Source organism: Kogia breviceps, chromosome 14 (assembly GCF_026419965.1).
Source record: "Kogia breviceps isolate mKogBre1 chromosome 14, mKogBre1 haplotype 1, whole genome shotgun sequence".
NCBI lineage: Eukaryota > Metazoa > Chordata > Mammalia > Artiodactyla > Physeteridae > Kogia > Kogia breviceps.
In genome coordinates, this window is record NC_081323.1 from 71,660,369 (window position 1) to 71,789,201 (window position 128,833).

Consider the following 128,833-nt stretch of genomic DNA (forward strand, 5'->3'; position numbering starts at 1 on the left):
CAAGGCAGTTATTGTCCTTGCTCTCTTGGAGCTTACAAAGAATCTGGAGAATCAAAATTAAACAAATAATGATGAAAGTACTACATTACAAATGTGATCATGCCAGAAAGCAGAAGTAGAGGATGCCTTTAGAATATGTAATTGGGAGACCTAATAAAGTCAAGGCAGGTAGTGGTCAAAAAGTCTATCCTGAGGAAGTGACATGTGGTTGAGAGCTGAAGGATGGTAAGGCTGGGTGAAGAACTGGACACGTTTTAGAAAATGAAAGAAAAGCCCTTTGGAGAGTTCTCTCGTGGTCCAGGGGTTAGGACTTGGCAGTTTCATGGCTGTGGACCCGCTTCAACCCCTGGCTGGGGAACTAACATCCTGCAAGCCATGTGACATGGCCAAAAAAGAAAAACAAAAGCCCTTGGAATGAATTGTCTGGAGCAAGGAGAGAGGGGTGGTGGCTGGAGATAACACCGGGAGACCTTGCAGAACGTGTTAAAGTTACTAGGCTTTGAATCAAGAGCCCTGGAAAGCCTTTGAATTATTTTAAGTTCAGGAGTAAGATGATCAAGTTTTCAATTTAAGAAAAATCACTGAGGCTTCTGAATGGTGAATGATTTCATGTGAACATGTAGAAAGCTGGTGAGGATGTGGCACAGCAGAGCCCCTCCTGGGATTGGAAATGTAACCTGGTGTAACCACTTCAGAAACACTGTATAGCTTCTCATGTAGTTAAGGATGAACTTATTCTGTGATTCAGCATTTCTATTCCTAGCTATTTATCCAAGAGAGATAGAAACATATGTCTACCGTCCACAAAGAAAGAAAGAAAGAAAAAAAAAGACTTGTACAAGAATACAGCTTTATTCATAGCAGCTTTATTCATAATAACCTCAAACTGGAAACAAGTGTCAATCAACAGGACGATGGTAAACAAACCGTGGTACATTCATTTAACGGGATAATTCTCAGTAACAAAAAGGAATGAACTGCTGACACATGCAACAATATGAATGACTGGGATATGTTCAGCAAGAGAAGTTAGAAACAAAAGTATATATATGCATACTATATGATTCCGTCTATATGAAGTTCCAGAACAGACAGTACTAACCCATAGTGATATAAATCAGAAAAGTGGTTCTTGGTGTCAGGTGTGGGGGGGGGTGGAGGGGGGGCAGGGGCGGAGGGGATCAGGTGAGTGATGAAAAGGGGCACAAGGGAATTTTCAGGGCTGACCAAGTGTTCTATATAGTGATTTTGGTTACACTAATTTTGGTATTTATTTTGACAAATAACTACACGGGTGTATTTATGTGTCAAAACTTGTCAATTTTTTTTTTACTTCAAATGTGTGCATTTTATTTTATGTAAACTATACCACAACAAAAAAAGAAAGGGGAAGAAAAGTGAATCGGTGGCGTTTTCAGGGTATACCACGGGGGCTGGCAGCGGAGAAACAGAGGAAGGGAAAAATAAGAGAAGTTTGGAAACAAAGTAACAGTGATACATACATTGGATGAGGGGGAGGGAAGAGTCAAAATTGACTCAGGTTTCTGGCTGGGGCAGCTTAGTGCCGGGTATTACTGCTACCTGCGGGAAACTGTCTCTTTGGGGACAGGTTTGTGTGTGGTGGGGGGAATGGGACAGAGAAGGAATAAGACTAAATTCTTTTATTTATTTTATTTTTGGCTGCATTGGGTTTTCATTGCTGCGCGCGGGCTTTGCCGCGAGCGGGGCTACTCTTCGTTGCGGTGCGCGGGCTTCTCATTGCGGTAGCTTCTTGTGTTGCGGAGCACGGGCTCTAGGCACGCGGGCTTCAGTAGTTGCAGCACGAAGGCTTGGTAGTTGTGGCTCGCAGGCTCTAGAGCGCAGGCTCAGTAGTTCTGCATGGGCTTAGTTGCTCTGCGGCATGTGGGATCTTCCCGGACCAGGGCTTAAACCCGTGTCCCCTGCATTGGCAGGTGGATTCTTAACCACTGCGCCAGCAGGGAAGTCTGGAACAAGGCTAAATTCTGACACATCAATCTGAGAAGCATCAATTGTCCCCATTATACTACCCTTAATCCTGTTAATCGTGCCTTGCTAGGTTGTCACTGGAGTAGCGTTTCTCTGCTGTTTCCTCAGTCCACAGCAATGGTTCTCCATAGGGTAATATTTCACCTCCACTCCTCAGAGGGATGGGGGAAACTGCTGAAGGGGTTTGGGCTGTCACAAACAGGTGGGATTCATTGCGAGGGGCTGGACAGGGACAGTCCCACAAAATGTAGGACGCGCCCCCCCCCCCCCCCCGGAACATTCTCATGAGTGAAAGCATGTTTGTAATTATCCAGGGACCTAACTCTTTACTTTATTCAGCGTTACTATACACTTAAATTTTCAGTAATTCAATGTTCCCCTAAATTGAAAGAGAATTGTTCTCTAGCTGTTCAGAACTTGACTGAGAGTTGTTCCCTCTTCCAGATAAATTACATCTCCAGCATCACTACAGTTCTTGGTGTATGAGTAGTTATTTCAACACTGCTGCATTTGTAGGAGTGATTCAACATATAGGTGCCAGCATCTGCCTACTACTGAGTCTTCCAGTGTAGACCATTACCAAGTATTTACATAGTGAAAGACATTTTATTTTATTTTATTTACTTTTCTTTGACTTCTTTATTTCAGATATGTCATTTTATGTGATTTTAAAATTATAATTAAAATTATATATGATTTTAAAATTTATGTGATTTTAAAATTATATATCATCTATGATGATCATTTAGGGATAGAAAGGGTGGTGTTACAAAATATTTCTTATCAAAGGGAGCTGCGGGGTCTAATACAGTTGAGAAAAAAAGATCTACAATGTAGTGGTTAGTGATCTAGGCTCAGAAGCCAAATTGCTTGATTTTTACCACTTATTTAGGTGACTCTGGGCAAGTTAATTATCTTCATCTGTAAAATTGGGATAACATCACTGGGCTGTGTGAGGACAATGATAATGATCAGTTAATATTTTTTTTTTTTTTTTGCTGTATGTGGGCCTCTCACTGTTGTGGCCTCTCCCGTTGCGGAGCACAGGCTCCGGACGCGCAGGCTCAGCGGCCATGGCTCACGGGCCCAGCCGCTCGGCGGCATGTGGGATCTTCCCGGACCGGGGCACGAACCCATGTCCCCTGCATCGGCAGGCGGACTCTTAACCACTGAGCCACCAGGGAAGCCCAGATCAGTTAATATTTTTAAAGCACTTAGAACAATGCATAATTGGCATGTATTAAGTACCAAATAGATTTCAGTTAACTAAAATAACTATACTCTTTCCAGGAAATCTCATTTGTGTTCATGTTTTCAATATCCATTTATACATTATTGTGAAAATTTTTCTAAATTTAAAAATATTTTGAGTGAGCTTTGTCTCTTTCTCTCTCTATATATATATATATATATAATTTCACGATGGTATTTGGTAGAGACTTGGGAGAAAAAATAATCCTTTCAAGTACATAATTTTTCAAGTATTAGGCATTTACACTTCTTAGATAAGGAAGAGAGGGTTGAAGAATACTTAAGCTCTGGTAACCTCAGAAACCAAAGGAACAAAATACCCAAGAAAGAAAGACAAATGGAGAAAAGATCTTATTTACGTTTAATTTTGTACAGCCTCTGTTTCTTACTATGCTCACTAAGAAGAAGCAAGAAGCTTCCTGAGATAGTTACAGATTCTTCCAGAGCTATTCCATAAAAAGCTATGGTAGGAAAGTCATTTAATGTTATATACAAATTCTCAAACTGGAAACTTCAACCATAAGGCATGCAACATATTGTATATTCACTTAATCTAGAGAATATGGCATTTGCTTACTTAAACCAGCTATGTTAGTGAAACCCATTACTCTGTACAGAACCTTGTTTCTGGTTTTGTTCCTAATTGTTTATACAAGTAAGTAAAAATGGTGGCACCAGTGGATTTAAAGCTAAATACAATCCGAAGCCTGTTTTCATCCACAATAAGGACCCACAGTTTAAGCCTCCAGCCTGAGACTCTTCCTCTGCTGTTCCCTAGGTGCTGGGTTGGCAGCCCCTTATCTTTCAGCTCTCAGATGAAGCTTTACATTTTCTTTTTTTTTTCTTTTTTTTTTTTTTTTGCGGTACGCGGGCCTCTCACTGCTGTGGCCTCTTCCGTTGCGGTGCACAGGCTCCGGACGCGCAGGCCCAGTGGCCATGGCTCATGGGCCCAGCCGCTCCGCGGCATGTGGGATCCTCCCGGACCGGGGCACGAACCCGTGTCCCCTGCATCGGCAGGCGGGCTCTCAACCACTGCGCCACCAGGGAAGCCCAGCTTTACATTTTCAAAGAAACCTTCTTTGACCACAGAATATATGTAATGTTCCTTTGTTTCATGCTTAGCACAACATTTCTTTCCTTCTGTGCACTTGTCATAGTTTATAATTATACACTTTATAGTTTGCTTTAAAAAGAAAAAAATCTGTCTGCCTCTTAAGGCTTAATGCACAGGAGTAGTTGCTCCTGTATTGCTGAGAACTGGGCCCTAGCACAGTACCTAGCACATATATTTGTTGCCCAGACAGATTGGCATTTTAGCATTCTGGGGTACACAGGTGAGATATGGGCTAAAAATATGAATTTGAGAGTCATCTACATTTAAATAGTATTTAAATACAAGAGAAAGGATGGAATTACCCCTCCCAAGGAGAAAGTTGAGAGACAGAGATGGGGAAGAGTCTGGAACAAAGCCTTGGGGGTTCTCCAACATTTATTTGGTACAAAGCAAGAGATGATGGCAAAGGATACAAAAACAAGAAATGGCTAGAGAGGTAAAAAGAAACCCAGGAGAATGGGCTGCCAAGGCATTCCGGAAAAGAAGCTCTCTTAAGAAGGCGGGACTGGTCAGCTGTGGCAAATACAGCTAAAAAGTAAATCAGGGGCTTCCCTGGTGGTGCAGTGGTTAAGAATCCGCCTGCCAATGCAGGGGACACGGGTTTGAGCACTGGTCCGGGAAGATCCCACATGCCGCGGAACAACTAAGCCCATGTGCCACAACTACTAAAGCTCATGTGACTAGAGCCCATGCTCTGCAACAAGAGAAGCCACCACAATGAGAAGCCTGCGCACAGTAATGAAGAGTAGCCCCCACTCTCAGCAACTAGAGAAAGCCCATGCAGCTACGAAGATCCAATGCAGCCAAAAATAAAGAAAAGAAAAAAAAGAGAAAGCATTTTGAGGGGATGGAAAGAATACACACATATGCACACGTATATATGTATCTTATTGTATATACAGGTATGTATATTGCTGTATCTACCCGTAGGTATGTATCTTGTATCTACATGTAGGTACATATTTTTACTTTATGTACACATATGTATCTTACTGTATCTACATGCTTTCACAGTGTGAGCTACTTAGGAACTTGCTTTTTTACTTATTTTATTGTAACCATTTTCTGCTGTGCCATTACTCTTCCTCTCCAGCATTTTTATAGTATCCTAACGCATGCAGTAGTTGTTTTTTTTTAAATAGATCTTTATTGTAGTATAATTGCTTCACAATACCGTGTTAGTTTCTGTTGCACAACAAAGCAAATCAGTCATATGCATACACATGTCCCCATATCCCCTTCCCTCTTGAGCCTCTCTCCCATCCTCTTTATCCCACCCCTCTAGGTCATGGCAAAGCAAAGAGCCGATCTCCCTGTGCTATGCTGCTGCTTCCCAGCAGCCAACTATTTTACATTCGGTAGTGTATATATGTCGATGCTACTCTCACTTCACCCCAGCTTCGCCCTGCCACCCCATGTCAAGTCCATTTTCTATGTCTACCTCTTTAATCCTGAACTAGGTTCATCAGTACCATTTTTTTTTAAGATTCCATATATATGCGTTAGCATACGGTATTTTTTTTTTCTCTTTCTGACTTACTCTAGGTCCATCCACCTCATTGCAAATAACTCAATTTTGTTTCTTTTTATGGCTGAGTAATATTCCATTGTATATATGTGCCACATCTTCTTTATCCATTCATCTGTTGATGGACATTTAGGTTGGTTCCATGTCCTGGCTATTGTAAACAGCGCTGCAATGAACAACCACTATGGAGAAGAGTACGGAGGTTCCTTAAAAAACTAAAAATAGAACTATCATATGACCCAGCAATCCCACTACTGGGCATATACCCTGAGAAAACCATAATTCAAAAAGAGACATTTACCACAAAGTTCATTGCAGCACTATTTACAGGAGTTCAGTTTTTAAAGCCAGGTCGTAATGTTGGCCATTCACAATTTTTCACCACCATCCACGCAGGACTTAGTATCACGATGGTGACATTATCTGTAGCTATCTAGGATTATTTTTTGAACAGAAGTTCATGCAAGTGGAATTGCTGAGTCAAATGGTCTGCAAAATTCGAAGGATAAAAATCGCTTTTAAACCTGTCATCCTCAGGTATGCATTCTTATCTGAGGAGGAAACAGAGAAGCAGAGAGGCTAAATAATTGGCCCAAGGTCAAAAATAATTAGAAGTGGCGGATTTCAAAAGCAGCGCGGGATCATCATGCTGCGGCTGGGGTAGAATTTGCGGTTTAGGCGATTTTTTTTTTCTGCTGTGTTTTGGTGGGGGAGGGGCAGGGCAGCAGGGAAGGGAACTTGTGTCGCAGCAAAGAAGGAGGAGAGGGACTCAAGTCAGAATCCGAGAAGGCCGTGCCAAGAAAGGCTGGGCTCGGAGTTCAGCGGGCCCCCTGCCGCTGTGCAGGGCGCCTCGGAGGCTGTGACCCCCCCACCCACCCCAGGGAGGTCCAGCCGGGGGCCGTGCCGCGCCGGGGCGGTTGCCAAGGGCCTACCCCGTCTGCGGATCTAGTTGCTACGGCCTCCATCTTGAGGCCGGTGGCCGCGGCACCCCCGGAAGGGGTTGCCGAGTGGGGCATTCACTTCCGGTTTGGGGCCTGCAGCGGCGGCGGTGGCGGCGGCGGCGGCGGCAGCAGCGGGTCGGTGTAGAAAATGGCGCTGGTGCAGCGGCTCGGGCTTCTCCCCGCGGCGCTACGGAGGGCTTGAGGCTCGCGAGCCTCACTCGCCGCGCCCCACTTGCTCGTGCACTTTACACACATGAGGTGAGTGGGGCGGGGGCCTCCCTCCGGGCGGGAGGAGCCTCGGGCGCTGCCGCAGGGCCCGCGACTGCGGGCTGCAGCGGCGGCGCCGGGCGTCCCCGAGACCTCGGGCCTCGGCGCGAGGGAAACCGGCTGCGCTGCTGCGGAGGCCGGACGGGAGGCCCGAAGGGGCCGCGCTGCACGGCAGGGGCCAGGCCTGGGGCTGCGGCTCGCCCGCGCCGCCTGACCGCCGTCGGGGTTGCAGCCCCGCAGCTTTGTGAGCCCCCCCGGGCTCCCCTCCCCCTCCCCCTCCCCATCCGGCCCCGGCGCGAGCCTCTGCCGCAGCAGCTCCGTTTTCATGCGCATCTGTCTCTCTCTCTCTCCCTCTCCCTCTCTCCCTCCCTTTTTCTTTTCTGTTCCAGAGAATTGGAAGCTAAAGCTACCAAAGACGTAGAAAGAAATCTTAGCAGGTAAGAAGGGCGAGCTTACCGCCTCTCGACCTATTAATCTTGTATTTCCCCTCTGGCTCGCCCTTGCTGGGTTTAGAAGTTACCCGGTGTCATTTTCTTTCGCACGCAGGGAGCAGACACGGAGAAGAGGCCGGAGGGAATACTGGATGGAGGGATTGCGGGGAGATGCGTAATTACGCGTGTGTTCCTTTCTTTGCGGAGGGGGGGGGGACACAGAAAAGCAATTCTTGTAAACTTAGTTAAAGCATTCTCACCGTTTTAGAATTTAATTAGGGGACTTGTGCATTAATTACTTTTGTAAATGGTTGCAGGCATTGTGTGACTCATGATTGAGGCGGCCCTTATGGCGGGCTGTCAAACTGTTTTGGCTTCCCCGTTATTACTTTGTAACTCAAATTGTTGCCTTTATAAAAAGATACTATGTGTTCGCATTTATTTTCAACACATTGTAGTCAGGCGGATTCTGTTGCACTGGAAACAGTTATGCCCTTGAACTTTACCAAACATAAATTGCGTTTTGTTTTTTTTTTTTTGAAAATACATTTATATCTACGTTCGGTGTGTGCTCTTTTTATCAGCTGGTAAAATAATTAAAAATCTGTTCCCAGTAAGTGGTTTTCATTTCTTTTGGACCTGAGTGCTTTTGCATTGGTAGTTTAAATCATCACCACAAAGGGGTTTTTTGTTATTTTTTAAACGATGCCTTTATGGAAATGTTGAGCTTTATTGAGCTGTAATTGCTTAAGCATCAGGGCATTGCACCGTATTCAACTCTTTTTCACATTCATTTTCTGTCTTACTGTCTTTTCCTTTCTTATTCGCCGTTTTCTTTTGCATCGTATTGGGACACTCAGAAACTTCTAGATTAACCTAATCTTTTGCATCATATTGGGACACTCAGAAAAACTTCTAGATTAACCTAATCAGTGAGCAGCTTTCTTTCACTTGAACAGAATAAAATAAAATTTCTGTATCTCGGGTCTTAATATAGTTTGTGCTTGGTGATTGTAAGTTTTTGTGTTGAGTTTTTTAACATTCACAGTTCAAATCATTTGAATATTTTTCAGCATACAGAATCATTTCAAACTGCTAGTCTTTTGAGTTTTATAGATATTAATTTGTTAAAGTGATCATTAAAGAATCTGTTCAGTCGGTGAAGGATGGACGTCATCGTCTTACCAAATAAGAGATTTTCTGTTATTCAGAATAATTACAGGATCATTTAAAGGAAATTAAACTCGATGTCACTGACTAAATAACTGTTGGGTATTTAAATACGTTTTGTCAAAAGCTATTAAAGAAATGATAAGATACGAAACCGTTAAATAAAACAGGTTGAATTTTTAAGGTGTAATTTCAGAAAGGAGCTTGGAAGTATCAGTCTGTTGCTCTTTCTGTTTTTGCTTTGTCAGGTAACTATATCAGTGTAATTCCTATGGAGGTTTTCTGGGACTATAAATTAAAAATTGTCTCTACCACAGGTATAATTTTTATATGCTATTACAGTTGGATAGAACTTGGAGTCTCTGTATCAGCTATGTATCAGAGTCTGAATCCCAGCTTTGGCACTTACAGTATGACCTTGACTCTTGGCAAATCACTTAGCCTCTCTGTTCCTAATCTATAAAACAGGAGGTTTGGGCCAGCTAGTTGCTAAGGTCTGTTAGGTCCCTAGGATTTTATAAAAAGGAGTCAAGTGTTGTCCCTGGCCACAGAGAGCATGTGCAATCTAGGAGGAGGACTGTCATGGGTACATAAATAACTAGTGAAAGGTAGATGATGTAAGAGTCAAAAGAAGATACCATTCCATTCATATACTTAAGGCTCTTCGGTTGGTCAGAAGGAATGAAAAGGAAAAACAACAGGACACTGTGCGCTAAGCACCCTGTGTAAGGGGAACATTTCCTAAAGGTTAAAAGTTTTCTGAGGAGGGAGAGAGATGATTAGGTGGGTAAATGCTTCCTTTCAACTCCGTCCTTAGCTCTGTGCTTCCTTTTTCACAAATAAGGAGAGTATGTCTTTACCCATTTGTGCTCTCCCCAGGAAGGCATTATCCTATATTCATTCAGTAAACATTTCTTGAGCATCTTATATGTTCCAAATGGAAGACTAGGCACTAGGGAAGGGAAGAATGGAAGTAGCTGAATTTATTGAATGTTTTTTCTGTCTGCCTGGCACACTTTTATGAAGGTCTTACATTGACTCATCTGATCCTGGAACACTGAGGTAGGTACTTTTACTGTTCCTGTTTTATAGGTGAAGACTTTGATGCACAAAGAGGTTAAGTAGCTTTCAGGAGGCCACACCACTGGTATGCTTTGGACTGTATTGTGTTGCTTCACAAGAGGCATGGTTCTTCACCTTGAAAATTTGAAAAAATCTTTGGGGCGGCACAACCCACACATACAAGCAACACTTCTAGATCAGAATTTCTCAACCTGGGCACCGTTGACATTTTGAGCAGATCATTTATTATTGTGAATTCTGTCCTGTGCATTGTGGGACGTTCAGCAGCATCTACCAGAAATACTCAGATGTGACAATCAAAAGTGTCTTCAGATAATGCCAGAGGTCCCCTGGAGGGCAAAATCACCCACACTGTTGTAGATCTTCATGTTTCATGAAGATAACCAAACATTTGGATTTTTAACATTAAATCTTTAAATGTTAAATATCTTTTAATACCCTGGAACTCCTGATTCCCATTGTATAGACCCCCTGTTTGGAAACTCTAGTCTCTGAATGAATGATAAAGTTATATTGCCATTCTCCTTTCCCTCTGCTAACCTGCAAACCCTCAAGACAGCATGCCAGGTAGCCCGTGCCAGTTAAACAAAATTGGCACAATAGATAAGTTTAGTTGCCCACACGAGGTAAACTACCTTAATTTACTGTTGGCCATTAAAATTGTCCCTTTTTGTCGGTATCCTGGGCATTCAAAAGAGAACTATAATGTCTAGATCTGCGAGATCACCATTGGGACTAAATTTTAAAGAATGGAATCAGTTTTGAAAGGCAGAGAAAAAGGCAGTGTAGGAACAACAGCAGGAATGAAGGCACAAAATCCAGAAAGTATAGGGAATTTTGAAATAGTAAGTAGTTCAGTTGGATTGGCATATAAGGGTGGGGGCAGGTGTAGAGTTTCTTGAATATCAGGTCGAGGACTTTTTGCATAAATCTTACATTGTGGGAAGCTACTAGGTGCTTTTAGGTAGGGTGGTGATAGGATAGAAAAATGATAACTAGTGGGCTTCCCTGGTGGCGCAGTGGTTGAGAATCTGCCTGCCGATGCAGGGGACACGGGTTCATGCCCCGGTCCGGGAAGATCCCACGTGCCGCGGAGCAACTAAGCCCGTGAGCCATGGCCGCTAGGCCTGCGCGTCCGGAGCCTGTGCTCCGCAACGGGAGAGGCCACAACAGTGAGAGGCCCGCGTACCGAAAAAAAAAAAAAAAAAAAAGATAACTAGTGATCCGGGCAAGAGGGGTGATGAAGACCTGAATTAAAATGGTAATAGAAAAGAGGGGAGAGTGTGAGATACTAAAGATGTGGAATATGGGGTTTGGCAGCTACTTAGTCTGTGATTAGTTGTGAGAGGAGTCTAAATACACCGGGTCTCTATCTTGGCTGAATGCGAGATTGACCCAGCCTCTGAACAGAATAGATGTGAGAACAGAAATAGGAGTTTGGAGAGAGAAGATGGTAAGTTACAGTTTATAGTTGTAAAAGATTCTCTCGTAACTCAAGTTATCTAACTTAGAAAAAAATAAAAATATATATATATCTTCAAATGATAGTAGAATCATTGAATATTTAGATCTGCACCATGATCCCAGCCAATATTCTGATCCCTTCATTTTACAGATGAGAAAGCTATGGTCAAGATTATAGTCTCTAACAAGTGACAGAGCTGGGATTCAGATAGGCCTTTTGACTCTCACTATAGGGTTCTTACAGCTTGGCAGTATTTTATATTGCACAATAGAAAAAAGATAACTTTGGTTTCTCCTTTCTTTCTGAAAATGTGAGAACCATTGCCTCGATATATTTCGTGACCATTTTACTAATTTACTGTAATGTAGGGTGTGTTGTCTAAAGTAGAACTACATGCTTCATGTTACGCTGATTTTTCTTTTTCTCCCTAAACCAACCATTAAATGCCATCATTTAAGAGAAGTCGTTAAAGATGCTATGTACCATGTAATGTAGCATTCCAGTTTAGCATCTAAACTGGAATGTATTTATCTGAGACACCTTTACTTGGGGCATGCTAAATAAGAAAAGACTAGGGACAGCAGGAGTAAGCCAGGGCATTAGGTTTTCCTAGATAAGGTGGACCCTGCTCTTGGAATTCACCAACTTTATCTAGGGAAAAAAAAAATCATCTTCTGATTCTGTTAAGCTTTTCTGTTGCTTTCCTGTGATGTAGTTTGTAGGCCAGCAATTTCATATTGGTAGGTTTCTTTCTAACTTTATTTGGCAGCTATGTGGTATATCAATTGGTAGAATAAATGAATCACAAACTGTAAGCTTAATTTAAAAATGTGTAACAACATCATTAAAAAATCTGAGTACCATTCTGTAACTCTTGTGAGTTTTGGCATCTCGAGTAAGTGTGCAAGTATAAAATACAGTCCTTTACAGTTCTGTTTTATGACAGCCTCAGAAATATTGCCCATAATTGGAAAGACTAAAATAGATATGGCTGTATATATTCTTGTCAGACTGACTTATGACGTCTCTCACTCAAAATCGAGAAAATGTCTTCATTTAAAAATTTTTAAAAATCATTCTAATCTTCAGCAAAGTAGCAAGAACAGTGCAACAAACACCTATATCTCCACCTAAGTTTACCAGTTACTAATATTTTGCCAAATTTGTTTTTTCATGCCCTCTCACCCCTAAATAAGACAACATGTATCTCCCAAGAACAAGGGCATTCTACATAACAGCAATCAAATTATCACAGTCGGGGAAGTTTAACTCTGTTACAGTACTATTTGGTCCATATTCAAATTTTCCCAGTTGTCCTAATAATGTCTTTTATTATTTATTTATTTTTGGACATTTTGGGGGGGGTCGGGTAGCTATTTAATTTTTTTTTTTTAATTTATTTTATTTTTGGTTGCATTGGGTCTTGGTTGTTGCGCGCAGGCTTTCTTTAGTTGCGGTGAGCCGGGTCTGCTCTTCATTGTGGTGCACGGGCTTCTCATCACAGTGGCTTCTCTTGTTGCAGAGCACAGGCTCTAGGCGCGGGGGCTTCAGTAGTTGTGACACACGGGCTCAGTAGTTGTGGCACACGGGCTTAGTTGCTCCGCAGCATGTGGAATCTTCCCACACCAGGGCTCGAGCCCTTGTCCCCTGCATTGGCAGGTGGATTCTTAACCACTGTGCCACCAGGAAAACCCCTAATAGTATCTTTTAAAATGTAGTTTGTTCTTTTCTCAGTTCCTTAATCCAGGGTTGCGTTAAGTCATCTGTAATTTCCTTCCATCAGGAGCAGTTCCTTATGCATTTCTTCCCCTTTCATGACATGGACATTTTGGAATAGTCCAGAGTAGTAGTTCTTGCAGGCTTCAATTTGGATTTGTCTGGTTGTTTCTGTATGATTAGATTCAGGTTAAATCTTTTTGGCAGGAATATCACATAGGTGATGTGTTTGTTCTTAGTGCATCACATCAGGCTCTCTCCCTGACCCCTTTGAAGGAAATTAGCTAAAAGTTTACCCAGTACTTTTACCTTTACTTTAGCTCAGTGTTTCTTTGATTTTAGGATATGCCAAGCAATTAGTTGAAACTGAGGTATAATTTTAAATAGTTGAGGTTACAGTAATTACAAGTCTTTTTAAAATTGGCCAACTATAATGATTGCAGCTTTTTTGAAGTTATTCTGAAGGTAGCTCTTCTATTGTTAGATATAAAAGTTGCATGGTTTTGGCTTTCACCAGTAGTAAACTGAACCCTGGTAAGAAAATGAAACATAGGACTGGGCTTCTGATATACATTCTTCAAAAGAATACCCCAATGAAATTAGAGTGGCATTGTGCCACCAGAACAGGGTTTCTTATTCTGGATTCCACAGAGGGACCACAGGTGGTATGAGGTAGTTTGAAAAACTGAATGTGTGCTTTAAAAAAAAAGAAAAAGATGATCCTCAGCATTTATCAGATTTCAACAGCTCATGGCTCCGCAAATATTAAGAAACATTGTGTTATAGGGAGGATGTTAGAGGAGCTGAATAATGTCAGTAAAAGGGAGATTTTAAGATTTAAAAGAGAGAAAGTAACATTTGACTAAGGCATAGTTTCTCTCAAAAAAACAACCCCAAAGACCAACAACATGAAAATACAATTGTCCCTCAGTATCTGAGGGGGATTGGTTCCAGAACCCGCACCCCAGCCCATAGCAAAATCCAAGGATGCTCGAATCCCTTATATAAAGTGGTATAGTATTTACATATAACCTGTACACATTCTCCTGTGTACTTTAAATCATGTTTAGTTTACTTATAATACCTGATACAATGTAAATACTATGTAAATCGTTGTAAATACAATGTAAATGTTATGTAAACAGTTGCCCATGTATGGCAAATTCAGGTTATGCTTTTTGGAACTTTCTGGAATTTTTTTTTTATCCTTGGTTGATTGAATCTGGATTTGGAACCTGAGATATGGAGGGCCAACTGTATAGTTTAAATGTCATATTAAGGTGGTCTGTCTTTTAAAATTAATTGCATACTGTGTGAGCTGGTTATGAAGCAGAAATCCTAGCATTTCTACTCTTGTAACTAGGGAAAAGCATTTTGAATTTTAGGCAGTAGTATGTTGTGTGACCATGACTCAGCTGACTTCCCTTTTCAGATGGAATGTTCAAAACAGATTGAAACTTGGTTAAGGAATTTTATACTTTGAACCTTACAAGATATTTTCTGCAAACAGCAATTGATTGGATTTTGTATAATAACAAACAAGATTAAACCAAGTCACTTGTTTTGCTATTCTTACTAGTGGTTTTGAGTCAGCCAGCATTTATTGAACAGTTTGCTGCAGTGATATTGAATATTTTTATAATTTTGACATCTGTGTTTTGTTGACTTGGGTCCCTTCTTTCTCTTATTCTTTTGGAGTATCCCCCTAAAACACAAAGAAATAGTGCTGTGTGGTGTGAAATATGCACTAATTTAAAATGTATTTTTAAGCATTACTTTGATAATTGACCATACAAAGGCTGTCAGAGAAATATGTTTTACTTAATATTCTTCTTGTGAATCCCTAGGTGATGTGAGGCATACAAGTGAGAATCTTGCCATGTAAAAATGGAAAGGGACATAAAATGTGCATTCTCTACACTGCTGCAAGTTAATCATGCTCAAGCCACAGTTCTGAGCCTGTCACTCACTATTTCTTAGAAACCTCTGCTGCCTCCCTAGTGACTCTGGAATTGAAGCCCAAACTCTTGTCTGTGCTAAGCTTATCTGTTTAGCTCTATCCCTTCTACCTTTTGCCCTGTCCTCAGTTCCTCCTCCTCTGAATGTCTCCTTCAATTTCTTCCTCAATTGTTTTCTCTAACAGCTTTATTGAGATTAAATTCACATACCATAAAGTTCACTCTTTTAAAGTACATGATTCAGTGGTTTAGTAGATTTACAGAATTGTGCAATCATCACAACTACCTAATTCCAGAACATTTTTTAATCCCCCCCCCCCCCCCCCCCCGCCCCACCAAAAAAAAAAAAACCCCATACCTGTTAGCAGTCACTTCCCATTCACTCCATCCCCTGGCAACCGGTTACTAATCTATCCTCTGTATGGATTTGCCTATTCTGGACATTTCATGTAAATAGAATCGTATAACATGTGGCCTTTTGTCTTGCTTGTTTCACTTAGCATGTTTTCACAGTTCATACATGTTGTAGCATGTACTTAATTCTTTTTATGGGCAAAAAATATTCCATTGTATAGCTGCACCACATTTTGTTTATCCATTCATCAGTTGATGGGCATTAAGGTTGCTTTCACTTTGGGCTATTATGAATAGTGATACTGTGCACATTCGTGTGCAAGTGTTTGGGTGGACGTACGTTTTCAGTTCCATTGGGTATGTACTTTGGGGTGGAATTGCTGGACATATGGTAATTCTATGTTTAACTTTTTGAGGAACTGCCAAACTATTTCCAAAGCAGCTGCACCCATTTTACATTTCCACCAGCGGTGTATGAGTATTCCATTTTCTCCACATCCTCACCCACCCTTGTTATTGTTCTTTTTGATTGTAGTCATTTTAGTGGATGTGAAGTGATATCTTATTGTGGTTTTGATTTGCATTTCCCTAATGACTGAGAATGCTGAGCGTCCTTTCACGTGCTTACTGGCCATTTGTGTATTTGATTTGGAGAAATGTCTTTTCACATCCTCTGCTTATTTTACATTTGGTTATATTTTTATTGTTGAGTTGTAAGAGTTCTTTATATGTTCTAGATACAAGTCCTTTATTAGATACATGATTTACAAATATTTTCTCCCATTCTGTGAGTTGCCTTTTCACTTTCTTGATGTCCTTTGAAGCACAAAAAATTAAAATTTTGGTATGGCCAATTTGTCTTAACCATTTTTGAGTGTACATTTCAGTGAAATTAAGTACATTCACAGTGTTGTGCAACTGTCACTACCAGTGACTCTTTTCATCTTGCAAAACTGAGACTCTGTACCTATTAAACGGTAACTCCCTATTCTCTCCTCCCCTATACCCTTGGGAACCACAATTCTACTTTCTGTCTCTATGAATTTGACTGTTACAGGACCTCTTGAGTGGTTCCTAGAACCACTTGTAATATTTGTCCTTTTGTGACTAGCTTATTTCACTTAGCATAATATTCTCAAGGTTCATACATGCTTTAGCACATTAGCCAATTGATTTTTTTACGTTGATCCTGTGTCCTGAAGCTGTGCTGAACTCGTGTGTGTGTGTGTGTGTGTGTGTGTGTGTGTGTGTGTGTGTGTGTGTATTCCTTAGGGCTTCTATATATAGGACCATATTAACTGTGAATAAAGATAAGTTTTATAATTTCCTTTCCAATCTTGGTGCCTTTTGTTTCTTTTTCTTGCCTAATTTTCCTGACGAGAACCTATAGTAAAATGTTGAATAGGAATGGCAAGAGTGAACATCCTTGTCTTGTTTCTAATCTTAGAGGAAGAGCATTCAGTCTTAACCATTAAGTATAATGTGAACTGTGGGCTTTCTGTAGATGGCCTTTATCAAATTAAGGAAGTTTCCTTCTATTCCTAGTTTGAATGTTTTTGTCTTGTCATGAAAGGCTGTTGGATTTTGTCAAATGCTTTTTTGTGTCTATTGAGGTCATGTTGGTTTATCCTTTGTTCTATTAATGTTGTATTACATTGATTTTCATATGTTAAACCAACTTTGCATTCCTGGGATAAATCCCTCTTGGGCAAGGCATATAGTCCTTATACGTTGCTAGATTCGATTTATTAGTCTTCTGTTAAGGATTTTTGAGTCTGTGGTCACAAGGGTTATTGATTTGTAGTTTTCCTTTCTTGTGATATCTTTGTCTTTTGGTACCGGGTATGGTCTGGTTTGGAATCTAGAATCTGGGGTCTTGAGCTGTTTGGTTTGGCATCTACCTCATTCTGCATTGTGCATTAATAATTGTTTTTATATATCCAGTTCCATTATTTCTTTTTAATTTTTTCCCACTTTATTAAGGTATGATTAACAAAATCAATTCCATTTTCTTTTTCCCCCCAGCAATTAGTGCATTGCCCGTGGATGTGTGTGTGTTTTATTGAGATATAATTGACATCTAACTTTGTGCAAGTTTAAGGTGTACAACTTGCTGATTTGAAATATTTATATGCATATTTACCCTTGATCAACATGGGTTTGAACTGTGTGGATTTATATACGTAGATTTTTTTTTCCCCCACTAAATACGTATTACAGTACTACACGATCTGTGGTTGGTTGAATCGGTAGATGTGGAACTGTGGGTTTGGAGGGCCAACTGTAAAGTTATGTGCAGATTTTTGACTGCATGTGGTCAGTGCCTCTAACCCCTGCATTGTTCAAGGGTCTGCAGTATTCCAATATGATTACCACTGAAGCATTAGCTAGCACCTCTATCATGTCACATAATTATCATTTTTTGTGTGTGATGAGAACATTTAAAATCCAGTCTGAGCAACTTTGAAGCATATAACATAGTATTGTTGACTATAATCTCTATTCTGTACATTAGATTTCCAGAACTTATTCCCCTTAGTTTCAGGAGTTGCAGGTTTGTACTGTTTTAACAACATCTTCTCAATTCTCCTATCCCCCAGCCCCTGGTAACTGCAAGTTCAGGTTTTTTAGAGTCCACATATAAGTGATAATCATATAGTATTTGTCCTTCTCTGTCTGACTTATTTTACTCAGCATAATGCCCTTAAGGTTCGTCCATGTTGTTGCAAATGGCAGAATTTTCTTCTTGCTCAAGGCTGACTATTACTCCTTTGTGTGTGTATACAACACCTTCTTCATTCATTGATGGACACTTAGGTTGTTTCTACATCTTGTGAATAATGCTGCAGTAAACATGGGAGTGCAGATATCTTTTTGATATCCTGTTTTCATTTCTCTTGGATGTATACCCAGAAGTGGGATTGCTGGGCCATTAGTAGTTATATTTTTAGTTTTTTAAGGGACCTCCATACTGTTTTCCATAGTGGCTGCACCAATTTACATTCCCACCAACAGTGCACAAAGGTTCCCTTTTCTCCATGTCCTCGCCAACACTTGTTACACTTGTTACCTCTTGTCTTCTTGATGACAGCCATTCTAAGAGGTGTGTCAGTTCCATTTTGTACTGTATGCTCTCCTTTCTTTGGTCGCAATCTTCTTTGTGTCCTAACGTTAGTTTCGTGCCATATTTTGTACCTAGTTTCTCGTAGCTGATGTTCAGTGTACACTGATGTGCATCTCTTAAGCACTTCCTCTGCATTACCTAATTTAATCTTCACAACAACCCTCTGAGGGAGGTACAGTTTAAGACCTCTTATAAACGAGGAGATGGGAGGCTTTAGAGAAATTTAAACAAGTTGCTTACACAAGTCGGTAGTGGAGTTGAGATTTAAGCCCACATCTCTTTGGGATCAGAGCCAGAGCTCTTAACCTCATGCTGTGCTGCCCAGGAAATACTTGTTTGAATAGATTGGATTTAAACTGGTCCTTAAAGAAGTAGAATGTGGGTAGAAGAAAGAGTGAAAAGAGTGCATGTCTGGTGGTGGATGGGGTTAGTGTTAGTAAACAGCAGGGAAGAAGGAACTGGTATTAAATTGGAGTACTGATATAAGTAGAACTGGGTTTTGTCCCCAGAACAGTAATTAGCTCTATTTGGAAGAGTGACGTTAACATCTGAAATAATTAGAAAATGAGCATTGTTTAATTAGAGGTCAGGGTGAGTTTTGTATGAGTTGGAAAGAATTATGAAGGAACTAGTAATTGTTAAGCCTCAAAAGAGGAGTAGATTTAGGAGAGTAGTTTAGCAAACCAGATTTGGGGTCAGCCTTTACCATTGTCTTATACTGCACAGGTCACCTAGAGCTTCCAATCCTTCGTTTCTTTTAGTGTCAAATGGGAATAACATAAATTCTGTGTTTTGGCGTTGTAGGTTCAAAATGGATGATCTCTTCAGAGCACCTTGTAGACTGTACCGTGCTCCTGTTACTACGGTGGGGGGTTTCAGTTCTTTTAAAATGCTAATATCACCATCCTCGACCTGCGCTTTTTATTTGAAAATAATTTCAGTCCGAGAGAAATTTTACAATAGACAAAAAGTTCCTGAATAGCCTCCATCTGTATTCCTCAAATGGTGATATTTAACCACCTTTGCTTTCTCATTCTCTTTTTACATGCATACTGGTTTTTTTCCTGAACCATTTGAGAGTAACTTTAGAGACATGATGTCGCTTTACCCCTGAAAACTTAAATATTTCTTTCCTAACATACTCAGCTGTAAAAAAAAAAATGAAATAATGCCATTTGCAGCAACATGGGTGGACCTATGTTGCTGCAAACATAGATTATCATACTAAGTGAAGTAAGTCAGAGAAAGACAAACATTATATGATACCGCTTATATATGTAATCTAAAAAAATAATACACATCAAGTCATTTACAAAACAGACTCAGACATAGAAAACAAACCTATGGTTACTGAAGGGAAGGGGAGGGAGGGATAAATTAGGGATTTGGGATTAGCAGATATACACTACTATATATAAAATAAACAACAAGGACGTGCTGTATAGCACAGGGAACTATATTCAATATCTTGTAGTAACCTATAATGGAAAAGAATCTGAAAAAGAATGTGTGTGTGTGTTTGTGTATAAACTGAATCACTGCTGGACACCTGAAACATTGTAAATCAACTATATTTCAATTTAAAAATAAAATAAATATTTCCTAAATTCAAAGACATTTTCTTAGTAACTACAGTGCCATTATCAAAATTGGAAAAGTATTATTCAGTACAGTCTTAATAGCAAATCTGCAGATCTTACTCAAATTTTGCCAACTGTCTCAGTAATACCTTTTTAGAGCAAATTAAAAAAAAAAAAACACTTCTTTCTGGTCAGAGATTCAATCTAGGATACAGGCTGCATTTAGTTTTCAAGTTTGTTTAGTCACCTGTATTCTGGAACAGTTTCTCAGTCTGTCTTTGTTTTTGAAGACCTTGATATTTTTTAAAGAGTACAGGTTATTTGGTAGAATGTCCCTCAATCTATATTTGTCTGATGTTTCCTCTTGATTAGATTTACATTATGTGTTTTGGCAGGAATAGCACAGGACTGATGTTGTTTTGCTTATTGCCTCATATAAGGAGGTGCATCATGTCCATTTATCTCATTATTGGCGATGGTAACTTTAACTGCTTGGGTAAGTTGAATACCAACTACTTGGTATATGTCAGGTTTCACTGCTGTAAAGTCAGTACTTTCTCTTTGTAATTAATAATTATATTGTTGGGAGTACTTTGAGACTATGTAAATATATTATTTCTCATCAAGATTCTTGCCTGAGGCAATGGATTGCTAAATAGTGATTTTCTAAGTCCATTATTTTTGCTACATTAGTTGACATTCTACTGTATGATCTGTCCCTTTACCCTGTTAATCCATCCATTCATTCATTTATTCATATCAGTAGGGACTCATGGATTCTTCATTTATTCAGTGGGTTGTAATCCTTTACTAGCATTATTTTATTGCTTAGTTTATGAGGCCAGTAGAAGCCCCCTTCAAGCTCAACCTTCTACTTTTTGAGGAGATCCAGACTATGTATCATCAGTATCTTCACTGCTACCTCATCATATCCTATTTTCTTATTTTCTCTTCATTCTTAAGAGGAAGATATGCTGGCTTCACTACCTGCCTGTGCTTTGTGGTTCAAAAACAAACGCTATCTAGAAATACACACTGTTGCTGCCACCCTGTCTTTTGTCTTCTTTTCTCCGTATATTTCTGTCACAAATAGGTATTTTTATTAGTTTCTGTATGTGTGTGCTTCTAGAATTCCTTTACGCAAATACAAGCACATGGAGGATATATATTCCTATCTCTTCGCCACTTTTAACACAAAAGATAGTATACTGAACCTCAGTTTTTTCCCCCAATTAACTATATACCTTTCAGATCCTTTCATATCAGAATATGGAGGCCTTCCTTATCTGTTGTACACCAGCGTAGTTATTCCATTTTATGGATGTATCAATTTTATTTAACTACTTTAGCATAAATTTAATTTAACTACTTTAGCATAAACTACCTGTGGCTGTAAACAAGCTTCTCTTGTGTTACCCCATCTATTATCACCCTCTCTGATACCTTTATTCCTTAACCCCCTTTCTACTTCCAAATAAGTACTAGTCTTCCTTATTTAAAAAAAAAAAAAAAAAAAAAAACTTCAGTTTTATCCTGTTTTGTTGGTTTTTTTTCATATTATGGCTAAATTTTTGAAAATCTGATCATGCTTAACCTCTTTTGCAGCAGTTCGGTTTCCATCTTTACTATCTGGTGAAATTATAGCTTTGAAGGTTACCAGTGACTTCCTGTTGTGTGGTGCTAGACTGGCTTTGGTGATTAATTTAGGCATAGGAGGACAAGAAGGAGGAAAAAAGAAAAGGCTGACAAGCAAATAGGAAAAGGAGAAGCAGGAAGGCTGGAAGAAAACAAAGTGTATGGGAAAAAGTAGGTGAACAACATGTTTTAGCAGAAGATGTGAAATTATTTTCAAAACTAGCTTGTAACATAACAGTTGGCTTCTTTGTGAAGGTGAGCTGGCTTATGGTAAGTTGTGACTGATAGGCTAGTTGGGCCCTATGGAAAGTAGCCCCCTATTTTCTAATATCATTTCTAACAGTAGAACCTCCATTTAAAAATTTTTACTTTCTACAGTCTGGAGTTGTCATTAACCTGTCTGTCTTTTGTCATTCTTATTAATATTGTCAACTATTCCAATTTCTTATGATTATCTTGCATTTATTCTTTGCTATTCATTTCCACTTGCCACCATCATGGTTCAGGACATAGCACTTTTACTTGGATTACTGCAACAGTCTTCTCACCCTATTAAACAAATTTATTTCCTACTTTTACCCAGTGCTTTTCCTCCCTTTTCTGTCCCAGTCAACACTGGATCCTGAAATTGCCGTGCTAACAGTTCTCCATGCTTTGCTGTGTCCATGACCTTTTGTGCTCCCTTGCTTGAAAAAGCCCACCTCTCTTAGAAATCCTTCCTCTTCTTTAAGACCCAGATCAACTTCTTACTGCTCTATGAAGCTTTGCTTAGCTGTAACAGCTCTCATGCATGTCTTATTTTCCTGAACTTGCTTATGACCTCTACCGAATGATTTCTTGTTTGCATATTGTGGGTGTGTTCAGTTGTTCCTACAAAATTGTAGTTTAAAACCATGTATTCTACTTGGGTTCTCCCAGGGCATAGCAAACTGCTTGACTTTAGGAATCCCAGGCACATTCTTATTGATTCATTGATTAAACATTGTGTAGGTTATTATTAAATGATTTTGGAGGCAGAAAGTCAGATCATCCAGGTACCTTGAGGGTCTGCTTCCTTGCTATTGTATGGATGTGTACTTTTTTTTTTTTTTTTTGCGGTACACGGGCCTCTCACTGTTGTGGCCTCTCCCGTTGCAGAGCGCGGGCTCAGCGGCCATGGCTCACGGGCCCAGCCGCTCTGCGGCATGTGGGATCTTCCCGGACCGGGGCAAGAACCTATGTCCCCTGCATCGGCAGGCGGACTCTCAACCACTGCGCCACCAGGGAAGCCCGATGTGTACTTTTTTAAAAGGGATTTTGTTTCTGTTTTTCTAATAAATGATATACTGATCTGGACCTTGACCTTTTTTCAACTCAGCAGTGTGTCTTAGAGATCTTTTCTGTAAGGCCACATTTGTTGGGGGGGGGTTCCCCAAGACCACCCTCAGGTTTGATGATTCACTAGGAAGGCTCACAGGATTCAGCATATAGTCATACTCATGGCTGTGAATCATTACAGTGAAAGTGTACAAAGCAAAATCTGTAAAGGGAAAAGGCACATTGGACAAAATCCAGAGGAAACTAGGTAGGTGTGAGCTCCCAAGATTTCTGTCCCTGTGATGTCACACAGGATGTGCTTAATATCTCTAGTATCAAATTATGATAACATATGTAAACTGTCTACCAGGAAAGCTCTTTAGAAATTCAGTGCCTAGGGGTTTTTTTAGGGGCTGGTTATGTAGGTACTCTCTGCCCAACGTGTACCAAAATTCCCAGCTGCCATAAAAAAAGTAGGCTTTCAGCAAAACTGTACTGTTTGTACTAAGCTTACCCATATCAGTTAGGGATTGGTGGGAACCTCCCTGAAATCCAAGTTCCTTGACACTAGCCAGTGGCCAACCTTGCAGTCCTTTCTTAGGATCACAGTCTCAAACCTGCTGTGTTAATAACTCCTTTCTGCACACCATGGAAATCTGTAACTCCCCTCCCTTTTTTTTTTTTTTTTAAACTTAATGCGTAGTATTTCATGGTATGAGTACATCATGATTTGTTTAATTTTCCCCTATTGATTGGCTTTTAGGCTATTATTTCACAGTATCTATTTTTGTACATTTCCTTTTGTAGAGGCTTAGATTGAAATTGATGGGTCATAAACATAGTGACATTTAAAAGTTTAATATTAATCGATATTTCTAAGTTGCTCACCAGAGGTCCTTGCTAGTCCATATCCAACAGCAGTTTACAGGAGTATCCTTTGGAAGTGATTGCTTTTAATGCTACTCGTGTTGGGACTGTAGGGAAAACTGACCAAGCATCAGGAAGAGCAGTTCCAGGATGGGCTTTCTAGATCCCGGGTCTGTCTTGCTGCCATTATGGACACTTGTCTTACCCATTCTCTTCCTGTTCCCAAGACACTTGGTTCACACAGTTATCTGCTTCATCTGTCTCTCATCTCCCGCCTTGTTGCCTTTAATCATTTGGGTGGAGGCTTGTGATCATTTTTGTCTTTTTTTATGGAAAATTTCAAACATACACAAAAATAGAATAGAATAAAGAACTTTCACCTACCTATTACCCAGTTTCAGCAATTGTCAACATTTTGTCAATCTTGTTTCATTTTTCTCTTTTCCTTTTTTGGGAAGATGGGGTGGGGCCTGGAGTAGTAAAAGCAAATCCTAGACATGATGTTTTTAAAAAACATTTTTTTTGGTACTAATTTACAAAAATAATGCATGTTTACCATAACATTTTCCATGGGGATATGCTTTTTTAAAAATGTAACAATTTCCCAAAACAGTTGGTTCAGTTGTGAGGTTACTCTAATGTCCTAGTTTAGGAGGGCATTTCCTCATATTTGTCTAAAGTTATACAAATATACAAACAGACAACTTTAAAAAAATATGGGCTAACACTGTTCACAGTTCTGCAAATTGCTTTTTTTTTCATTTAACAGTGTTAGGGACATTCCTTCAAATCAATAAACAGATCAACCTTTTTTCAATACAATATGCTATGCTATTATAAAGCCATTTCTTTATTGATGGACATTCAACTTTTGCTTTTCAGCCCTTGTGAACCTTGCAGTGAACCTTCATACGCATATGGCCTTGAGTACTAGTGCTTTATTTCTGTAAGACACATTCTGAAGCATGGGGTGGCTGGTTAGATTATGTCTTCCTTCCTTCCTTCCTTCCTTCCTTCCTCCCTTCCCCCCCACCCCCCACCCCACCCCATGCACAGTATCTTGGTTCCCCAGCCAGGGATTGAACCAGTGCCCCCTGCAGTGGAAGTGCAGATTCTTACCCACTGGACTGCCAGGGAAGTCTCAGATTATGTGTAACTTTAATTTTTAAAACTGTTACCACAATACTTTCCAAAAGGTTATACTAGTTTTCTACCAGTAATATAAGCAAGAACCTCTTAACTTTCGTTTTTGTCAGCACTGGATACTATTATTCTTGAACAGTTTTGCCAGTGAAATTAGTATAAAAAAATAGTGTAGCATTATAGTTTTTTGCCTTTATTAGAAAGAAAACTCAGCAATTTATTTTAAAAACTTATATATTGAATTGGCTTTATACTAGGAAATGCAAAGCTTGGTTCAGTGCTACAAAATCCATCGATAGAGTTAATCATATCAGTGATCAAAAGACAAAAATTCTGTAACCATTTCAATAGATACAGAAAAGAAATCTAAGAGAATATAGCATGCATTCATGACTGAATCTCTGAGCAAACCAGAAATAGAGCAGCCTTTTACTTTTTAAATATTAAAATTTAATATTAATACTGGAAAAATTTTAATATTTAAGTTTTTGAATGCTTACATAGCTCAGAAACTAAAATACTGTATGAAAAGGTTTATACAGTGAGATCTCCCTTCCTCTCGGGCCCCAAATACTTCGTTCCTTCTGCATCCTCCCCCACAATTACTATTAGTTTCTTAGGTGTTCTTTTAGAGTCATTTTAGACACATACAGATGAATATGACTACATAGGCTCTCTCGCTTTATACACAAATGATGGAATACTGTGTACTCTGTCATGCACCTTGCATTTTTCATGAGTGTTTTTTTTTTAAAAGACAGGCATTTTTGCTCACTTCTGATAGCTTTTTAGCTACTCTGCTACTTCTCTCTCTCCTTAAAACAAACAAACAAAAAACCCCCACAAAACTACTGAACTCCTCAAATATGGACCTTACAGCTATTCACTAGTTGTGGTCTAGTTGTTTCTCCCACATTTTCCTCCCACAAACATTCACAAAATAAAAAATACTGAAATTGCTATCTGAAATATCACCAATGCCTGGTCCCCTCTTGTTATAACCAGTGGTTGGGTTGTTTAGTCTTTTTCTTTGAGTCTTTTGCAGTTCTTGCTCTTGATTATATACCCCATGGTTTTTGGAACTCCAATACTTTGTTATTTCCTGTAGTATATTGTTCTTAAGTGTTCTTATAAAAGGTGGAAGGAAATAAGGATTGTGGAGGCACACAGTCTGGAGAAAAGATAAAAGTGAGAAGATCTATCACTTAACCTATCTCAAGGAAAAGGATTATTCTCTGTGGCTTCTGAAGAGAGAGCTAGTACTTTGGGAGGTATTATGGTGTAGGGGAGAGGAAGGACCATGACTTTGAGAACCAAGATTTGAATCCTTACTGCGCTGTATACTAGCCGTATGACCTTGGACAAGTCACTTAACCTTTCTGAGCTTCAGTTTCTTCATCTATAGAAGGGAAACCTGTCCCTATCGTTTTAAGAAAGTGACAAATGGGAAAATACATTTAAACTGCCAGCATAGTCACTGTAACATTTTAATCACTCAGAGGTTTGTTCTCATACCTAGATCCAGAACTTGCATATCTGAGATATTTTGCTACTAATTTTCAAGGGATGAATGATTGCTGACTGGAACGTTGTCTTTGTGGAGCACGTGCAACTTAGCATGGACAACACGGACAACTCAGACCTGTCAAATCCAGCAGCCCTTATTCCTTTTGATAGACACGGTGAAAGATAGAATCAAATATCTTAAATGACTCTCCACTAGCATTTAAATTCTGAAAGTCGAAGTGTTTGGGTATATTTACATATTTTTTTCCAGCTGGCTTTCTGAAGGAGATGTGGGAAAAGTGTGGTTAGTTGGTGGTGATGACAGTGTTGAAGAAAAGAACTGTTTTCTCTTATGCTTCTGTTATCAACTGATACTATAATATTTCCTTGAGGAAATACGGTTCATCTTTTAAGTACTAAAGAGACCATTTTGGGTCAGGAAAACATTTGCTAATGTCATCAAAAAGTCTTCAAAATGAAGTTTGAGAAGGGAGAAAAAAATTCCGGGTAAATAGTAAAGGAACATCCCATAGAGTAAACTTATAGTGATGTAGAGCAAGGTTAGAAAAGGACTTGTCTGTAATTCACAGGCAAACACAAAAGAACAAATGCTAAAGATTCCTGAGTTTCTGCATAAGTGACCCTAAATATCTTGACAAACGTAGAGTGAATACAGTCTTAGAGATGCCACTGAGAATTGGTGAGAGGGGTTCCTGACTAGGCATTTGAGTTGCTTACTCTAATGTGCTAAGTATTCTTCATTTAAACCTTACAGAAATGCTAGGAAGTAGATGCATATGGTAGTTTATCCCCAGTTTTAATGAAGAAACTGAGGCTGAAGGAGTTTAAGTATTTGGAGCTAGTAAACAGCTTTGGTTGAGTAACATGACAAGGATGTAACTTATTTGCTGTTGTTTACGAATTTACTCTCTCTCACATGCTATGGCTATCTCAGCCTTGGCTTCCAGGATTACAGTGAGTGAGCTTGCCCCCTCTCATTTCCTCCCTCACACAGAATGCCAGAGAGTGAGTCATGGTTACAGTTGGCTTGAATCTATTTTGCTACTCTATTAGCCACATGACAGTGCTGCTTTGAACAAAATGGAATGAAATACAGCAACAGTTATCATCATCCTCTTCTTCCAACTTCTGATTTTAGCAGTTGTATACTTAACTTTACTAAATTATCATCAGTTTACATAATGTCACTCATTTTGTTTTCTCATGGTCTCCCTGCGTCTCCTCTCAGTTTCTTCCATCAGCAAAGCCAACTTAAGTTTTGTGTAATCTCAGTGGAGTGCACCTATAGCACCCCTTCTAGTTTTGTATGTATTTGTCTGTGTTTCTCATTTTATCTTCTACTGCATCCCCACTGCCATATGCATTCCAGCCATAATGAATTATTTACAACTTCCCAAGTGTCTAGTTCATGTCCCTTGAACCTTCTCTGCCTGGTATTCATAATGTCCCCTCTGGAAAACTTCCTCAGGGCAGAGTTAGGTACTTTTTCTTTGTGTGCTGATTTTCTTTAAGTATCTGGTGATTTTTGTTGTCTGTTGATACTATGAATGAAGGTTTAGGTTGTTCTAGACTCTAGGGTAATTCATGTAGGTAACTTGAGGGTGTTTCCTCCAACTGTGTGTAGATTTCATTACCCAGTAGCCCCCTACCTTGAAAGGGTTGGGGGGTTGCTGATGGGGAGCCCTGTGTATGTGAGGGGTGTTGATTGTTAGGCTTCACTTCAGAGCTGTTTTTTTGGTTTTAGGCTGGATTTCAGTGCATTTGCTACCTGTGGCCATGTAGCCATATAGGAATGGAAAGTGGATGGAAAGAGCTGAGTAGTTGTGGCCTTTCTATTCCTTATGCAGTTTTTGCTCTGTGCCTGTTTCTGCTCAACCAGCTCTAATCTTGGAGCCTCTGGAGCTCTACCAGAGGATGGCACATACAGCCATTTAAGACTTGTCTTGTGTTTATTCTTAGGCTGCAGCTTCCTTTTAGTACCCTTTTCCCTATCATTTCAGTGAGGGAGAGTAGAAAGGAGGAGACAAATACATTTGCCCATTCATTTTGAAATCCCGAGCCAGAGGTTCTGTTGACAAATTTGAACATTTCTGATTTTAAAATTGAAACAAACTTACTTATGTTAGTGCATTATGGATTGTTTCCCAAGTATTGATAGAATAGTTTAGAATGTTTAGAGGATATGAAATTAGTATAACGCTAAAATACAAGTCATCTATTTATGAATAAGTTGTGTTCTGAAAATAGGTATAAAGCTTTTTAGAGCAAGGAGAGCTGAAGATACCCCAGATACCTGGTCAGGAGAGGATTGTGGGGAAGGTTCCAGGCATTGCCATTAGCTACTAATTGATAATTGGGGCCAGAGCAAGGTAACTCTGCTCATGAGATATTGTTTACATTCTAGAATTGGAGGAAGTTGCTTGTTTCCCAGTGTAAAATTTGCTAACTTTAGGTTGTCTTCCTTGATATAACATTAAGATAAAAGCTCTACTACTTGTGGCTTACTAAAGAAAAGTACTGTGCAGTGGCTGTATAGTTAGACTGAGGTTGCAAGTTGTGTTTTATTTCAATGAATGATAAAAGAATAATTTGCCATGTCTTCTAATAAGAGTGAAAATGAATCTATATGCAACATTACTGTTATTAATTCATTTTGGGAAAGTTAATTGCAACTGTGTGGTTCAGGGATTTAGTGCAAGAAGAAGAACAGTTGATGGAAGAAAAGAAAAAGAAAAAAGACGACAAGAAAAAGAAGGAAGCTGCTCAAAAGAAGGTAGTATATGTATAAACTAATTATTTATATTAAGCAGTTAAAACATAGATTAAAAAAGAAAATTATTCTTATCGGATTATTTAAAGCATTTGATTTAATGTTTTAACTTCAGTGGAGATTCATTTTAATATTTAATGTCTTTGAATATGCATTAATAGTAACTTGTTAAGTGTGTACAATTTAATGCATAGCTATTTGATTTTGCCAGTTATTTTTTTCGAAGGTAAGTGCTTTGCATAGGTTTTTATTTTTCGATTAGGTGTTCCTAGGTTTTCATAATACATCATTTTATAGTGAGAAGAGCATGGAATTTGTAGCTGCATAGAGAGGCTTTGAAATCGGGCTCTCCCACATAGCATACAGAACAGTGTGGCCTTCAACTTTATTTAGCCTCTCTGGGCCTTAGTTTCCTTATGTTTTATAAAATGAGAGTTGAATAAAATAAGATAATGTAATATATACACATAATAGAAAAGAAAGTAATAAAGAAAATAGTAATAAACATAATAGGAAACATAGTGTCAATTACCTTTTCTCTTTTTATTTAGTACCTGGGCTGATTTTTTAAATTTGCAAATTATGTTAGGATATTTAAAAATAAGCCTAAGACATAATTGCTGCAAAAGATCTTCAACCAATACATTAATCAAAAACTGTAATCAAAGCAACACAAATTGCAGAAAAATAAAAGATGCCTGTAAAGATTTTTCCAAATTAATACTAGAGGCTGATGACAGTTAACTGAGCTAGGCACTCATCTCCTGCTACATCAGTGTTTCAGGGACCTTAAAAATGTTCTAAAAGCCCCAGTGACGTTACTGTTCCATTTCTGTATTCTAATGAAAAGTGATGATTTTAATTTTTAATATATACCTTTTTTGTGCTAGGAACTGGATATAGACTAGAGCAGCATAGTTATCTCCGCACTATTTAGTGGGGAAACACAGGATACAAAACTATGGCAGGTAGGGATCTGTTGAAGCACAGAGAAGTGCTTAACTCAGCCTGAAATGGGGTAGAGGGACAGGGAAGTTTTCTTAGAATAGAAATTAGCCAAGTGAATAAGGAGCAGAATGGAAAATGATTCCAGCAGTATAAACTGAGAATTAAGTGTCTATAGCCTGTATGTGTTAAAGTATGGGTTTTGATTGCAGGGGTGGTGGTGGGAAGGAGCCAAGTGTAGAAATGTCGGGATGAGACTGGAGGGGTTGGTCATAGATGTTGGCAGTTCCCCCATTTTGGCCATCGGGTGTTGGGGAGAACACCAAAGACATTTTAGTAGAGTGACATAAAAGTTTGTATTTTAGAATTGTATTTAGAACCCTGGCCAGTTGTGGAATTGGATTGGAAGGGGTAGAAACTAGAGACTGAGATATTGGTGAAGGGACTATTGAAAGAATCCATAGAATTTGTTGAAAGGATATGAAGGGAGTGTAACCTAGATTGACTTTTAGGTTCCAGAGTGAGTGGCTGAGAACAATTTGGGAGCAGTTAACCACGTTAGGGGATACACAGAAAGGGGAAAAGAAATATAATTCAGTTCTGAACTTGCAGGGTTTAGGGTGTGATGAAGCAAGTAAACTGGGGAAGAGCAGAGTCCAGAGCACTGTGTGTGGAGGATTAAGAGTGATGAGGAGGAGTTGATTTAATAGGGGACCCTTGTTGTCAGCCTTTTGTTTACTCAGGAGTGATGGGAAGAGATGCATTGGTAATTGTCATAGGATTTGGAATAGGTTCCTAGTATAGAGTTTTGGCATTGATGATGCCTTAGGCCTCTGTCAGAGGCCTGTTGGTATAGGATGGTCTTTGCAATTTGATCAATCTTTGCTTAGGATTTGTTATGGAAAAGTTGTGTCCTCTGTAAGTCTAAGGTTGGGGGGAAGGCTTATCAGACTCTTGTTCCTTGTGTGAAGGCCAGTTACTTAATGAAAAGAGCCTCTGAGAAACTTGAGATACATTGAGGAAGATGCTTGTGTATACTTTGTGTAGAATCGTTAGTTTGGCAAGCATCTGAGTGATGCATTAGGCCGTGCTGATCCCTGCTTCTGAGGAGTTCAAGATTTAGCTGGTAAATCAGGGTGTATGTGAAATGACTAGAGAAGAGGCCTTAAGTTATTATATAATGAAGCATGTTTATTTGGAATTTACTCTATTTACTGAGGAAATTCTAAGTAAAAGAGGAGTCCCTTGAATGATTTCTTTAAATAGTGGGTTTTTTTAAATTGAGGTATAATTGGCATATACAACATTTTAGTAGTTTCATTTGTACAACATAATGATTCAGTATTTGTGTATGTATTGTGAAATGATCACCCCAGTAAATCTGGTTAATCGTATCCATACCTAATTGGAGAATTTTTTTTCTTGTAATGAGAACTTTAAAAATTTTAAATATTGTATTTTTAAATATGTAATGTGAGTATAATGTTTAAGTTGTAACGTATATAAATAGATGACTCTAATTGTTAAAGTTTACCTTTATATTCTTTATAACCAAATCTAAATCACCAAGGCAGTGTCTTTAACACACGAATGATTATTTTCGTGGCATTTGGCCCCTCACAAAATCTGAAGTGAGTTCTTCCTACTGTTCACCACTCCATCCCTGCCTCACTGCAGGGTTCTAGGCTCTCATCCCGACTATGCCCCACTGGAACCATCATCAGAGATATGGTTCCAGAACCATTAGAGAGATGGGGAGGGGGTTTTTTTTCCCCCTTTCTTTTGTCAGATCTTCAGCATTGATAGGGATTCCTGTGTATCCTATAGAAAAAGTAATATCTAGTGATTGAACACAATATAAAGGAATATTTAATATCTCTAATAAATGTTCAGCTTAGTAGACTAATGCCACTGTAAATAAGACTGTTCTCTGAATTCTAGATAACCAGCTTACAACTGAATTTGAATACAACCCATTGGTGAAATGAGGACAGCTGGTATTTCTGTAGGCTGTTACCAAATAGCTCTTTAAAAACAAAATAAAAGGAAAAATATCCCAAGTTGGCACACTTACAGCCCATATGAAAGATGGTGAGTTACAGGAGTTTTAAGATAAGTTTCCTGGAGCTTGTCTTTTGTCTGTAGTAGGAGCCAGCAGGTGTATCCAGGTAGGTGACAGAGATCTCCATAAGCTAGGGAGACAGGCCCATTTATATAAATGTTGAAACATGAATTCACTATGGTAAAAACAACCTGTTTTATGTAATCTATGCACACTTTGAAAAAAACTATGTATTTTTGTTTCTGAAAAAGACTTTAAATACTATCTGTTTTAATCCATTCATTTTATATATGAGGAACACAAGCATTAATATGAGTTAAGTGTCACCATCAGGGTGACAGAACAGGAATAGAACTGAAATCTTCTAATTCCCCCAGGTTTTCCAAAACTTGGTGCTATGGCTTTATCCTTTTGGTATAGAACATTATCTTATACTTTTACTTTATTTTTCACCAACTAAAAGTGAACTTTAAAGCTGGAAATAATATGGTGGTTTTTATAAGGCATTTAATAAGTCTTTATGCCATGCATACAGAAAACAGATTTAACAGTCCCTAACTGGTGGTCTTTTAAAGAAATTTAAATTCAGACCAGAGTTAATTTCTATTTTAAATAAAAAACTAGATACACAACTCCTTATATAAAAATTAGACACCAAACAAAGCTCACTGCACTATTTGTACTATGATAGTTTTTCTAATTTTGTCTATTAGTTAAATATTTAATTCCTTTAAAATTTTTTGACACAAAATTACATGGTTTTTATTTTATTTCAGTTCCATACATCTCTAGTTAATAATAGAAATCAATGGGTGATTTTTTATTTTTTATTTTTTGAAAAGCTTTCTGTTTCACATCTAAGAATTATGGCTGTTTGCTTATCTTCTGACTCTAGGCTCAGAAAATAATTTGATATAGCACAGGAATATTGTTTCTGTACTTAAGAAAAGGGTAACCATAGTAGTAATAGGTTGTTACCATGGATTTATCTCTAGGTTCTGTTTTTAGAAGAAATTTCTAGATGGAATGTTGATGGAAATGTAGTGAGGAGGAAGAAGGAGGTTGAGAAATAGGTTAATTATAGAGAGATCATTTAGTATGAACTGTACTTTAAACATGTAATTGTAGTTCCTAGAAAGCATGTAATGGTTGAGGGTTGGAAGGAGGCACCAGCACAAATTGGGATCTTTCGGTTGAGAATGTTTAAGAGTCAGTGTTCATGGATATTTTTGTTATTGTGTTAAAAGCTTGAAGGGATTTTTATAAAAGGCTTTGTGGATTTAAATGTACTCATTTCGAGCTTAAATTAGACTTACGTTGTAGAAAACTTCCAGTTTCATTCCTCCTTTTTGGAAATTTTAGTACTTACTGGTTATGTCTCCCAAAGGCTGTTTTGTTCTGAGACTAGAGACTATATTCATCAGTCTAAGTAGCAAGTTTCCTCCGTAACCCAGGTGGTCATATAACCAGGCCTGGAGCATTGTACTCATCGAGGGCAGTTAGGTATTGGCTTCGCGGTCCTGGCCCTTATTTAAGCTTACTCTTCTCTTTTTTTTTTCTTAAAAAGAATCATTCAGCAGACCTGGGTTCTAGACAGTGTGCTGCGTGCTAAGAAATCACAGAAAAGATCTCTAACCAGTAATTATCTCGTTTAAAATAAGTGAATCAAACTATTAATTCTTTATTCCTTGTTTTAGTTTCTAATACCTGGCACTGTTAAGACATTTTAGATGATTAGAAAAAGGGGAAAAAAGTAAGACCTGGGAGCTCGGAGTGAGTTTGAGTCAAGTTTGTGAGAGAAAGGACCCAAAGCATGGGCGAGTAGGGCACTAGGGAATATCTGTTGAATGCTTTCTGTATGCTAGGCACTGTCCTAAGGGTGCTCTCTTTTTTTTTTTCCCCTGAGCTCTTTATGTGAGTTAAATCCTTTTAGCTTCACAACAACTCTGAGGTAGGTGGTTTTGTTCCTGTCTTATAGATGAGGAAACCGAGCTTTAGAGAAGTTAACTAATTTTGACCAAGGTCACACTGTAAATGGTGGAGCCAGGAGTCAAAGCCAGGCAGTCTGGCTTCAGACTCTGAGCTCTTAACCACTGAGGTGTTACTTAGGAGTAGAGGAGCTGGGGCAAGTGGTGCAGAGCCTGACAGAAACAGAGCACCTGGCATGGACCTGGCATGGGTATGTCTGCCACTTGTCTGATGCCTTCACTAATAAACTGAGGCAATTGTGATAATTGCTTGTGGAATCACAGCTCAGGTTTTTTGTTTGTTTTTAAGAAAAAAATATTCAAAATAGAAATACTTTTGCTACTCAGTTTGCCAGAATCCTTTAATTCTGTTGTACGAGATCCACAATGATACCTCACGTTTGAATAGTATTATATATCCAGAAAAGATCTTTTTATATTTTACTTGAGCCCTATAGCCCTGAAAAGGTAAGCAGAACAGTTTTTTTTTTCTCCTCCTCCATTTGAGGGATTAGGAAACTGAGACCCAGAGGGTTTAAATGCCAAGGTCATTTAAAAGCAAGACAAAACAAACCAAAAAAACAGTTGAAGTCAATTTTAATATATTTTATAACCCAATATATCCAAAATATTACTATTTCAACATGTAGTCAGTATAAAATATTATCGATGAAATTATTCACCTTTTTAAAAAATACTAAATAATAGAAATCTGGTATGTATTTTGTGCATACGCTTCACACTAGCTCTATTGCAGTGGTCAGTAAACACATGGGGATAGTGGCCACCATTAGGAACAGTGCAGACAAATATTCTTAAAATCACTGACCTCACCTGGAAAATTCTCTTTTTAATAGTCTGAGTAATATACAGGTTCCCTGGACCAACCAACAAAAACCTATTTGAACGAAATGGAGCTCTTTCAGTTCCATTTCCTCCTAATCAGGAGCTTCTGGGTTCTATTACTTATATTCTTTCCCTGTACTAGTTGGCGTTCTGATGGGCAGACTCCTTTGAGTGTCCCTTGGTGCTGTTCTCTGTAGATGGCACCATACTGAATGAGGTTGATCATTGTTCTCAGGCAACATGGAGGTTTTGTTCCCAAAGGAGTTGGCATAGTAGATAATCCTTCATGTTGTAAGGCCTAGAAGAGCAACACTGTATACCTTAGGGTTTAGTAATGTGGTCATGGTTTCTATGTACTGTAGCCTAGTTTCCTTTGGAGGTAAACCGTGCAAGAGACCAGGTGAGTTAAGCAAAAAAAAAAAAAAACAACGCACAAAACAACACACAAAATCTGTTTTCAACATGCAGAATAATTTCCGTGTTTGTTTTTTGGGTTTCAGAAAATTATGTTATAGTTTGATGTGATGCTTGTAATACTTGGAAGTATTCAGATACTGAGTTCTCTCTAATAAGACTATTTTCTATTACCAGATTTTAAAAACAGTTTCTTCCAGAAATGAATTAAGTGTTCAAGCTAGTTGACTGGTCTTTTGCCATTGTCTTTCCATCAATTTTCTTTTTTTTTTTCTTTTTTTTTAAAATTTTTGATCCATATAAAGTAAAAGATGGGCCTCCATTATTTCATGTGTCACTAGTGCTCTAAAACTTGGTCAAGTATTTCAGTGCCTAGATTGACTCTCTGGCTCTCCAGGGAAAGATTAACGTTTGGTGTGGCTTCAGTATTATGGTAATTACCATATGGTTCTTTACCATATAGTTCTATAATGATACAATTTTTTAATGGTGTTTTTGGTAACAATTTAATATGACTAAGCAAAATGAATTATCCTCTCCTGTGACAGTTAAGAAAAGCTTTATCTTCATTTAGAAACAGTTCCTGGTTATTCAGTTACTAATTATTCAATCTTCCCTCACCTCCCTGCCTATCCTTGTATCTTTTTTTTTTTTTTTTTTTTTTAGGATTCCCACACAGTTGGGCATAATCAAAAAGTTGATTTTCACTTGTGGCCTTTGTCTGTAATCAGTTCTTTTTGAGGCCCTTGAAGTTTGAGCCAGGCACCTTGAGGCAGTCCTACTGTCCTCAAGCCCCTCTCCCTGTTGTGTCAGAGACAGTGGAAGTAGGGACAGGCATGGGAAGCAGGGCCCGTGTCAGTTTAACTTCAGAACACAGTAATTTTAATTGAATTCTCAGATGTGTCAGGAGTGACAAATGTTTCAAAATTTTTCCCACCCAGAATTACTTAAAAATTCACCATGCTTAACTGCAGCAGCCTAACTTCCAGGAGTTAAATGTCTTACTAATTTGGCCAAAGAAGCTTTATGCAGCTTTTCTTCCAGAAAACTTAATTCATGTTTTATCATGTGATACAAGAAAATTTGAAGCCCTTTAAACATTTGCAAAACTCATTAGATCAGATCCATTAAAGGTAAAGGTGACAGTTATATAATTTTAAAACTGAAGAGAGAAGTGAAGTTCCATTTATCATTATTATGATTATATACTGTCATACAGTGGTGTCTTTTCTACTTTGTGCCAAAAGCATTTCAAGAATTTTTTTTTACTAATCAACATTGTGTCAGGGACAATGGGGCACATCTGTGGGAAAAGCATGCTTTCTTTGCATATCTTTTCCTATGCAGTTCATCTAAATGACAAATTCCTTATTTAATAAAAATGTATATGTCTTATGTAATAGTAATATATGAGCATTTTATCATAACAATCCATTTCTTTCAGTTTCATATTTACATTGTTTTTTGTTTGTTTGTTTTTATTTTAGGCCACTGAACAAAAAATCAAAGGTACGTTGTTTAAAGCTATTTTTTATTCTTTTTTTCATTAAAGGAAGGTTGTTGATATGCATTTTTATTCACCTCTAGGATGGGAGAGAGAAGAGCATGAAAGGAACAGGGGGTGGGGACAGACTTCTTCAGTGACATCACCGTGGAGTCATCTTTTGGGGTTTATGATTTTTTGTAGTATGTATTACCACCTTAAAAATATACTGTTTCGAGACCTACCTTACATTTATCTCGTAGAATAAACACCACTTCCTAACATACTTCCTTGATTGGAGTCTTTGAGCACATGTGCCTTTCCTTCAGTCTTCCATCTAAAAGACTTCTTGTCTGGAGCTACCTCTAGGACTTTATTCCTTGTTCTCTGTATAATATTGTCCCCCACTCCTTCCTGTAGGCAGACAGTGACGTCCATTCTATATTATCACTGAGAATAGTAGATTGCTAACATTATGGTCAGGTTGAACAGCCCCCAGTACATGCCAAGCAAAAGACTTCAGGGTGGTAAGGAAACAAGAACCTAATTCCTCTCAGATCCTGAATCAGGAGTTCTTTACCTTCCCAAGAGTTGATTACCTGTAATGAAAGGAGTAGGGCTCTCTGATGCTGAACTTGTTAGGCCTAAAGATTCTGAATTTTTACATGAGCTATACCAAAAGTATAATCTCTGCATTTGGCTGATACCTGCATTCAAAACTGCTTGTTTTTATTAGAGGTTAAGGTAAGGCATTGCTTTTTTTTTTTTTTTTTTTTAATTATTTATATTTTTATTTTTGGCTACGTTGGGTCTTTGTTACTGCGTGCGAGCTTTCTGTAGTTGAGGCGAGCAGGGGCTACTCTTCATTGTGGTGCGTGGGCTACTCTTTGTTGCGGTAGGTTCTCTTTGTTGTGGAGCACGGGCTCTAGGTGCGTGGGCTTCAGTAGTTGTGATGTGCAGGCTCAGTAGTTGTGGCCCGCGGGCTCTAGAGCGCAGGCTCAGCAGTTGTGGTGCACAGGTTTAGTTGCTCAGCAGCATGTGGGATCTTCCCAGACAGTGGCTTGAACCCGTGTCCCCTGCGTCGCAGGCGGATTCTTAACCACTGCGCCACCAGGGAAGTCCAAGGCATTGCTTAAGGTAACATTTTTAGGTGCAGTTGTATGAGAGTGAACAAGAACAGATAAGGAAGACCTTTTTGAGGTTGTGAGTCTTAAAGATGAGACAGCTGGTCAAAGAAAGAATGAAATGGCAGAGGGATCAGCCTGATTGAAGCACAGAGACGAGACATTAGCGTGATGTATGTGCATTGGCGGTATTGCAAGAGCTTTACATACCTAGTGATAAGTGGTCAGGGTTGAGGGGGTTTCTGAAGGGGTAGGCAGGGACCAGGTCAGAGAGGGACTTAATATGCTCTAGATGTACTCAAGGAGCCACTGAAGAGCTTAAGAAGAGGGTGACATCATTTGTTTTTTCCATTCTTTTAAATCTAGCCATCACTTACATGGAAAGTTTTGGTTGAAAGATGGGCAGGGATTTGAAAGATGTGGAGCTAACAGAAAAAAGGCACTGGGAAGAAGAGGGAATATTCAGAGAATGAGTCGAGGGGTGTTAAAGGGAGGGGGCCGAATATAGGCATAGAGGTAGGGGGAACCAGAGGACGGACTTCATGCTGCTTAAAGAGTGGACAGCTAGCAAAGGTTCTTGCATTTAGAGGTCATGGTCATAAGCTATGCTTTAAGAACATTTCTTTGTCAGTTGTGTCTAGTGTCACCAAAAAGGAGCAGTACCAGAGAGAGAAGAGAAGGAATAGAGAGGGTAATGAGGATTTGAACTGAGGTCTTGACAGTAGAGGTAGTAGATGGATGACAGATGTTTGAGATATAATTGACAGGATTGGCAACTGGTGAGATCAGAAGAGGACCTGAAGGTGATATTGTGGCTTTGAATTTGGATGTCTAAGAAAGTTACAGGGATGTGGAATGATGTAGGGAGTAGCACTGCCAAATTAATTTAGTAGGAACATGGGGCATTCCCTGGCAGTCCAGTGGTTAGGACCCCTAGCTTCCAGTGCAGGGGCCACAGGTTCCATTCCTGGTTGGGGAACTAAGGTCCTGCAAGCCTTGTGGCGTGGCCTCCGCAAAAAAAAATTTTAGTAGGAACATGACCAAATTAATTTTCTTAAAACTCCACTTTTCTCACACCACTCGCCTGGATTAGGAATGTTAAGTTGTTCCTTGTTGCTTTGCTTCAAAACCAAACTCCTGGTTGACTTTCAAGTCCCTCTTTAATCTGACCTCCCATGATCTAACCAGCTTGTTTCCCATCAGTCCTTTATACTTTTCAGATCATTCTTATCTTTTTCATGTTCATTCCTGTTTGTTTCTTTTTGATCCCATTTCTTAGCCAAGGATGCCTTTCAGCTTTTCTAACCCGCTCAGAACTCATCTGCCCTTGATCCTTCCCTTTCCAGTTTCTTAGGATGTTGTGATGTGTATTAAGCTTGGGGCACTCAACTTATATTCTATCTTAGATTTTTGACTGGTCCATGGATATTTGTTTCTTCAGACATGATCTTTGAGTACCTACTGTTTATATCCTTTCCAAATGTAAGTCATTCTTTTACATCCATACGTAAAACATGAACATATTTGAATCTTTTTTTTAGATTTTCCACAATTCTGAGAATGTTAGGCTGAGTATATGAAAGTCACTTCAAAATGCTTTATGTTGTTTTGCCAACTGTTTTACTCACTTCATCCTTCTTTTGATGGCAGCTCCCTTCATACTTGGTCACGCTTATTCTGATTCATGAAAATGTATTTATTTTCGTGGTGTGTACAATATATGGTGTTTATGGCAGTGATTAGATTATAAATTGGAGGCTTGTGGGTATGGGTTTGGCTCACACAGTTGTTTTTTTACTAAAATTTATTTTGGAATAATTTATGATTTACTGAGAAGTTGAAAAGGTAGTACAGAGAGTTTCCATGTAGACCTCACCCAGTTAGTTCCCCGTTATTAACATCTTACATTTCTGTGGTACATTTGTCAAAACTAAGAAACTGACATACGTTGGTATTACTGAACTCCAGACTGTATTTAGATTTCACCAGTTCTTCCATTAACTTTTCTGTTCTGGGATCCAGTGCAGATAATTTGTTTAGTTGTCATTTCTCCCTGATCTCCTTTGGTCTCCACACAGTGTTTTTATTGTTATCCTTTAAATTTTTAATTGATTGCCAACATTTAAAAATCAGGAGAGGGGGCTTCCCTGGTGGCGCAGTGGTTGAGAATCCGCCTGCCGATGCAGGGGTCACGGGTTCGTGCCCCGGTCCGGGAAGATCCCACATGCCGCGGAGCGACTGAGCCCGTGAGCCATGGCCGCTGGGCCTGTGCGTCCGGAGCCTGTGCTCCGCAACGGGAGAGGCCACAACAGTGAGAGGCCCGCATACCGCAAAAAAAAAAAAAAAAAAAAAAATCAGGAGAGGGCTTCCCTGGTGGCGCAGTGGTTGAGAGTCCGCCTGCCGATGCAGGGGACACGGGTTCGTGCCCCGGTCCGGGAAGATCCCACATGCCGCGGAGCGGCTGGGTCCGTGAGCCGTGGCCGCTGAGCCTGCGCGTCCGGAGCCTGTGCTCCGCAACGGGAGAGGCCACAACAGTGAGAGGCCTGTGTACCGCAAAGAAAAAATAAATAAATAAAATCAGGAGAATTCACCTAATTCAGGATTATAGTTTATACTGTCAGCATCATTTTTGTCTTTCTGTATATAGAGTTTATATAAAGCCCAGGTTTAGTCACATGTGGCTATTAAGTACTTGAAATGTGGCTAATGTGACTGAGGAACTGAATTTAAAATTTTATTGGACCACATAGTTCTAGAGCCTTCTTGGTTGTTAAGAGTCAAGATTTTAGTGCTTAGACGGAGCATAACTGGTTAGGCCTGGCACTGCCTGTAGAATTCTGCCTTAGTGAGCTGTTTCTTTTTCTAAGGCGACTGCCATTCCCGATGAAATAATACCTACTGATGTTGCTCTCATTCAGTGGTGAAACTGTATAAAAGCTGGATTTTTGTAAGGTGTCATAAATTAAATTCTTGACCAGCTTTCGTATATGAAAACAATATGATGTTTATTTCTTGGTGCAGTGGACTCATGCGTCATCACATAAAAATGTGGACCATTATAATGAGTGACATAATGACATTTCTGAAAATTTTATTCACCTTGTGACTTGAACTTTGAAAACGTATAAGGAGCATAGCTATTTGAATGTTTGAAATTCCTTTCTAAAATATGTATATGATGAGTATCTCTTTGAAACAGCAAGGGAATGAAGTGCTAAAAAAATTATGGTGAGGTATAGGAACGGATGGGTATCCTGTGGACCTATACATTGTAGAGACAGGGAAGGACTGGGAACTCTATCAAGAATAAACGTCATTTTTTTAAAACAGCTTTCCAGCTGTGACACTGGCTTGTTTTGGAAGCATACTGATTGTACATTCCTTGCAAAAGAATAAGCACTGTTAATTTTTGACAGCTAATATTTATTTTTCTGTCTGTCTGTATCATGCCAGTGCTTTCTTCAAGTGGTTTCATAAGCAAGCTAATTACAGAGAATAACAAACCCTAGAGCTCCTAAAGGAGATGAGGGGAGCCTGGGATGGAAGCAGGAATAGAGAAAATTTGATACAGATTTTTTTGTTTTCTGGTGATCACATAGGGAAGCATAGTTTATTGTGGCTGTTCTCTTTCCGGATTAATTAAAAACTCATGAGAATTGAATCAACATTTAAAACACATTTTTGTTCCTGCCATAGTTGGAAACCATTATTTGTATTCAACTCTAGCCTTTCTGTTTTTCTATCAAACACAATTTCATTACTTAAATCCATTGATCTAGGGAGTGATCAAAATATTCAAGAACTGTTAAATCAGCTGCATGTCGCATCATATTGGAGGCGTCATGATAGCTAACTCTGAGCACTTACTCTGTAGCATGCACCGTGCTTTATATTTATATTGTGCTTGATTATATTTCATTTAGTCAAGGTGAGATTCTAAATATTTAATTACTAATAGTGATTTGGTACCAGTGATTCATACATAACAGTGTACTGGAGCAGACCTAAGATTTTAATGTGCTAAGAATAACCCTTAGCTATTGAATTTGGGGAGATGTGTGGGACCCAGTGAAAGAACCAGGGCAGCAGCCTGGGAACTGTGAGACTTAATGCAGTGGATATTTAAAAACTGATACAGGAATAGGGCTTCATCAGTGTGTACTAGCACAATATAAGCCTGCATTTAATCATTTCAACAGCCCTGTGAGAGTGGATAGTATTATCACCATTTACAGGTAAAATCAAGATTAAGAAAGGTTAAGTAACTTTCCTATTGGTTATGCAGCTGATTGGTGTCTGAGTGAGGGTTGGACTACTAACCCTACTGAGCTCTACTGCTTCTTTTTCTTTGAAAATATCCCTGCAGTTAGTTACATGGAAGACAGAACAGGAGAGCTACACCGTTGCCCATACTTTAATAGTATGCAACGAATGAACTAAAACAATGCATCTTTTAAAAATAGTACAGAGGGGCTTCCCTGGTGGCGCAGTGGTTGAGAGTCCGCCTGCCGATGCAGGGGACACGGGTTCGTGCCCCGGTCAGGGAAGATCCCACGTGCCGCGGAGCAGCTGGGCCCGTGAGCCATGGCTGCTGCGCCTGCACGTCCGGAGCCTGTGCTCCGCAATGGGAGAGGCCACAACGGTGAGAGGCCCGCGTACCGCAAAAAAAAAAAAAGTACAGAAAGATCTTCTAACAGATCTTAGAGTACTTCCCTGTTGGCTGAGCACAAAGAAATAAATAAAAAATTGTATTACCAGCAAAATTCTTTGAATCAGAGAGATTTTGACAATTTTGTGATGTGTGAAGTGGTTGACTTTTCAGGACTCACTTCACATCCATGAAATACCTCCTGTTTCATGTGCTGTTGCGGTCACTGTCGCGCACGGACAAGAACTCCAAGTCCTTGTCCCCGCTGTGCTTCCATTCCCATCTTCGCTGTACATGTTTTTACCTGTGATCTCAGCTTAGCACTCTGTTTTCTCCATGAGATCATAAGTTTCTCAATCACAAAGCCTCCTACAGTAATGAAATGCAGGAACTTTCGTGGCCTGACAAAGGATCACTGTACTGCATACAGGAGAAGATTGAGACCCAAATAGATTGTGACTTGAAGCCCGTTGCCTGACCTTGTTCGCATAATGACACATGTAGAAAATGACATTTGTGGGGCTACTGTAAACAAGAAGAGGCTGCTCTCAGCTGAGGAGGACGATCCTAGAGAGTCTGATCACCTGGACTCTGAAGTGCTGCTCCCCTCAGCATCCCTATAACCGAGTCCTGTCACACAGGTCAGAAAGGTCTGCTGTTAGAATCGGGGTTCAGTTCGGTGTTTCTCTCCATAGTATGCATGGTAGAAACATGACTTTTGTACTACAGGCAGGTATTAGGTAATATTTGGAAGACCAGGTTCTGATTCCGAATGTGCCATGATGGTACTTTGGCTTTATGAGAGATTTTGAAGGCAGATGGGTACTAACCTCTTTGAAGACGAGGAGGTTGTTACTGATGAAGAATTTATTAATGGTGAATGTGTTTCTATGAAGATGTCTTTGAGCTGTGTAACAAAAAGATATCTAACTATGCACTAACAGGAAGGGGGGGAAAGGCTTCTACTTCCATGGGAGTCAATAAAAAGCACTGTTTTTAGGTATATCAGAGTCACCATTTTTCCTTTTCTCCCATTGAGAAAGAAAAATGATTTATATAGATTTATACATGTAAATCTAGATTTATGTACTCAGGAGGTTATGAAGAATGCTAAGGACCCCTTTTTGTTTTAGGCAAGAACCATTTTATTTCTACCAAATGTAGATATGTTTGCTTATAAATTCTAATAAATTATCAAAATAAGTAGAAATTAAAGATTTTGGTGAATTCAGATGTCTGATGAGACTGGAGCAGGACAAAGGAGACAGGAAATCGGGGCTTCCCTGGTGGCGCAGTGGTTGAGAATCCGCCTGCGGATGCAGGGGACACGGGTTCGTGCCCCGGTCCGGGAAGATCCCACATGCCACGGAGCAGCTGGGCCCGTGAGCCATGGCCGCTGGGCCTGCGCGTCCGGAGCCTGTGCCTGTGCTCCGCAAAGGGAGAGGCCACAACAGTGAGAGGTCCGCATACCACCAAAAAAAAAAAAAAAAGGAGACAGGAAATAGATATGAGAAAAGCAGAGATTACTGCAGTCAACAAAGTAAACTGTTGTCAAAAACTAGATTCATAGGCTAATGAGCCTATAATTGTTGGAGGCATCGTAGGGTTGTGTCCTGAGCCCTGAGATATTCTGCCTGGGCAACAATTAGGTCTTCAATTTCAATTAGGTCTTTCAGTTTCAAATCAGGAGTCTTCTGGTTTAAATTTTGGAGTAGAATTTGGGATGGATTAGCAAGAATAGTTTTATCAGTTATAACCAGGTAAAAGAAGGCTCCAGACTAGGAAAAAACACGTTATATATCATCATTTTCACTTTTATGTACTTGTAGTTCTAATTAGAATAGTAGCTGTGCTTCAGAATGCTTACTAAGAGCACTCTCTCTTAGTGCCAGTAGCCCTTAGTGAAAGTACGCCTGATAAAATGTTACTTAAAGGCAGCATTTTGCCAGAAGCGAAAAGCATTGGTTCATCGAATAAGATAATCCTGGAATTTTTGCGTAAACCAGGCATAGTGGTTAAAAGTCCAGTCTTCTGAGTCAGATTAACTTGGATTTGAATACTGCCTTTGTAGTTCTTATCTCTGTGACCTTGAGCAAGTACTGTAACCTCTAAACTTCGGTTTGACTCTGTTAAAAGCAGATAATCTAGGTTACTTAATGTGGGAATGAAATGATATATAATATAGAACATAAGTCACTGGAGGGTAGTTAATGCTGAGTATGTGATAGATAACTTCTTATTATAAACACTGGTTAGAAAATTTTGATTTTGTAGCTTTCAAAGTCATTAAGCCAGAATTAGTCATTCCCTTATTTTTGGAGAGTTTGATTTTGCTCGTATAAGTAAGATGAAAATGTATACTAGGAGGAACATTAGTTTGGGGGTCAGATTTGGTTTTAAATTTTAGCTTCACCGTTTACTAGATGTTTAGTTATGGGCAGCCTTCTTCTGCCCTTAGCTGCCTTATTGGTAACATGGAAGTAATAACTCAAATGCATAGAATCATGGTGAGGATAAAGAGATATTAGATAAATTGTGTGGCCTCCAACTGATACTTGGTAAATTGTAACTCCCACAACTATGGTTTTGCAGTATCCTAGCAACCTTTTAGTCCCTTGAAACATCATAGTAGCAGTTTCCCCAGTCATTTCAGAGTTCCTCCTCACCCAGACGATGACTTGCTTTTTCCTCTCATCAGAGTAGAACCCAGCCCAGCATGAGTGAATCACAGTGCAGTGTCTCTGCCATAGTGCAAGGAATATGTCTTGCAACATAAGAATGGGATATATTATCTTTATATTTGTCAGGCCAAAGTTGGTATTTTACTGCTTTGATTTAAATACAAATCAATTTGTTTATTGATAAAATGGAGTATCGTATGTTTAATTGTTTGCACTTTTTTGCTCTTATGAATTGCCCACTCTTCTCTACCCATTTACCTCTTGGGCCTAGAGTTTTTGTTATCTGTTTACATGAGCTCTCTGTATAAGAAGCTCATTAACATTCCATTTAATGTGTTTGATGCAAACATTTCTAAGATTATGGACTGTATTATATGTTTGAGGTTGTTCTGAGGATGAGATACCAGGTAGAAATATCTAAATATCAGACCCCATAGGGGGTCCATATGCAGAAGATGCAAATATATGTTTAGAAGAAGGAAAGCAAAATTAAATAACATTTATATTGTTAGTTCAAGACTCCAGTCCTAAACTCTAGTGCCTCTGTTGAATGCTTTCCTGTGTTAGGTTTAGCAGCCTTAAACCAAACCAGTGCATTTTCCCTTTGGTGAGGGAAAATTGGGGTGGGCAGTAGGTGTGGGGGAACGGATCCCTTAACCTGTTCCAAAGGGTAGATATTTTCCAGTTCGCCTTTTAATTTGGGACAGATACATACACACAGACACCTTTGAAAAAATAAAATATACTGCATGATTTTATTTGCTCAGACTTAACAATTTTTACTCTTTGATTTCTTGACTCATTTTTATGCTGAGGAAACCTACTGTTTATCCAGATCTTAGAAAAAGTTTTGCCTGTGTTTTCTGAAAGCTTTTTAAAAATTTAGCATTGTATAGTATAACTGTTTAATTTATCTGAACTTCATTTTTATATATATTTGGGACCATTTTTCTAATTAAAAAATCAAATTAATCAAAAATTAAATTTAAAAATTCCTTTATTACATAACTTTTACAAACTTTTTTTTCCCCCATTGTGTTTGGGACTTTTTTTGTTGTTCCTGTCCCTAACTTCTAGTTGAATTGTTAGGTATTATCTTTTGTTTTGTTTTGTTTTGGACTCACAAATGGAAGTCAAGAGCTCTGTAGAGTTGCTACAGTATGCAGTAGAACACTTTTCAAAATTTACTCAGAAATGAGAACCACGTGATACGTACTTTTAAAAATACAGATTCTGATTTAGTAAATCTGTGAGGCTTGAAGAACCTGTTTTTGTTTTAAACACATGCCCCATAGCACTTTTAATTAAATAAATTTGGGGATCACTTCTAGAATTGTTAGTTATGAAAGAGAGACTTGAGGGCAATCTGACTTTTTTTTTCTGTTTTAAATTTAATTTTTATTTTTATTGGAGTATAGTTGATTTACAGTGTTGTGTTAGTTTCAGGTATACAGCAAAGTGATTCAGTTATACATATACATATATCCATTCTTTTTCAGATTCTTTTCCCATATAGGTCATTACAGAATATTGAGTAGAATTCCCTGTGCTATACAGCAGATGCCTTTTTTTTTTTTAAGCACGTGCCTCTGCCTGAAAAATAAATCTTTCATCATCCCACTTTTCTGCATCTCACATATTTGGACAAAATTTGATGGACAGATTAACCAAGATCTTGGGAATACCGTATTGTGAATATTGTATGGGTATCCTCTAGCTCTTAAAGAAGATCTGTACATTAGAACAGATGTGCCTTGCCTAAGGTGTTTTTGCTGAAGAGCAGAATTGGTTAATAGGGTGGTTTCATCCAGAAATTCATTAATGAAGCTCGGTGGAAGAATTTATTCAGTCAGCTAAATGGTAGAAGGACAAATCAGCTATGTTCCTCTTTGTGTTGGTAATCTAAGATGGGAAATTTGGGGTAGGAAGGTAAGAGTTCCTTGAAGAAGCAGAGTTAAGACCAAGGAAAAGGTATATTTCTGATTTCTCTAGGATTTTTGAACATGCCATTTGCTGTTCTTGGTGCTGGGAACACCACGTGGAAAAAAGAAGAAGTAAGAAACCTGCACTTACAGAGCACATGTAGTATAAGGCAGGGGTCCCCAACCCCCGGGCCTGTTAGGAACCGGGCCCCACCGCACGGCAGGAGGTGAGTGGCAGAGGCCAAGCTTCATGTGCTGCTTGAGTTACTGCCTGAACCACACCCCTCCAGCCCCCGGCTGTGGAAAATTGTCTTCCAGGAAACCGGTCCCTGGTGCCAAAAAGGTTGGGGATTTCTGGTGTAAGGACTGCCTAAGAGTTGTATGGGAGTGGGGAAGGGGACGTTGTCATAAAATACTTCTAAGATTAGCTGAATAGCGGGGTAGTGGGGGGTGATTAGTTGTTTCCTAGGAAAGGTGGTAGACAGATTTTCAAGAAAGGAATGTCATGAAAGAGCATGATGCCTTTCAGAGAATTGGAGGTATTTGATGCAGAAGAGATGTGTGTGGATGTAGCAGGATATGAATCTGGAAAAGTGGTGGATAGGGGCTGTGCTAAGGACTTTGCATTAATTCTGAGAGCACTTTAATAATATAGATAATGTGGGGCAGAGAGATGATAGGTTTGGGGAGAGTGAAAAGGGGGTGGGATGGGATCAACACTTAAGCCAAGGAGACCAGTTAGGTTTTTGCAAGATGAAATTGATAAGGGCCTGAATCACGGCAGTGACATTGGAGATGCAAGGATGCATTTGGATTGTATCAAGGAGATAAGCTATTGGACCTTTAGACTGACTGGACCTAAAGGGATAGGGAGAATTTGAGGAAGATGTCCCTGCTTTAGTAATTAGATAGATAGTGAGGCCGGTTCCTAAAATAAACAACAGCGCTCCTACTTCTCTGGCAGTTGTAACTTATTCTTGCCATGACTTCTCTTCTTCTGTCTGCTATTTAAACCTATTCTTTAGGTCTTGCCATTTCTTATTTTACAACTTCATAACTTTTTCTGCCTGTATGCTGAATCCTAAATCCATATTTTTAGTTCAAACTTTTACTAAATTCTAGAACCATATATTCAGTAGCATTCTTCTAGCAGTGGTTTTCATCGTTTACCCAAGGACACCTGAGAGGCTTCCTGAAGCTTTCATGAGATCCACAAGGTTAAAACTATTTTCATAAGAATAGTAGAAAGGCTTTGTCTAGCCACTTATTCTCTCATGAGTATATTGTGGAGTTTTCTAGAGGGTACATAATGTGCAAGTCACAACAAATTGGATGCAGAAGTAGATGTGAGAATCCACCTGCCTTCTGTTAAGCCAGATGTTAAAGGGATTTGCAAAAATGTAAAACAATGCATACTTTTTGTTTTGGAAAATTTTTTTCAAAAAACATTTAATATATAAAGGACTTTCTTAATGAGTCAATAAATATTTTTAAATTTTCTTTGTTTAAATTCCTAGTATGGTAAGAATCTATAGATGTAACCCACATAAACAAAAGATTTTTGGTGTTCTCAGTAATTTTTTAAAGTGTAAAGGGGTCTTGAGACCAAACAGTTTGAGAATGGCTGTCTTAAAATAATAACAGACCTAACAATTTAAAAAACAAACAAAAACTAAACTCATTCTCACATACTTCCCAAATTTAATTTTTGTCTTCTATTTCATATCTTAGTAAATGGTACTACTGTCTCCTCGGATTCCAGGCCAGAAACCTGGGGTTCATCCTAATTCCTCCTCCCTTTTTTTACCCAGATGGTAATAGTGATCACTAACATTTATTGAGTACTAACCATGTGCCAGGTACTGTTTTTAGTTCTTTACATCTATTATCTTTTTAAAACCTCACAAAAACCTGATGGGTGTAGGTATTAATACTTAACTCTGTTTTACAGATGAGGAAACAGGTACAGAGGGGATAAGAACTTTGCCCATGGTCATGTAGCTAGTAAGTTGCAGAGCCCAAATTTGAATCCAGCCAGTCTTTTGAACCTTTACTTCTTTGTTCTGGAACAGTTTATGTAAGATTGATATCATATATGCTTCTTGAGGATTTTATTTACATACTCCTGTAAAGTCATCTGAGCCAGGTGCTTTTTAGGGAGGTAAATCTTGCAGGAGCTTTCAGTGTCCTCTGCTATTATTATTCCATAGGATCTTCTACTGCTCTGTGAGCTCATTTTGGTAAATTATATTTTACAGAGCAGAGGCTGGAAAACTACAGCCTGCAGGCCAGATCTGGCCCACTGCCTGTTTTTTTATGTGAAGTTTTGCTGGAACACAATCATATCCATTCATTTACGTGCTGTCTATGGCTGTTTTTTTGTGCTACAGCAGCAAGTTGAGTAGTTGCAACAGAGACTGTATGGCCTGCAAAACCTAAAATGTTTACTGTCTGGCCCTTTACAGGAAAGATTTGCCAAGCCATGTTGTAGAACGCTCAGTTTAGCTGGGTTTTCTGTTTTATTGGTATAGATTATAGTATTTTCTTGTCTTTACAGAATCTCTATATTTGAAGTTATGTCCTTTTTCCCCCAGTACTATTTATATTTCTTCTTTGATTTCCCCCATTGTTTGAGATTACGAAAATTTTGTCTGATTTATTTGTAACAGTGTTAATTTTGGTATTCCATCTTATGCTGTGCCCTACAACAATTTAAATAGCATTTGATTTAGAGATAAATATTTCTTAAAAGTATGCTAGTTAAAAAAAAATGAAGAAGTATGCACGGTAGTATTGATTAAACTGTGATCCTGATTGATGATTTCATAAATTTCTCCATTTCTTCTATGCTAATTAATCTATTTTTTTCTGCCTCTTCTGGGATCAGTGTTAAATAATTCCCTCCTCCAGTTTTTCCAATTATTTATTGATTCAGCCTTAAGAAATATCTTAATTTTAGAAAAGTCTCTTACTTTTTTTCCATTTTCTTTTTTTAAAATTAGGTTAATTGGTAGTTTACTTGTTTCATAGAACCATGCCTTGGATTTATTGGTTCACTTATTTGCATTCCAAAAAACTTTTATTGAATCAACAATGTAAAATATTTCAGAGGTCAAAATGTAAAATTACGGCATGTATTATTTATACTCCTTTTTTATATTTGTGTCATATTTATTCAAATCTTTATTTGCTTTTGGTTCACTTTTAAAGTCATTGATTTCTACTTTTATTTTTACTGATTCCTTCTTACTGCTTCCTTTAGTTCGATTTTTAACTTGAGTTGGTTGCTTCACATTCATTTTCATTTGATGCAAATAATTGTCTATGATATCTTAAAATTTATTATGTGTATTGTTTTCACTATTTTTTTAAAATATAATTCTACAGTTTTGGTATTTATTTCCTCTTCAACTCAAAATGTATTTAGGTAAGGCAGTTGTATTTGCTAGTGTTTCTAGTGTGATACCATTGTAATCCAGAAATACCATCTGTATTATTCCTACTTTTTGTAATTTATTGATGTTTTCTTTAGTGCTGAATGGTTTGTGTGTGCACTTCATGACTGTTTCTTGGGTACTTGTCAAAAAAGGTGTTACCTCATTTCAAGATATATGGTTTTGCTTTTTCTCAGTTTTTCTTTTCTGTCCCCACTTGGTTTACATGTTTTGATACTAAGATTTGGTGTATAAAGGTTCTTAGCTGTTTATTTCTTTTTAGTTGGTTTCTTTTATCAATATGCAAAATCTTTATAATGCTTTCTCTTTGAATTTTAAAAGTCTGATAAAAAGTCTCATCTAAGTTTTGTTAGCATTTCTTGTTAGTATATCTGTCTCTGTACTTTTTTCCACCAATTTTCCTGCATTGTTTTGTTTCAGGAGTGATTTTTGATAAGTATATTCCTTAAGTTTGTTTTTTCTTAACCCTGTATAAGGTCTTTTATTAACTAGTTAATTTCACCCACTCACATTTTTATTGTGATTACAGATATTTTGAGTCTTATGCTTGACATTTCATTTTGTATTTCATGTTAACCACAATTTAAAAGTAATTCTCTTCATTGCATTTTCTGTGTCTGTTGAATGGATCGTTTTGTCATTTTTCCCCCTTCCAATGGTTTAGATATTTACTGACATAATTAACCTAAATTTTAACTACACATATACAGTAGCGAAAATTATTCAGTATTTATATCTGTTACCCAGCAACTCCACCCTTACCCTGGCACACCTACATGCACTGTTAGTTTCTCCTTTACTCTTTACTACTACATCCTATGTTTACATCTGAGATATTACTTTAGATTATTTAGTTTAGTTTTATAATCAGTAGTTACGTGTCTTAATGTTTTTACTGGTGTCAGTGAAGTTTTCTGGCCCTAGAAACTAGTATCTCTTTCAGCCTTATTTTCCCCTTGGCGCTTTATTGATAAGAAATACAGCAGTTCTTTGAATTTTTGAGGTAGGTGTGGGGTTGCTGGGTGACCGATGTAAGTACTGCTTCTGAGTTCCTAGTCACTTCTGAAGTAGTGTTAGGGTTCTTATACACATCTTCATGTAGGTTATTCACAGTGTTTGCATGTAGGATATCTTCTAATTCCTTGAACGTATTAAACAACACTTTTCCTGTTGCTGTCTCACATAAATAACATCTTGTTTGGGTATTAAATTGTCACAGTCTTTTCCCTTTAGTAATAAAGTGGCGGACAAACTTGTATTTTAGCAGTGGGTAACTCTTCTACTTTAAGGTTACATTCAATTGCTAAATACCATACTGAGCCCAATACTAGGCACGTAAAAGCTGAGTTAGAGTTTTTATGTGCCTTATAATTTCATAGTTACATATAATTGATCTTCTTTTGGTTTCAGAGGTACTTTAGAATATTCTAGTTCCTTATTTTCCTCATGACAGAGGAATATACATTATTGTTACATTCTGGGAGCATAAAATTGTCTAGGAGACAGAATTTTCTACATAAAGTAATTAGACCTAGAATGCACTTGGCCCAAATGCTAATAAGAGGCTTTTCGGTTGCCTTCAAGAATGGAAGGAATTCCAAACGATAGATGGAATGTTTGTGATTTTTCAATGTAATTCCTCCTGAAATACAATTTTTTTGTATTACTTTAGAAAAATCAAAATCATATTTTAAAAAATAAGAGGTCAAGATCATATATTAAGAATAAAAAGTATCAGTATTAGTGATATAGACTAAATCCACCAGTTCAGAGAAAGAAGACAATAGTGAGGCTAGACTGTTAAATGAAAGGTGGCTCTAGATCTGAGGGTTTGTAAGAGGAAGTTGGGTGGCTGTTGTGACCCATGTGACCAACACTTTATCACGGAATTGTATACATTGTAGGCATTTGATAAATATTTCTTTTATTTGGGCCACGGTAATAGCTTTTGTTTACTGAGTGTTTACATTATGCTGGGTACTAGATCAAGACTGTCTATACCATACAGACAAGGAAAAAGACACAGAAATAGCATAGCTAGTGAGTGGTGGGGTTGGAGCTCTTAATTCTTGAACAGTTTTCTCTGAGTGTCCTCACCGATCACATGGAGACGAATCACTTTATCTGACAGTGGCATCTGTGAAGATGCATCAAAATCTCAGAGAAACGTTAAACTGCTACAAAAGTATAAAGTGGTATTATGCCAGTCATTAAAAAATAGGCAGTCTACAGGCATACCTCAGAGGTATTGTGGGTTCAGTTCCAGGCCACCGGAGTAAAGTGAATATATATTTTTATTTTAAAAACTAATAACTTAAAACTGCCACACACAAAATGATAAAGTGAATATCACAATAAAGCAAGTCACAAATTTTTTTGTTTCCCAGTGCATATAAAAGTTACGTTTGCACTATCCTGTAGTCTATTAAGTGTTTAATAGTATATCTTTAAAAATGTACATACCTTATTTTAAAAATACTTTATTGCTAAAAAATGCTAACCATTATCTGAGCCTTCTGTGGGTCGTAATCTTTTTGCAGCGGTAATATCAAAGGTCACCGATCATAGATCATCATAACTAATAATAATGAAAAAGTTTGAAACACGGCGAGAATTACCAAAATGTGAAGCAGAGACACAAAGTGAGCAGGTGCTGTTGGAAAAAATGGCGCCGGTAGACTTGCTCGATGCAGGGTTGCCACAGACCTTCATTTGTTAAAAAAACAAAACAAAACAAAACAAACCACCACCGTATCTTCTAAGTGCAATAAAGCAAAGCACAATAAACCAGAGTATGCATGTATAGCCTTGTGTTTGGTGCTCTGTAAACATTAATATATTTAACCTTAGGATAGCTCTGCAAGCAATACGTGTTATCCCTCTTTTACAGAGACCACAGGCTTGGGTTTTTACAACTTGTCCAAAGACACAACGCTTACTAAAGGCAGAGCTGGGATTGAAACCTGGGTCCACCTGGCACCAAAAGCTCATATACCATGCTGCCTCCCTGTAGTTCTAGAGATGGGGTATATTTTCACTGGTTTAGAGCATTTCCATCAGTTTATTTACTTATTTAATCTCTTTTAGGCATCCAGAAATTCACTGTAGTCTCTGATTGTTCATACAGTAGACAGATAGCTATCTTTCAGACTTGCTTAAGACAGGGTATCCAAGTTATTTCTCCAATGTCGGTTAGTCTCATAGATTTCAGTCTATGATCTTTGTATTTACATCCCAATTCTGAATTTGTCTTATTTGATTCAGGCTTTACATTTTAATAACAAAAAAGTGTTAACTTTGCTGTTTTGTACTAGCAGGATTATTTTCTACCCTTACTCTTGTTTTGCCTTTCAAAGATGAAAAATAGGGACCAAACACATTAAACATGAGGCAGATTAAGAACAGTTACTTGGGAATTGAGGATTCTTTTGGGATTAACAAAACTTGATTTGTCACCTTTGTTTTTTTAGTTATTGTGAGTTCCAGAGTTGTATAATCAGTGCTTGTTCTCTAATTGGAGATAATATGGGAAAGAGATGGTGAGCATGAACTGTCATCCAGGACAGGGAATGCTGACTGGTGTCCAGTCCCTTATCGGCTAGGTAGTTAGCAGAAGTAAAATTTGACGTTTGGCAGTGATCCTTCTCAAGAAAACTGGAGCCCGTGAATGAGGAAGGATATCCCTGCACACGTAAATCTTCTGTTCCTTTAGGATTGTTTTTCTTAGTGCCTTTTTACTTAGATGGCTTGCAATGGAGGTGCACTTTACTGGCTAATCTTTTCCACCCCTTTTCTTTTGTTGGGATTAGTGCCAGAACAGATAAAGCCCAGTGTAAGCCAGCCTCAGCCTGCCAACTCTAATAACGGCACTTCCACAGCAACCAGCACTAATAATAATGCCAAGCGAGCCACAGCCAACAATCAGCAGCCGCCGCCGCAGCCGCCGCCGCAGCCACAGCAGCCGCCGCAGCCGCAGCCATCACAGGCCTTGCCTCGGTATCCGCGCGAAGTTCCACCTCGATTTCGCCACCAGGAACATAAGCAGCTTCTAAAGAGGGGTCAGCATTTTCCTGTCATAGCAGCAAACCTGGGATCTGCTGTTAAAGTGTTAAGCAGCCAGTCAGAGAGCAGTGCTTTAACAAATCAACAGCCACAAAATAACGGAGAGGTGCAGATCAGCAAAAACCAGTCAGGTGAGAGAAGGCATTTCTTACGAGACTCCAACTGTCATCATTAGCAGTGTAGCAAGTTTATAAACTCATGCCTGTTTGGTGATGTATTTGTATTCATCAGTATCTGTGTTGTAAAAATAAGAATTCTATACAGAAGTTATGAGTGGGGAATCTGAAAATGTTTCCTGTAGGTTAACTAGAGCTCTCCCTCCAGATCTTACCCATTTTAATATACAGCTTATAGCTAAAACTGATTATAAGACTATAGCTAAAATTGAGCACCCCCCCACCACGTTACGTGCTCAGCAGCTGTGCACGTTATTGCATTTAATCCTCAACAACCCTGAGAGGTGTAAGCTGTTCTTATCTCCACTTTTCAGTAGAGGAAACTGAGGCACCAAGACAAAAATGGTTTCAGATCAGTTACCACGTGCTCTAAAGAGACTACCACCCATGAAAATTCTGTTCAGAGCACATGCATTTCAGTTATTGCCTCAGAATGGCTTTTCTCAGCTCAGTAATGATTGTGAGGCAGAAGATAAATCCAGTATGTGCTTACAGTTTTCTCGAAGCCCAGTTTGTTTTGATATGTTCTGACGACTGGTTTGTCCATTCACTTATTGAACTATTTTGACACTTTTACCACAAGTCATATAGAGAATTGAGGATAATCAAGGTTCCCACACATGAAAACAGTAGCAGACTGGTAATGAACAGTCTCTAGAGGCAGATGGACCTGGTTTTGAAGTCCTAGCTCCACCATATACCAGAATGTGTGACCTTGACGGGTTATTTAATTGTTCCGTGTGTTCGAGTCTCGTTTGAGCAGCCTTTCCTAACTGTCCCAGGTAGAATATTCACTTTCTACCTCTATGCTCTCATATATACCAGGAACTACTCTACATTGTGATATGGTATTCCACAGCTAATAAGTAGCAGAGCCTGCACTCACATCAAGATCTCTCTGACTCCAAAGCTATGTTCATAACAACCGTACTTTGCTTTGGCAGCATATCGGTAGTGATAGGTAAGGAGGAAGAGGGCACAGATGTGATTTTTCTAGCATAGGTAATTAGAGAAGCACATTATTGGAAAGGATGCAAACTTAAATTATCAGCCCAAGTTAATACTTACTTCTACTCCCCTACACACTTTCTTGCATAAGCTTGGCCATATCACTTATCTGACTGTCTTTGCTAATCTGTAAAGTGTAGTACCCAATCTATAAGGTTGCTTTGAGGATGATATTATGTGACATGTTAAAGCAGCTAGTTTAGTGCCTAATATTTAGGCACTGAATGAATTATCTTCCCTGAAACTTTTACCAAAGGACCTGCACTTTTCAGGAGGAAGAGTCTGGTTTAGATATGTTAGATCTAATGCCAGGCAATTAATAATTTGGTTTGAAGTTCCTTTGGGAAGTCAGGTTGGAAGCAAAGCAGATGTACTGAGTCATCAGCATCATCGTGGTTAAAACCTAGGAGAGTTTATTTATACGACAAATGCTTGAGTACCTACTGCAAGCTAAGTAATAGTATAGTGGTATGATAATTAACAAACAGGAAAGTGGGATAGTAAATTTAGAAAATATATGATGAATATGCTTTTTCAATTTGGGAAATGAAAGAGCAAAGCTGTTTTTGAAATGGAAACAATGGGAGTATAAGAATCTTATTTCTCAAAAATTGTTATGGGTCAAGAAACCCAGAAGTGTTATGGGTATACATTCAGATGAAAAGAAAGCCTAAGATGTGGGCATAGGAAGAAGTCGTCAAAAAGGGGCTGAGAAGGAAAAATATCCCACCTATTTCCTAAAACAACTTTACAAAGGTGGACGGCGTTAATGTGGAGGTTAAGATGGAAATAAAGAGGGTGTAGCAATCTGACTGAGGTTTAAAATTAAATCCCCACACAGCTAGAGAATGCAGAGGATGAAGGCACAGCATTCTGCAGAAGAACCAGACTTGTGCTTTTGTCTTTTTTTAAACATTTATGAATCCCCCTTTAACAGCATAGTCACGTATTTACCTTAAAATATTTTTGTAGGTGCTACTAGAAATGATAATAGGAACACTAGTCACATAATAGAGCATTGGGTGTCTGTGAATTAGGGAGGACTTCTTAGGTCTGTCCTGGCTCCTGAAGGGCTAATAATAATATAACAACAATAATAATAATAATATAGTGACTAACCCTTATGGGGTGCTTATGACCCACACACTGTATTAACATGTTTGATTTTCATTTTGCAGCTTAGAGAATAGCTTAGCAATCAGTGAAGAGCAACATACCGGACAGTACAAACAGCATGAACAATAATAGCCCAGAAACCCAAAAATTGCATGTTGTGAATTACATGTAGTTCAGAGATGTGGGAACATAATCTTAACTGTTTTGTCTGTTTGTGCTTGTGTTTGGTTTTTTTGTTTCCTGAACAGAGATAAGTAATGGAGTAGATTTGACATTTAAATTAATACATGCAATACATACATAGAAATTTACTTAAAAGTTTGCATGGTAAAGATGAGGAGTTCTGGATACACTTCCCTTGTCCTCACAGAATGCATTTCTCGTTAATTCACTGCAGTCAAGGAAGAGGGATAGTACCTAGATGACATTAGGTATTTCCTAAATTAGAGGTCACACAAACTATAAATGCCTTCATAGGCTAGCAGGTAAGTGGAGTAAAGGATGAAAAGAAGTAATGGGAACTGTGGTAAATATATTAATTTTGTACCCTGCCTGACTACCTTGACATTCTCATTTTAAGTTTTTAGAACCCTGTGCTGGTCAAACCACACACCTCTGCAGGCTGATCTGCCAGTTTGTGGCTGTGCCTCAAACACTTAGTGATGGTTTCAGTCATCACCGAAGGACCTCTCTTTTGCGGTTGATTTCTTAGAGCCTTAAGGTATCAGGCCTTGCTACTCCCCCAAAAAACCCTTGAATTGGGGGCCCTGAAGGCTATGTGATAAAGGATTTGGGGGGACTTATGCTTAACAGCGCCGGCAGCAGTATTGTTCTTATGGGCCAGAGTGTTCCAACCCACGATTTTATCATCCAACTGACATGACACATACAGAAAAGTTAAACAGATAGATTCAAATCCATCCGTTATTAGTACATTATATATACATACATATGCACACGTGTGCACAAATGTTCATTGCACTTCACCTTTAATACTTCCACTGGTAATTTCTTAAAGAATAAGGATAGTCTTCTATACAGCCATGATACCACAGTCACCATTAAGCAGAAGAGGGATATTTTCAGCAATATCCTGTGATACGTAGTTCATGTTCACATTTTTGCAGATGGTACCAAAAATGTCTTTGTTTATAGTGTGATATCATTTATAAAATATAAAGCTTGCAAAACAACATATTTTGCTTATGAATAAACTCAAATATAGTATTTTGTGTGGTTACCACTCAGTTACCTACTGTAGAAGAAAGGAGATGTAATCAAGAGAGGGGTACACAGGAGTTTTCTATTATATTAGTGGCGTATTTCTTAAGGTGAGGGGTGTGTGAGTGTTTTTATATTACACTATAGATTTTCCTATGTTTCAGTTTTTTTAAGAAACTTAAAGTTTCCAGAGATGTTTAAAGATTAAAATACTGTCCATCCACCTGTGCTCTTAACTGTCTTTTCGGGATAGTACACATCCTCGCTGTCCTGTAACTTCCACTTCTTGCTCTCAACTTGTCCCATGGTCTGTAAACGTAGTCAAGTCTTTATAATCTTTAAAATAAATTCCTTTAAACTCCCATTCTCTTGGGGCTATTGTAGAATTTCTCTCTACTTTTAGAGTTCTTAAAAAAATAATCCATACTTGGAATCTCGAATACATCACTTCATTCCTCTGTAATCTGGCTCCTGCTCGCTTGAGTAAAGTAGCTCTGACTAAGGACACTGACCTTCTGTGTGCCAAATCCGGACTTTTAAAGTTTTTCATTGTGGTTAAAACACAGACTTTTCCATTCTTAATATATATCTACATTTTTTAAAATCATTGACCACTTCCTCCTTTTTAAAGCTCTTTCGTTCTTTCATTTTTCTTTGACCAGTTTTCAGATTTTATTCCCTCCCATGGCTGTGTTTCATCTCTCTCCCCAGTTTTAGGTTCCATGTCTTCTGGATGTCTTCAGCTGATGTTGAGCCCTTCAAACTCAACATGTCCAGAATCGAACTCACTGTCTTGCCACATAACCAGTTTCTCCTTCTGGATCCCATTGCTCAAAAGGTCGGCAACCCCATTCATCCAGTCACCCATCTAGTACTCTTAATCATGCTTAACTCTCCTTCTTCTTCATGTCTACAGGCCACTGGTTTATCATGCCCTGCTGATCTTAACTCCAGAACATCTCTCAGCTTTCCTCTCTCCTCTGCACTGCTGCCACCATTGACCTGGTTCCGACACTCACCACCTGGTCTAGAGCGACAGCCCTATGAATGTCGTCTGTAGTCGCCTCCCCACAAGTCCCTACCCCAGAAACCAGTCATGGTCCGTACATTGCATTTGGCTGTGGTCTTGCATTTGTCTTCTTTAACCTGCCATGCCCGTTCATTTACATGTTATCTGTGGCTGCTTTCCAGCTACTATGGTAAGTAGTTGCCACAGAGGCCATCTGGCTGGCAAAACCTAAAATCTTTGCTAATTGGACCTTTATAGAAAACGTTTGCCAGCCCCTGGACTAGAGGCTAGAATAACTAAGGATACTTTCTTTTTTTTTTTTTTTTTTTTTTTTTTTTTGGCTGCGTTGGGTCTTTGTTGCTGCACATAGGCTTTCTCTACTTGGCGGTGCGCGGGCTTCTCATTGTAGTGGCTTCTCTTGTTGTGGAGCACGGGCTCTAGGCACGTGGGCTTCAGTAGTTATAGCTCGTGGGCTCTTGAGCACAGGCTCAGTAGTTGTGGCGCACGGTTTAGTTGCTCTGTGGCATGTGGGATCTTCCCAGACCAGGGCTCAAACCCGTGTCCCCTGCATTGGCAGGTGGATTCTTAACCACTGCACCACCAGGGAAGTCCCTAAGGAAACATTTTTAACTTTCTCACTCAGGTACTGTTTGAAATTGTGCATCTAAGGTTCCCTAATATTCCCAATGATAACAGTTCATACTTCCTGGAAATACTATAAAACCTAAATACTGTTAACTTCTGAAGGTTTTTCTTTTGGGTGAGATTGGAAGTCTTTAAGGCAGAAAGCACATATTTGGCCATTTTGTTACATGATACATATTTAAGTAGAAAATTGTATGAAGTTTCCTGGATCTAAATTCTTCCTGAATGAATTATGCAGTTCCCTTGAATTATCACCAGTCTTTGCTGTACCCCACATATCTTCTTTCTGAATAGGTGCTACATAATGCACTGCTATGTCCTTTTTTTTTTTTTTTTCCTTTGGCTATGCCTCATGGCTTGCGGGATCTTAGTTCCCCGACCGGGAATTGAACCAGGGCCCTCGGCAGTGAAAGCGCAGAGTCCTAAACACTGGACTGCCAGGGAATTCCTTTTTTTTAGTATTCTTTTTGAGGTATGGTACTTAGAGCTGCCCTCAGTCTTCCTAAGGCAGTTTTGTATGAGAGTAGGATGCTGATGATATTTTGGATTTCAGATGTTTCTCAGTTAAGTGCAGTCTTCCAAATCTTAGTTTAAAATTTGTATTTTGCATTACACAGTAATACTGAACTGTCCCTTTTCCTCCCATTTCCTGGAAAAGTGTAATTACCATCCTCTACTTAATGATGTTTCTATATGATTGTCTTCCAGATCATTTGTAATGATGGCTTTTGGCTTCCTTACGTGTAAGGGAAATATATTATTTGACTTCTTCCAATTCTGAAGTAGTCTCCGACTCTGAAACGTTTTAGTCGTGATTGCTGAGGAGTCCTGCACATTTTACAATTTTAGTCAGGCTGATAGTCTCCCCACCCCTACCCCGACTCCCTGCCCCTCTCCCCTACTCGTAGATTTTTATTTTTCTATCTAAGCTGCAGTGTTTTTCATAACAAAAATGACTTTGTGATCCAGCCTTGGTAAATGCAGTTTTGGGGATAGCCTTTTAATTTAGGTTTTTGGGAAAGTGTCAAGTAGGTTCGAGATTAAAAATGGAGTTTTAGCTAATAATTACTGATGGCATCTCTTATTTTCCTAAAATGCATGGGGGTACACGGCAAAAGGCAAATTTAGAACATTACCACCTCCAAACTAGGTCATGACCAGATTGTGAGAGAAAGTTTCACTAACATTAAAGGTGATAGAATTGGTTTGCCAAGTGTATTCTGCTGTTTTCTGGGGCTTTTTTGCTTTTGATGTATTTGGTCATTAAAAAAAAAAAAAAAACTTGAAGTAGTCAAATCTCTGTTTTTTCCATGGTTTCTTTTATGTATAAAAAAATTCTCACTCACAAATAACTTATTGGTTTCATCTTAACACTGAATCTTATGGAATTGTTTTTGGTAGGTTGTCCATTTAAAAAAAATCTTTATAAAGTATTGAATATAGTTTTTGCTGATTTAAAATGCTAACCGTTGACATATAACCTTAGATAATATACTTGGGGCTGTTTCTGGATTACTTTTTCTGTTCAGTTGAAGTTCTCATGTACTCTGGTAGTGCAGTGCTATTTAACTGTTACATGATAACAAAGAGTTTTTTTAATCCTCTTATTTGTTTTACGTGAACTTTTAAATCACTTTAATCAAATTACAGACTCTTGTTAATTATTTTTTTTATAATTGAATTGAACTTAAAAGGAACATTGTTATATATTCCTATTGAGGAACAAGTTTCTATACTTAATCAAGTTGTCTGCTATGGCCTGCAGTAAAGTTTAGTCATATATGACTTTTAAAGTATTTATGTTAGCTTTATTCCATCTTCCTTTATAGTTTTTTATTTTTTGGCTGTGTTGGATCTCTTGCTGTGTGCGGGCTTTCTCTAGTTCGGCGAGCGGGGCTACTCTTCGTTGCAGTGCGTGGGCTTCTCGTTGCGGTGGCTTCTCTTGTTGAGGAGCACAGGCTCTAGGCGCACGGGCTTCAATAGTTGCAGCACGCAGGCTCAGTAGTTGTGGCACGCGAGCCCTAGAGCACGTGGGCTTCAGTAGTTGCTGCACGTGAGCTCTAGTTGTGGAGCACAGACTTAGTTGCTCCGTGGCATGTGGGATCTTCTGGGACCAGGGCTTGGACCTGTGTCCCCTGCATTGGCAGGCGGATTTTTAACTACTGCGCCACCAGGGAAGTTCCCCATCTTCTTTATAGTTTTTGTGGCCATTACAATTAGGATCTTTTTTCATCCCATTTTGCTATAGTCCATGAGATGATAATGATGGCTTGATTGTTTTAGATTTGGAGAAAAGTGGATGGATTGGGGACTTCGTGATGTTTTAGATTTGCTATGCACAGGAAGGAATCAAGGATAAATGTTAGGTTTTAGCAAACTTACTGAGATGAGGAAGACTAGTAAAGAAGCAGGATTGTTTTTTTTCCTTTGGGAAGAGGCACCTGTAGGGGTATGAAATCTAGGAGCTGGCATCCTTTTTGAGATATCTAAATGGATATTTAAAGTAAGCAATTTCTTATATGTTTTCTAATTTTGTTCGTCATGAGGGAGGCATGGTGGAATGACATGTGCTTTAGAGATAGGACTGAAAAATAATGATAATCACTGATACACATTAATTAATGAAAATAATGGTCCTCATTAAGTACCTAATCTGGATCAGATATGGTTCAAAGCACTTTTAATTATTAATCATTTAACCCTCACAACTGTGTGAGATAGGTACTGTTACTATTCCCACTTTACAGATGAAGAAACTAAGGTACAGAAAGATTGAGGATCTTACCTGTGGTCACATAGCTGGTAAATGGCAGAGTGGCTTTTAAACCCAAGCAGGCTGGCTTCAGAGTTTTGCTCTTAATCACTACACCAAACAGCCCTTCATGGAGCACTTATTTGAAACCGGCACTGAGCTACATACTTCGCATATGACAGTAGGTTAACTAAACAACCAGGTAAAGAAGGACGTACGTACTGTTTGCACCCCCATTTTGCAGGTTTGGTCATACAGCTACTACATAGAGTCCAGACTTGAACCTGGATATCTCTAGAGTTCCAGCCATGTTCTGAGCCACCTTGCTTTTTTACCTAATGATGAATCTTGCCTTTCTTATCTTATTTTCTACAGCCTTTGAGCCTCGATTTCCTCATGTGTAAAGTGAAGGTAATGCCTGTGCTCTAGGGTTGTTTCAAGGGTTCAGTGACAGCATTTTGCACATAAAGCACGCGCTCCAGAGTGCCAAATGATGTTGCTGACAGTGCAGGTGCTGCTCTGTTGATTTGCTTTTACCCAGTTAGACTGAGTGACATTTTAGTATCCTTTATTTCATGAGAAAAATCCTCCTCATTGGCCCTGAAAGATGGAAAGCTTTACTTGGCAGCTTAAAACTGCCAAATGATTCTTAATCAGAGAGCAGAAGTCAGAGTCACAGAACTTTAAAATATATATCTATATCTGTATATCTATATTTGGTGAGTTATGTATACATTTTTGGTCTCTGTCTAGTCCTTTTTTTTTTTGCTACTCTTTCTAGCTCATCACCTTTTGCTGCTTAGCAATTGTGCTTTGAGAGAAAATGATGCAAGATCAACCTGATTTTCCATATTAGCAATACCCTTATAGCGAGTGACACTTAACTTTCTGGACTTACAATGCCTGGTGGTTGGTTCATTGCATCTGGGACATGACTTGAGCATATGTATTACTTGGAAACACTACATATGATTCTGATTAGTACTGTAGTAGAGAACTACAGTATGAGCAACCTGCTAGGGACAGTCTCAATGCAAACATCTTATGCAGGTTAATATTTCTGAGGATTTCTAACTACCAGATCCTTAAACTGAATGAGAGTAATGAATTTGGGAAAGCATTAGAAGCACGAAAACTGCCTGCCCTACATGCAGTACAATAACTAGATGATAACATCAGTACATAGCAGTAAGTCTAAGGTAGGATTACGTGACTAGTCATTAATGTCTTCAAATGTCAGAAGTTGATTTTTTTAATCATAACTTTGATCTTCAGCATATCAACCATTTTTCTATAGTCTTCTAATAAACATGGCTATTAAGACATTTTTATGAAGGAGAGTAGAACTAAAATTATTTTTACTTGCATGCAGTATTTTTCAGATTGAATATGAACACTAATGAAATGGAAATATAATGTAAAAGGCTTTATAATTCTTATAAACTTGTTGTAATACCCGACAGTTGTGTGAAAAAGCTATTCTAAAAAAGTGTGGATAGAAAAGGATTCCTGATATACTTCTAATACATTTTATCAAGTTTGGCCTGTTCACTTGTCCTTAACCACTTATATCCCAGCCCTTCTTTCCCATGTTGGGCCTCCAAGCCTGGGTTGCTCCATTATCCTAATGCATCATTACTGCCTTGTCCTTCCTGACTCCAAATTCTTTACTTGCTGAGATGTTAACAGTTCACTCCTTCAAATATTTATTGAGGAACTCTTATGTTCCAGGTACTGCTCTAGGCTCTTGGAATGACATCGGTGAACAAAGCAGCAAAATTCCCTGCCTGTGTGGCATTAATTATTGGATATGGAAAAGTGGTGGCTGAGATATATAACCAATGCCTTTGTAATTATACTGCCAAGTATTGTATCTTGTTGACGTTGAGGAGCCGCGTACATTTATAATGTGTTCGTCAGTTTTCCAAACGTTTCGTACATGTTTGTGCTTCTCCTTTATTCTAGAGATAAACCACAGTACTTCAGGATCCCATTATGAGAATTCGCAGCGGGGACCTGTGTCTTCTACAAGTGACTCTAGCACAAACTGTAAGAATGCTGTTGTGAGCGACTCGCCTGGAAAAGAAGCATGGCCCTCAGTCCCTGGCAGTGATCTAGAGGTGGCTTCAGAATGTGTGGGTGCTGATTCTGCCTCCAGTTCCGAATCAGAGAGAAACATCACTATCATGGCTTCAGGGAGCACAGGTGGTGAAAATGATGGCCTTCGGAATAGCACTGGACTTGGATCCCAAAACAAGTTTGTGGTTGGTAGCAGCAGCAATAATGTGGGCCACGGAAGTAGTACTGGGCCGTGGGGTTTTTCCCATGGAGCCGTCATAAGCACATGTCAGGTCTCTGTGGATGCTCCTGAAAGCAAATCAGAAAGTAGCAACAATAGAGTGAATGCTTGGGGCACTGTAAGTTCTTCATCAAATGGAGGGTTAAATCCAAGCACTTTGAATTCAGCTAGCAACCATGGTGCCTGGCCAGTGTTAGAGAACAACGGACTTGCCCTAAAAGGGCCTGTAGGGAGTGGTAGTTCTGGCATCAATATTCAGTGCAGTACCTTAGGCCAGATGCCTAACAATCAGAGTATTAACTCTAAAGTGGGTGGTTCTTCTACCCACGGTACCTGGGGAAGCCTTCAGGAAACTTGTGAATCTGAAGTAAGTGGTACACAGAAGGTTTCATTCAGTGGTCAACCTCAAAATATTACCACTGAAATGACTGGACCAAATAACACTACTAACTTTGTGACCTCTAGTTTACCAAACTCCGGTTCAGTACAGAATAATGAGCTGCCTAGTAACACAGGGGCCTGGCGTGTGAGCACAATGAATCATCCTCAGATACAGGCTCCGTCGGTTGTCAATGGCACTTCCCTTTCTCACCTTAGCAATGGAGAGTCAAAAAGTGGAGGCTCTTACGGTACTACATGGGGTGCCTATGGTTCTAATTACTCTGGAGACAAATGTTCAAGCCCTAATGGCCAAGCTAATGGTGACACTGTGAATGCAACTCTAATGCAGCCTGGCATAAACGGGCCTATGGGCACTAACTTTCAAGTTAACACAAATAAAGGAGGAGGTGTGTGGGAGTCTGGGGCAGTGAATTCCCAGAGTGCATCATGGGGAAATGGTGCAAATTCTGGAGGAAGTCGAAGAGGATGGGGAACTCCTGCACAAAACACTGGCACTAATATACCCAGCGTGGAATGGAGCAAACTGCCTAGCAATCAGCATTCCAGTGACAGTGCAAATGGCAATGGTAAGAAGTTTACAAACGGATGGAAATCTACTGAGGAAGAGGATCAGGGTTCTGCCACATCTCAGACAAATGAGCAAAACAGTGTGTGGGCCAAAACGGGAGGTACAGTGGAGAGTGAAGGTAGTACAGAAAGCACTGGACGCCTTGAGGAAAAAGTAACTGGGGAAAATCAGAGTAGAGATAGAAGAAAAATTGATCAGCACACATTACTCCAAAGCATTGTAAACAGAACTGACTTAGATCCACGTGTCCTGTCCAACTCTGGTTGGGGACAGACTCCTATTAAGCAGAATACTGCCTGGGATACCGAAACATCACCTAGAGGGGAAAGAAAGACTGACAATGGGACAGAGGCCTGGGGAAGCTCTGCAACACAGACTTTTAACTCAGGGGCATGTACAGATAAGACTAGCCCTAGTAGTAATGATACCTCATCTGTATCGGGGTGGGGAGATCCCAAACCTACTCTGAGGTGGGGAGATTCCAAAGGCTCAAACTGCCAGGGGGGATGGGAAGATGATTCTGCTGCTACAGGAATGGCCAAGAGCAATCAGTGGGGGAATTGCAAAGAAGAGAAGTCTGCATGGAATGATTCGCAAAAGAACAAACAGGGATGGGGTGATGGACAAAAATCAAACCAAGGTTGGTCCGTTTCTGCCAGTGATAACTGGGGAGAAACTTCAAGGAGTAACCATTGGGGGGAGGCTAATAAGAAATCTAGCTCAGGAGGTAGTGACAGTGATAGGTCCGTTTCTGGTTGGAACGAACTTGGTAAAACTAGTTCTTTCACTTGGGGAAATAACATAAATCCAAATAATTCATCAGGATGGGATGAATCTTCTAAACCGAATCCTTCCCAGGGATGGGGAGATCCTCCAAAGTCTAATCAGTCTCTAGGTTGGGGAGATTCGTCAAAGCCAGTCAGTTCTCCAGACTGGAACAAGCAACAAGATGTCGGATCTTGGGGAATCCCATCGGCTACAGGCAAACCTCCTGGTACAGGCTGGCTGGGAGGACCTATACCAGCCCCAGCAAAAGAAGAAGAGCCCACAGGCTGGGAGGAGCCATCCCCAGAATCCATCCGTCGCAAAATGGAGATCGATGATGGAACTTCAGCTTGGGGAGATCCAAGCAAATACAACTACAAAAATGTGAACATGTGGAACAAAAATGTCCCAAATGGCAGCAGCCGTTCAGACCAGCAAGCACAGGTACACCCGTTGCTGCCATCTGCAAGTGCCATCTCAAACAAAGAGGCAAGCAGTGGCTCTGGTAAGTTTTTATTTTATGGAGTCTGTGTTACAAAGTACTTCACAGTGTTGTGAACCTTGTTTCAAGTTACTGTTGTTATAAAATTTGTGTAACGGAGAATATGGATGTGCACACGAAGCTTTTTTTAAACTCTAATCCAGGAGAAGTTTATAGGGAAGAAAACCATGGGGAAGGTGTTTACCATCAGGGAACAGAGCTCTGCCTTTGGCAGTGTTGGCTGTGAATCCCACGTACTCCGTTCTCTATTAGGAATGCTGTAGAAGGCAGAATTGGAAAAGTGATGTCAAGCTGGAATGCTGTACACTTTTTTCAGTTCTTCTGAGTCAAGCCATCACGTTTTGGTTTTATTATTTGACTAAAATATCCCCAGATATAAAACAAGTATCTAATAAGCACAGTGCTCTCTAAAAAATAAGGTACTGTATTTGGCCTTACAAGGAATTTTAAGTAGGCATGAAATCTAAGTCTATTGGATATAGCATGTATGTATGTTTGCTTAAAACATTTAATAATATCTTTCTAGTATATTCCACTTTCGTCTTATAGCAAGGAACTAATTCCTATCCTCTGCAAGTTATCTTGACAATGACATTTTTCATTAGTTGTCACTGAGATGTGTTGTCTTTGTTAATGGAGGTTTTATTGAATAATAATCCCATTGGATGTGGGGACAGAAGTGTTTTCATGAACTAACCTTTCAGCACCTAATTTTTTTTGTGAGTATTATTAATTTAGATAGAATTCTTAGAAAAAACAGGTATGTATCCAAGGGGAAGACTGTTTTGGTTCTTTTAAACAGTGTGTTTATGGCTTGGCTTTGCCTTGCTTTGGACAACCTAATAAAAAATTTTTAAGAAGCATTGTTCAGCATGTATAAAAATAGGATGCCTACCTATTATTAGTCTTATAGTAAATTGCTTTTTCCAGAACAGTGATGTTGAAAGGTTGTACGTATAGTAGAAATTTTATACACATACTGTATCCAGCTTGATCACCTGCTTTATTAATTCACTGGGTTTGACTCAGAGTGACTTGACTTTTCCAGGAGTTAAATTCATCTTCAAAGGAGGATGACTTGCCATAATTAAGGTTATTCAAAAGAATCTGCTGTACACCCAGAGGGCAATTCTGAAAGAAGAGGTGGAAAAAAAATTCATACCATATAGTTAGATGATAATAATGGGAAATTGTCTTCTTTACATAAAACAGATGCCATCCTAGGGCTTCCCTGGTGGCGCAGTGGTTGAGAGTCCGCCTGCCGATGCAGGGGACACGGGTTCGTGCCCCAGTCCGGGAAGATCCCACATGCCGCGGAGCGGCTGGGCCCGTGAGCCGTGGCCGCTGAGCCTGCACGTCCGGAGCCTGTGCTCCGCAACGGGAGAGGCCACAACAGTGAGAGGCATGCGTAACGCCAAAAAAAAAAAAAAACAGATGCCATCCTTTATGCCTGTCACAACATTATTATTTATTACATAAATGTGAAGGTCTGCTTCTTTTGTTCCCTAAGTATTCTTTATTGCCCCTACCGTGTGCTGATGACTTCTTTTCCCACACTTTCTAAAGGCTGGGGTGAGCCCTGGGGTGAGACTTCTACTCCAGCCACAACTGTGGATAATGGTACTTCAGCATGGGGTAAACCCATAGACAGTGGTCCCAGCTGGGGCGAACCCATTGCTGCGGCATCCAGCACGTCCACGTGGGGCGCCAGCTCTGTCGGTCCACAAGCATTAAGCAAATCTGGTAAGTTATGGATAATTCCTAGTTTACGTTTTGTAGCAGTGGTGATCTCGTTGACTATAATTAAGTAATTGGATAATGCTTATGTCATTGATAATGTATCCATGTATTATCATACTAGATGATTTCACTATTTGTTTGGCTCTTTGAACTTGTTAATGTGTGCTTTTTTACCTTTCTGAATTTTCCTATCTTTTCTTTTTCTTAGAAGTGTATAACTATTAATGATTTGCATGTACTTCACCAAATCTGAATTGTATTTGACCAAATTGGATTATTTAGAAATAGTCAAGCAACTTTCATGCTATCCGGCACGAGAGACTGAGTATAATAGTCATGGGGACACATGTCCAAACTGTCAGGCTCAGGTTCCAGATAATTCCCTGAATATTACACAGAAAGTGAACAGAGTTCAGGAAGGACCCTCAATATTCAGATGAACATTGTCACTATTCCCATAGGAATTCCAAAGGTCGAGTATAGAGATGAAATACTTTCTGCTTTCGACTTGCTATACTTTTGGGCCATTCTCCTTAAGAATATGTATTAAAATTAATTTAAAAAAATTCTGTTCATCCTCTTGGCCCTGTGCGTCACCGTGCATCTTGCTAAGCAAGTATGAACAGGAATGCCACCGATGTCCCATGTTTAGGAACCCTCTGATTTGTAAAAGCGTGGCAGGTGTTTTATTGAAAATTTTAATAAAAATAAATTCTTGTTTAATGTAGCTTTTAGCTCAGCGTATAACATACGTCTTTGCCATGCAGATCTGGTAAGGGAGATAAAAGAGGGTTTTTTAGGTTCTCCCCCTGCTCTGCCTGCTTAATGAATGCTCAGCCTCCAGAAAGAATTGTTTGATTAAAGCATGTTTCTCTTTATCACAAATCCACAATCAGGGCCAAAATCTATGCAAGATGGCTGGTGTGGTGATGATATGCCATTGCCTGGAAATCGCCCCACTGGCTGGGAAGAGGAAGAGGATGTAGAGATTGGAATGTGGAATAGTAATTCATCTCAAGAGCTTAATTCATCTTTAAATTGGCCACCATATACAAAGAAAATGTCATCGAAGGTAAACATTTCAAGGGCAAAGCCCTTGAAACTTTAAATTCCAAAGGTAGTTCACCCACAGAAAATTAATGTTCTGCCCACCCATTTATGGCGATCAGTATAGTCCGTGCAGTCCCCAACTTAGGTAGAACCCCTTGTATGGGCAGCCACCTAGAAAAACATAAGACTACAGGAACTTCCTTTCTCCCCACTGCTACAGCTGGGGATTTCTCTCCTCCTGCCCCTCCACCAGTGCCGCCTGGGACAGGCCCTCGCCCCAGGGGGTGCCTGCAGTGCTGAGGATGAAGAGAGGGGCAGGTCTCCATCCCACTGCCAGTTCGTCTCCCATTCCACCTCCCCGCCTGGAGTCCCCGACCTCCCCATTACCCAGAGTTGCCGTCCCCCTTACTCATCCCGCATCTTTGTCCCTTCTCCACCCTGAAAGGTCCTGTGACAAAAATCCCTAGGAATGAGTAGAGTTTTGTTTTGCTTTTAGATGTGGACAAATCTTATCCCAAACCTGGCTGTTCATCAGAATTGTATGGCATTTGTTTAAAAAGTATAATTTCCTATACCCTGGGCTACTGTTGTTTTGGAAATTGGACCAAGTGTCTTGTCCTAAACAAGCCCTCTGAATGTTTCTGATGCGGAGCCAGGTTTGAGAACACTGGTGTCAGATTTTCTTGGGGACCATTTTGAAAATATGTGCCTAGTCCCCCAGGGGATTCTAATATATCCTCTCGACCCTATTTGAGAACGATTTCTTTTTGAAGGACCTTAGAAGTCAAATACCCAGTAGCTCACTGCCAGGGTCCCTCCCTTTTGATCCTGGGATTCTAAGTCTAGGACCTGCCATTTTCATTTAAAAATTTTTTCATTTGGCTGAATTTGCCTATTGCCTCACCATACAGCTTATGAAGTGCTTCCCCATATTTTACACAAATCATTTGATCCTCGTAACCTTCTGAGATAGAATTCTAATGAGGAATTTGAGACTGGAAAAAGTGGTGACTTGCCCAGAGTTGCATGACTAGTAAGTGAAAGAGCAGGGCCTGAAGTTCAGGTCTTCCAGCTCCAAACCCCGTGTTCTTCCCACTGGACCATGCTGTTTTGTGACTTTGTCTTTCCTTACAGGGTCTGAGTGGCAAAAAAAGGAGAAGGGAAAGGGTGTGTAGCCTTTTTACTCTTTCTCCTTTGTTTCTACTAGTAAAAATCTTTTAGAAAGCAACTGCAAATATTTATTTAGCCTCTGCTGTGTGCCAGGTACTGTGCTTGGTGCTGGGGGTTCAGAAACACTAGGATAAGAGCGTACCTTCAAGGAGCTCAGGGTCTAGTATGGGGCATTAAGAGTTGCTCTAAGGAGTGTTAGGTTGAATTTGGAAGATGCCTGGGGGTGGTGGGGTGTGTTAGGGAACATGTTAGCCTGATGTTACTAAAATACAGAATTTTAGGGAAGAGGTGACAATCTAATCTGTAGTTAGATTAGGGGCAGATACCACAGTGTTTTCAGTAACATGCCAGAGAATTTGAGCTTTATTTTGTATAAAATATGGAGCCAATCAAACTGAATAGAAGGCAACATCAGTTTGGTTTTTAAAATTAATTTCTTTAAAGAAAGCTAACCAGTGATAGTGTGAAAGATAAATCGGAACAGAGGAGAGACCAGAGTTAGTGATCTTAGTAAGGAAGCTTCTGCATTCATTCTGGTTAGAAAGGACAGCATGAATTGGGAAGGAAGAATAAATGTTCAGTCGAAGGGATTGTTGTGAGAGACATCTGGAATAAAAAGAGACACGTCTTGGCAACCAGTTAGGCATGGGGTGGGGGTGAAAAAGGAAAAGGAATCAAAGCCCACTTCAGAAACCTTGGAAAGGGTTAGATGCTTGCTTCAGAGACCTGCAGTTAGGGGGAAATTACGCAGCTGTGTTCTGTTCCACAGTCAGAAGGAATAGGCAGTAGCAATGGGAAAGGGAAGTGAAGGCAACAAACTGAGAATGGTTCTGTGATCCTCACGTTAATGGGAGGCCTTGGTCTCTATGGCTTCCAGCCTCCCTATCTACCAGACTGTTAATCATGGACCATTTATTCTCTCAAGTCATGTCTCCAAGTAGTTTCTGTACCTCCCATACCCTAAGCAGCCCCAGAAAGCCAACACCAAGTAGGAGGAATCCCAGCTTTAGTTGCTGCTGGGGATATTGTGTTCTTGGCAGCATAAATTGGAATTTTTAAAATACTCTTTCATATGGAAGCATATGGTGTTTTTTCAGTACAGTGCACATAGCATAATTAAATTATGGGTTTAATTGGTTTCTTTGGACTAACCTGAAACCTGGTGACTCTTCTTGCTTTGGTTTTGTGTGAGAATTCTACAAATCCAAATTATAATTAATCTTTTAGGACACAGTTCATTTATAAATTGGAAACTGTCTGATGAACAGTTCTCCGTTATCCAGAGGACCTTTTTACTTTTTGTGGGTCATCAAGGCCCTTTGCTTCTGTCTTTTCCTTCTGACTGCTTGCCTTTAGAGATTTCTCTGTGCATTACAGCTATACCAGAGGACTGGAGCAAAGGAAGTTGAAAATCAAATAAGTTGATTTTTAATTATGAACAACTCTGTGAGAAGAGTTGGTTGGAGGAGAAATTTATTGGCTAAAAATGAGAGTTGGGAATTGTCTTGAAGTTTTATTAATCCATCACTATACCCAGATAAATAGAGATGGCCATGGCATCTTTCTACTCTTTTATTTTACAAAGGGAATGATGAAAGGTGGAAACAAACAAGAAGAAGCATGGATAAATCCATTTGTTAAACAGTTTTCAAATATCAGTTTTTCGGTAAGTATGTTTTTTTGCCAACCTCCTCCCCTTTTAATGGTGATCCGTAAACTTACCCTAATTTCATTTTTTTGTTTTCTTAAATAATTCTTTTGAGTCCTTATGAATATGCTGAGGTTAGAACAAAATTTTCCATGAGGTCTTCTTTATTTTTACAGTTTTAGCTAAAACCATTTGATCATGTATCTTTTTTTTTTCACATGTCTTATTTTTTTAAATATTTTTTTAATCATATTAGGCAGTGAAAAATGAAGTTTTAAGATCCACTTAAATTTCACAAATAAGGAAATAAAGTAAAATTCTTCACTTTTAATTTATTTTCATTGGTAAGTTAAGGTCTACTAACATGCTACTTTTTCCTTCTTCAGAGAGACTCACCAGAAGAAAATGTACAGAGCAATAAGATGGACCTTTCTGGAGGTAAGAAAAAATTAAATCAGTTTGAGTTTTATATTCATCATTGATGGAGAAACTTATCTGACAATGATGCTACTAAAAGAGCACTGACCTTGACCAGGAGAGGGAGACCTGGGTTTCTGTTTCAGTGTTCCTATTCTCTCTAGCATACATTAGAATGTGGGGATTTTATGAGTTAGTGTGCCTTTTAAAGTGTAAATCACTGTGCAGATCTAAGGTAGTGGTACGGTTAGTCTTTGGTTACCTCAAATTTAGTCCTGTCAAGAATAAGTTATCCAGGGCTTCCCTGGTGGCGCAGTGGTTGAGAGTCCGCCTGCCGATGCAGGGGATACGGGTTCGTGCCCCGGTCCGGGAGTATCCCACATGCCGCGGAGCGTCTGGGCCCGTGAGCCGTGGCTGCTGAGCCTGCGCGTCCGGAGCCTGTGCTGTGCAATGGGAGAGGCCACAACAGTGAGAGGCCCGCATACCGCCCCCCCCCCCAAAAAAAAAAGAAAGAAAAAAAAGAATAAGTTATCCAGGTTGAGTGATATAGTCTTAATTTAGAGAACAGTGTGTACAGAGACCCAGGTATATGATAGAGATATCTTAAACCATACTGGAGAAATGGCAAGTAGTTCCACATAATGGAAGAAGAAATATAAATTGGTTGTGGTGGTGGGAAAGTGGTGATGGTAAAAGCTTTACCTAGGTGAGGTTGCTAGAAAACTAGGTAGGTGCTAAATCATGAGGAGCTTGGGTGTCTGAGCTTTATTCTGAAAGTATGGGATTAAAGAATTTTAAGCCAGGAGAATGAAATGATTTGATTTTATGTTTTACAAAAATAATCATGGCTGTAGATTGAAAATATCTTGGGACAGAAAACATTGGCAGCAGAGGAAGACTAAAAGATACTAAACATAGCAAAAACCAGTTAGAGATTTATTGCTGTAGCCAGTGAGAATTTTCAAAGCTCTAAACTAAGACAGTTGGTGGGAAGAATCTTAATTCAGTAGAGATATAGGAATTAGAATCAATAAAAGTTGACAACTGGCTTGAATCGATTTGCTGTGGAGGATGAGGGTGAGGGTGTGGTAAGAGATAATTCCCAGCTTTCTTGCCTGGACAGTTTAGTATGTGGTACTGTTGTTCTTGTATTAGTCTGAGTCCAGGCAGAAGAGAGAAACTACATAGTAGTTTGAACAGGGAAAGTGTAATACAAATGTAAAGAATCACCATTAGACTAATGAGGGATTGGCTAGGAAGAGGAAATAACGAGACTCCTCAAGAATATATGAATATATGAATAGCAGGTATAAGAAGTAACCTAACGACTAAATTGTAAAGTCAACAGCTTAAACAACTGTTCAACAGCTTAAAAAGTGAGAAGAGGGAAGAGAAAAGAAAATGGCCTATACGGATAAGCAATGGATGACATGCAAAACTACTGCCATCCTTATTTCTGTAATTGGTCACAAGCTCTCGTTGGTATCTTTGGCTTCCTTCTTTTACTCTCCGTTCCATACTTCCCCACTGTCAGCCAGCACCTCAGCTGCTCTGGGTTCTATTGCTGCTGGAGTGACCCAAACCTTCATTCCTGCAGGGTCTGAGCCCTCTGTCATCTTGCCTTTTTTGGTTGTTATACTTTTTTCATTAACCTTTACTACTGGGCATGGAGTTACTAAGAAGCACCCCCAGACGCACACACCCACCCCCTGCCCACCTGCCCAGATTCCAGTGTCTTCGCTGCCTTCATTTTGTAGCAGGAAACCAGGTCCCCCTTGGTAATCAGAGTCAGTCACTCCAGCCAGCAGGTGAGGCCCCCGCCCCCTTGCCAGCTGGTTCAGTGACATCGGTTCTTAACTGAATCATCATCAACATCCTTTTAGGATGTTGTCTTTCGGCTTGCTTTGTAACTGGGTCTTCAGGAACCACTTGTACCTATCAGTTTGGCTAGCTACTTTTGGGTGATGATATATGTGGTAAGACCAGTTAGTTAAGCCCATTACTCTACTTCCTTTACCATGAAATGAGTTCCTTGATCAGACACAGTGCTGTGAGGAGTGATGGATAAGGCCTTTTGTGAGACCATGGATGGCAGGGGGGAAAAGTCCGTATCCAGAATATGCATCTATTCCTGTGATGACAAGGCTCTGCCTCCTCCATGGCTCACTGAATGGCAGAGAAGTTGCTGTGCTGCTGTGCTGTTGGAACTTGCTGGAAATCTACCCTTCTAGGGTGCTGGGAAAAGCTGTTCATGGAGAGATGTCTCACCTTAGACACTCTGCTACAAAGCTGCTTGGAGGTATGTGGGAATGCTGGGAGAAGCTGGCCTCCGAGTGAGGCCGACCACCCTGTACTGCAAGCGTAGGGCACAGGAGAAGCTGGAAGCACTGCCACAGCCGCCAAGGGCACGTAGGCAGAACTTCCGCCTGCAGTGTGTCTCTCCAGCACCCTCTGTTGACAAAGCCTCAGTGCCAGCTGGCGAAGGAAAAAAATTTAGAGCCCAGATATTTTCACAGAGCAGTCAAGAAGTGTGAATTTGGAGCTGAGAGACAATTAATCAATAACTGGCTATTATTTGAGATACGAAATATAGTAGGAGAAACAGGTTTGATAGACAAGGTTACCGAGTTTAAAGTTGCTATGAAAACCATGTGGTGATGTCCAGTAAGCAGTAGAAAATCTGGATGTGGAGCTTAGAAGAGAGGGCAGGAGATAGTAAGTGTAACTAGACACTGATGGTAGTACAGCCTCAAAAATAGGTTGACTAGGGAATTCCCTGGTTGTCCAGTGGTTAGGACTCCACGCTTTCACGGCCAAGGGCCTGGGTTTGATCGCTGGTCAGGGAACTAAGATCCTACAAGCTGCACCAGCACAGCGAGGAAAAAAAAAGGTTAAAAAGTTTAACAAAAAAAGGTTGGCTAGAGGCTTATAGAGTAATGGACCAAAGTCAAACTCCAGGGGGAATAATGACATTTAAGGAATGATAATGAGGAGAAATGGAACAAGTTAGAGTAGAATAGAGTAATTTTTCAGTAGTCAGATGAGAATAGAGATTTGAGAAGAGGAGAGTGATTGTCATGGAGTGGATTTGATCCTGGGGGTTAGGACGAGTCATTGGTAGCTTTAGCCAAGGGCCTTCTTAAAGGATTGGTCAACGGTCAGCTGCCACATTTGGTACTCAGATGGTTTTTAAAGTGATGCAGTTGACTTCCCTGGTGGCCCAGTGGTTAAGAATGTGCCTGCCAGTTCAGGGGACACAAGTTCAAGCCCTGGTCCGGGAAGATCCCACATGCCGCGGAGCGGCTAAGCTTGCACGCCACAACTACTGAGCCTGTGCTCTAGAGCCCACGAGCCACAGCTTCTGAGCCTGTGTGCCTAGAGCCCGTGCTCCGCAACAAGAGAAGCCACCGCAATGAGAAGCCCACGCGCTGCAACTAAGAGTAGCCCCCGCTCGCCGCAACCAGAGAGAAGCCTGCGCGCAGCAACAAAGACCCAACGCAGCCAAAAATGAATGGATGAATGAATGTATAAAGTGACATGGAATGGTTGGAGGAATGGTGTGGAGAGAGAATGTATCGTGCCACTTTTTGAGAAGGTTTTGTTTAGGCAGGCAAAAATAATGTGGATTGTTAGGAGAGAACAGCTTGGAGAGAGGCTTGGAAGAAGAGTTGGTTGGGTTTGGTTACAAGATGAGATGTGGAGAGTGAGGAAGAGTTCAAGACGGCTAGCTTGGGTGTGTCAGTGAATGGTGACACCATTAACGGGGGAAGGAAAACAGAGGAGAGGTTGTTGCAAAAGTTCGTTGCCATTTAAGGGAGAGCTCTTAATTACAAGTACTGAAAGGTGGGTTATTCACATATCTGGACCAGTACTTCTGGAAAGCAGCATTTGAAAATTGTACCTATTTTAAGAATACTTTCCTTTTGTTAAAATTTTTCTTTTCCACTTGCCTAGGCTGAGGGTAGTAGGTTGAGTGTTGTGGTGGCTGCAGCAGCAGGCATCTCAGAGAAGGACAGCAGTTGCAGAGAAATTATGGGTGAGATCTGAGGACTGAGAAAATGTGGAGCCTGAGGAACAGGGAAGTGGGAGGAAAAGGTATTTTTGCAAGATAAAAACCAAGGTTTCAAGGCTGTGTGACTAGGAGAATGAAGATGCCACTTTTGAGTCCCGTGAAGATCTAGGGGCGATATCATGTGCTTGGTTTCACCTGTTAAAAGGGACAAAGGGGCATTCAAGTGGCTGTGCCTAGCAGGCAGTTAAAGATGTGCGACTGAGCACAGGAGTGAATTCAGGGTCACCTTGGTAGTGTCCCTGGTCCAACCTCCCAGCCCCCAGAGTCCCCCACAATCCTTTCCCTGCTGCCGGCTCCCAAGCCCTTGGGACACCCTCTCACCTGCGTGGAGTCTTCCCTGTGTCCCTCATTCCTTGTTTACTCCTCACAGTGAAGACTCAGCTCTTCTCTCCAAATACATGTGGAGCCACCAGGGATAAAACTGCATACTCTGTTCTTGAGGGTCCAGTGAATAAGCCTGAGGGAGGCCAGTTTGAGAGAGAGAGTTGAAAGAGTGAGACTCAAAACATACTGAGTACATCCCAGCATTGAAGAAACACAAAGAAGTGGGCTCAGCTATGGAAAGAGGAGGAGAAAGAGAAACCCAGAACCGGTATAATACGATAAGGATGTGAAGTTAGAGATTTGTTTAAGTAGGATTGTAGCCTGGGAGCTGGCTGTTTTGAGTGAAGATTTTTTGCCAGACAGGGGCTTTCCATGAGAGGAGGTCATATTTATTGCAGCTTAGTCAGAATGAGGAGAGCAGAGCAAGCCCTGAGAAAAGAGGAAGACCTTTCCATGTCTGCTAAATGGGGGTGATGATAGTAGAGTTCTTAGCATTAAATGAGAATGCATGTTCAGAACGGTGCCTGGCATTTTGTAAGCATCTGCTAGATGATGGTTTGTCTTGGTGCTATTTCTGTTGTTTGTTATTGGAAACTACGTTGTTATTTTAAAATTAAGCAGATTATAGATGACCAAAGATGTCTTAACCGTCTATTTCCTCGTCTATTTTCAAGTTAATTTGGTTCAATAAAATAACAGTATTTGCTAAACCCAACTTGTGAGGAATGCAAGATTTATTAAATGCTACTGCATTCTTCACATGTCCTGGTCAAGGCAGAAGTCATTTTGGTTTGGAAGTGAGTATTTTTCTTTCTACTGTACATTTATCTGAAACCGTCTAGGTTAATTTATCTTCCTACGTGATAACGTAGTCTCCTGCATTTATTAGGAATGTTACAAGACAAACGAATGGAGATAGATAAACATAGCCTAAATATTGGTGATTACAATCGAACGGTCGGGAAAGGCCCTGGTTCTCGGCCTCAGATTTCCAAAGAGTCTTCCATGGAGCGCAGTCCTTATTTTGATAAGGTAAGTTGTTCGTTTGTTTTCCCCTGTGGCTAAGAAAGCAATACACTTAATAGCATAGTTTTCTCATTAACAGTTTAGAACATTTAATATAATATAAAGTGTTATTACCCAGTGCCAAATATTACTGGACTTGTAGTTCATTGTCCTTTTATGTCTTGATTTATCATAGGGGTTGCATTTATATTTTCTTCTTAATCCCATAAAGTATGTTTGGTTCTTTTTATGTACTCTAGAATTAACACTAATCTGATCTCTTCTGTTTTCTACCTGTTTCCTGTTGATGCTGGAATGTCATATGACTTCTCTTCTGTTCCTGCAATGATTTCTCCCTTCCACTTGTTTGCTTGGCTGGTGTTGCACATCTTTCTGTCTGTCCAATCAGGATGGCATTGTAGCAGATGAATCCCAAAACATGCAGTTTATGTCCAGTCAAAGCATGAAGCTTCCCCCTTCAAATAGTGCACTACCTAACCAGGCCCTTGGCTCCATAGCAGGGCTGGGTATGCAAAACTTGAATTCTGTTAGACAGGTAAGTCCACATGTGTATTTTAGGCTCTCTGTTGATTTGTATAAGTAATAAGATCTCTCTTACATGTAGTTGCTGTGTTTAAGTCAATATTTCAGTGTGGTAATGAGGTGTTTGTCCCTAAAGAATCCCAGTGTTATTTGGTGGTGGTTGTTTGTTTTTGTAGAATGGCAATCCCAGTATGTTTGGTGTTGGAAACACAGCAGCACAACCCCGGGGCATGCAGCAGCCTCCAGCACAACCTCTCAGTTCATCTCAGCCTAATCTCCGTGCTCAAGTGCCTCCTCCATTACTCTCCCCTCAGGTGAATAAATTTCCACTATATTCCCTACTCTTTACCTGGAAAAGAACCTCGAATAAATTTATAATTTATATTTGAATGAGATGACTAGTTGATCATCATAGTATTTATTGGCAACTTTGAGATGAAACTAATTCTGAATTAGTTATTATTACAGAGGGATGTGGGTAGGGTGAAGAAAATGAGTCAAAGATAGTTTAAATCTAAAATTTGTCATTCTCTTTCATAAAATACCTTGAGGGGAGGAAGACAGTAGCAAAGTAAATTGACTGGCTTAAGATTCATCTCTGTCACTTTATACTTAACACATGAAAATATATGTGAACAATAAATTAGTGAAGTCAAGAAAGACAGAACACAATCCCCCCCCCCCGAGTAATAGACCACAAATTTTAATTGCTCTACTGATCATTTAAAATACACAGTACGTTTTGTTAGCTTGAGTTACTTTTATTTACTTTTATTATTGACCTACCATTGTGATCCTAAGGTTCCAGTTTCATTGCTGAAGTATGCACCAAACAACGGTGGCCTGAATCCGCTCTTTGGCCCTCAGCAGGTAGCCATGCTGAACCAGCTATCCCAACTAAACCAGCTTTCTCAGATCTCCCAGTTACAGGTAAGTAGAATTATAGCCTTATTCAGTATACATTTATTGAGTGTCTGCTGTGTGCTAAACACTAGAATGTGCACAGGAAGTGTTGCAGTAAACAAAACGGGCGTAGTCATGGCCTTCAGCTTACAGTCCATGTGTGAAGACAGATGGTGGACTCGAAGGGCAGGGTGCTCTGTGAGCAAGGCCAGCCAAGTCTGGGCTGGTGGTCATGATATGATGATCAGGAAAAATTTCCCTGATGAAGTTGGAAAATCTAGATTGAGCAAAAGACTGAATTCAGTAGAATGGCTGGAGGCCAGAGAGGCCAAACAAGAGATGTTAGATGAGGCAGGGCATGTGGGCATTGACTACATGAAACCATGCCTTTGTAGGTCCCTCTGCCACCGTCACTGTAGGGCACGCTAGTCTGTGATGACGTGATGCTGATGACCTTTTTGCAATCTCCCCTCCAGCGATTGTTAGCGCAGCAGCAAAGGGCGCAGAGTCAGAGAAGCGTGCCTTCTGGGAACCGGCAGCAGCAAGACCAGCAGGTAGATCTGATCCTTCCCCTTGCTTTGCTTGTACTCAGCTTATATCAACTCCATTGTAAGAAGACACTCGAAATGCCTTTATTAAACTATAATGGAAAAGGTTGTTCGTTAAGTCTTCTGTCTGCCCAGAAGTCTTATTAACTGGTATATAGTGATTCTTCACCTTCCTGCTGAGAAGGAAGTGAATTCAAAAATGAAGGGGCATGAAGGTGTCTGTAAAGACTTTTCTCCACAGTTTTTCACAGTCATCTTGTCGTTTTAAGGGTCGACCTCTTAGTGTGCAGCAGCAGATGATGCAGCCGTCTCGTCAACTTGATCCAAACCTGCTGGTGAAGCAACAGACTCCGCCATCTCAGCAGCAGTCACTCCATCAGCCAGCCATGAAATCTTTCCTTGAAAATGTCATGCCCCACACTACACCTGAGCTGCAAAAAGGGCCATCACCAATAAATGCTTTCAGCAACTTCCCCATAGGTGGGTTTCTCCTTGGCCAAAGCATTCGGCTGGTGCTTCACGATCACAAGTTCACATCCTGCTCTCTTACCTGTCCAGATGTTCTCTTGTGAGTGCCACGCTGATCTTTAGCTGTTCCCTCTCAGAGAGTGGCCACGCCTCTTCTAGCGCTAACCTCTTCATGCTTCAGGAAGGCCTCCGTTCAAGAAAATCACACTATTTAAAAAATCCCATGCTCTTTTGAAATGACTTAGTGTAAAGATATTATTCCTTTTTAACACTCAGATATCTTAATTGTAGGATATGAATTGGAGGGGAGGACTGAAATTATTAGAGCACGCCAGAGACATTCTGAGCAGTGCTGCTTTCAGGAAACAACTGGGAAGGGTCACATCTGAAATTTTAATTACTGTTTAAATATTTATACATGATTACTGGCATAAATATAGAAAATAGGGGTGAGAGAAGGGATTGTCTTTATTCCTTTTGCCGTAGCTCCCCCCCTCCCTCTCTTTTTTTATGTTGTCTCCAGGCTTTTTATTCCCTCTGGAAATTTCAGGCTTATATGTCTTCTCCTTCCTTAGGTCCCTTTTCTTCTTGTGCCTTTTTTTTTTTTTTTCCTTTAACCTCTTTATTGGAGTATAATTCCTTTACAGTGGTGTGTTAGTTTCTGCTTTATAACAAAGTGAATCCGTTATACATACACATATGTTCCCATATCTCTCCCCTCTTGCGTCTCCCTCCCTCCCACCCTTCCTATCCCACCCCTCTAGGTGGTCACAGAGCACCGAGCTGATCTCCCTATGCTATGCGGCTGCTTCCCACTGGCTATCTGTTTTACCTTTGGTAGTGTGTATATGTCCATGTCACTCTCTCACTTTGTCACAGCTTACCCTTCCCCCTCCCCATATCCTCAAGTCCATTCTCTAGTAGGTCTGTGTCTTTATTCCCGGCTTACCCCTAGGTTCTTCATGACATGTTTTTTTCCTTGGATTACATATATATGTGTTAGCATACAGTATTTGTCTTTCTCATTCTGACTTACTTCACTCTGTATGACAGACTCTACCATCCACATCACTACAAATAACTCAATTTCATTTCTTTTTATGGCTGAGTAATACTCCATTGTATATATGTGCCACATCTTTAGCCGATGATGGACACTTAGGTTGCTTCCATGTCCTGGCAATTGTAAATAGAGCTGCAGTGAACATTTTGGTACATGACTCCTTTTGAATTATGGTTTTCTCAGGGTATATGCCCAGTAGTGGGATTGCTGGGTCATATGGTAGTTCTATTTTTAGTTTTTTAAGGAACCTCTATACTGTTCTCCATAGTGGCTGGATCAATTTACATTCCCATCAACAGTGCAAAAGTGTTCCCTTTTCTCCATACCCTCTGCAGCATTTATTGTTTCTAGATTTTTTGATGATGGCCATTTTGACCGGTGTGAGGGCGTACCTCATTGTAGTTTTGATTTGCATTTCTCTAATGATTAATGATGTTGAGCATTCTTTCATGTGTTTCTTGGCCATCTGTATATCTTCTTTGGAGAAATGTCTGTTTAGGTCTTCTGCCCATTTTTGGATTGGGTTGTTTGTTTTTTTCTTATTGAGCTGCATGAGCTGCTTGTAAATTTTGGAGATTGATCCTTTGTCAGTTGCTTCATTTGCAACTGTTTTCTCCCATTCTGAGGGCTGTCTTTTCATCTTGTTTATGGTTTCCTTTGCAGTGCAAAAGCTTTTAAGTTTCATTAGGTCCCAATTGCTTATTTTTGTTTTTATTTCCATTTCTCTGGGAGGTGGGTCAAAAAGGATGTGGCTGTGATTTATGTCATAGAGTGTTCTGCCTATGTTTTCCTCTAAGAGTTTGATACTATCTGGCCTTACATTTAGGTCTTTAATCCATTTTGAGTTTATTTTTATGTATGGTGTTAGAGAGTGTTCTAATCTCATACTTTTACATATACCTGCCCAGTTTTCCCAACACCACTTACTGAAGAGGCTGTCCTTTCTGCACTGTACATTCCTGCCTCCATTATCGAAGATAAGGTGACCATACGTGTGTGAGTTTATCTCTGGACTTTCTATCCTGTTCCATTGATCTATATTTCTGGTTTTGTCCCAGTACCATACTGTCTTGATGACTGTAGTTTTGTAGTATAGTCTGAAGTCAGGGACTCTGATTCCTCCAGCTCCGTTTTTCGTTCTCAGGATTGCTTTGGCTATTTGGGATCTTTTGTGTTTCCATACAAATTGTGAAATTTTTTGTTCTAGTTCTGTGAAAAATGCCAGTGGTAGTTTGATAGGGATTGCATTGAATCTGTAGATTGCTTTGGGTAGTAGAGTCATTTTCACAATGTTGATTCTTCCAATCCAAGGATATGGTGTATATCTCTATCTATTTGTATCATCTTTAATTTCTTTCATCACTATCTTATAATTTTTTGCATACAGGTCTTTTGTCTCCTTCGGTAGGTTTATTCCTAGGTATTTTATTCTGTTGCAATGGTAAATGGAAATGTTTTCTTAATTTCACTTTCAGATTTTTCATCATTAGTGTATAGGAATGCCAGAGATTTCTGTGCATTAATTTTGTATCCTGCTACTTTACCAAATTCATTGATTAGCTCTAGTAGTTGTCTGGTAGTGTCTTTAGGATTCTCTATGTATACTATCATGTCATCTGCAAACAGTGACAGCTTTACTTCTTCTTTTCTGATTTGGATTCCTTTTATTTCCTTTTCTTCTTTGAGTGCTGTGGCTAAAACTTCCAAAACTATGTTGAATAAGAGTGGTGAGAGTGGGCAGCCTTGTCTGGTTCCTGATCTTAGTGGAAATGCTTTCAGTTTTTCACCATTGAGGACAATGTTGGCTGTGGGTTTCTTGTATATGGCCTTTATTATGTTGAGGAAAGTTCCCTCTATGCCTACTTTCTGCAGGGTTTTTATCATAAATGGGTGTTGAATTTTGTCAAAAGCTTTCTCTGCATCTATTGAGATGATCATATGGTTTTTCTCCTTCAATTTGTTAATATGGTGTATCACATTGATTGATTTGCTTATATTGAAGAATCCTTGCTTTCCTGGAATAAACCCCATGTGATCATGGTGTGTGATTCTGTTAATGTGCTGTTGGATTCTGTTTGCTAGTATTTTGTTGAGGATTTTTGTATCTATGTTCATCAGTGATATTGGTCTGTAGTTTTCTTTTTTTGTGACATCTTTGGTTTTGGTATCAGAGTGAGGATGGCCTTGTAGAATGAGTTTGGGAGTGTTCCTCCCTCTGCTATATTTTGGAAGAGTTTGAGAAGGGTAGGTGTTAGCTCTTCCCTAATAGAATTCACCTGTGAAGCCATCTGATTCTGGACTTTTGTTTGTTGGAAGATTTTTAATCACAGTTTCAATTTCAGTGCTTGTAATTGGTCTGTTTATGTTTTCTATTTCTTCCTGGTTCAGTCTTGGAAGGTTGTGCTCTTCTAAGAATTTGCCCATTTCTTCCAGGTTGTCTATTTTATTGTCATGGAGTTGCTTGCAGTAATCTCTCATGATCCTTGGTATTTCTGCAGTGTCAGTTGTTACTTCTCCTTTTTCATTTCTAGTTCTGTTGATTTGAGTTTTCTCCCTTTTTTCTTGATGAGTCTGGCTAATGGTTTATCAATTTTGTTTATCTTCAGAAGTAAACAGCTTTTAGTTTTATTGATCTTTGCTGTTGTTTCCTTCATTTCTCTTTCATTTATTTCTTATCTGATCTTTATGATTTCTTTCCTTGTGCTAACTTTGGGGGTTTTTTGTTCTTCTTTCTCTAATTGCTTTAGGTGCAAGGTTAGGTTGTTTATTCGAGGTGTTTCCTGTTTCTTAAGGTAGGATTGTATTGCTATAAACTTCCCTCTTAGAACTGCTTTTGCTGCATCCCATAGGTTTTGGGTCTTCGTGTCTCCGTCGTCATTTGTTTCTAGGTATTTTTTTATTTCCTCTTTGATTTCTTCAGTGATCACTCGTTATTAAGTAGTGTATTGTTTAGCCTCCATGTGTTTGTATTTTTTTACAGATATTTTCCTGTAATTGATATCTAGTCTCATAGCGTTGTGGTCGGAAAAGATACTTGATACAATTTCAATTTTCTTAAATTTACCAGGGCTTGATTTGTGACCCAAGATATGATCTATCCTGGAGAATGTTCCATGAGCACGTGAGAAAAATGTGTATTCTGTTGTTTTTGGATGGAATGTCCTATAAATATCAATGAAGTCCATCTTGTGTAATGTATCATTTAAAGCTTGTGTTTCCTTATTTATTTTCATTTTGGATGATCTGTCCATTGGTGAAAGTGGGGTGTTAAAAGTCCCCTACTATGATTGTGTCACTGTCAATTTCCCCTCTTATGGCTGTTAGCGTTTGACTTATGTATTGAGGTGCTCCTATGTTGGGTGCATAAATATTTACAATTGTCATATCTTCTTCTTGGATCGATCCCTTGATCATTATGTAGTGTCCTTCTTTGTCTCTTGTAATAGTCTTTATTTTAAAGTCTATTTTGTCTGATATGAGAATTGCTACTCCAGCTTTCTATTGATTTCTATTTGCATGGAATATCTTTTTCCATCCCCTCACTTACAGTCTATATGTGTCCCTAGGTCTGAAGTGTGTCTCTCGTAGACAGCATGTATACGGGTCTTCTTTTGGTATCCATTCAGCCAGTCTGTGTCTTTTGGTGGGATCATTTAATCCATTTATATTTAAGGTAATTATCGATATGTATGTTTCTATTACCATTTTCTTAATTGTTTTGGGTTTGTTATTGTAGGTCTTTTCCTTCTCTTGTGTTTCTTGCCTAGAGAAGTTCCTTGAGCATTTGTTGTAAAGCTGGTTTGGTGGTGCTGAACTCACTCAGCTTTTGCTTGTCTGTAAAGGTTTTAATTTCTCCATCAAATCTGAATGAGATCCTTGCTGGGTAGAGTAATCTTGGTTGTAGGTTTTTCTCCTTCATCACTTTAAATATGTCCTGCCACTCCCTTCTGGTTTGCAGAGTTTCTGCTGAAAGATCAGCTGTTAACCTTATGGGGATTCCCTTGTGTGTTGTGTTATTTGTTGTTTTTCCCTTGCTGCTTTTAATATGTTTTCTTTGTATTTAATTTTTGATAGTTTGATTAATACATGTCTTGGCATGTTTCTCCTTGGATTTATGCTGTATGGAACTCTCTGTGCTTCCTGGAGTTGATTAACTATTTCCTTTCCCATATTAGGGAAGTTTCCAACTATAATCTCTTCAAATATTTTCTCAGTCCCTTTCTTTTTCTCTTCTTCTTCTGAGACCCGTATAATTCGGATGTTGGTGCATTTAATGTTGTCCCAGAGGTCTCTGAGACTGTCCTCAATTCTCTTCATTCTTTTTTCTTTATTCTGCTCTGCAGTAGCTATTTCCACTATTTTATCTTCCAGGTCACTTACCTGTTCTTCTGCCTCAGTTATTCTGCTGTTGATCCCTTATAGAGTATTTTTAATTTCATTTATCGTGTTGTTCATCGTTGCTTGTTTCCTGTTTAGTTCTTCTAGGTCCTTGTTAAATGTTTCTTGCATTTTCTCTATTCTATTTCCAAGATTTTGGATCATCTTTACTATCATTATTCTGAATTCTTTTTCAGGTAGACTGCCTATTTCTTCTTCATTTGTTAGGTCTGGTGGGTTTTTATCTTGTTCCTTCATCTGCTGTGTGTTTCTCTGTCTTCTCATTTTGCTTAACTTACTGTGTTTGGGGTCTCCTTTTCACAGGCTGCTGGTTTTGTAGTTCCCGTTGTTTTTGGTGTCTGTCCCCAGTGGCTAAACTTGGTTCAGTGGGCTGTATAGGCTTCCTGGTGGAGGGGACTAGTGCCTGTGTTCTGGTGGATGAGGCTGGATCTTGTCTTTCTGGTGGGCAGGTCCACGTCTGGTGGTGTGTTTTGGGGTGTCTGTGGCCTTATTATGATTTTAGGCAGCCTCTCTGCTAATGGGTGGGATTGTGTTCCTGTCTTGCTAGTTGTTTGCCATAGGGTGTCCAGCACTGTAGCTTGCTGGTCGTTGAGTGAAGCTGGGTGTTGGTGTTGAGATGGAGATCTCTGGGAGATTTTTGCCGTTTGATATTACGTGGAGCTGGGAGGTCTCTTGTGGACCAGTGTCCTGAAGTTGGCTCTCCCGCCTCAGAGACAACAGCACTGACTCCTGGTTGCAGCACCAAGAGCCTTTCATCCACACGGCTCAGAATAAAAGGGAGAAAAGGTGGAAAGAAAGAAGGAGAGAAAGAGGATAAAATAAAGTAAGATAAAATAAAGTTATTAAAATAAAATATAATTATTAAGAAAAAAAATTTTTTAAGTAAAAAACACAATAAAAAGCGGATGGACAGAACCCTAGGACAAATGGTGAAAGCAAAGCTATACAGACAAAATCTCACACAGAAGCACATACATACACACTCACAAAAAGAGGAAAAGGAGAAAAAATAATACATCTTGCTCTCAAAGTCCACCTCCTCAATTTGGGATGATTCGTTGTCTAGTCAGGTATTCCACAGACGCAGGTTACATCAAGTTGACTGTGGAGATTTAATCCACTGCTCCTGAGGCTGCTGGGAGAGATTTCCCTTTCTCTTCTTTATTCGCACAGCTCCCGGGGTTCAGCTTTGGATTTGGCCCCACCTCTGCGTGCAGGTCGCCAGAGGGCATCTGTTCTTCGCTCAGACAGGATTTGGTTTAAAGGAGCAGCTGATTCAGGGCCTCTGGCCCATTCAGGCTGGGGGCAGGGAGGGGAATGGGCGCAGGGCGAGCCTGCGGCGGCAGAGGCCAATGTGACGTTGCAGCAGCCTGAGGTGCGCCATGTGTTCTCCCGGGGAAGTTGTCCCTGGATCACGGGACCCTGGCAGTGGCGGGCTGCACAGGCTGTCGGGAGGGGAGGTGTGGAGAGTGACCTGTGCTCGCACACAGGCTTTTTGGTGGCAGCGGCGGCAGCCTTAGCATCTCTTGCCCGTCTCTGGGGTCCACGCTGATAGCCGTGGCTCGTGCCCGTCTATGGAGCTCCTTTAAGCAGCACTTTTAATCCCTTCTCCTCGCGCACCAGGAAACAAAGAGGGAAGAAAATGTCTCTTGCCTCTTCGGCAGGTCCAGACTTTTTCCCGGACTCCTTCCCAGCTAGCTGTGGCACACCAGCCCCCTTCAGGCTGTGTTCACGCCTCCAGTCCTCTCCCTGCAATCCGACCGAAGCCTGAGCCTCAGCTCCTGGCCCCCGCCCGCCCCAGCGGGTGAGCAGACAAGCCTCTCGGGCTGGTGAGTGCCGGTCGGCACCGATCCTCTGTGCGGGAATCTCTCCGCTTTTCCCTCCGCACCACTGTTGCTGTGCTCTCCTCCACGGCTCCAAAGCTTCCCCCCGTCCGCCACCCGCAGTCTCCGCCCGCGAAGGGGCTTCCTAGCGTGTGTAAACCTTTCCTCCTTCACAGCTCCCTCCCACTGGTGCAGGTCCCGTCTCTAGTCTTTTGTCTCTGTTTATTCTTTTTTCTTTTGCCCTACCCAGCTACATGGGCAGTTTCTTGTCTTTTGGGAGGTCTGAGGTCTTCTGCCAGCGTTCAGTGGGTGTTCTGTAGGAGTTGTTCCACGTGTAGATGTATTTCTGATGTATCTGTGGGGAGGAAGGTGATCTCCGTGTCTTACTCTTCTGCCATTTTCCCCCTCCGAGTGTGACTCTTCTTGTGCCTTTGAATATATTTTGACCTTTGATTGTTCACACCCTATTTTACTTTTTCTTTCTCTCTTGTAAACGAGCTTTGTTGGTTAACAGGCCCACTTTTGTTGAAGACAGTCAGTTAAGTAGCATGTTCTGGGGCTGTGGGCAGGAGTTGGGCCTGCTGTTGCCCCTGGTGCTGTTTCACTTTGACTGAACCTGATACATGATTTGACTCTCCCTGGTATTGACATGGACTCTCAGCTAGGACATAGGTGGAACTTTGAGTTTTAGGGGTTGTTAGCAATCTCTTTACATTCCCTTGTCAGTTACCACTGCAGGTGAACACCAGAGAAGCCAGGTTATCCCAGAGACAACAGTATAGTGGGAAAAGAATACCCAAGTGTACATTGAGAGGTTTTGGTCTCACTAGTGAAAGGAAGTGACTCTCACTGATTACATACTGGACATATAAATTGGTCCAATGAGGAGATAAGTTTCTAAGTAAGGGATTTCCTAGCCTCGCTACCCTTACAGCAATAGACTTCTTCTTGATTAAGAAAGTCTGCTTAGCGGCGTCCCTGGTGGTGCAGTGGTTAAGAATCCACCTGCCAATACAGGGGAATGGGTTCGAGCCCTGGTCTGGGAAGATCCCACATGCCACAGAGCAACTAAGCCCCTGCGCCACAACTACAGAGCCCATGTGCCACAACTGCTGAAGCGTGCGTGCCTAGAGCCCATGCTCCACAAGAGAAGCCACTGCAATGAGAAGCCTGCGCACCACAACGAAGAGTAGCCCTTGCTTGCTGCAACTAGAGAAAGCCCATGCATAGCAACAAAGACCCAACACAGCCATAAATAAATAAATAAATAAATAAATAAATAAATAAAGTAAGTAAGTACATTTATTTAAAAAGAAAAAAGTAAGTCTGCTTAACCCAGGCAAGCACCAGTATGGTTGTCTGAATCAGGCATTGGCAAACTACAGCCCATTGGTCAAATTTGACCAGCTGCCTGATTTTATAAATAAAATTTTATTGGAACACAGCTATGTTCTTTTGTTAATGCATTTCCTATGGCTGCTTTTGTGCTGTAACAACAGAGTTGCATAGAGACACTGAGACCATGTGACCCATAGGCCCTAAGATATTTACTATCTAAACCTTTACAGAAAAAAACTTGCCAAGTATTGGCTCTAATTAATGAGTCCAGAGAGCAGCAAATTTAATTACTCTCTCCAGATAGGGGTGATATTAGAGAATTTATATTATTAAAGTTTTAAGCTTGACCTGGTATCACAGGGAGTCATCAGACCCAAGTATCTAAAAACCATTTGTTTTTATAACTTTAGTTTAAGAACCACCTAGATATGTGTTAAACAAAGATTCTGCCTCCCTCTGAAAAGTTTTCTTTTTTTCCTTTTTTTTTTTGGTCGTGCCACATGGCATGCAGGATCTTAGTGTGAGTTTCAGCACTGGGAAGATTGAAACAAGAAACTAATAGAACCTGACTGACTTTTTAAGAACTCATCCTGACTTGCTTTTCATTGTGTGCCCATGTGTATACTTTTATTTTTTTATTATTTTTTTAAACTGTATTTTTAAAATAAAATTTATTTATTTATTTATTTTTGGCTGCGTTGGGTCTTCATTGCTGCTCCCGGGCTCTCTCTAGTTGTGGTGCACAGGCTTCTCGTTGCGGTGGCTTCTCTTGTTATGGAGCACAGGCTCTAGGCGTGCATGCTTCAGTAGTTGTGGCACGAGGGCTCAGTAATTGTGGCTCGTGGGATCTAGAATGCAGGCTCAGTAGTTGTGGCATGTGGGATCTTCCTGGACCAGGGATCGAACCTGTGTCCCCTGCGTTGGCAGGTGGATTCTTAAACCATTGCACCACCGGGGAAATCCCTATACTTGTAATTTATTAGCCTGTGCATACTTTAGCTTAAGAAAACATCTATCATCAATTCTTTCTTTGGAGGGGGCGGGGGCAGGACATGCACGGCTTTGGGGATCTTAGTTCCCCAACCAGGGATCGAATCGGTGCTGCCCACAGTGGAAGCAGGGAATTCCAAAAAGTTTTCATTTTTAACAAGCATCTCAGATTGTTCTGTTGATGATGGTTCCCAAGATCACACTTTAAGAAACACTGGCTTAATGGTCAGTTTTCTGACTATAGTATCTAAGATAGAAGTTTCCATCTTTGTTCCAAGAGAATATATAAGTCTGGTGTGTGTCATCAGCAAAGTTCAAGTAAGTTGCACCTTGGGATGCGGGAGTCTTGCCCCAAGGTACAATTGTTAGAGCAGGACATTTTTACTTTTAAATGGTAATATCCTTTGGTGGGTCAGGCAGTTGAAACTTGTTTATAAGCAAAAGTTAGCAACTGAAAGTGATCATATGTAATTCTTCTCTTGGGAAGTACCTAGAGGTATATTTTAATAGAGAGATAAACTTTAATATTTGGCTGTCGTAGAATTTTTTGTTACTTTGCCAAGGAATTTAAAAATAATCAAAATTATATGGAGTAGTTTCCCACAGTTAATGCAATTAAAGTACTAACAGTTTTATGGTACTGTCTTGAACATGTTATATTAATGAGCGTTAGACAAGCTATTTAGGATTTCTGTGTGTTGCTTTCTTTGATACTAGCCATGGCTCTTTCTTCTGACGTTGTTTCTACATGACATCAGCCAGGAGTCCACAGAGTGTCTGTCCTGCCTGCCTTGCCTTTGTCTATAATCATTTGGCTGTGCCATATTTGCAGGATGATATTTATTAAGGAACATTAGGATTGAAAACATTAGATTAGCTACATATGTTTTTCTAGAAAATGAAAGTTGTGATACCAGAAGGAGAATATGCTATATTTTATAAAGTGGTTTTTAAAAATTATTATCTTATTTTTAGGCTTGAACTCAAACTTGAATGTAAATATGGATATGAACAGTATTAAAGAGCCACAGTCAAGACTAAGGAAGTGGACTACAGTGGACAGCATTTCTGTGAACACATCTTTGGATCAAAACTCCAGCAAACATGGTATAAAATACATTCTTATATTTTGACTTCAAGAAAATAACTGTAGAATACTAAATTTAGGCTTTATTTTATTTTAAATATGTATTTTCATAGGTAAATTCTCTTAAGAACCTTTTCTCATTATTAAAAAGTGCTTTATTAGTTATTAAATCTTAGTTAAAACCAAAAAAAAATGACCTTTATTGTGCTATTGTGAAGAACAGATCAGATTACACATTTACTTTTTAATTATTCCCTCTTTAGATGGTCATTTAGTATTTTGCTATTATTTTATTGTCTTAGTGTTCTACTTAACATTTACTCAATTTAATCTGATACGAGGGATTAAAAACTTCCACCATAATTTTATTTCTAACAGTTTCTTTCCATTCATCTAGTAATTGTTAATGGAGTATTTTCTGCTTTCCAAGAACTGTGCTTGGCCACCTGGAATACATAGATACATATGTACATACATGCGCACAATTGACTGTATGTAAACAAGTAAAAATACTTGCCTTGAAGAAGCTCATTGTTTGGTAGCAAAAATAAACATGTAAACAGCTTTACTACACTGTGATAGGTGCTATAAAAGTTAATACATACAATAGGATAAATAGTATAAGAATGTGAATAACAAACCATGGGTCTGAGCTGAGTCTTCAAGTTTACCGAGGAGTGGAAAAAGAACACCATGGAGAGGATAGCATGTGAAAGGTTCAAAGACAGGACCTCCTGGTGAGTTCTGCTAGGTGGGCATGTCTGGGGGTGAAGGTACAAGTGAGAGAAAGGAGGAAGATGTAGCTACAATAGTAGGTATTGAGCAATCATGGAAAACTTTTGTGCCAAAAAAGTCACTTTATACATGAAAATGGTGGATATCTAAAGGCAGGCACCTAAGGCTTAAAGGAGTCTAAGTGAGAAAGAGGGCAACGGACATGAGAAGACGGAGTGCATTGGAGAGAGTGTTAGAATTAAGGACAGAAGGGCTTGGTAACTAACTTAATTCATTCTGCAAATACATGATTGTCTGTGATGTGACTCCTGTGCTTCTTGCCTTCCTCAGTCCAACCCTATACCTTACCCTGGGCTCAAGAGTCATTTCCCAGAAGCCTCCTCCAGGCTTTGTGTTCAGGTAGCACCTCTTATGTGTATCTGTCTTGTGTAAGTATCCATTTAGGCCTGTTTCCGTCACAGGACATAAATTCCTGGAGGAGAGAGTCCATGCTTTGCTTACCTGTAGCCCCACTGAGCACATTGCAACACTTGAGGGACATTTGCTAGATGAAAGGATGAGTGGACGGTAATGCAGTTAATGGTAAAATAAATGTAGGAATTGAAGCAGGCCTGCTGGGACAGATAATGGATGGATTTTAGACTTGTTGAGTGTAGTATTTTAGGGATAGCTCAACGTGGAGAAAAGCCCAGTAAGAAATTAGAATTAGAGGCCTGGTTCTCAGAAGAAAAATCTGGGCGAGAGGAAGATTTTGTGTTCATCAGAATGTTGATGTCATCGACGTGGACGAGGTTGCCCAGAGAGACGGCGCATAGAAGGGAATAAGGACACACAATCCTAGAGCCAGTAGTAGTAAAGAAACTTGGAGAAGAATGGGTGGAGAGATAGGACGTGGAGACCCAGCAAAATGTTTCTGCCATATGGTTTTCTGTCTACTCTGATTAAAATGAATTTTCCCATGTCTGTTTTGCATGTCTGACCCTCAGTTTCTTTGTAAAAATGTTTCCTTCCTCTCACTGCTGTTTCAGGTGTAATGTATATCATATATTCTCAAGTGCTCGGCATACTTACCTAGGGCATACTGGTATGTGTATAGTATGCGTTGTGTACATGGCGTGTCATCATGCAGCATAGGTTTTGAAGGCAGATAGACTTGGGATTTGATCCCAGTTCTTAACCTCTTTAAGCCACAGTGTTTGCATCTGTAAAGTGGAAACAATACATCATAGAACTGTTGAGGATTGAATGAGATAATAACTACTAAGCTCCTATCTCATTGCCTGGCATGTGACATGCAGGTAGTGGGTGTCTAAGTTTGTTGTCATTCAATTCAATTAGTAATTTTATATTTTAATTTTTAATTTGTATTTATCTTCTCTCCTTTTTTACTTAGTATCTGTTTTTTATCATTTTTTTCATCATGCATTTTATTGTTTGATTTTGCATAAACCTGGAATGTGAGCAGTGAGTTTTTGTTTTTTAGTAATTAGTTTAAACAATAAATAGCTTTATTCCTGTATACATAGCAATCTAATGAACATATTCTAGTAACGTTCTCTTCTTCAGAATAAGGAGGTTGATTCTCTTCCTCCTTTACTTTAGTGTAGGTTCCTGTTTTTTTTTTTTATTAAAATATAGTTGGTATTCAATATTATATAAGTTACAGGTGTACAATGCAGTGATTCACAATTTTTAAAGGTTTTACTCCATTTGCAGTTATTGCAAAATATTGGCTAAATTTCTTGTGTTGTACAGTATATCCTTGTAGCTTATTTTATACCTAATAGTTTGTGGCTCTTAATCCCCTATCCTTATCTTGCCCCTCTCCCCACTGGTAACTACTAGTTCTCTATATCTGAATCTGTTTCTTTTTTGTTATATTCACTAGTTTGTTGTATTTTTTTAGATTCCACATATAGGTGATATACAGTATCCTTCTCTGTCTGACATATTTTACTCAGCGTAATGCCCTTAAGATTTGTCCGTGTTGTTGTAAATGGCAGAATTTTCTTCTTTCTCCAGGCTGAATGTTATTCCTTTGTATATGTATACAACACCTTCTTCATTCATTGATGGACACTCAGGTTGTTTCCATATCTTGGTTATTGTGAATAATGATGCAATAAACGTGCAGATATCTTTTTGATATCCTGTTTTCATCTCTCTTGGATATATACCCAGAAGTGGGATTGCTGGGTCATTAGTAGTTGTATTTTTAATTTTTTGAGAAACCTCCATACTGTTTTCCACAGTGGCTGCGCCAATTTACATTCCCACCAACAGTGCACAATGTTCCCTTTTCTCCACATCCTCATCAATATTTGTTGTTTGTGGTCTTTTTGATGATAGCCATTCTGACAGTGAGAGCTGATATCTTGTCGTGGTTTTGACTTGCATTTCCCTGATGATTAGCAATGTTGAGCATCTTTTCATGTGCCTGTTGGCCATCTGCATGTCCTCTCTGCAAAACTGTTCAGGTCTTCTGCTCATTTTTAAATTGGGTGTTGTTTTTTTTAATATATGTTGAGTTGTATGAGCTGTTATATATTCTGGATATTAACGCCTTATCAGTCATATCATTTGCAAGTATTTTTTCCCATTCATTAGGTTGTCTTTTCATTGTCAATGGTTTCCTTTGCTGTGCAAAAGCTTTTAAGTTTAATTCGGTCCCATTTGTTTATTTTTGGTTTTGTTTTTGTTTTTTGTTTTTTTAATTATTTATTTATTTTTGGCTGCGTCCAGCCTTTGTTGCTGCGCGTAGGCTTTTCTCTAGTTGCGTCAAGCAGGGTTTACTCTTCGTTGCGGTGCGCGGGCTTCTCATTGCAGTGGCTTCTCTTGTTGCGGAGCACAGGCTCTAGGTGCGTGGGCTTCCGTAGTTGTGGTACACGGGCTCAGTAGTTGTGGCGCGCAGGCTCAGTAGTTGTGGCGCACAGGCTTAGTTGCTCTGTGGCATGTGGGATCTTCCTGGTCCAGGGCTCGAACCCATCTCCCCTGCATTGGCAGGTGGATTCTTAGCCACTGCACCACCAGGAAAGCCCCATTTTTAAATTTTTGCTTTTATTTCCTTTGCTTTAGGAGACGGATCCAAAAAAATACTGCTACGATTTATCTCAAAGAGTGTTTTGCCTATGTTTTCCTCTAGGAGTTTTATGGTTTCTGGTCTTACATTTAGGTCTTCAGTCAATTTTTAATTTATTTTTGTATATGGTGTTAGAGAATGTTCTAGTTTCTTTTTTTTTACATTCAGCTGTCCAGTCTTCCCAGCACCACTTATTGAATAGACTGTCTTTTTTCTCCATTGTATGTTCTTGTCTCCTTTGTCCTAGATTAATTGACCATAAGTGCGTGAGTTTATTCTGCTATTCTTTAGTTACTTAACTTGACATCTTGAGACTGTCATTTTTTCTTTTTTAAAATTATTTTTGTATTGTTAATACAAATTACTAAATTTTTATATGCTTCCCCACCCCCAAAATGTTCTCATTTTCTTTCCTTCAGCAGGCCCTGTAACTAATCTGAACCAGCCCAAGACTAGTAGTCTTCCCTTCATGGATATTATTTTGAGATCTCCAGGCTTTTACTTTATCCCCCTAAAAATCAAGAATGTTAGATAGAATTTCTTCTCTATGGTTGCTTTTATTCTTTCTTCATTGTTGTATTTTTTCCTTCCTTGTAAAAATGACTTCAGAAATATACCTTGACCTGGTGTGGTTTTGGTATTCATCTCTAGAAAGAAAGACCAGGTTAGTTTTATATCTGTATATAAGAACCCTCTAAATTTCAAGTCTTAATGTTTGGGGTTTTGTTTTTTGGGGTTTTTTTGTTTGTTTGTTTGTTTGTTTTAAGCTTGTCAGCCTGTTTAAAGAAAGTGCTTTTTCTTACCATAATAATTCTCTAATTGTTTATGCTATCATTTTCTCCCAGAAGTGCTCCTCTTTGCTCTGTGGTTCTTTTCCTTCTCTTACTGTCTCCTGGTAGAGACTTAGAATCTTCTTCTCAGGCACGCTCTTTTTATTTGTTTGCTTTGTGTTCAGTTTTCCTTATATTAAAAAAATAGAGAAATGTTAATCATCTTATTTCCATTATTATTTTGGTGCAGTTTGTTCTTTTGTCCTTATAAAAATAAAATTGGCATCTCACTTTGTATTCTAGAAGAGATCCCCAAACTGCTGGTCTGTGTGTTATGTTTTGTTAGACACTATTTTGAAAATAATTTTTTTGAACCAACGTCTGTTTAAACATTCAGGAAATTTCATGTACAGATTCAGATTTCTGGCATCTCTGTAGAAATGTGAAGATCTGCCGGCACCAAGCTCCAGAGCAGTCACCACCCAGAGTTGAGTGTCTACTGCCCATGTGCTTACTGGCTTCTTCTTCCCATTCCCCTCACACCTGTACCTTCCCTCCCATTGGTGGAGAAATATTTTTCTGTACTCCCTAACCAGAGAAATATTTCCCTGTAGTCATGTTTCTATCTGAGGAGGGACCATGGGATTTTTTTTCTGTAGGCGACTTGCTTCACTTGTATATAAAACCTGATTGGCCTTAATGGCATTTGTATTTCCATGTTGTAGATAACGGGGTTTGTTTTTTCCATAGTACCAGAGTAGTGTAGAGATCATTTTTTAAGGGGGAATGATCGAAAGCAGTAGTCAGGCTGGGCTGAGATGGGCTGAGCCTGGAGACAGCAGAGGCCTGTGGGGATGCTTGGCTGGCTCTGATCTTTTGCATCACAATCTACGTGGGTTCTATTTTTATCCCCATCTAGTGAAGCTTAGAGGGCTAGTAAGATAGTTGTGCAGCAGAGAAGAAAGGGCAGATTCAGGAGAATCTTCTGTGTCAGAGATGCCCAAGTACACTGGTTTCCTAGAAGAATTCACAGAACTCAGAAAAACGGTAATACTCATGGTTATGGTTTATTACAGCAAAAGAATACAGATTAAAATCAACAAAGGAAAAAGGCACATAGAACAGATTCCAGGAGAAACCAGAAGAAGCTTTTTGTTGTCCTCTCTCAGTGCAGTTTCTCAGACTTAATTCTCCCAGCAACCGTTTGTGAGAACATGTACAAAGTATTGCCAGCCAGAGAAGCTCAGCCAAGCCTTAGTGTCCTCAGTTTTTTGTCAGAGGTCAGTTGTGTAGATATGGGGCACACCTGCTTGTCAGTCTCCAACCCCCTGCAAGACCCTTCAGAGTTCAGACAAAAACAGCATGACCCAGGCCCCATGCAAACAAAAACAGATGTTCACCATAAATCACATTGTTATCATAAACTCTCTGGCCTGGCCATGGCCCAGTGTATGCAGAGGAACTCTTATCTGGCATGCTATTCTGTGAGTTACAGGAGCCATCAAGGGCTAGTCCCTGAAGCTCTTTGCCATGTGCAGTCTAGCCCTGTGCTAACCCTTAACTGCACACCTTCCAGAGTCAAAAAACGAGATTCATTAAGGGAAGTAGAGTAGAATGGAGGCAAGGCCATTTAACAGGGGAATTGTGGGTCGAGTGAGGTTTGGACTGGGGTATTTGTGATACTTTATGGTCCTAAGATTCTGTGACTTACCAGAGTTTATAAAATCCCTTTATCCCCTCCTCATTGCCCAGAGAAAAATACAATGTTCAGGAGCTGGAATACATTTATTTTAGTCTTAGAGTTAGTTGAGAGCAATTGGGAACGGTTTCCAGGAGGCCTGTGATCCCTTAAGCTGAGATATGAAAGATAAACAGGCATTAGCCAGGCAGAGGTGGAAGGAGGGAAAACCATAAGGCATGAGTAGAGGCTAGAGTTTTAAGAGCCTTACAAACTATTGAAGAATTTGAATTTTACTCCTTTGTAATGGAGAACAGTTGAAGAGTTTTAAGCTGGAAAGTGACATGATCAGATTGGCATTTTTGAAGAGGGAGTTCAAAGAACTGGGGAGTAGAAGAGAGATTAGATAGGAGACTTTGCCTAATCCAGAGTGTGGTCAAACAAGAGATGACAGTAGTCTGATCTTATGTGTCATTATTCAAAAGCTATATGAACGTTTCACAATGTATACAAGTAGCAAATCATTATGTTGTACACTTGAAACTAATATGTTGTATGTCAATTATATCTCAATCAAAATATTTTAAAAAGAGGGCTTCCCTGGTGGCGCAGTGGTTGAGAGTCCGCCTGCCGATGCAGGGGACGCGGGTTCGTGCCTCGGTCCGGGAAGATCCCACATGCCGCGGATCAGCTGGGCCCATGAGCCATGGCCGCTGAGCCTGCACGTCCGGAGCCTGTGCTCCGCAACGGGAGAGGCCACAACAGTGAGAGGCCCGCGTACCGCCAAAAAAAAAAAAAAAAAATTAAAAAAGAAATGAATATTAAATGTGTAAGTTATAAAGATACCCACTAAACAAAAACTCTAAGCCTTCCACAGTTTCAGAAAAGATAAATCAACATTTTCAAAGAGTTTTTAAAGAATCTATAAAGAAATTAAAAGAAATTCATATTGATTCATAAAGCAAAATCTGACTCTATGCTGTATACAGGGGGACCCAGAACAAAATAATTCAGAAATCTTTGCAATCACAGGAGGAGAAAAAAGAGCTAGGTAGGCAGCAGGATTGACAGGACTTAGTGAGTTTAAAATAATAGGGAAGAGCCAGGAGAGACTCTTGTTTTCTGACTTAAATAACACCAAATCATTGTTCCTCTGATTAGTATTAAAAGGATATTTTGTTACATTCATTCCTTCCCTTTTCATTGGATTTTATCTTGAAACTTTGACTAAACTTGGCTTAAAGGTCAGTTTGCTGGTTTGTACACATTGGACTGATGATTATCAGAAATTAAAGGTGAGGGGCTTCCCTGGTGGCACAGTGGTTGAGAGTCCGCCTGCCGATGCAGGGGACACGGGTTCATGCCCCGGTCCGTGAAGATCCCACATGCCGCAGAGCGGCTGGGCCCGTGAGCCATGGCCGCTGAGCCTGTGCTTCTGGAGCCTGTGCTCCACAATGGGAGAGGCCACAACAGTGAGAGGCCCATGTACCACAAAAAAAAAAAAAAAAAATTAAATGTGAAATTGTCATGTAATTGAAGGAACATTCGAATATGAAATCAAGCAGCCCTGAATTCTAAGCTAATTTGCCACACGGTGGTATATCACATTTGGAATTTTCCTTAAGAGAGGGAGGTGGGAGCTGAGACAGTGGCAAAATGTCAAAATAAATATGGACCCTAGAATTGACACCTACCTCTGCTACTAATTAGCTCTGCTTTTTATTAGCTGCTTGGCAAGTAACTTAATGTTTCTGAACTTTGGTCCCTCATCTGCTAAATGGGAGTAATAATAGTACTGCTTATGATGTTTTGAGGATTGATAAGGCAATAACTGCAGCGCCTAAGCACTAGAACAGGGTTAAGACACATAAGTGGCCGTTGGGTCTCAGCCTTCATCATTATTGTTATTGCCATCATTGTCATCACATGAGTGCCCTACCTCTAAGACAGCACCATTTCTCCAGTGTAAATCCAGCTCTGTTTGCTTAAACTAAACCTACCACATAAATTTTACGTTTCATTTTTCTGATACTCTCCCATGCAGTGTCTGATAGAATGTAATTGGATCATGGCTGCCACTTAAGTTATGTCTATTGTCCTTTTTAATAAAATGAAGTTTGAATAAGTAGATATTGTTTCTTTTTAAAAGGGGGAGCAGATGCTTTCATCATTGCTGGTTCTTACGTACGAATCACTTCAAATTTGGCAATTATGCTTACTTAACTGTATTACTTGCAACTACTACTTTATATATCCCACTTTATTTCCAAGTGGTTTTAATTAGGCTAAGATACGTAGTTCACTAAGGTAAAAGTAATAACTAGATGAGGAAGCCAGAGAAGAGAGGGAAATGGGATTGGTGGAATAACTGAATCAAGTCAGGAATAGATAGGTTAGTGCCCACCAGTGCGTGGCATGAGGTCCTGTATTTTACCAGAAGCTCATAGGTGGAGCAGCCTTGAGTCCATGAACCAGGGCTTTCCTTACATCTGTTTCAAGCTTCTACATGAATGGACAAGACACTTGGTTTTCCTTTTGTTGTCAAATCCAAGTTCATCCAATGCACAGTGAGGCCAAACTGAAATGTCAGAGTTTGGAATAGAGAAAGGAGTTTTTGCAAACAAGGAGAATGGACAGCTTGTCCTCAAAAAGCCCAAACTCCCCAGTGGTTTTCAGGGGGGGGAAGAATTTTTATAGGCGAAGTTGGGGTGGGGGAGCTACAAGGGGTGTAACCTTCCTCTGATTGATTGGTGGGGAAATAACAGGGCGGTGTTCCAGAAGTCTCCATCGTTAGCTCTCTGGTCCCATCCATTCTGTGGTCCAGTGTTTGTGATCAGCCTGAAGTTATCCTCCACCTGGGTTGGGGGCCTCAGTTCCTGTAGAAGAACTCAGATTTCTATCAGGTTGTTAATGTATATCGTTTGAGGAGGAACTAGGATCTGGCCCGTGGCTACACTACTGTTTCTTGACTGCCTTTCCTTTGTTTCTGCGTTCCCTCACTCCCCAGATTAGTATCTGTTTGAATCTGCCCTTTGGAGCTCAAGGAAGGTCTAGAAGGCTGAAACCTATTTTCTACAAACAAGAAATGGGGGACATGGAATGGCTTTTGTACGTGGGAGGGCCCCACAGGGACCCGCTCAGTTTCACTTTCTTCACCCTTGCTCCTCCCCATTCCAGAAATTGTACCTCCTTCGATCAAGTTATTGAAGCTAGAAATTTAAGAGGCATTCTCTTTTTCAAAAAGTTTGAGATAATTTACATATAATACAATTTCTCCTTTTAAAGTATAAAATCCTGTGGCTTTCAGTAACATTCTCAGAGTTGGGTATCCATCGAACAATCAATTTTGGTTTTTTTTGGCTGCTTTGGGTCTTCATTGCTGCACGTGGGCTTTCTCTAATTGCGGTGAGCAGGGGCTACTCTTCGTTGCGGTGCGCGGGCTTCTCATTGCGGTGGCTTCTCTTGTTGCAGAGCACAGGCTCTAGGCGTGTGGGCTTCAGTAGTTGTGGCACACAGGCTCAGTAGTTGTGGCTCGCAGGCTCTAAAGCGCAGGCTCAGTAGTTGTGGCGCACGGGCTTAGTTGCTCCGCGGCATGTGGGATCTTCCCAGACCAGAGCTCGAATCTGTGTCCCCTGCATTGGCAGGTGGATTCTTAACCACTGCGCCACCAGGGAAGCCCCACACAATCAACTTTTGAGCATTTTCCTTACCATAGAAGAACCCCTTAGGTGTCATTCCTCCCACCTCCATTTTCCCATCTCTCTAGCCATGAGTAAAAACTAATATCTTTGTTTTCTATAGATTTGTCTGTACTGGACATTTCATATAAGTGGAAACATATAATATCTGGACTTTTATGACTGGCATTTTTAGCTTAGTGTAATGTTTTCGAGGTTCATCCGTGTTGTAGCATGCACATGTATTTCACTCCTTTTTAGAGTTGAATTGGATAATATGTACCACATTTTGTTCATGCATTCATCGGTTGATGGATATTTGGGCCTAAGAGATATTCTTGATTTCTTCCTTTCTCCAGTCTGCACATTGAGTCCATCTGTGAATAGTACCCATTCTGCTTCCAAAATACAGTTTATGCATCTGTTGTGTCTCCTAATGGTCTCCCTGCTTCTATGCTAGCCTTCCCTCCATTTCCCACACTGCAGCAAATGTGACCTCAAAACAAATGGGACTGTATTACTTCCCTTCCTAAAACCCCTCAGTATAAAGAACTCCTTGCCAAGTCCTACAAAGCCCTGTCTGAGGGTGTTGTAAATTCTGATGCCTTCGGGGAACAGGCAGGGCATAGGCCAGTCTGGAGTGGTAGGGCCTGGGACAGCTCGCGTGTGCACACCCCACCTCAGGATCTGTGAGTTCCAAGCATTTAGAACAAAATGTACTTGGTCATCCCTGCCCTTCAAGATCAGGGCCCCACTCCTTCATGTTGTTCTCTCTCCCGTTTACTGTTTTTCAGGCAAAATGCTCTTTCAGTTCCTCAAATGTGCTGAATGGTTTTTCTCCTCGAGTCTTTGTGCAAGCCACGGCCACTGGCTAGAATCTTTTCCCCCAGACTCTTTCCGTGCGGTCCCTGCCCCTCCTTGACACATTGTCTCCTCTGCCCTCTGTCCATTTACTCGGCTTTTTGTGAGAATATACTGTCATTGTGGGCAAGGACCTCATTCATATCAGAGACTAGAAGTGAGTGAAGTCTGGAAGAAAGCCCAGGGCTTTCTTTCCTCCTCACATCTTCACATAATCTACAGAACAGTTTGGAATCCACAGATCTAATAAAAAGTTTTCTTGCTATATTTGACACACTACAAGAAATAAATGTGATATTATATTTTGCTCACATTGCCCTTGCATTTTCTCTTTTTAGGTGCTATTTCAAGTGGTTTCAGGCTGGAAGAGTCTCCATTTGTTCCCTATGACTTTATGAACAGCAGTACTTCACCAGCCAGTCCTCCGGGTTCAGTAGGAGATGGCTGGCCACGTGCCAAATCGCCTAACGGCTCTAGCAGTGTTAATTGGCCACCAGGTAAAATGCCGACATCTTTTAGGAGAGTTTGTGTCCATTAAGATTTCGACACCTCTAGATACACTAATGATTTGGCCTTGACTCGGTGTGATTGGACTGAACTACGTGAAGGATGAGGAAGAGCACAGAAATGCGAATGGGAAGTTGAGCCCAGGTCTTGGGCTGATGAGTGACCTGGCCCATTACCAGTGCCTTTATGCTCCAGTCTGTGAAGGTGGGATTAGTCCCACAAAGGGATTATTAGGCCAGTGCGAAGAATGATATAAACCTTCATTCACTGTTCTTCTCTAGCTGTGTCTGGGGACAGAGGTGACAGCGTTTCCATTTGCTGCAGAGTCACCAGAAATGCACCTATGACCTGTTTCATCCTATCCAAGTTGCTGTGGCTTTGTGATTTGTGATAAAGCACTTTAAAATGTTACTTTTAAGAATATATAAACCCAGAAAAAATTTGCAAGTTATTCATAAAAAACGGTTTATGTTAATTGTGATATTGAGTCAGCCTGTTAGGGTATTGGAAAATAATTTGAGAGTATTGGAAGATATTTGATAATTGCATAGACTTTAGGAATAAAACTTTTCGGTAGTTACTGATGAATTTTCAGAGGATGATTAAGCCTGAACTAATTTTAAATTTTTATTTCCAGAATTTCGCCCTGGTGAACCATGGAAAGGTTATCCAAACATTGACCCTGAAACTGACCCTTATGTCACTCCTGGCAGTGTCATAAACAATCTCTCAATTAATACTGTGCGGGAAGTCGACCACCTCAGGGACAGGAACAGTGGTATGTAGGCGGATACGACTCAGGACTTCTGAATGATGCAGGACAGTGGCTCAAAGTAGATGCGAAACTGAGCAGCGAGAGTCACTCGAGCACCACACAGCGCCTGACCTCCAAGGGGCTCGTGACAGTGATAACAGAATTCTCGATTTCCCATAGGTGACTCTTTAGCCCCTTTTAAAATGATGAGGATTTATTACCACTTGATACGGTAAACGCAAAGGACCAGCAAATATTTGCTTTCCAGTAACTGTATTAACAACTGAATGAAATGTTACCCATTTTATAACAAGTTTCCGTGTTGTGGTTATTAAGAAATGGGTGTTTCTTACGGAAGATGTTATATTATTGTTTGTTTATACACTCTGGATGTTAAAGAACTTTCATCTGGAGAAGGAATTGGCTCTTTCTCACAGAGAGTGAAAATAAGAAAAATTTAAGGGTGCCTACAGTCCAGATGTGCTTTTTAATGGGTTATCAAATAAAATCCTCCTCCTGCCTACCACATGGTTATTTTTCGCCCCAGGCACATGTAAGTATTCCATGCACGCAGTAGAAGAAAGGTGAATGAAATGAATGACGGTATCTTCTCCTTCTGTAGCGTACAGCCTCACAGCTGTCCCTTTAAACAGTTTGTAACGAGGAAAATGTAAAGCAGTCAACACTTTCTGTTCAATACATAATTTGTTAACAGGTGTTTACCAGATCACAGTGTTAAGATAAGAATCCTCATCATTCTAAAATGACTGAATTTAGCAGACAACTATGTATAGAAATAGTTAAAGCCACCAGTTTCACAGGAGAACGTGGGGACAGAGCCAACGATAAAACCTCACAGCCTGATAGTGAATGAAAGAGCCTGGCGGCAGGCGCTGTCGCAGCGGTCCGCGTAGTGGTTGGGTCTGGAGCTAATGGACTAGAGTAGCGGTCAAGGGGATTTTTTAAAAGATAGGAAGAAAGGCTAGGTTTTCGACACTGAATGTGGGGCACGGTGGGAGAGGACCAAGGCCTGGCTCCCTGGTAGTGCCAGTGCCAGAGCACCTTGGTGAGCTGCCCAATAAGAAGTCACTAGAGAGCAGAGACAGGCTGGGAGCTCTGGTGGAGCCCACTGCTGAGAAGCAGGGCTGGTGGTGTCTCTTGCTGGATCCCGCTGTTGGGGTGCGTTCTCACAGACAGTTGTGAGAAGGCCGGAATGGGAGGGATGCCTCTTCTGAACCACGGTGGAAATAAGAGAGCGAGCCCTCCACATGCTGTCTGAAGGCCGTGGGAAGCTAGTCACGGGTGCCGCTCCCATGGCCCGGAATGTGGCTGTGTCCGTTCTGTGGCATACTGTTAAGTTGCAGGCTCACTGGGTGCTTTTGCTTCTCTCTCCTGCCACGTCCCCTGCTCCAGGGGTGACTGACGGTGCTCTTTTCCCGTGCAGGGTCATCCTCATCCTTGAACACCACGCTGCCTTCAACTAGTGCCTGGTCATCCATTCGTGCCTCCAACTACAACGTTCCCCTCAGCAGTACAGCACAAAGCACTTCAGGTGGACCTTGTCCTGAGTTTGCCAAGGCTCTGGCAGAGGAAGGGGCAGAACCTGGGCCCAGGGCCGTGGTGTTTCCCTCTTCTTTCGATTCAGAGTCTTCTTCTCGGGGAGCTGGCAGAGTATATTTCTGAGCCTGGGAAGATATTTTTAACACCATTTGCCCCCTTTTAAAATTTACTGTGTCCAGTAGTCATTTACTAAAATACTCGGGTGTCACCGAGTTGCCGCTCTAGTGTGAGCGCCGTCTCAGATGAAGTGTGATTTAGTTGGAAGCAGCAGTCCTCAACGATCTGTAGTGAAGGACCTCTTATTTTCCTAACACCCAATCCTTTGCAGACTGAGCACTTTTGTAAAATACAGTAAACCTGAACTTGGCATTGCTAGAGTACACACTTGGGAGTTAGAGCAGATTGCTGACGGAGTTTACAGACGCTCACCCGGAATTTCTGTATTTGTCGCAGACCAGTAATAAACTGTGTTGTGACCAGTCTTCCCGTCACACTTTGAGACGTGCTGACTTAAAGACGTGCTCCTTAGGAGCAGGTAGAAAAAATACTTGATGGTGACAGAAGTTACAAAATTTTCTATCCCCTTCTGCTCTCTCGTTTTTCTTTAGTATTATTTCGATTTAGTTTTCTGTGTTCCTGGCTGTGCGCTGGACCCATAGGCAAGTTGCTTAACCTCTCTGAACCTTAGTAGAATGTGTGTGAGGATGAGAGGTAGTGTACACCAAGCGCTCAGCATAGAGTAGCCCCCGGCGAATGCCTGCCGTGAACACTCCCTGAGTTCGGGCTGCTTTTGTAGTCCTTTTCTTCGTGAGTGAATAACACAGTGCTAAAATCGAATGGCCTAAGTGTTGGTCTTGAGCAACTCATTATGGTTGTTAAGGTATGGAGTTCCCACTTGCTGCTTTAGAGCAGCTCAAAGCAGTGTTCAGTGTACTTGTATACACTGGACTAAGGGTCTCACAGGTCTTAAAACTATTAATCAGAGACAGTCTGTTTTCAGGCAAGGGAGCAGTTTCCTTTTGGCTTTTTGTTTTTCTTCTGCAGTTTAGTTTGACTTGGGGGTTTTTTTTTTTAAGTTTTTTTGTTTGTATGATTCGCTTCTAGTGGGGGAATGGGTGTTGTCATTATTTAAATTTTCTCTTTTCTGAAAGCATTTATCTCCCCTCTTTCCAACTTTGTTTTTTTCCTTTGAGTAGCCAGAAATAGTGATTCCAAATTGACATGGTCTCCTGGTTCAGTTACAAACACCTCTCTGGCTCATGAGCTGTGGAAGGTCCCTTTGCCACCTAAAAACATCACTGCTCCGTCCCGCCCACCTCCGGGACTGACTGGTCAGAAGCCACCCTTGTCGACGTGGGATAATTCTCCCCTTCGTGTAGGTGGAGGATGGGGAAATTCTGACGCCAGGTATACCCCAGGTAAGATGACATGCGTAAGGTGGTTTCATGTGGTTTATTTGCTGAACACTAACCAGTACCAACAGTCTAGTTTAACAGAGACCTAAATAGCAGACTGTTGCATTATCCTCTATAAAGTAAGATTAGAACTTAACTAAACATAAGATTCCTAGTTCATTGCTATCTTCTGCAATTGCCATGCTTTTGAGAGTCTTAAATTTTATTTTAAATTTTGCCCAGTTTACTTACATGTCCCCAAAGACACACATCTGTCAGTGATAAAGTTAATGGAATGGGGATCTCCTTTCTTTCAGAAGTTCCTCGAGGGCTCCTCTTATTAGGTATAGTAACTTCCTGCTCATGGCAGGCTCGTCATAATACCATGTCACATGGAGCAGAAGTGTCATCTGACAAGCCTGGGGAGGTGGGAGCAGCCCATCTGGGCCTTGAAGAATGGGGTCTGTTTGGGTGAAAGCTTGGCCTGTACTTAGGATGATCATAAAATTTATTGATTAAACAGGGACGTTTGAGAGTGAAAAGGGGTGCTGTTAATTAACTGTACAGGCCTAAACCAGACTGTCCCAGGAAAACTGGGACAGCCGGTTGCCTTACCTCTCTACTCCTTCCGTAAATGACTAGCACTGGATTTGTACTGGCATCATGTCCCCGCCCACCTCCCGCCAACATACGCAACATACACGGCCACAAATACAACTCAGAGCTCGTCTACCAGTTCATCCATTCTACCCCGGCCCCCACATGCACCAAACTTTCTCATCTCCAGGCTGAAAATTGTAGTAAAACCTCATTAAGAATTTCTGATCTTTGGACAGGTGATTGGCTGAAATAAAACTTGCGGTGTTTCCTTTGGGGGAAAGTTTTAATTATGTGAGGAAAGCACGTGAGTCTGTTCCAAGCTACTGAATGCAAGTTAGTGTAATTGCTGTCATGTGTAAGGGGTTCCTTCAGGCCACAGACGTCTTTTGGGTGCCAGCTAAGAGCCTGGCAGCACCCTTACCCTCAGGGGAGTTGAATGGGCTCAGGAAGCCTGTAAGAGCCGGGCCCGCGGAGGGAGCAGCGTGTGCCAGGCGCGCAGACCAGGGCGAGCACAGGGCTTCCTGTCGGCGTTTCTGGGGCTTGGCAACGGGTGGTGTTCAGGGCGAGCCGAGTGGGCGCGAGCTGTGTCGCGCTGCCACCTTCCTGAGCCACCCGGAGTGTTTCTGAGGCAATTCCCCCCCCCCCCCCCCGCCACTGTATTTTATTTTTACAAGAGGTAAGTAAACTGACACCAAGCATTGTAAATGGATGACCACAACAAAAGCAGCAAGGATTGCAGTTACCAAACACGAAACACACTCACACTATGTCATGATATTGACATTCAGTCCAGTCATCCTCCACTGTAACAGCTCCTTTACTTTGCAGTGAAAATTGATTTGTATATTTTTGCCTCTTGAGTCCTTGTGGGATTTTTTTTTTATTATTCAAACAGAAAGTCACAAAAATTATAATCATCCTCATCAGGTCTGAGGCACTTTTAAGTAGTTGTAGCAGAAGTGACTTGATCATGTCTTAAAGCTCTGCTGCTGGGAGGGAGAGACGATGCTGTAGGGCCGGGCGGGAGAGCCAGGTGTGGAGCCCCTGTGATAGCCCAGACTGAAACGAGGAATGTCTGGACGACCGCAAGCTCTTACATCCCCTCGAACTTCACACCCTGTGGGACGTGCATGCAAAGTCGTCAAGTCGATAACCTGAGATCATCGTGAGCTGAGGCTGTTCTCCAAAGGCTACCATTTTGCGATAGTTTTAGCTTTACAAATGGGAAGACCCCAAAGGCATCTGGCCTTTGGTTCACTAGCCCACCATGTGATGAGCTGGCAGCCCTCTGAGCCCCCTCCCCCCAGAGGCAGAGCCACGTGCCCCAGAAATTAACACCTGGTCAGAGCTGGAGTGAGCTGGCATCCTGGGCCCACAGAGGAAATACCCCGTGTAGACACACAGGTAAGTAAGAAGGAAGAGAAGGATGCCACGAGCCCAGACCATCCTCCTGAACACCTGCAGTTTGACTGGAGTATGTTTGTCCTGAACCGCCATTCAGGCCACAGTCTTGGGAAACTGACTTGTCCTTTTTCTTCCTTGTTTAGGTTCCAGCTGGGGTGAGAGCAGCTCAGGGAGAATAACAAATTGGCTTGTTCTGAAAAACCTTACACCTCAGGTAAGAACATCAGGTACCCTGGCTTACGTGGATACTCCAGGTAGCATGGAGGCAAAGCTTTCCATTCTGGTTTAAGTCTGAGATGAGGACTACCCAGGCCTTCCAAGTGGTGCCGAGTAGATGTCAAGGCCGGGCAGAGGAAATAGCAGAGAATGGTCTTTAGATGCCTCAGGCAGGCTGGTGGTCTGATCCAGTGGTTTTTTACACTATAAGATGCACGGGAGCTGACCAAAAATACAGAGTCCTGGACCTTACCCCCCAGACCCTAGTACGTCTGGGCTAGGTCAGGGCTCTGCATCTCTGTGAGGGCGTTCAGATGGATTTGATGCGGGTGGTCCTTGTACTGCACTTTGAGAAAGCTTGTCTGCCCTTTTAGATTAGAACACTTTCTTAGTCCCTGGACTGCCCCCTCCTCTGGAGGCTGGGTGTTAAGAGCCCACCCCCCTCCTCCCCAGGGAGCAGTGCCTTGATGCATCCTGTCCTCAGGGCAGGGAAGAGAGAAGACATGAAGCCACAGCAGGGGCAATGACTAACTAAGGAAATGGGGATCTGGGGAATGTCCAGGAGTCTAGAGGCCACAGAGGTACGGCTCTGGGACCAGTGGAGGTGGGGAGGGGGCACTGTACCCTGTCACAGCAGTGAGTCCCAGTGGAGAGCAGCACCAGGAGTGAAGAACCTTGGGCGAGAGAGAGAGAGAGAGAGAGAGAGAGAGAGACCAGGGTCCCAGCCTGGGACAGCCCACCTGGACGGACGGCCTCCATGGCGGTGCATCTAACCGGCAGTTCCCGCGCTCTGTCTCCTAGATTGATGGCTCCACTCTGCGTACGCTGTGCATGCAGCATGGCCCGCTGATAACATTCCACCTGAACCTCCCACATGGAAATGCTTTGGTCCGTTACAGTTCAAAAGAAGAGGTAGTGAAGGCACAAAAGTCTCTGCACATGTAAGTTGGCCATTCTGCACATGGCACCTGGAAAATGCCCTTGGGATCGCAAGTTCGGAATTCTCTCGTTAGGGCTCCCTCGTGTGTATGAAAGCGCAGCTGGTGACTCCGTGTGCCATCTCTGGGCCAGCACCCGGGGTCCCGCGGTGAGCGCTTCATAAAAGCTGCAGCCCCACTGTGTCTTGGGCTCCGGGGGCAGTGCTCAGAAGGGGCTGCATCACACCAGATCCAGATGGCCCTAGAAAATCGCTTAAATTGTCTATTAGGAGACAAGAAGACATGATCTTGCAACAGCACCGGGTTGGCCCAGCTGGGCCCCGAGATCCCTGGGCGCCGGGCCCCCGCCGTGTGCAGCCTCCGGGGCACACGCTGGCTGGAAGGGAGGGCACGCTGGGTCCTTTTGTGGCCCGGCCTCTCCCTCTCCGCCCTGCACTGCTTTTGTAGCAGAGACGGTGTCACCCTGACTTTGGCTCAGACCCCTCAGCTAGCCTGCTTGTGTCTCTCTCCTCCAGGTGTGTACTGGGGAACACTACTATTCTTGCTGAGCTTGCCAGTGAAGAGGAGATCAGTCGTTTCTTTGCACAAAGTCAGTCTCTGACCCCTTCTCCCAGCTGGCAGTCTCTCGGGTCCAGCCAGGGCCGGCTGGGCTCCCTCGACTGTTCCCACTCATTCTCCAGCCGGACCGATCTCAATCACTGGAATGGTGCTGGGCTGTCGGGAACTAACTGTGGAGACCTTCATGGCACTTCCCTCTGGGGGACCCCACATTATTCCACAAGCTTGTGGGGTCCTCCAAGCAGCAGCGACCCCCGGGGAATTAGCAGCCCGTCCCCCATTAACGCTTTTCTTTCTGTTGACCACCTGGGTGGGGGTGGAGAGTCCATGTAACAGTGTAGACTCGACTCAGAACTGCGACCTCGAGACGCGAGAGAAAGGAGCACTGAGTTGGGCTCGCCGCCTGCAGCCAGGGCCACCTGTGGGAACAGCTGTTCTCTGCACATTCTCCACTTTGTTTTCCCTGAAACATATCAGTTTGAATACTTGAATCATGCAGGCCAATATTATAATGTGAAAAGGTATCTATCTATTTACACTCCCAAATAGCGCCATACATGCTACACCGTATAGAATGAGCTCACTTGTGTATATTCATCCTGTTTAGCCTTTGGGTTCTCCCCGCCCCCCGCCGCCCCATTCATCCTTTTTCTCTTCTTTTCTTCTTTTCCTTTGGCAAAACCATTTTTTGGGCTGATAATGTATGAGCTTTTAACTTTGCACTGAATGATGTTCTCTCCGTCTGATCGGCAATATGGGGGGGCAGCTGTTCCAGTGTAAATGTTTACTCAAGGATGTTCTTAAAAGGTGTGCGCTCTCTACTATGCCTTGATGTTTGCCTACCTTATTGTGGTATCGTGGAGTTTAAAAGATCAAGTTATGATACTGACTTAGGACTATAAATGAAAGTATTGCACCAGTTTTTTCATGTTATAAAACTAAAGAATTTCGCTCTGCAGTTTGAAAAACTGTGGCCACAGCTGTGACTTGCAGCCCACCTGCCACCCAGGACGGGCCCTGCACTTTGAATAGGCTTTCCATTTTGTTTTGAAGGTTCCCACGTTGAACCTTCTTGTTTACAGATTTTTTTGTTTGTTTTTTGAGAAAAAAATGTTTACTCTTCCATCATTTAAAAAAAAAATTAAAAGACAAAAAAAAAAAAATGGAGGATGATTTAAAAGATGCTTTCTATCTCTGGGAAAAAGGAGCAGCATTTGGCCATGTTCTTTTGTTTTTCTATTCCTGTCCTAAATCAAAGAGCATGGTTCTCAGGAAAACCAGTTCCCCGGTTTAAAAAAAACAAAAAACAAAAAAAAAAAAACAAAAAAAACACCTCCTTGTAGTTTCTTATAGGAAAAAAAGAAAAACCCCAACTTTTAGCACTGATACTACATATTGCTCTGTTAAAGAATTTTCTCTGCCAAAAAGAAAAAAAAAAAACAAAAAACAAAAAAACGCTTAAAGCTGGAGTTTGAGATTCTGCTTTCAGATGCTGTCTTTTTATTAGTGAGTGATGATGGTTTGCTAATAATCAGTAGGTAATAATTTTTTGTAATCCCATCAAGTGGCTCTATATGTTTCTGCTCTCTTGTGACTGTGTTAATGTTTAACTGTTGTACCTTAAAGCCGAAATCAGTAACTATGCATACTGTAACCAAGGTATTGGGCTTACAGAATTGTTCGTTGTATAAAGAAACTTTTAAATGTTGTTGCAAACTAACGAGTTACACCATTTTTAAAATTTCTTTCTCTCCTTTCCCCTTTTTTTGCCCACAAATGGTATTATAATGCTTGCTTAGTCAAAGAAGAGAGACTAAACAAGGGTAAAAATTTTAACAGTACAGAATTTGCCATCATTTCATTGCCTTGATTCTAACTGTTTGTGTCCTAAGATGCAAAAGAAGTCAGTGGCTTTTAACTGTTTACAAATAGAATGTGATTGTAAAATGTACAGTTTGGTTGTGTTTGAATTATGAAATTTCTTCAGATATAATAAACCATGACTTTTTGGCTGCTCAACATTAATTGTCTCTTTTTTGTGAATTTATTTGTACGCTCTTTTTTATAATGAAAGTTTCAAAGTTGCTGTGTATGAGGGCTCTCATAGAGCAACCGGTAAAAATCTAAGCAAATATTTGAATATTTTATCCGAACTTATACACAATTTCACCCTGAAATAATGTGAGAACAGTGGGAAACTGTCGCTTGCTCCTTGCTGCCCTCCTTGAGCATCTTTGGGATCTTGTTGCTCAAAACTCTTCTGTGACTTCATCTCCCCACCATTTGTGCCCATCTCAAGCCTCAGCAGGAGACCATTTGGAACATGAAGCTTAATGACTTGACAGTGTTCTAGTGTTAAACTCTCATACCTCTGTTACACAGTGAGAAATGCCACAGCCTGGACTGGCCTTTCCCTCCCCCTTCACGGCCCGCCTCGCCCCTCACTGCAGGAGCTCCGGGCCAGAACCTGCGTACGTACTTCAGCGTATGACTTCAAATCATGCTCCAACTTGCCAGGTGTAAGCTGATGTCGTTGGACCCCTTAACTATAAGCAAATGTTGTTCAATGCATTCAATGTATATTGACTTCCATACTGGTTTTTCCAAAAACCAAAGGTAGCTTTGAAAAACCACGTCTGGAAACGTTGGGAACGTTAAGCTGATTGACCTTTTGGGGCTTTGAGTAGTATATATATATAATTGACTTCATAACTGCGTTAATTGTATTGTTAAAGTGTTTGGGAGTTTTTTGCGCTTGTTATGTGAAAATAAAGTGTTTGATTTAAAAAATTTACCAGTGGCTTGGTGTTTGCCTCGTCCTTCAACACAACAGTTCTGGGCCCTAAGCGGCTGTGTTGCTCCTAACTCTTTGTTAATCTCTCCCAACTGCCCGTCCCGTCCTTAGTCCTTAGTCCAGGCCATTAGTTTGACCGTGGCGTTCCCCAGGCTCTGTGACCTCAAGTCACTAACAGCCTGTTAAGAGTTGATCTAAACATTTTAACACGTCCAGTCATACATCTCCAGATACAGCTCTCGAGGGCCCCACAGCTCCTGTGCCCCTGGACGTGTCTTGGCTCTAGACATCCTGAGCTGCTGTGCTTTGCTGCTCTGGCTCCACTCTCCTTCCCCTGTAGGCCTGCCCAGCCCTGCCTTCCCCTCAAAGACAGTAATCACTGGGTTCAGCTTACACGGGGTGGGTTTTTTTCTCCATCAGATTTAGGTACCTCCTCCCGTTGGTGCTTTTGCTTCAAAACCGTGGTCCCTTTCTGATCATTGCTGTTGATGAATGAGCCGCAGCCAATGAATAATCTCTTGCTGGTCTTTGTAACCCACGTGGTCACACACGCAGTGGGTGCTGAGTAGATATTGAAGGGATAACAGCTGTTGGCGGTTGACATTTGAGGACCAAAAATTGTGGTCGCGCCGTGCTGTCAGACTTGGGGTGGATGAACCAGGGAAGGTGGGGGTGAAGTTCTTGACAGGTAGGGTCTAAAGACTGAGCTGACGGAGGAGACAGCTGAGGCAAAAGGTTGCACTGAGCAAGCTGGCTTAATATTTGGCTGAGAGATAATTTGCATGCATTGGGACTTGACTGATTTTCCCTCTTCAAAACTTAGGAGATCTTTTCCAGTCGATCCTTTGATTTCAGATGTGAGCGGCGGGGTCCTTGGATGAGAAACCACCCAGATGAAACTTGAGAGCCCCTTACCAGAGACCAGGGCTTTGGCCCTGCCTCTGAGTGGGTGTTTGCAGGGTCCTGGGGGAGGAGATAACAGTAACAGTATGTTAAAGGCTTCTCTACATACTTCGTGTTTGTACGTGTTTTCTCATTTTCGGAGCACCCCAGCCTGGCCCTAGAACAGGAAACAAAGTCCTAGTACAGTGTGGCTCAAATTGTCCACCAACACACTCCCAGAGTTAAGGAGAGGATGGAAGGTGTGGATCTCTCTGGGATCTGGGGGCAGAGTTTTGAACTCTTCACTTTAGGTTAAAGCTGTATATGAATGTTGCATTTGGCTCCATCATACCCATTTTCACCTAGAAATAATGTTTCCAAATAGCCAGTTAAATTGCTGTTCTTCAAAAAGTCTCTGATGCTTCAGAAAGATGGGCCACGATAAGGCCCACGAACCCTACTTGCTTGAATTGAAGCGGGGCTGGAGAGCTCCAGCTCTGGATGACTAGAGTGGCAGAGATCGCTCTGGTAAAGGGGCATCAGGGTGACTTCCCAGTCCTGATGTTAACACAAGTTCACGTGCCCGACGCGCAGGCCAAACAAACTGAAACGTCGGAGTTTGGAGCAGAGAAAGGATTGTTGCAAGGCCATGCAAGGAGACAAGGTGGCTCATGCCCTAAAAAGCCTCAAGCTCCAAGGGTCTCAGCAAAGCGTTTTTTAAAGCCAGGTGAGGGAGTCGGGGTCGCAGGGTACCGATCAGCTCGTGTACAATTCTCTGATTGGCTGATGAGGGAACAGGGTGGTGTCCCAGGGGTTAAGTGTATCAGTCCTTGGGCTCCAGGAGGTCTGGGGCTCTGTGCTCATGGTCATCAAGTAGTTAACATCTTCCATTTGGTGGGGGGGGGCAGTTTCACATCTGCAGAACAACTCAGGAAATTTGCATCAAATACCATTATCTAGGTACCTCATAGAGGAGCTAAAGCAGAGTATCTGGGGGAAGGCCCGCATAGGGTCCTGCTAGGTCACACTGAATCTCTGGGCCCTATCCCAGCCCTCAGGGACCAGTAGGCCCCTGTCCTGGCCAGCCATTGCCTCACTAGGTAGGGGAGCACCGCAGCCTGCTGGTACAGCAGGGCTGGGCTTTGGACAGTGAGGGAAGCTGTATCCACAGTCCAGCAACTTCTAGAAGAGGACAGACTTGGATCCCAAGATCTAAACAGTCTGCAAGCCTGAATCCAATTCACGGACCCCATTACCATGTTACCGTTGTAGCCAAAATCTGGCCTCTGTACCCTGTACCGAATTGAGTCTCAGAGACAGAGTCTTGGGTGAAGTAGAAAAGAATAGCTTTATTGCTTTGCCAGGCAAAAGGGGCCACGGCACGCTAATGCCCTCAAAACTGTGTGTCCTGACCTGGAGGGGTTAGTAAGGAGATTTATATATAGTACCGGTTCCAAGGGGGTGTGGTCAGCTCGTGGACATTCTTCTGATTGGTTGATGGTGAGGCAATTGGGAGTCAGCATCATCAACCTTCTGGATCCATCCAGTCTGGGGTCCGTGCTTGTGGACAGCATACAGTTAATTTCTCCCACCTGGTGGGCCTTTCAGTATCTGTATCCCTTGAGGGGGAACCGGGACCCTGCCCCCAGGCTGCACTATTGTTTCTAGGCAGCTCCTCCCTTGTCTCTGCATCCCCTCCCTTCCCTGAGTAGCAACTGTTTACACCTGCCCTTTGGAACTCAGGGAAGGGCATGGAGGCTGAATGAAGCCTTTTTCCTGCAAACAAGAAATGGGGGACCCAGAAAGGCTTTTGTGCCCAGGAGCCCCACAGGGTCCTGCTCAGTTTCACCATATCACTGAACCACCTGGGTTTTCGCTGATTTCATAGTTTTAGAAATCAACTCCCGGGGCTTCCCTGGTGGTGCAGTGGTTGAGAATCCGCCTGCCAATGCAGGGGACACGGGTTCGATCACTGATCCAGGAAGATTCCACATGCCGCGGAGCGACTAACCCCACGAGCCACAACTACTGAGCTCGCTCGCGTGCTGCATCGACTGAAGCCCGCGCGCCTAGAGCCCGTGCTCCACAATAAGAGAAGCCACTGCAATGAGAAGCCCGCGCACCGCAACGAGGAGTGGCGCGTGCAGCAACGAAGACCCAACGCAGCCCAAAATAAATAAATAAATTTATTTTTAAAAAAATAATAAAAATAAAGACCATCTTAGTTACATAAGTAGCTGTTCAGGTCACGGGCAGAAGTGGGATTTCCTGCGTGCCTGAGGCCCGGGGAACATGGCAGAGGGAGAGCTCTTCCCATGAGCCACCGTGCCCTTGAGAGGAGGTACCATGTGGACTTCCCTAGCGGTCCAGTGATTAAGACTCCATCCGCGCTTCCACTGCAGGGGGCGTGGGTTCGATCCCTCGTTGGAAAATTAAGATCCCACATGCCATGTGGCCAAAAAAAAAAAAAAAAAAAAAGAGGGAGAGAGTAGGTTAAATAAACTTTACTGGTTAAGGGCATGGCTTTTGGAATTAGACCAGTCCGGGTTGAAATTCTCATCAGACCGCCTACTAGCTCAGTCCCGGACCCCCAACATCCCAAATCCATCTGCTTTTCCTTCATAAGAGATCCTTAATCTGACCATCTCTCCATCCTCAGCCCCACGACCTCAGCCCCCACACCTCCTGCTAGGGCCACTTCTCTCTTCTCCCAGCTTCCGCTCCTGCCCCACAGCCCACCCTCCTCACAACAGCTAGGACGAGCTTTATTTTTACCGTTTTAAAAACCAACATAAATTTTGGACTTCCCTGGTGGCGCGGTGGTTAAGAATCCATTTGCCAATGCAGGGGACACGGGTTCGAGCCCTGGTCCGGGAAGATCCCACATGTCGCGGAGCAACTAAGCCCGTGCGCCACAGCTACTGAGCCCGCGAGCCACAACTACTGAAGCCCATACCCCAGAGCCCGTGCTCTGCCACAAAAGAAGCCACCGCAATGAGAAGCCTGCACACCGCAACGAAGAGTAGCCCCCGCTCGCCGCAACTAGAGAAAGCCCGCGTGCAGCAATGAAGACCCAATGCAGGCAAAAATAAATAAAATTGGAAAAAAAAATTAAAAACCAACATAATTTTCATACAGTGCTGGAGCTCAGTTCTAAAGTGTACCACCCAGTGGGTTTGGGTAAATGCATGCACTCATGTAGCCCTCATCTCAGTCAAGATATAACCTGAGTCCATCACCCCAGAAAGTCCTCTTCTACCACTAAACTCTAGGGCCTCGGCTCAGTTACATCACCGCCACGTTTACAACCCTCCGATGGCTTTCTGTAGCACTTAGGAAAAAACCCAAACCCTTACCGCAGCCGGCAAGCTGGTGTACCCAAGGCCGTCAGTCCCTGTCCTCACCTGCTCTCCTCTCTTCAGTCCTCCCCAGACCTTCTTTCTCACTCCCACCCCGGGGCATCCCCTCTTCCTCTGAATCAGCCGCGACCCAGGTGTTCAGCCGGCTGACTCCTGATCCCACCCCGAGCAGAGGTGCCTTTGCACAGAACGCTCCCTCAGACTCCTCCCACACACAGCTGTTCTCTAGTCCAGGACAGTGGTTCTCAGCTGGCGGCAATTTGGGGCCCCGCCCCAGGGGACGGTTGGCAAAGTCTGGAGACATTTTTGCTGTTACACCCAGGGGGAGGGGGGACTGCTCCTGGCATCCGGTGGGTAGGGATGCTACCTGATGTCCTTGAACACACAGGACAGACCCCACAGCAAAGGATGGTCCAGCTCCAAGTGCCAACCACACGGAGGATGAGAAGCCAGGTGTAGCACGTGCCCTGTTTTATTTCCTTCATAGCATCTCTTGCCGTCTCCAAGGAGTCCAAGTGCATTACCAGAACAAACGCATTGTCATCCTCCCATCAGACTGCGGAGTGAAGGCCAGATCTGGCCACTCCCCAGCCGCCAACCCTTCAGTGGTTCCCACTGCACTTGGCACAGCCACAAGCTCCTTCCCGTGGCCTTCAAGGCCCTGCGGAACCGGCCCTGTTGGCCTCGACCTCCCCTGTTGCCCTTTCCACCAGCTCACCAGCCTTCCACTGGCTTCCCTCCAGTCCCTCAGGACGTCCAGCCCTCTCTCCCCACCAGCCTTTGGCTCCCTGCTGGCAATGGCCAGATGCTCTGCCCCACCCCCATCAGCTCCTCAAGCACCTCCCATGGGGGCTGGGGACTTCCTTCTCATCCTCCAGTCACAGACGGCCCTCCCTGCAAGACGTACTGAGAACAACTGAATCCATCCATATTCAGGGACAGGGGAGATAGAGCCCACCCTTTGGGGGATGGAGATGCAGTTTCCCTGGAGGGGCAGGGCTGGGATGATGGAGAGGCAAGGGAGGTACGTGGGATGTGAGGGTGGAAGGAGGCACTCACTCCCAAGGGCACTTGCACACCCCTGGCAGTGAGGGTCTCCACCCTGGGGAGGGGGGACAGGTTAAAGAAGGGTGTCTCCATCCTGGGAGTGAGGGCAAAGGCTAAGGAAAGAGGTTGCCACCCTGGTGGGGGGAAGGGGCAGGGTAAGGGAGAGGATCTCCAAGAAAATGACCATTAAAGAGGGGAGCGGTGACTTGTTCTGAAGTGACCTGGCCCTCAGCCATCTGTCCCTGCCCCTGGATGTTATTATTCTGGATGTTTCTGTGAGAGTGTCTTTGGATGACATTAACACCTAAAAAATTTTTATTTTATTTATTCTTCAAATATTTATTTATTTGGCTGCATTGGGTCTTAGTTGTGGCACACGGATCTTCACTGTGGCATGCAGGATCTTTTGTTACGGCACACGGGCTCTAGAGAGCACAGGCTTGGTTGCTCCATGGCATGTGGTGTCTTAGTTCCCTGACCAGGGATCAAACCCGTGTCCCCTGTATTGGAAGGCAGATTCTTAACTACTGGACCACCAGGGAAGTCCCGAGATTAACATTTAAATTAGTAGAGACTTTGATTAAAGCAGATTGTCCTTCATAGTGCAAGAGGGCCTCATCTGATCAGTTGAAGGCTTGAATTAAGCAAAAGGCTGATCCTCCCTGGAACAAGAAGGAATGAATTCTGACAGCAGAGGGCCTTTGAATTTGAACTACACCGTTGACTCTTCCTGGGCCTCCAGCCTGCTGGACTATCCTGCAGATTTTAGATTTGCTGACCTCTGTAGTCACATAAGCCAATGCCTTCAATGTCCTATTGTTTCTATTCCTCTGGAGAACCCTGACTAACACAGAATCTTAAATCCCAGAGTGAGACTGTCCTCATAACAGAAAGCATAATAACTGAGCTATTAGACGTAGAATAGTTAGGAGCAGTGATCAGACAAACTGAAGCTGGTTTACGTGTATGCCTCCAGTAGGTTGCCACTTCTAGAAAAAATCAGTTGTATTTTTGTCTTTATTGATCTACTTTCACTCCAAGAGCATTTGCTGCTTTTTTTTTTTTTCCATAACAAGTTTGAGAGATAACTCACATGCCATAAAATCCAGTGGTTTCTAGTATATTCACAGTTGTGGGGTCATGACCATGGTCAGGTTTAGACCATTTTCATTATTCTGTACCCTTAGCAGTCACTCCCCGTCTCTCAGTCGGCCAGCCCTAGGCAACCACTAACCTACTTTCTGTCCCTATAGATTTGTCTATTCTGGGCATTTTATATAAATCATCTATATCTTATGATATGTGACCTTCCATGTCTGGCTTAGTGCTAATTTCACTTAGCATAATGTTTTAAAGGTTCATCCATATGTGGCATGGGTCAGAAAATGGAATAATATTCCATTGTATGGATAGACCACATTTTGTTTATCCAGTCATCAGCTGATGGACATTTGGGTTGTTTCTACTCTTTGGCGATGATGAATAATGCTACTATGAACATTCATGCACAGTTTTTGCGTGAGAGCATTAGCTTCCGAAGAGACAGTGGTTGTCTGTTTTTCCCCCTCTCGATTCTCCAGTGCCTAGAAGAGTGTGTGGTTGGTGGCAGGCAGATAATAACAATGTGCTGAACGGTTGCATGGCTGGGTGGCCTTGCTGATGACGATGAATAGCCCTGAGTCTGCTTCCTTAGTTGTACAACAGAAATATAATACAATCTGAGTCCACTATCCCTAATCTACAATTGTTTTTGTTTGTTTGTTTTGCGGCTGCACTGCAGTTTATGGGATCTTAGTTCTCCGACCGGGGATCGAACCCATGCCCCCTGCATTGGAAGATGGATTCTCTACCACTGGACCACCAGGGAAGTCCTGGCTGTTTCTTAAATACTTAATTTTACACTGACCACGTGATCCAGCCATTCCCCACCTAGGCATGTACTCAAGAGAAAGGAAGAAATGTGTCTATTCAAAGACTTATGCTGTTGTTCACAGCACTTTATTTACAGTCTCTCCAAACTGGAAACAACTCAAATATCCCCCAACAGATGCACAGATAAACAAATTGTGGCTTCCTTTTGGCCGGAACCGCCATCTTCCAGTAATTCGCCAAAATGACCAACACAACGGGAAAGAGGAGGGACACCAGCTACATGGTCTCTAGGCCTTTTAGAAAACACGGGGCTTCCCTGGTGGCGCAGTGGTTGAGAACCTGCCTGCCGATGCAGGGGACACGGGTTCGAGCCCTGGTCTGGGAAGATCCCACATGCCGCGGAGCAACTAGGCCCGTGAGCCACAACTACTGAGCCTGCACGTCTGGAGCTCTGTGCTCCGCAACAAGAGAGGCCGCGATAGTGAGAGGCCCGCGCATCGTGATGAAGAGTGGCCCCCGCTCGCCGCAACTAGAGAAAGCCCTCGCACAGAAACGAAGACCCAACACCGCCACCAGTCGCGGCGGGTCCTCAAAGTGCAGCAACAATCGACGAGAGGGGGTAGGGAACTGAACGCACCAAGGTATAGGATCAGAAGGGCACAAGCAACTGATGGTTGCAAGGCAAGTTTAATAACAAAGCATAGCCATATATATACACCCCTAAAGCAGGGAATTTGCTTATAGTCATGCCTTATCGGCATCAGCTGGTTGATTGGCTTCTCGGCTTAGTCACACCTTATCGGCATCAGCTGGTTGATTGGCTTCTCGCCTTCTCCCTCAAAGGCACCAATTTCCCCTCCAGGGTTGCTTTTCCTAGCTTTAGGGAACAACCAGGGACTCCCAGTAACTGAGCAGGTTCCTGGAGCGATTTGGCCAAAGGCCATCTCCTTTTTTACGTTCATACCATAAAGTCCAGGATGCATACCAAGGAGAGTACAGTCGGGCCCTGAGGCTTATGAGGGTCTTAATGGCGCCTTCCTCAGAGGGCAATTCTCGCCACATTTCCCCCTCTTTTATTTTTTAAAGCTTGATAATGCAATTTCAACCCATACACCTCCTGACGAAGAGCAGCCAGACGGCCAACAATAAAGCGTAATAAACAAAGTAATGCAATTAACATCAACAATACACATGACCCCACGGTAATAAATCCTGTGAGTCCATTTTGAAACCAATGCATGGGGTTTAACCATTGAAGCTGATCCAAGAGTCCTTGAATTAATTGTTGGGGCCCGTCTTCTTGTAGATGAGCTTCTTGAATTGCTTGTATTTCCGCATTAAGTTTTTGTATGTCCAAACTAATGTGTCCATCAGTCCATACACTTAAAAAGTGCATTTTTACTTTGTTCCAATCCCAGTCAGTTTCATTATAAGCGTGTTGAGTCACACAAATCCAAGTATATTTAGCATGGCAAATCAAACGCATTTTCAATTTTAAAGCCATAATTTGGTCTCCTAAACCTATGAGAGCATTTTTTAACTCATCAACCTCAGTTTTTAGTTGAGTATCAATATGACTTTGTAATGCTAATGCAATACTGGTATTTTTAGACAATTGATTAACATAATGTGCTTGTACAGTTTTACTTAATGCTAAACCGGCGGTAGCGGCTGTGGCTGTTAAAGCAGCTAAGGCTAATATGATTCCAATGAATCGTTTAGGTCTTTTTAAAGCTTCAGATAATTCTAGCCAAGCTTGCATGCTAGTACTATGATACCATGGTTCAGAAATATTTACAGGCAGCATTACATAGGAAGGTTGTTTTAACATCATAACAGAAAAAGTTCCTTTCATAGGCAGAATGCAAGTACTAAAAATACAATTCTGACAAGTTATATTATATCCTAAGGAACCAGAAGTAAACTCAATCTGTAAATCTCCTATTAGCAAGGCATATGAGGGTGTAACACAAGTAATAACTGGTTGATAAGAATAAGACAATGCAAACTTCCCAAAATCCCAATGCTTATAAAAAACCAAACTATTATTAGTAACAGAAACTGAAGAAATTAAAATGGTACCATTATTATAATTTAAGGTGCACCAGATTTGAGAATTCAAAATCAGATTGGGGAAAGTCAGAAGGAAAAAAGGAGGGAAACTTCAAACTTGTAACAGCTTTAACTACCTTTAAACTATGGCCGGCCAGTAAAGTCCCTTGTCCTCCTACATATACTTCAACACAAAAATAGTATCTTTGACTTTGCAGCTTCTATTAGAGCTCCACTTTCAGCTTTATGATTAGACCCATCTTTGTTGCTTTAATTACCAGTCTCATTCTTTCCATTTTTGTTATTGTTGCCCTGTGAAATCATTTTTTCTAGAACAGCAAGAAGATGTAAAGCTTTCTCAGCTTGGTAGGTTAATATATACAGGTCTACGAGCAAAAAATACACTGCTTGGGCAAATTTTTCTTCAAAAGGTTCTATGAACTGATAAAGTTTTTCACCAATGGATATGGCTTCTGTATACTGTCGGACATGATACAGGATGACTGCTTGATTGTAATACAGCATACTGTTTTCAACATCATCTAATCCATCCATTTCTTCAACAGCCGAGTGCACCTGATTCTTCAACTAGTTAAGTGTCTGTCTTAAACTATCTGTTGTTGTCTGGTTACTTTTGAAAAACTCAGCTACTGCCGTATTCAACATTATTTAATAATCGTCTTTGTTTATATCTTGTAGGCAGGCAAGATGTTGCAGACAGACATCATAATTTCCAGCTATGAAAGCCTGGAAAGCACTGGTGGACAACTCCTTCTCTTGATCAGTGATCTCAGGTCGCTTCTTGGATACTTTTTGTCCCATATTTTTTTACTTCTGACTATTGCCCCGAGTTACTATCAACTTTACTATGTGGCCACACTTTCACTCGTAACTCCGAGGATTCACCTACCGAGATTCAGATGTCCCTCTTGTCAGGTCCCTGTTCGGGCGCCACTTGCCACCAGCCGCGGCGGGTCCTCAAAGTGCAGCAACAATCGACGAGAGGGGGTAGGGAACTGAACGCACCAAGGTATGGGATCAGAAGGGCACAGACAACTGATGGTTGCAAGGCAAGTTTAACAACAAAGCGTAGCCGTATATATACCCCTAAAGCAGGGAATTTGCTTAGTCACGCCTTATCGGCATCAGCTGGTTGATTGGCTTCTCGGCTTAGTCACGCCTTATCGGCATCAGCTGGTTGATTGGCTTCTCCCTCAAAGGCACCAATTTCCCCTCCAGGGTTGCTTTTCCTAGCTTTAGGGAACAACCAGGGACTCCCAGTAACTGAGCAGGTCCCTGGAGCGATTTGGCCAAAGGCCATCTCCCTTTTCACGTTCATACCATAAAGTCCAGGATGCAAAGCAAGGAGAGTACAATCGGGCCCTGAGGCTTATGAGGGTCTTAATGGCGCCTTCCTCCGAGGGCAATGCTCGCCACACAACACAGCCAAAAATAAATAAATAAATAAATAAATTTTTTTAAAAAGAAAAAGAAAACATGGAGTTGTTCCTTTGGTCACATACATGAGAATGTACAAGAAAGTTGACATGGTAGATATCAAGGGAATGGGCACTGTTCAAAAGGGATGCCCCATAAATGTTACCATGGCAAAACCAGAAGAGTCTACCATGTTACCCAGAATGTTGTTGGCATCATTATAAACACGAGTTAAGGGCAAGATTCTTGCCAAGAAAATTAATGTGCATATGGAGCATATTAAGCACTCTGAGAGCAGAGATAGTTTCCTGAAACGTGTGAAGGAAAATGATCAGAAAAAAAGGAAGCCAAAGAGAAAGGTACTTGGGTTCAACTGAAGCGCCAGCCTGCTCCACCCAGAGAAGCACACTTCGTGAGAGCCAGTGGAAAGAAACCTGAACTGTTGGAGCCTGTTCCTTATGAATTCATGGCATGATGGTGTAAAGAAAATAAAAGGTCTGGACTGTAAAAACAAACAAACAAAAAAAAACCAAACAAGGACTTCCCTGGTGGCAAAGTGGTTAAGAATCCACCTGCCAATGCAGGGGACACGGGTTCGAGCCCTGGTCTGGGAAGATCCCACATGCTGTGGAGCAACTAAGCCCGTGCACCACAACTACTGAGCCTGCGCTCTAGAGCCCACCAGCCACAACTACTGAGCCTGTGTGCCACAATTGCTGAAGCCCGCACGCCTAGAGCCCGTGGTCCACAACAAGAGAAGCTACTGCAATGAGAAGCCTATGCACCACAACGAAGAGTAGCCCCCTCTCACCACAACTAGAGAAAGCCCGCGTGCAGCAACGAAGACCCAATGCAGCCAAAAATAAAATATATATAAATAAATAAATTTCTAAAAAAGCAAATTGTGGTATATCCATACAACGGAACTGTCATGGAAAAGAATGTATATATAATGTATATATATGTATAACTGAATCACTTAGCTGTACAGCAGAAATTAACACAACATTGTAAATCAACTATACTTCAATTAAAATTTTTTAATTAAAAAAATAAAAAAATCAATTGATCAATCAATCAATACAATGGAACTATAACTATAAATAAACCCAACAACATGGATGAATCTCAAAATAATGATGCTAAGTGAAAAAAGCCAAACAAAAAAAGAGTGCATGCTACATAATGCCATTTATATAAAATTCTACAACATGCAAACTAATCTACAGAGACAAAAAACAGATCATTGACTGTCTGGGGATGGGGTGGGTGCTAGGAAACTTCAGGGGATGTTGGATATTTTCTTGTGTCAGTGGTTTCATAGGTGCATGCAAATGTCAAAATGTAAAAAAAAAAAAAAAGTCAAAATGTATTGGTTGTCTTTGACATAAGCTGTAGCAATAGTTTTTTGGATCTGTCTCCTAAGGCAAAGGAAATAAGAGCAAAAACAAACAAATGGGACCTAATTAAACTTAAAAGCTTTTGCATAGCAAAGGAAAGCATTGACAAAATGAAAAGACAACCTAGTGAATGGGAGAAAATATTTGCAAATGATATGACTGACAAAGGGTAAATATCCAAAATATATAAGCAGCTCATACAACTTAACATCAGAAAAACAAACAACCTAATTAAAAAATGGGCATAAGTCCTGAATAGACATTTTTCCAAAGAAGCCATACAATGGCCGACAGTCACATGAAAAGATGATCAATATTGCCAATCCTGAGAGAAATGCAAATCAAAATCACAGTGAGATATCACCTCACATCTCTCAGAATGGCTATCATCAAAAAGTTATTTGTAAATAACAAATGTTGGGGAGGATGTGGAGAAAAGGGAACCCTTGTACACTGTTGGTGGGAACGTAAATTAGTGCAGCCACTGTGGAAAACAGTATGCAGGTTTCTCAAAAAACTAAAAACAGAGCTACCACATGACCTAGCAATTCCACTCCTGGGTATATACCCAAAGAAAACAGAAACACTAATTTGAAAAGATACATGCACCTCAATGTTCATAGCAGCATTACTTATTTCGACGAAAATTCAATTAATAATCAAGGAGAAAAAAACAGAATTTTATTTGAGCCAAATTGAGGATTATAACCCAGGAAACAGTCTCTTAGAAGGCTCTGAGAGCTAACTTGCCTGTTAGAAGCCAACAGCACAGGCATACACATTTTCGAGACTAAGGACCATACATCAAAATGACATACTGATAATTTTACATAAAGTTCACCAAGGATACATAGTCCAAGTAAGCATGTACAAGGTGAGAAGCAGGTCACCATGACCCCCTGCAGAGTTGGGAAAGAACACTATTCTTTTAAGAATTTACATTGCTAGTGTCAGAAGAAAGAAAAAAACTGATTTGCACGGTTGAGCAGGCACTCCCATCTTTGAGGAGCTCTGGTTAATGTGTAATGCAGACGCACGCTGCACATTAGGGAGGGAGGGAGGGAGGGAAGGGGCCCAAGCAAACACAGAGAATTTGTTGTTTAATTTTTCTTGTCTTGCCTTAAAATATAAATTTTATTTCATCCCTTATGCTAGCCAAGATATGGAAGCAACCTAAGTGTCCACCAACTGATGAATGGGTAAAGAAGATGTGGGATATACATATTGATACAGTAGAATACTACTCAGCCATAAGAAAGAATAAAATGTTGCCATTTGTAACAAATGGATGGACGAACTTGAGGGGTATTGTGCTTAGTGAAATAAGTCAGACAGGGAAAGACAAATACCACATGATATCACTTACCTGTGAAGTATAAAAAATAAAACTAGTGAATCTAACAAAAAAGAAACAGACTCGCAGATACAGAGAACAAACTAGTGGTTACCAGTGGGGAGAAAGAAGGGGCAAGGTAGAGGTAGGAGATGAAGAGGTGCAAACTGCTATGTATAAAATATGTAAGCTACAAGGATATATTGTACGGCTCGGGGAATATAGTCAATATTTTATAATAATTCTAAATGGAGTGTAACCTTTAAAATTGTGAATCACTGTGTTGTACACCTGAAACATATAATATTTACATCAACTATACTTCCATTTAAAAAAACTCATCCATTGGACTTTAAAAAAGAAATTTATGTATTTATTTATTTATCTTGGCTGGCCCAGGTCTTAGTTGCGGCATGTGAGATCTAGCTCCCGACCAGAGATCGACCCCAGGCCCCTTGCATGAGAGCAGGATCTTACTCACCGGACCACCAGGGAAGCATTGGACATTTTTTATATGTGTGGCTTGTGCAACAATTATGTTTCCATCTAGACATTTTTTCAGACTCTTTTTGTCAGTCTTGCACTGGTGTGTCAGTCCTCTTGCATACAGCCCTTTGCTTGCATGACCATTGCAGCGGTTCTTGTGGGGAGTAGCCTTGAAGGCACCCAGTCAGCCCTGGTGAGAGCATAATCCTCACTTGCTCTGGGTTTACTAACCCTTGGCGGGTTTGGGGTTGCAAGGTCTTTTAGCCCTGGACCCACTTGCCTGTAAATGGAGAAGACAGCCACCAGGGGGCGTACCGTGATTTCCCTTTTTCTAGAAGAAGGTATGAGAAGTAAGGTTTTCTGAGATTAGCAGGCTTTCCCACTAGAAACTTCTTAAATCTTAAAAAAACAAACAAGACAAAATAAAACCAAAAAATCAAAACCAGCCAAACAAATACTCTCAAAAACTTGTGTAAAAGTCCATCTTCCATGGATCAGCAAAATCCCATGCCTAGGATCTTACCTAGAGAGATTCCAGTCTAGGAGAGGACATTGACCACAATCGTCACTGCAACCTTGCTTGTAATAGAAAACTGCAGACAAGTGGAACCGCCCTTCATTAAGGATATCAGATCTGTCCTAAAACTTTAAGGTGCTTGGACTCGCCTGGAGATTTTGTTAAAAGGCAGAGTCAGCGGCTTCCTTGGTGGCGCAGTGGTTGAGAGTCCGCCTGCCGATGCAGGGGACGCGGGTTCGTGCCCCGGTCCGGGAAGATCCCACATGCCGCGGAGCGGCTGGGCCCGTGAGCCATGGCCGCTGCGCCTGCGCGTCCGGAGCCTGTGCTCCGCAACGGGAGAGGCCACAACAGTGAGAGGCCTGTGTATCGAAAAAAAAAAAAAAAAGGCAAAGTCAGAGTCCTGAGGTCTGGGGTGTGGCCAGGTGATGCTGATGCTGTTTGGAGGACCACATATTCAGGGTATTGGCTTACCCCCTGGACTAGAGACCCCCAAAGGGCACAGTGGCTTCACTAACAGGACCATGTTGCTGTGGCTTCTCTGTCACTGAGCAGTCTGGCTGTCAGGAGTCCCGGCTGGTACCCCAGGTTCCCTCCATCCTTGCAATGTTTCTCTCATCTGCATGGCCCGAGATATCTCCTTCCCTTGGTCACGTCCCAGCCAGCAAGAAGAGATACGGTGGCACGGAGAGTACACGCCCCTTCTCTTTAAGGGCAGGACCCCCATGTCGATGCCTCAACCGTGCTCACCTCCCACGAGGCAGAACTTAATCACACCGAGCTGGGGGGCTGTGACTTGTAGTCTTTATTTGGAATGTCATGTCCCTATAGACAATGTGAGTGTTCTGTTATTAGTGAAAAAGTGGAAACTGGATATTGGGTGACATCAGCAGTATTTGCTCCAAGAAAGGACTGGTTAAATAAACTATAGGTTATCCAGAATCTGGAATATTCAGCCACTAAGACAATGAGATAGATATGGATCAGCCACTACGGGAAGGCATCTCTGACATAGTTAAGTGAAAAAAAGTACAGTTACA

At 41.1% G+C, this 128,833-nt stretch overlaps 1 protein-coding gene across 10 annotated transcripts; it reads left to right on the plus strand.

Moving 5' to 3' along the window:
• Window positions 1–6,910: 6,910 nt before the first annotated feature.
• On the plus strand, window positions 6,911–113,411 carry TNRC6A (trinucleotide repeat containing adaptor 6A). Of its 10 annotated transcripts, none has more exons than XR_010836586.1 (26): window positions 6,911–7,099; window positions 7,498–7,545; window positions 29,143–29,230; window positions 36,949–36,970; window positions 54,584–54,967; window positions 64,729–67,302; window positions 68,866–69,042; window positions 69,936–70,111; window positions 71,224–71,256; window positions 72,845–72,925; window positions 73,294–73,345; window positions 78,610–78,752; window positions 79,135–79,281; window positions 79,445–79,582; window positions 80,070–80,198; window positions 80,648–80,725; window positions 80,989–81,199; window positions 91,775–91,906; window positions 103,025–103,183; window positions 103,831–103,971; window positions 105,392–105,499; window positions 106,704–106,925; window positions 109,049–109,119; window positions 109,575–109,702; window positions 109,923–110,062; window positions 110,575–113,411. XR_010836586.1 is itself a non-coding variant. In XM_059036931.2 (26 exons), exons 1-26 carry the CDS (start codon window positions 7,095–7,097, stop codon window positions 110,948–110,950), a joined length of 5,895 nt encoding a protein of 1,964 aa, XP_058892914.1. In that variant the 5' UTR covers window positions 6,911–7,094; the 3' UTR covers window positions 110,951–113,411. The 10 variants fall into 10 exon arrangements, 9 of the variants coding, with proteins under 9 accessions (XP_058892914.1, XP_058892907.1, XP_058892909.1 ...); XM_059036931.2 differs by lacking the exon at window positions 109,575–109,702 and adding an exon at window positions 7,655–7,714; XM_059036924.2 differs by lacking the exon at window positions 109,575–109,702.
• The last annotated feature ends 15,422 nt before the right edge of the window (window positions 113,412–128,833 follow it).

What these genes read in the sequence shown, in the direction of transcription:
- TNRC6A (XM_059036931.2), top strand. An exon ending in GCAGTCCTTATTTTGATAAG is followed by an intron (nt 78,753 to 79,134) that starts GTAAGTTGTTCG and finishes CTGTCCAATCAG; the next exon opens with GATGGCATTGTAGCAGATGA. An exon ending in TTTCAGCAACTTCCCCATAG is followed by an intron (nt 81,200 to 91,774) that starts GTGGGTTTCTCC and finishes TCTTATTTTTAG; the next exon opens with GCTTGAACTCAAACTTGAAT.